The following is a 111,579-nucleotide window of genomic DNA, read 5'->3' as shown; positions in this document are numbered from 1 at the left end:
ATCATCCAACCTCCTCTTGAATTTGCCCAAGGTAGGGGTGAGGACCACTTCCCTGGGAAGTTGGTTCCAGATTTTGGCCACCCTAACTGTAAAATATTGTCTTCTGATCTCTAACCTAAACCTGTTCTCCATCAGCTTATTACCATTGTTCCTTGTCACCCCAGGTGGTGCTGGGGAGAAAAGGGCTATTTGCTGTTGATCTCCCCTGATGAGTTTGTAGGAAGCCACCAGGTCCCCCCTCATCCTCCTCTTGTTAAGGCTGAACAGGTTCAGGTCCCTCAGTCTCTCCTCGTAGGGCCTGTCCTGCTGCCCTCTCACCAAGTGGGTGGCCCTCCTCTGAACCCTCTCCAGGCTGGCCGCATCCCTTTTGAAGTGCGGTGCCCAGAACTGGATGCAGTACTCCAACTGCGGCCTGACCAAAGTCGCATAGAGGGGGAGCATCACCTCTCTGGACTGGCTTGAGATGCACTTTCGGATGCATGACAAGGTATGGCTGGCCTTGCTGGCTGCGGTCTGGCATTGGCAGCTCATGTTCATCTTGGAGTCAATAATGACTCCGAGATCCCTTTCCGCCTCTGTGCTTTCCAGAAGGGAACTCCCCAGGCTGTATGTATGCTATGGATTCCTTCTCCCAAGGTGCAGCACCCTGCATTTATCTACATTGAACCCCATCCTATTCTCATCTGCCCACTTTTGTAGTCTGTCTAAATTTCATTGCAGCCTCTCTCTCCCTTCAAGTGTGTCCACCTCACCCCACATCTTAGTGTTATCAGCAAACTTGGACAGCGTGCTTTCCACCCTCTCCTCCAAGTCGCTGATGAAGATATTAAACAGTGCGGGCCCGAGGACCGAGCCCTGGGGTACCCCACTGTTCACATCTCACCAGTTTGAGTACAACCCATCCCCACTACTCTCTGGGTTCACCCCATCGGCCAATTTTTTACCCATCCAACTGTGTAGGCATCAATTCTGCAGTCGCTTAATTTATTGATGAGGATGGGGTGAGAGACAGTGTCAAAGGCCTCCTTAAAGTCTAGAAAGAGTACTTCCATGGTGACACCATCATCCAAGGATTTAATTATTTGATTGTAAAAGGCAATCAGGTTGGTCAGGCAGGACCTGCCTTTGATGAACCCATGCTGATTGCCCCTGAGCATGATCTCCCCTGCTGGCCCCCCACAGATGTGCTCCTTGATGATTCTCTCCAAGATCTTCCTGAGCACCGAGGTGAGGCTTACAGGCCTATAGTTACTTGGGTCCTCCTTCCTCCCTTTCTTGAAAATTGGGACCACATTAGCCAGTTTCCAATCCCCCAGCACCTGGCCAGATGACCACGAATGCTCATACGAATGCTTAGTAAATGTTCTGACCTCTGTCACAAGGACACTGTGGTCTTGCTAACTTATTTTCTTCCAGACTGCTATCAGTAGTTAACAAGAAATGGACATTTCTAGAACTCAAGAGAGAGGCATTGAAAATCTAGTATATATGGGATTTCTTTGCTCAATTCAACAATTTGTTGAATTTGTGCCTACCAAATGGGACATTACAATTCTTTCCACATTAGTTAGGGCCTTTTGCAAAAGCATGTTGCTGTTTCTATGTCTGTCAGTTTAATAACAGAGTGGATATTTACTTTGTTTTAGTGATTCAGAAATAATGTGCTGATTATCTAACATTATATTGTTTTGCAGACTCTCTTTGCAAAGCACTCATTCACTTCAAATTGTCTGATTTCATTCATTATCATTAAAAAATAATGTTATGTTCAGTGTCTTTTTTTAGTAATTGGCACTTAATATTGTGATTTACTACTACTATTGGGTGATCTATTACAGTATTAGGAAGCCTAATGGACGCCACCTATCTTACTGACACTGCCAATCTGATCTTGGCTAAAAGACTGTTACCAAAATAAATAAGCTGTAAATTGGTTATGATAGCACTTTCAATTACTCCTGATGGGACTGATTTCACTTACACTGGTGTCACTGGAAGTAATGCCACTGATGTTAATGGGGTTACTCGTGTCTGTACCCAGCACAGGAGAAAAGTGGGCATTTAAAAGTTGTATTTAAGACTTCAGTGCCTCTTAAGAGAAAACTGCTGGAATCTGAGGGTACATCTACATGTGCACTTTAATGCACATTAGCTTATTATAATGAGCATTAAAGCATCACAAGAAATCTGTGCGCTTTTTTTAATACACATTAAAATAGGCTAATGTGCCTATTTTAGGCTAAAATAGGCTAATGTTCTAGTACCTCATAGTGGAGAGCACCTATACACAAGCCTGGAGGCTGCTCTGATGTGCTGGAATTCCAGCACGATGGAGCAGCCTTGATTAATTGAGTCTGTTGAAGCGTGACAGCTATCATGCTCCAGCAGCCTTCTGCGTCTTGTGTATCAGCATCCCTCTACTTAAAAATGGTGGTAGGGGCACTTGAACTAAAGCTTGTCAAACAGGCTTTAGTTCAAGCATCCCACCACCATTTTCAAGCCTGGGAATGCTGATACGGGAGATGTGGGAGCACTTTGAATAGAGTGGCTCTTGGAGCTGCTCTAATTGAAGTGCCACCCCTGCCACTTCCAGAGCACATGTAAAAGTGCCCATGGTTCTAAATGGTTCTTTGGGTGAATCTGATATATTTTATTAGACCAATTTAAATAGTTGGGAAAAAAAAAATTTAGCAGGCTTTCATGTTTAAAAACCCTCTCTTGCAGGAAGAGCACACACCAACTGCAGAGACTTCCTCAGCCTGACGGAAGGTTTTTAAACCTAAAGCTTAATAACATTTTTTCCCAACTGTTTAAGTTGAACTAATGAAAGATATCAGATTCACCCAAAGAACCTTGTTTGCCTATGTCCTTAGACCCACCTGGCTACAACCGACATCCCTATAACAAGGTACTAAATTTAACATGCATTAGCAAAAGCCCATTAATGAACACATAGATATGTCCTGAGACACTGACTGTACTAAAACAGGTTCAGAGATTTTTGTAATTGTGGGTCCAAATACTAAAGCCCTGTATCTTTTATTTTTTCTTTACTCAAAGGTCCCACTATAACTTATGGGACAGAATTTGAGACTACACAGTCGTGTATATTGATCTGTATTCCAAAGCATGGCTTACATACTGAATCTCTGAGATGTCTTCATGGAAGACTTGTCGCTGCAAGGTTGAAGAAGCAACCTTCACAGAGGCTTTTGCTTAGGTGTCCTGGCTGTCTGACTGTGAAAAAAAATGGTCTGCAGCAAAATAGAGACTTCATATCAAAGCCCTATAATGCCAATATGGAAAGTGAGGTCCAGGCATGAAGAAAATGGGTGAGGCTTTCAGAAAACTCTGCTTCACTGAGAATGGTGGGAACAGCCTGTGTGACAAATTGGGCCCCAGCTAGTTTCTCAAGCTTTTCTTCCTGAAATTGTAGTGGGCAAACTCTAATTACACAACTGAGGGTTGTTAATCCTTTCTCTCAAATTGCCTCTAATAAGGAAGTGGGCGGCCTACTATGTCTGTCAACCTAAACCTCCAGCTCAACTCTAGCTGACAATAAATTGAGTAAGTGTAATAATCACAGACTCAAGGATACATATATAAAATACAAGACTATATTAAAATGCTAACATACCTCAATAACAAAATACAATACAAAAAGGTAAGTGAAAGAGAGAAATTGCATATATAGAAGAAGAAGAATAACACAACTATATGTACAGGCTTAAAGATCAAATGCTGGCTGCTGACATCCACCTGATGTCCAGCACTTCTCTCTCACTCACAGACTCTGTTCTTAACCCAGGGAGGGGTAATACATTAATCTCAGTAGTCACTTGGGCTGCTCCTCCAACTGACTGCTGGTTTGTACTGGGATGCACTGCAACTTGTCATTAGGATCACAAACATCAATTGCTTAAAGAAAGGAATGCTTTAAATTTTGTACTGTGCTGAAAATTCTTTCCCCCTGGGTTTATAAAACATTATTTGTATTTTTTATTTTACTATTTTTTTTAAAATTTAAATCAATAATCTAGGACTAGCATTAGTTTTGCTAGTCCTCGCATTTGCTCTGTACATAAGCTTCCAAGTTTCCTTTCTTTTTTTTATTTATTTTATATTTTGCAATGTTTTTTCTCAATATTTAATAGTTTTTCCAAGTTTAGATTATTTTTTCTTCAGTGAAGCGAAGTTCTAGTTTGTAGTCCCAGATCTTTATATTAAACACTTGGAACCCCAGCAGGGTTGTTAACTGCTTTCTGAGCAGCCTCTTTAGCTTGGTGGGCTTGTAGTACGGCTACAGCTTCATCAACCTTCAAACGAAGATACTCAGACAACAATCAACCCACATACAGAGGGGATTCAGCCGCCCTGGCTCTCACACTCAGACTGAAGGACTGCCCATGGGGATGCTAATTAATTAATTAATTAGTCAATTAATTAATTAATTAATCCAGAGGGTCGCTAATCCTCTATGACTCACAGGTAGTCAGGTTCAGGGGCATTAAAGTAAGTTAATTTCCCTAAGCATTGATCTACTGCATGACCCCACTCCGAGTTAGAAAGTGTAGCTACACACAGATAGGTTGAGCAATATAAGCTGCATTACACAACAGAACCTGCACAACTACCCAATGCACTATTCCCATAACACCCAAACTGCAGCACTATAAAATACATCTGACGAGACAATAACCCAAATGCACACTAACCCTAACCCTAACCCAATGTCCCTGGTCACACAACCAATCAACTACACATTACAATGAGCTTAGGTCACTACACAGTTAACTGCTATGCAACTTCACAGACAACTCAGAAACCACAGATGGTAGGCAAGAACACCCTGGGCCTGGTCAGCAGGACAAACCTGTGACAGTCCCTGAGGATTTCTAGCTTTACCCTTCTTAGGTACTCAGCACCTTAAATAGGGAAAGGGTGATACTTTATCCAACTGTAGCTTCCCAACAAACAGGTCACAGCAATGAACCTGCACTCGACGAACTCCCACATCCCGAGATCCCAGAGTCAGAACTATCCAGCCCCAGTGAGTGAGAACGAGAACGGGAACGAGAACAACCCAAGCCCAACCCCTGCTGGGTCTCTGGACAGGATTTATAACCTTCTAATCATGCCACCTGTCACTCACCCAGTGGACCAATCATTGCTCTTTTCACAATACCCAATCAAATTCAAACCTGAGCAGTACTTAAAAGGACAAATTAATTCAAACTATTTCAACTCAATACAAGCAACATTATCATAACTACCTTATTAATTAAACAGTTGCATTACCATTATACACTGTGCATGCCCAGACCTTAAAAGTAGGTCATGACTTCATCAAGGTTGAGAGTTTAAACCCTCTAGAAACATCTCGCCTCTCGTCATATGGTGCATGTGTGGACTTTCACTGTTCTACAACACTGGATTCTCTCACACGCACCAGTCACGCACACAGGACAGGACCCAGGCACACACTACAACCATTCTCTTACTCTCCTCAAGAATGGCCTTTAAATACCTCTCACCCAACCAATCACAACATGAGGTGACCTGTCACTCAATAATTTTGTCTACATCTTTACCATTCTTACCTTCCCATCCAATCACTTCACCTCATGAAGTTGCTTACCTTTTTGCTGCTACTCACACTGTTTCAGGGTAGCAATTGTTCATGCTTACTATAAAAAAAAATAGGTCACTTATAAACAGGAGGTGGAAAGTTCACCTTATAAATTTACCAGCCTGGGGGATGGAGTGGAGTGTCCACCACTCCTAGGGCTGCAGCAGGGCTGGGCAGCAGCCTGCGGTGGGACGAGAGGGCAGCCTAAGGGCCAAAAGGGGAGCACATAAAAAGTGGAAACAAGGTGAGATCACTAAAGATGAATATACCTCCTCTGCTCGTGCTTGTAGGGAGGCAGTTAGACGGGCCAAAGCTACCATGGAGCTGAGGATGGCAACCCAAGTAAAAGACAACAAGAAATTGTTTTTTGGATATATAGGGAGTAAAAGGAAGGCCCAGGGAAGAATAGGACCCCTGCTAAATGGGCAGAAACAATTGGTGACAGACAGGGGAGACAAGGCTGAACTCCTCAACAAGTTCTTTGCCTCAGTGTTTCTAAGCGAGGGGCACGACAAGTCTCTCACTGGGATTGTAGAGAGGCAGCAGCAAGGCGCCAGACTTCCATACGTAGATCCTGAGGTGGTGCAGAGTCACTTGGAAGAACTGGATGCCTTTAAGTCGGCAGGCCCGGATGAGCTCCATCCGAGGGTGCTGAAGGCACTGGCCGACATCATTGCAGAGCCACTGGCAGGAATATTCGAACACTCGTGGCGCACGGGCCAAGTCCCGGAGGACTGGAAAAGGGTTAACGTGGTCCCCATTTTCAAAAAGGGGAGGAAGGAGGACCCGGGCAACTATAGGCCAGTCAGTCTCACCTCCATCCTTGGTAAAGTCTTTGAAAAAATTATCAAGGCTCACATTTGTGAGAGCCCGGCAGGGCAAATTATGCTGAGGGGAAACCAGCACGGGTTTGTGGCAGGCAGATCGTGCCTGACCAATCTAGTCTCTTTTTATGACCAAGTTACGAAACACCTGGACACAGGAAGAGGGGTGGATGTCGTATACTTAGACTTCAGGAAGGCCTTCGATACGGTATCCCACCCCATACTGGTGAACAAGTTAAGAGGCTGTGACGTGGATGACTACACAGTCCGGTGGGTGGTGAATTGGCTAGAGGGTCGCACCCAGAGAGTCGTGGTGGATGGGTCGGTTTTGACCTGGAAGGGTGTGGGCAGTGGGGTCCCGCAGGGCTCGGTCCTTGGACCGATACTCTTTAATGTCTTCATCAGTGACTTGGACGAGGGAGTGAAATGTACTCTGTCCAAGTTTGCAGATGACACAAAGCTATGGGGAGAAGTGGACACGCCGGAGGGCAGGGAACAGCTGCAGGCAGACCTGGATAGGTTGGACAAGTGGGCAGAAAACAACAGGATGCAGTTCAACAAGGAGAAATGCAAAGTGCTGCACCTAGGGAGGAAAAATGTCCAGCACACCTACAGCCTAGGGAATGACCTGCTGGGTGGCACAGAGGTGGAAAGGGATCTTGGAGTCCTAGTGGACTCCAAGATGAACATGAGCCGGCAGTGTGACGAAGCCATCAGAAAAGCCAATGGCACTTTATCGTGCATCAGCAGATGCATGACGAATAGGCCCAAGGAGGTGATACTTCCCCTCTAAAGGGCGCTGGTCAGACCGCAGTTGGAGTACTGCGTGCAATTCTGGGCACCACACTTCAAAAAGGATGTGGATAACCTGGAGAGGGTCCAGAGAAAGGCAACTCGTATGGTCAAGGGCCTGCAGACCAAGCCCTACGAGGAGAGACTAGAGAAACTGGACCTTTTCAGCCTCCACAAGAGAAGGTTGAGAGGCAACCTTGTGGCTGCCTTTAAGTTCATCACGGGGGCACAGAAGGGAATTGGTGAGTATTTATTCACCAAGGCGCCCCCGGGGGTTACAAGAAATAATGGCCACAAGCTAGCAGAGAGCAGATTTAGACTGGACATTAGGAAGAACTTCTTCACAGTTCGAGTGGCCAAGGTCTGGAACGGGCTCCCAAGGGAGGTGGTGCTCTCCCCTACCCTGGGGGTCTTCAAGAGGAGGTTAGATGAGTATCTAGCTGGGGTCATCTAGACCCAGCACTCTTTCCTGCTTATGCAGGGGGTTGGACCCGATGATCTATTGAGGTCCCTTCCGACCCTAACATCTATGAATCTATGAATCTATGAGAGCAGGCTGGGGCCGGCAGCGGCACCAGGCTCTTCCTGGTACTTGGCAGTGGTGTTGGGAGGGGGACACTGCCTGCTTGCAGCTGCTGGGCTGTGCCGCACCACACCAGGGGGTTCAGGGCATGGTGCAGCTCAGTGGATGCAGGCAGCTGGTGTCAGCCACTCTCAGGGCCACTGCATCAGGGGCTGCTGTGAGTGGGGTGAGTGGGGCTGCCACTCATCCTGAATGATGCAAAGAGCCCAATGCCACCCCTGCTGCAGCCCTGGGAACGGCAGACACCACCTGCTTGCAGCCACTTGGCTGTGCAGCGCCCCTTGCCCCTCCCCTTCCTTAGTCCCAGCCTCACTCCCTCCTTCTGTCACTGCTGTGGGAACACATCCCTATCTGTTTCATTGTAAACTGGGTTTGCTTTATGCGAATTCGATTTATGCACCATTCCCTGGGAACGCATCTACCACATAAATCAAGGGAAACCTGTACAGCAACGGGTAGAGGTGTTTCCTGTCTTTGATATTATGGCCTAGTGGCTAGAGCACACAGCTAGTTATATATAGCTTTTACACAATAGCTATATAGTATAATTATTAGTATTATATCACTTGGGAAAGAAGTGGAACCTGAATTCATTTCCCTCCTCAGCCTGAGGGCTTTCAAACCCACATCTTCCACATATCTGGACTGTCCTAACTAACAAGATATAAGATAATCTGGCTGGGACATCCTCCACCTTCCTATTAGAGCTGTGCCAATATCCAATAAAGAATTTAAATTTCCCAGGATGGATCTGGAGAGAGATTTCAAATGCATCCATGTGCTTATCACTTCCCAGTACCTAGCGCTGCATACTTTTTTTCCCTGCATGCCTGGATATCTTGAATCATCATTCTGGGGCACTTCTCTTTCCTCATGCATTATGTGGGGTATTGAGGCCTATCTCAGGGATTTGATACCGCCTTCCCCCCCAGGAGGCACTTAGAAGTCTATATTTTTTGGCTCCTAACTTGTAGGTCCCTAATCCCCTTCTGGATCTGGTTTGCCATGGACATTTCAGTAAGGGTAGCAGTCTATCCAGGCCAACATCTTCCTTTTCCTGTGTGGTATGTTGCTAATTGATTTCCTCTCTCTTTGAGAAAAGTACTTTTGCAGTGACATGTAATAGTCTGTGAGAAGGTTTGGAATGAGACACTACATTAATACAAAACATTGCTTAAAGTAGTTTTTTCTTCTGTCTGCTAAAAAGACAAAGTGCAATTTTTCCAAACTTCAGTTTGAGGTGAATTTTTTTTTATGCACCTCTTTCAACCTTTCTCATTGTCTCTAAAATTTCAATCACACCTTTATTTAGAATTTCAAACACTTAAATCATTAAACTGATCTCTGGCCTGCTAGAGAGGCTATTTAATTGAAGTGAATTTCCTCAACAAGTACAAAGGGGCAAAGTCTGTTGCCTGCAGACATGTTAGCTTTTAGTAATGAAGGCAGGTAAACTAATCCTTTCTTTCCAGTCACTCTACTATGAAAATAGGCCAGGTCCCATTGGAAATGAATGATGCTCCTAGAAAAGTCTATAATTAGACCCCTTCTTAGCCTGTTCTGCACATATACCTGATTAAACTTCCATTATGCCTGGGTTTGCTCAGGCATAGGAAAGACCTGAACATCCCTTCTGAAAAACTGATTCATTCTGCAAAGCAACTATTGTGGTGATCATTTATCTTTTGATTCCAAGTGGATATTCATTAATGGCCCAACACAGTGCCCATTCTACTTAATGAAGTCTTTCTCTTGACTTCGGTAGGTACCGGTAGCCCTACAAAAAGGCAACATACACAATGAGGCAGAGAGTAAAACCCATTCAGAGCTTGTCACGCTACCTTCTGTTGGCCCTGGCCGTTGAATAAGAAGAGAGCCCCATTAGACTATTGCTCAAAGTTTGTAGCCATCCTCCAGAGGTAGGTACAGCAATAGTTATACTTCTCTTTGTGCTGCACATGAGCTCCCAGCATAGGGTCTGCTGCTTTCAATCATCCCTGTCTTTCCCTTGCTGCTGAGTTCAATGGGGAAGGGGAGGGGGAGAAAGGGCAAAAAGCAGCAACATTCATCCTCTGGGCTCCAGAGCTTCAGCAAAAGTAGCTTGGGCTGACTAGGCAGTGGTTACTGCACATGTGGGTCACAGTCAGCATGGGAAACTGCACACTCCTTGTGCCATTCCTAGGTCTGCCTCTGACATCCTCTCTAGCTCTCTCTACACTGAATCTGAGGCTTCAGTTAGCAATGAATGTCCAATTTGGAATGAAAGGTGAAAACAAAGACAGCTAGAGGAACACTTATATTTCTATTCCTTTTCATGCTCTATTATTTTTTAAAAGAAGTTCTACGTTGTGTGTGGCATTTTTGTGATATGCCTAGGTTCTTCAAACAAAGCAGAAAATGAAATTTTGTGGAAGGTGCATTAACAAAAACTTGGTAATGCTGAGGGTTTTTTTTCCCTAGTGAACTTGTATCTTAATCCTCATTCTTGAGTCTATGCTTTGTTTTTTTAATACACTCAAATCCAATCAATTGTTCCTTTGGGCACAAAAATGAGAAGTCTAGAAGCATTTACTACTTCACTCTATGATTCACTGTCAGATTGGAAAATCAATTTTTCCCCCTTAAAGAGTGCTGAGGTCAGCCAATGCCAGTGCCTCATAACTAGATTGTTTCTTTTAGAATTGGTAAAATAGCAATCTCATTCCCTGATCTCATGCTGGGTAACTTATAACTGATAATGTTTGAGCATGTTTGCTTTTTAAAACACTGCTCTTAGTTGACTAACAACAAGCAGTGTGAGGGTTTATGATTTGATTTTATATTGCATAATTGTTTTAATTATAATACAGTGGTCAATATTTTAAATGCAGACCTTGTTCTTGGTCAAGGAGGAGAAGCTTAATCCTGGCAAGACCTCCAGTAAGTGTTGTGTCAGGCAGTCAAATTCCCCCAAGAACTCTGCCTGAATGTTATGAGAGTTGTACTAGTTCTTTACAGGTTATGTCTGGACCAGAGGGGCATAGAAAATGACTTTCCCACGCCAAAACCTTTTTGAGGCTTCAACTGTTTTCCCATTCTATATCTGGAAAAAATCAAGGATTTCCATATTTTTTTTTACAAGAAGAAAGAGAGGAAGAGAGAGATGCATCATATAATAGCCAATAGACCAAGAATGCCACTCTGGACTTAAGAAAACATGTCCTTAGAAAAAGTGATAGAAATATAAAAATCTAACCTGACCCACACCCCAGCTGCTTAAGAAGAATCTTGCCATGAACTGCCCTTGGCTTTTCAGCACCGGAGGAGGTGGGGATAGGGTTTGCTTCATTTTCAGTAGCTGGGGTAGGAAAGGGAAGGTGCTGACTGCAAATAGGATGGGACCATGATTGCAGGAGAAGGGGAGGTGAAAGTTGCTGGAGGGGTTGGTAAGTGACTGCCTGTGCCTGGAGACTTGGAGCTGCCCAGCACCCATGGGCTTTTCCCAAGGTTCACATCAGATTGGGGGCAGGGAGAAGGTGCTGGAATGCCACTTACACACCTTGGGTCCAGCTGCAGGTGCAACTCTACTCTCAGATACTGATATGATCCAGGGTCCAGCACTAAGGAGCCAGAGTCCTCAGGGGTCACCACTGGCAGCAGACCTTGTGATCTGTGGCCCTCAGGGACCTGCTTCTGGGTACCTGATTGTCCTTTTGTCCCAGGCCTTCCTGTACCTCCTCCTTCAGTGGGGTCCCCCACAGAGAGTCCTCCCCTTCCTTGGTGGTGCTGCACGTGTGTGAGTGGTGATAGTCCTGTCCATGGCAAGGAAGCAGGACAGCTCTGTGTAGAAGGATATGCACTACCTCTTGGCCCTGGACTTTTTATTGGTGTCATGTATGTGCGTGTGCTGGATCTTTATCCTTTTGATTTTGGTCTGGCACTGCACCCAGTTCCTGTTGTGGCCTTTCACTTGCATCTGCTGGGGAAATGTGCTTGAACACATCCCTGTTGTGGTGTCTTTTGTGGAGCTGGTGCTGAGTCTCCTTCTTACCTCAGATGGTGATAAGATCCCTCATCTCCCCACAGTCCAAGTTTTGTGACCAGGGTTCAGTTCTGGAGGATGATGGGATATGTTCTTCCATGGCTTGTAGTGGTGCTGGTGGATTCTTGGCATTTTGGGTGGGTGAGGGTCTAGCTGCAAGGGAGTGAATGGATGGAAGGAACAGTGGGTGCATGTAGGCGTGGGTCTTGGTGCATGGCTCTCCCTCTCATTTCAGCTGGGTGCAGCCCTATTGACCAGGCCATGCCTAGGACCTTAAACTTCCCAGGAGCATGGCAATGCCCCACACCCCAGCCTGGAAATGTCAAGTGTCTTCTATTTGCAACAGTGAGGCAGCTGGTCATGCTTCATTTGCTCCTGAAGTTTCCAGGGGCATCTGTTTGCTTGGATCCTCAGTGTTCCCCCTTCACTCAGCCATAGTACTCTGGGACCCTGTAGCAGAGGGTTAAAAAACCCTTGCAGCATCCCAGATGCACATGGCCCTGGTAACTTCCAGCACTGGCTGAGCCACCCTGGCCCAGGAGAGGCAACCTGCCTGCACTTGCTCCTGCTTGGGAGCTGGGCAGCATCTATGCTGGGGTCCAGGTTGCAGGGCATCTGGTTCTGGCCTCTGAGATGTGAGTGGGTAATGGGGCAGAGGCTGGGATGAATAGGGCCCCAGGACCGGGGCGGGTTATGAGACAGAGCCATGGGCAGCTCATCCAGGGGAGAGGGGGCACAGCTCCCTGCCATTGTGTGCACCCCCTGGGGTGGCATGGGGGGAACATGCCTCCCAGACTTGTGAGTGGGGCAGAGGTAGGCTGTCTGCTGCTGCCCCAGGAGCCATGCAATGCCATGTGTGCCTCCTGCTGTCCAGCAGGTGGGCAAGGGATGCACAACATGGCCAATATGCAGCTCCTGGGGCAAAGTTTGGCCTGGAAGCCAAATTCTGGCTGTACCACATGTCCCCTGCCTGCCTGGTGGGTGGCAGGAGGCACATGTGGCATCGTGCAGCTCTGTGGCTCCTGGGGCAAAGGCAGCAGGGTGCAGAACCCCAGCCCACAGTGGGCAGCCCACATCTGCCCTGCTCACAAATCTGGGAGGCACATGCCCCGCCATGCCTTCCCCAGGGGTGCATGCAGTGGCAGGGAGCCTTTCCTCCCCCTCTCCCCACCCCCTCGTACTTCTGGATGAGCCACCCATAGCTCTGTCACACAACTCATGACTCAACTTGTCTGCATGCCTGTCTGTCTGCCCTTCACTCCCAAGTCACCCCCATCCCTGCTTCTGCCCCACTCCTGACCTACAGTACCCCACATCCTGCCAGGGTGTAGGGGGAACCCACCTCCCCAGGTTTCAACCCCCCCCCACACACCCACAGCCCCCCGCACATTCACAAATAACACCTCCACATATGTACTTCAAAAATAGCATCTCATTATTTACCTACCAAATTTCTTGATTTTTAAGTTTGTTCCATGATTTTTGACATGGCGAGGTTGGAAACAACACATTAAATTAGGAGAAGTGGAAAGATTCTCTATGGTTTGGCCTTGTATCTAGGCACAGAAAATCTATGATAATCTCTCAGCAATGTAAGAGACCTCCTCCATAGTAATCTGGAAACTGACAATGAAAAGCAAGCCCCATCTACCTCCTCCAACTGCGTACATGCTGCATGTTGAAATTATACTGTTTGGTCTTTATTGCAGTGGGCCCAGGATTAGATTAGAGGTGGGGCTGGAGAAAGAGATGGCTCCTTGGCTGCAGAGAGGGGCCACTCCTAAACTTGCTGCTCCCCTGCAGGCAGGCTTAATTTTCACCATCCCCCCTCCCCGCCCTGACCAAACAGTGAACTTCTGTTGGGTGAGGCAGGGTGCTCTAGCTCATGGCGCTTTATGTACAATACCATGAGTTAGAGTGGGGGCCTGCATGTTTGTCAGTGACCTTGGGCAAGTCATTATTTATTAACATGATTCTTTTTATCTGTAAAAACAACACTTCCCTACCTCATGAAAGTGTTGTGAGAATTCAGTGATGTTTTCTGAGTACTCTAGAACTGTGGTGATAGTCATAGATGTACCTAAGGAGGCAAAAGGAAACAAAGCTGCAAGGCTTTGATCTCTCCATGGTGTTTTTTATCTTATCAGCAGAGGATGTTTGAGATGGTAGAGACTAAAGGGCCCTTTTGCCTGGTCCATTACAGGTCTCCTGCTGATCACTTTTCCCATCAAAGAAGTGTTCACTACAAAGTATGCATTCATATCCCATGTAAAAAAATAGTTTAAACCATTGCACAACAATTGCCCTTAAGAAATTGCATTTACCCAAAGAACCTTGTCTGCCTATGTCCTTAGACCGACACGTCTACAACCAACACCCCTAACCTAATTGCAGGCATAAGCTAATGAGAAGAAACAAGACAGGTGTGGTGGAGAGGGACAAGATTTATATCAGTGAGACTACAATGTATGGTATGGTAAAAGAAAATATATTTAAATATACATATATAAACCAGGTAATTACCTAGATGAGTTATTTATTGTAAGTTTTGCCAAAAGGAGGGAGGTTAATGAGGGGCTAATAAAGGAGAAGACAAATCAGCTTAGGGGAGTTATACCATACATGTGCAGAGCTGTGGGAGAGATGGCTGAGAGATAAATGTTTAGAAGCTTTGGGAATATACATGGCTTGGGAAATGCATATAGAGGCAGATATTTATTTGAACTTGTCCAGACTTCATTATACTGCTCTTAGGGTTGTCACTATACGTACAAAGAACCAAAAAAGGGTCCTTCATAATTAGGATTTTATTGGGTGTAATCATCATATGTGCATATGATATGCACAATATAGGGACTTTAGATACAAGAGAGATCTGCAACCTAATAGATAAAAGCATAACCTAATCCAATAATATAAAACTGAAGCTGAAGTTAGAAAAATTCAATCCTGAGTAAGGACTCAGTATTTTCAAGGCTAGCTAATTAATCAATAGAGCAGATTACCACAGGGTGTAGCAAATTCTCCATCACCTGGGCTCCTTAAATCACAATTCATTATGTTTATGAAAGATGTACAATCTTGATTTAATGAAATCAAAGTGGTGAATTATTCATCCCTTGATAATTTCTTCCAATGGTTAATTATCTCAGGCTTGAAACTATGGAACTCATTTCTATAATGAAGTCTGGACAAGTTCAAATAAATATCTGCCTCTATATGCATAGAGATAGACAATAACTAAAGTTTCTCACCTGATTGTAATACAAATAATATCTGCGAGATTTGAAATAAAAAGAAAATGAAGTAGAGAGACTATACATGAGAATACAAACTGCCAGGTCCACCAAATAGGTAATATCAATGACCCATTATTGCATATGCTTAAATCCAATGTACTTCCATAATACTTAAGAATGTGCTTATGAGATGCTTTGCTGAATTTGGGTTAGAACTACTAGACATGTAATGCTCCGTATGCTAATTACCAAGTACCTATTTCCAGCCATGTGATAAAATTGATTCAAAACCTGTTTTAATCCTGGTGTTACTGTTTTGCATGTATGTAACTACTGCCTGGGTACATTTATTTCTCATCTCTGCCATATCACTGTACCAAATGTATTGTATGTATTTATTTATTTTGCAGTTTTTAGTTACAGCTATGGATTGTGACTCATTTAGACTTTTTCCTATTCTTGGTACACAAATCACTATGAAGCCATATCAATTCATGTTGAAATCTAAGGCAAGTCAAAGATTTTTGTTTAACTGTACATTAAAAATCATGTGGATTTGAACAAGTTCCATGGACTCTGGCACATGAACACAGCTTAAACAGCGAAGTGCAAATGAAAACTCTTAAGATGCTGGATTGATCTAGATAGTTTTGTACTTCAGGACAAAAGCTCAGTGAGTTGAATATATTTTCTTACGGAAAGCCATCTGCTAAAAAATGATTTGATGCTGAGCTGTAATTCTAGGTTATTACTGCAAGCTTCTGTCAAGGAAGGAAGTGGGAATTGACTAGTTATTTTTCATCTGGCCTGGACTAAATGAAAGTGACAGGCACTGGGAAAAAAGAGCTTCATTTTACACCCTTGGCACAGTGACAAAGGGAGGGAACAAAATATAATTGATGCATAAAAGTAAAGTACTCATTAGAGTTGAAGTATGCATGAAGAGACCTGGGAATAAGAAAGAGGATCTGTTCTTTGAGGTTGTATTTTTTTTCTGTGCATAAAAATATCAGTAAGGAAAGGAAACACACTGTCACCAATCCAACAATGCAGATCACCTCCATATTTTATACCCAGGTATTCATGGGAACTAGACAAAGTCAGGATATCTAAGATATTCTTTGTAGATCTTCAGATTGCTCTTTCCCTGACAGATGCCTGTCTATCAAGTATAATTCTCAATGGGGATGACATTAGGCACGTACTTTTATTTTGCCCTTTGGGATTTTGTGTCCAGTATGAACTTTGCTGCGTCACTGACCTTTGCTTTAGATTTGTTTGCATCCTGTTTTTTTTGTTTCCAAGCGGTTTTGTGACCACTAGGGTTTCTGACTTGTTTGACCACAAACACCACATAACAGGAAGTTTGGTTGCTATTCCACTGCAGAAAGAAGCTACATATCCAAATAGTCAAAGCACATATTTTACACTCTTTTATGAAGACACCACTGCAAATACTTGAGAGAGCCTGTGATCTGAGTTATGCTGATGAAAGCACTTTAATGTTCTGCTTAATATCTGGGTAACTATGAGGAAAGTCTACTCCTTGGTTAATAGGTAGAGGGCTTGTCTCCACATGCAATTATGGGGTGACAATAAACTGCATAACTTATTGCTCCTCAGTTTATTGTTCCCAGGAAGCTCCTGGGTATATGTGTGCACATGCGCCCAGACCACAGCACACTGAACTGGGTTGCAGCAGCCTCCAGTTGGCAGGGGGCCTGGGAGGCCAGCCTGCCTGCCTGGGGCTGCTCTAACTGGGCTCAGTGTGCCACAGAGGGTCTGGCTGGGGCATGAGGGTGCTTCAGTGCGGGGCTAGCCACTGCAGGCAGTTTTGGCAATGAAGCACCCTCATGCCCCAGCTAGCCAGTAGTCGGTGTCTACATGTGCACCACTAAGCACAAAAAACTCTGCAGCAGGGTAGGACTTGTATTTAAAAGTCCTACCCTGCTCCAGAGTTTATTAGTTTCATGCGCCCTAATAGGGGTGCACACGTAGATGTGTTGTTTAATGAACAATTAATTAGTCAACTGCCCTGTAAACATCATGAATCCTGTTTGGCTGAAGTTGCTTCTTATTGGTGATAGCTTCACTCCTGCTTCACTTCCATGGTGATATCCTTGCCTTTTGGTCATTCCCCATAAATTTACCTGTAAATAAATCAGTTGACCCTTGGTTTCACCTCCTCAAATTTATTTCCTTCATTGTTCCCACAAAATGGACAGAAATTGAAGCCATTTAAATTTTTCTGGAAAAATATGAATAAAATATTTAAGAAATAAAAAACCCAAGGATTATTCTCCTACTGTCCAAGTAATCACAATCATGGATTATGTAAACTGCATAGGTGCTTTGATGTGTCAAGAAGGAAAAAGATAGGGAAGGATGTTAACACGTGAGTTCATGTGGTCTGTATGAGCAATGGGCCAGCCTCACCCCCGGCTGTCACTGATGAGAGTCAGCAAAGCCTTTGTCTCTAGGCCTTCCAGCTTCTTCCCTCTGGGTAGCATAATCCATCCACAAAAAGAAAACTGCTCATTGCTGAATTTTTCTTATTACATATTGTCATGGGTGCAGTTGAACAAGTGCTGAATGTGGGTCAGCTGCTATTGTGCCTCTGCTCGCAGTTAACCTGCTTTAAGAATTGGTTCATTTGCACTGATTTCTGGCAATAGGCAAGTTTTCTCTAAAAGTAAAAAAAATATACTTGAACATTCCCAAAATGTACATCAGCATACCTATGTACACTAATATGTAGCATCGCTACTTCTCAACTTGTCTGGGGAAACCAAATTCATGTGTGAAATGTAGATTGTGATAACCCCTTACACTGCCTGTGCTCAGTAAGACTGCAGAACCAGAAATCCATGAGTCTCCCTCACAGATCTGAAGTCCCATGGATTCATTCAATAGTGCATAAAGGAGCAGAGAGTGTTTCTCTGTGCACATGTCTCAAAGCCAATTTCTAATAATTCTGGTCACTCAAGTAATGGTGTGGAACTATGTGCACTTGATAGAAAGCTGGTTCAGAATTATCATTTTACAGTTGTCACTTTTCCAAGCTATATGAATAATAATATCCAATGATCTTGCTAGCCTTATGTAATGTTCCTTTCTTAGAGACACTCAGCAATCACAAAAAAAACCCATCCCTCTGGGACACAGTGTCTATTATGTTCCCATTAGGAAACACCTCCCATTCTTCAGTGGGAGGAGAGTTACCTCTTTCCCCACCTTCCCAATCTGCTGCCTTCAAAGGAAGCAGTGATGTCATTTTCCCTTCTGAACCCAGTAGATTTCCTAAAATCTGGACAGAATTTTGGAAGTGAAGAGACAAACAGGATTACCCTCCTGAAGCCCTAGTGAATAGAGGCAGTCAGGTTGTTCCATTTGCTGGCTTGCATCTCAATGATTTAAGATTACCAGGCACTTGGTTCTGCATCAAAATTTCATCCTTTTTTTTTTTAATTGCCTAATTAGCTAATGACCTATTACCAGCTGAGAGGAGATATTGTGTGTCTCCAGGACAGGCAGTAGGATCATGACCTACAGTGCCAGGACATTGCATTGTTTACGAAGAAATTCTCTAAAGGATTTCAAAGGCATTGTTTGATTACTTGATGGGGGTAATAACACTCCCATTGTGTGCTTTCTGAAGTGGTCTAATAGATGCTGCAGGGAACTTTGGGTGGGAGGGGGTTAAAGTTTATTGCACAGTCCTTCAGTCACATGCAAGTTGCTGAAATGTACTAATGCTCAATTCTGCAATTGGGGTAATTTTCCCTTGATTTCAGTGGAATAGGATTAGGTCTTTGTGCTGCACTGTTTAGTCTAGAAGGTACAGCTCTAGCCCTCCCTTGTTTTATCTCCTAGCAATGAATTAGACAAATTGCCTGAGCTGGGAGAAATCACATTCCCATCTTGGTAATCATTAAAAACATTTACAAATATAAAAAAAATCTACAGTTAGGGGAAAGGGAACACAGCTATTTTAGAGGTGAATTAAGCCAACCAAGGCTTACCAGGTGAAGCATCTGAGTTCTATACACCTGTAAAGAAAATAAGAAGAATAGCCAGCTGTGTGTGTGGGTGTAAATTAGGAAGCAAAATCTTGTCTGAAATATTTTTATAGCATTCCACTTTCTTACTGCGTAAAAGCAAATTGTATTTCTTGTTTATGGTATCTATAATCCATATTCTCTCCATCATGAACTCTCTAGACTCCTGCCACATCCTTCAGTCTCATTCAATGCAGATTGACTCCCACTCTTCTTCCTCACTGATCAGATAGCTAGTAGATGCTCCATAAAGTAGTGCACTGTCTGGGGAGATGTGGTTGTTGGGGTGCACTGAACCTCCAAGCCAGGGTGAGCACACCTCCCCCCCCCCCCGGAACTGTAGGGACCTTGTGGGATGTGGACCCTTGAATTTTACAGCCCAGGTGTAGACTGTGTAATTGCCAGAATCACAGGGTGTCAGCTGAAAATTCCTGGACAATTTGAGATTCAGAAGGTGACTTGAGCAGTGGAGCCCAGGTGAAGTATGCATGCAGGGGCCCCAAGCCTCTGAAGTGAGAGTGAGAACCATGAGCTGGAAACTGTACCCTAACACATCTGCTGCTGCTTCCATCCATCGATCTAGCCTTTCAGTCTTCAACCAACCCCCTTGCAGCCAGACCCTCACCCACCCATGGAAGCCAAGACTCCACAGGGTCCTCCATGGATGAACCTGGCCTACCTGCCACCATCAGACAAGTCTGGGAACGCAAGTGGCAGTTTGGGGAAGGATCTTGTTGCCATCTGGGGTGAGGAGGACATCCAGTGCCAGCTCCAGATAGGACATTGAATCAGAGATGTCTTCAAGCACATGACACAGCAGATGCAGGAGAGGGGGCACAACAGAAACTGGGCACAGTGCCTCGCCAAGTTCAAGGTGATAAGCAGGGATCTGGGTTTTCTGTTTCTCACAGGAAAATAGAGTAAACCACAGATCTCCCTATTTTTATCAAAGAAAACATGGATTTTCCTTTTTTGAAGAGAAACCCGTGGATTTCCCCCTTTTGCAAAGAGCTCTGCAGGCTGGCTGAGTTCCAGCCTACAAAAGCTGTTTGCAAAAAGGGCGGGGAAACCCTCAACCCTGCCCAGAGGGGAAGGGAGAGAAGAAAGGGTGGGGTCCAAGGCTTGCATTTACCTGAGGCTGCTTCAGGCTCACTTTTCTTGTTGGAGGTAAGTGGGGCTTGGGGGTTGTGGGGCAGGGTGGGGGGTGAGGGAAGCTGGCTAGGGGCTGAGAGAGCGGGGAGATTTGCAGCCAGCCAGGCACTCCAGCCAGGAGGGGGTTTGCAGCTTCCCCACTCCCTGATGGAGTGCTTGGCTGGCTGCAAACCCCCACTGCTCTTGGCCAGCTGCAACATCCCCCTCCCAGCCAGAGTGCCCAGCCAGAAACTGCCCAAGTTGGCTGGGGAATGAGGGAGCGGGGAGGTTTGCAGCCAGATGGGCGCTCCGGCCAGGAGTGGGGAGGTTGCAACCCCTTCCCCGCTCCCTCCCTCTGGCTGGAGAGCCTGGCCAGCTGCAAACCCTGGGTCACAAACACTGCACTCCTCACCCTGCTGTCCTGCTCCACACCCTCCAGAGCACAGCGTGTGTGACTGGCATCGCAGGGCACAGCGGGGCCATGCATGGAAGCTGCCTACTGCTGCAAGCTCTGTGCTGCCCTGGTCATGCTTCCTCTGCATGCACAGGGGCAGTGCAGGGTTGTGCCCCTCATTGCTGTACCCACCTGCAGCGAAAGAGTGACCAGGGCAGGGCGGAACTCACAGCATCAGACAGCTTTTGTGTGCATCCCCCCTGTGTGCTGTGGCATTGGGTTGCACACACTGTGAGGGCCTGGAGCAGGGCAGCAGAGTGGGAATCATGAGCCCACAGCCCACACTTGCCCTTTCCCCACCCCCCCAACACAGATCTGGGTGGCACAGGTCCCCCCTGCCTCTGAGAGTGGGTGCTGCCTCTGGGAACTGGCCCCGCCCAAGTCTGCAGCAAGCAGGCAGCTAGCAGGGGACCAGCTCCTGCTGTAGCATCCACTGCCTTCTGTTGGGGGCAGGGGGCTGTGGACCTGGGTCCCTGGCCCCATAGCCCTGGCAGCTGGGGGCCCCTTCCAGCAGGGCTGGGGGGCAGGGGCTGTGGGTGGGGGGGCTAGGGGCACAAGCAGAGCTGGGGGGGTGCTGTGGGGGGTGAGGGACACCAGCAGGGCTGTGGAGGACATTTAATTTTAACCATGGATTTGAGGATTTTTATCAGAGAATTTGCCGTTTTTTATCAGGGAATTTGTGATTTTTTATCATGGAAAACCAGGATCCCTGGGGAAAGGAAGGCATTATTTCCTCATGCTTGATGCCACAAAGCAGTCTGTGAGCTAGAGGTAGATCATGCCTTTCTACAAGGACCTGTCTCACTTCCTCACCAAGAACAGGACAGATACCTCCCCCACTCCCCATGCCCACAGGACCAGGGTTGTTCCACAGAAGTTGTCTGCAAGTATCCTGCTAGAGAAGGAGGCAGCTCAGGGAAGCCCTGTGACACTATTCCCCACACAGGGGCCACAGACGTTCTAAAATGAGTCCTATCACATGTCTCTATGCCCTTCTCAGAGGCACAGAGCATGTACCAGGCATGACCCACAGAACCCAAGGCCATTCCTCCCAACACTTCTTTTGACAAGTTAGGTGATATGTAAAGATGCCATGTAACTCGGGATTATAAGGTTTCCCCCAGCTCCACGTGACTGTGATGGGGACTCAGGTCCTGCAGTGAATGTGGAGCCGCTGGGAGGGGGGTGGGAGGAAGGGGCAACAGGGGGAGCAGAAGCTCCCCTGCAGAAGGCTGTCCCCTGCAGTTATGGCCCCATCTCAAGCCATTATGTCTAAGAAGCCCACAAAGGGGTAGGAGCTGGGGTGGGGGTGCAGGAATATTGGGGTATAGGAGGAGGGTGAATCATCTGCTTTCCCACCACCTGTGCCCTCCCCTGCTGCAGCCTGGAGCCCAGTCAAAGCACCAGTCCTCCTCCTCCTCCTCCACCCCCCCCCCCCACTCTTGGGTGCTTAAGAGAGCATGTCCTATTCAGTGGGATCATAAATCTGCCTAATTAACATGTCCTTGCCATTTCTGTCAGGCCTATGCTGTGCTCCATGGGACATTGGAGCCTAAGCACAAATACCTCAAGCACTTGGATGTAAACAACTCCCCCTCCCTCCAAAGCACTCACAGAAAGGCACTGATAGTGTTTGAGCTCAGCAGGCAAAAAGGTAAACAGCAGTTTTGGCAGAGAGCAATCGTCTGGGTCCAGGACAGTAGATACGACACAGATGTCTGACAACCTCTGAAGGAATGAGATAAAAAATGTCCCCTTTCCCCCCTAAAAATCCCTCCCTCCAAGTCCAGGAAAGGGACATGTGTGATGGAAGGATTCCCATGTGGGAGCCGTTATCTCAGCCACTTCGCTCCTGCTGCCAGGGTGACTCCTGGATTCTGTACCTGGACAGGCTGGCAAGTGACCCAACAACATTTTTTCTCCTCCCCTCTGATCCAATCCATGGGTGAAGTCCAGTGGGCACTGGCTTAATCCAATTTGCATGGTGCAGGAGCTCATAGTATCAACCTCTCAGGGTCCCCCTCAGAGCTCCCAAACCCCTTCCCATGGTCAAGGGCCCCTCCCAGCCCTGGACCTGCCCTCCCCACCAACTCCTGCAGCTATGCAACCCCTTCCCCTTGTCTGCAGGCTCCACATGTGTGTGCAGAAGGCCAGCTTGCAGTGGACAGCATGGTGGGTCTAGGACACACTGCTGAGTGAATGAAAGATGTGCATAGGAGGTGCTGGAGAAATGAGGAAGCATCATTACAAGCTCTGGCAGCATTCTCTGAGCTCAGGCCACACACTGCAAATTCCTGTTGCCAGAGGCAGTGAGACTGGCAGGAGGAATGAATCAGGACATGTATGGGGGAAATGGACAAGTTGGGGGTGCTTACACCTGGGCTGCCAAGTTACACAATGGGGGGCTTCAGATGGCCAAACACTGTTTGGAAGAAATGGCCGGCAGTGCAGTGGAGTTCAGAATGTCACAACATCAGAATATGGAGTTAATGTACATTGCTCCTGAACCATTAGTGGTCGCCCTGTATGCCCTGGTCCCTAAGCAGTTCCAGGCCAGTACCAAAGGGGCACAGGAGTGCTCAGAATGGGTGAGACGGTGTGTCCCACCATCCTGCTGGGCTAGGTGGTCACTGGGGCAGCCAGCTTCTGGCAACAAAGCCCAGTAGCCCCAGCTCATCCACCCACCCACTGGGAGTCCTGCAAAGGAGCTCTTCCACTCCCCTTTGCCTGGCCTGGGTTCCTCTGCAGGGGAGCAGTGCAGCCTTGGCAGGAATAGGCAGAACCCAGATCAGGCCATCTGCCTGACATGAACCCCAGACATTGGTGAGGGCTGCAGGTCTATGGTCCTCAAAGAGGGAGACATGGCCATGGAAGCTAAGGGACTGGGGTCCTGCTTGGTAGTGCTAGCAGTGTTCAGCATCTCCTGCAGTGATACCTCCTGGTCCGCACCCTCCCTCTCCCCCTGCTTCCCCACACCCCTGGCCCAGCAGCTGCTTTGTGGCCTTCAGCAGTCTTAGAGAGACATTGGTTCTGGGACCATGCAGCTGTTCAGCTCCTGCACAGAGGAGTCCCTGGTCTTGACTCTGGACCCCTGAAAGTATGGTGTCAGGTCAAAAGCTCCCTACCACGTCTTCCTTCTAAGCTTTCCTGTTTGTTGAGTTCACACCTTGTGTCATTCCCCCAGATCTCAAACCCCCATACAGGTTCTGCAGCCCCATTCTCAATGCCCCCACCTTCCACCAAAGGTTTTCTGTTTTGTGTGAATTGGGAGGAGGGACCAGGCCGAGACATGGACAGTATTCAACAGGTTTTCTTTATTGAATGCAGGAAAAGTTTGACAACTGTAACATTTTAAATTGAGGTACATCTCTTTCTTGTGCTGCATTCCTCTGCACCCCATTGTGTGACCTTGCAGGGTGGGAAGAGAGAAGGGAAGAGGGATGGTGTGTTGGAAGCCTGGATTCTGGGCCGTGGTGCCTGTGACACAGGCCCAGAGGAGTCTGTGGCAGGACACCTATGGGCTGGTGCCAGGGAATGGGCATTCAAAGGCCTCTGGCCCCACTCATCTGTGGAAGGCTTCCAGTCTAGGTAGGTGAGGAGGCACTTGGCCATGGCTTCATGGATCTGGACAGCCATGATACAGGGCTAGAGCCCCTCACTGATGTGTATGACCTACCCTCTCCTCCATCCCTGCACTGAGTGTGCTCTCAGTGCCAGGCCTGGCCTATACCTGCAGTACTCCTTCCGATGGTTCAGCTGCCCCCAGTAGAACTTCATGAGCAGGGGAAATAGGTAGGCCAGCCCCTTGACAAGGATTGGGGGAGCAGTGATGTTGCCTATGATGAAATTGGGGACCCCATGGGTGTAGCACCTATTCTGTATTACCCCAGGGAACAGAGAGCTGCACAAGAATTGGGCATTTCCTTCACTGGCTATGTGAAAGTTCGTGGCCCAGTTGTGCCCCAGACATCTGGGTTCTGTGTGTGTGTGTGTGTGTGTGTGTGTGTATGCGCATGTCCAGGATACATGGGGTATGTGTGTGTGTGTGTAGAGCACACACACTCACACATACAGAACCCAGGTGTCATAAACACACACACACATACACTCACACACACAACCCAAGTGTCTGACACACACATACTTGGTGGGAGCAGGGCACACTGGGTGGGCACGCGTGGGGCAGCCAGTTGGTGGCTCGTGGCCATGAGGGTGCATGCCATGATGAGCCGCTGCCGTATTCAGGTCCAGATTAGTGGCCATGATGTCTCTGCCAGCCAATCAGGAGTTGCTCAGCTATTTGGCTGTGCTTGGAAGTTTTCAGCAGCATGGGGAACCCATGTAGCATGCTGTAAGGCACACAAGAGCCCCCTACTTGCTGGACTTGGGCTGTGCAGGCAGGTTCTGAGCCCTCCCCCACCCCTCCAACCCTCACACAAGGGTTAATGTGTGTTCTGCTTGCTTCCAACCTAACCTTGGATTGAAAGCTAGAGTTCTTCTGCCTTGGTCTTCTTGAATGTCTGTGCTTATGTCTAGGTTACAGCCCTCTGCATGAGAGCACCGCTTTTCCAGATGGTATAGAGCACTTAAATACCATTACTGTCCAGGCTATGGGTGAAAACAGAAGTGACAATTTTTGCCTGATCTGGTCATAGAAAGAAGTTTATAGCCATGACCAAACCACAAGTGCAAACCTGCAGATGGCTTCAAAAATGGTCTATTGGGTGAAAATCTTTGATCCATGGCAGTACATTCAGAAATGGGTTTTAATATACTGAAAATTTGCTATAGCTACTTGTTGCTGCCAGACAAATAAGAAGTTTTATAAAGCAGCAGTTACTTATTTTTATCTCTAGGGATTTCATTTCTGCAAGCAATCCGTATCCCTTAGGCTGTTACAGTCTTCAGCCTTTGTAAGCACTTCAGTCTGATATTTCTTTAAACTCACCTAGCTCTGTCTGATTTGAATGACTCTTCAGCTTTTAAACAGAATGATTTTGGTTATGGATTAGGATCCTTTGTGGGGGAAGGAGGCAGTATTTTTTAATTCTTCTTTCCTTTTCTCTACATGGGGTTCAAAAGGAAAATAGGGCAAACCAATAACATTAATAATGTTTTGTTTTCCTAGAGGAGATTATAGCATGTAAAGATAGTACCCTTATCTACAGAGATCTATAATGGCAGATGGTGTTACATCCGTTTGGCATTCATAAGTGGGTGTGGTGATTAGAGTTGATCCAAACATAACATTTTTGTTTTGAAGGGAATGCTGACATTTCAAAATGGTCTTAATCTTAAACAGAATGAAACAGAATTGTTTGAAATCTTTTGAAATTCAAAATTTTCTTTCAGTTTCTTTCTACGTAAGTTATCACATGATCCATTTTGATTAGGATGAAGTAGAATTTTCACTTAAAATACATTCTATTAGGAATGAAGTGACCTGCTCTACTGTAGAGATGTGAATTATTCAGGTGGTCTTACACATTTTAATATAGGCCTTTACTTATAACTTTTCTAAAACAACTGTTTGGGCTGAAATTCCTCATACTGGTTATCTTTCTCAGGCTGAATTTCTTTGATACATTTCAGAAGAACATTTCTGATATCTCTGAGAATGATAAATTATTGGCCTATGTTAAAAAGTAAATCTGTTTACCTTTATTTAAGATGGTCTAGTGCTTTCCTCATCTTAAGGAGGGTCTGAAATTAGGTGTAACTTTTGCAGTCCTTGTAAAAATCTTTCCACATTTGAAAAGTGTGTTTTGTAGATCTCACATGCTAAGTGACTGAGCATTGCTGGACCTTTGACTTTAAAATCTCCAAAAGATTTCGTTAACATTGAGCATGTTTCAAGCAAGGTCCTAGCTGGGCAATGGATGGAGAGGGTGCTGCAGGCAGTGTTGGAGCTGGGTACTGGAATTTTTCCACCCTCCTGTCCCCATATAGTGGTGCCAGGAGGGAGCCGCACTCCCGAGCTGCACAAATAGGCCTAGCAAACAGGTGCGCTCTTCAGGAGCAAGCTGGAGTTTGTGCTGGAGTTTGTGCAGGAGGATGCATAGGAGGGGCCTGAACACTAAGAGGTGGCACCTTTGGAAGGAGACCTCATGTCAGTAAAAGAGGAGGAGTCTTTCAATGGGGCTTATGACATGACGCTCAGCTAGGACCCTGATCTAGTGTTGCCTTCTACCTGGGGCTCCACTGAGGCCTCCACCCAGACAGGGCCCTTGGATGGGTCAGTGGCACCCTGCCTCCTTGTCTACAGGGGTTGTTTGTCAGGGCCTCTGGGGCCTGGAGGTGACAGGGGGCCAGAAGTCCCTTCACCTGTCCCATGTGTGCCCTGCTTGAGGCCCTGGAGGGGCAGGTGAGGGAACTCCAGGCAGAAGTTAGCAGGCTGTGGGGGATCAGGGCTGCAAAGGATGAGATTGATGGGTGTGCGGGCTGGGCCCCGGTCCCACCGCCAAGTGCGAGTCGGGGGGGGGGGGGCGATCCGCGGCCCATCTTTGCGCACGCGGGCTGTGGCCAGCAGCCTGGGCACGCAGGGTCGGAGAAAACTGGTGGCGGCTAGAATTAGTCACAAACGCGTATTGGTTGATTAAAAGATTATTTACTTACACCCAAAGGTGGTAGTGGTGTAGGCTGGACAGCTTTCCAGGTGCAGCTCCGCTTAAATCCTCGTTGGAGGATTACGACAGGTTCTTTCCCACGGAGGTTGTTTAGGCTCCGCGGGTTCGGCAATTCTTTCCCACGGAGTTGTCGAAGCTCTGTGGGCCATCCGGTTCCCAGGCCCTGGAGTTGTTTAAGCTCCGTGGGTTTGAAAATTGGGTTCGGTTCCCTGGTCCCCCGGAGTTGTTAAGACTCCGTGGGTTCGAAAATTGGGTTTACAGGAAAGGGATACATCTAGGATTGTGCTCGGCGACGGGGAGAGGCTAGAAGCGGTTCGTTCTTTTGTTCCCCCTCCGGAGTTGTTAAAGCTCCGTGGGTTCGGTTATTAAGCCTCTATTGCCTGCTTAAGAGAGGCGCGTTGGGTCCGCAAGGGTCCACATCGCTTAGAGATCTTCACACAGCGCGAAGTCTGCTCCTCCTGGGGTTAGTAAAGTCCTCCAGTTTTCCTCTCTCTCCGACTTGGGCGGAAACTACCCAAGCCTTTTGTACGGCTAGCAAGCCAATAGCTAGCCGCCACGTGTGCCTACATTTAGAACCGGCCAATAATGTGGCATGAATCTAAATACAAATGGCGGGAACTCCTTTGCAACGTGCATCACTAGTATGCAGCAAAGAAATGCACCCTGCAAAGAAGCTACAAAACGGCGGGAAAGCCTTCTGCACCCGGGGTTCTCCTCCACAGCAGAGAACTCCACCATGCAAAGAAACTGTAATTTAGGCGGGAACATAATTTAGCATTGCCGAAGCATACACAAACAACAAATCACAACTTTGGGTTGTGACAATGGGTACTTTCATTCTCTGCAGGGTCAGTCATCTGGTGGAGAGCCTACACAGGGGGGATTCAATGCAGAGGAATAGAAGATGATCACCTTCACAGCCAGACATCATGCTGCTGAGACATCTTCCCCAGTGCAGCTGGGGAACAGATACGAGGCCCTGGCAACACTGGAGGAGAGTGCAATGAAGGAAGCCACAGCCCCTACCATGGAGGCTGAGGGTCAGCCAGGCAGCTGAAGGAAGAGATGTTGAATCATCATGGTGGGTGACTCCCTCCTGAGAGGAACAGAGGGGTCCATCTGTCACCCTGACCCCATGGCATGGGAGGTATGCTGCCTGCCTAGAGCCTGGATCCGGGACATCACTGAGAGTATTTCTGACCTCATTCAGCCCTCCAATTACTATCCCATGGTCCTCATCCATGTGGGCACAAATGATGCTGCCAGGAATAGTTTGAACCATAACATGAGTGACTACTGGTCTCTGGTGGCCAGGCTTAGGAAGACGGGAGCACAGGTGGTCTTCTCATCAATCCCCCCGGTCAGCGGTCATGGTCAGCATCACAACGCCTGCATCAGAGAAGTCAACCTGTGGCTCCACGGTTGGTGTCATCAGGCGGGTTTTGGCTTCTTTGAACATGACCCACACTTCCATGAAAGGAGCACCATGGGACAGGATGGTCTTCATCCCTCTTCAAAAGGTAAGGGTCTGTTCTCTTACAGGTTGGCTGATCTTCTACGCAAGGCTTTAAACTAGGTTCATCAGGGGATGGGGATGCAGATGACAGTGAGAACCTAGGATCAAAAAACCAGGAACCATGCAGTGGAACAACCCATGTAAATACTAAGGGGCCCAATGGGCATCAGGAGGGGGGGGGGCACCAAGGGCACCCACTGCGGGGCTCAACTGTCCCTATACTAATGCTAGGAGCGTGGAGAACAAGCAGGAGGAACTCACACTCCTGCTTGCAAACAAAAACTTCAATCTTGTTGGGCTAACTGAAACTTGGTGGGACCCTACCCACAATTGGGCAGTAACATTGAGGGCTATAGGCTGTACAGATGAGGTAGAGTAGGGAGAAACGGGGGAAATGTGGCTTTCTATGTGAAGGAGTAATATGCATCTTCCATAATCAAGATGGGATCAGAGGAGGGGCAAATTGAGGTATTGTGGGCCAGAATGAAAGGGGGTCAGGGGGAAAGGGAATTGGTAGTGGGGGTCTACTACAGACCACCACATCAGGAGGAAGAGTTTACCTGGAATTCTCCAGAAAGCTCTCAGAGGCCATACAGTCAAGGGACATGGTTGTCATGGGTGGCCTAAACTACCTGGACATCTGCTTGGGGGAGCAGTCAGCTAGATTCAACTGTTCATGTAGGTTCTTAACCTGCATACAGGACCTTCACCTAACACAGGAGATATGCAGTCATAGAATCATAGAATCATAGAAGTAGGGTCGGAAGGGACCTTGTAGATCTTCAAGTCCAACCCCCTGCCTGGGCAGGAGGGAAACTGGGCTCAAGTGACCACATCCAGGTAGTCATTGAGCCGCTTCTTAAAGACCCCTAGGGTAGGAGCCAGCACCACTTCCCTTGGTGTGGTGTTGAGTCCCACTAGGGGAAATGCCTTACTGGACTTGGTCCTGGCTACAGGGGGTGACTTGGTGGGGGATCTACTGACACGAGGTAACCTAGGGTACGGTGACTATCACTTGATTAAATTCATTATGCGGTGTAAGGTGGGAAAGATAACTAGTAGGGCAGAAGTGCTAGACTTCAGAAAGGCTAACTTCAATGTGCTCAGGAGATTAGTTAGCGAGGCACTAAAGAACAGGAGAATTGGTGAGATGGGAGTCCAGGAAGAGTGGTCATTCCTAAAGGGAGTAGTCCTAAGGGTGCAGAAGGAGACAATCCCCTTACACAGGAAATGGGGCAAGGGGGCCAAGAAACCCTCTTGGCTGAACACGGAAATCCAGGAAAGCCTTTGGGCAAAAAAAGAAGCATCTAGGCTGTGGAAGGAGGGGGTAGCTACCAAGGCCGAGTATACCTACTTGGCTCGTGCTTGCAGGGAGGCAGTCAGAAAGGCCAAAGCAGAAATGGAACTTAGGCTAGCAACAAGACAAAAAAAAGTCCTTCTTCAGGTATACAGGGAGCAAAAAGAAGGCACAGGGTAGCATAGGCAAACAAGGGCAATTAGCGATGGATAGGGGGAACAAAGCTGAGCTCTTCAATGAGTTTTTTGTGTCTGTATTCCTGAACTCAGATCAGGACAAATCTCTCAACTGGATCATAGACAGGCATAAAGGAACCAGCCCAGCAACTGTTAACACCGACTTAGTGAAGAGACACTTGGATGTGTTTAAGTCACTAGGCCTGGATGACCTTCATCCAAGGGTGCTGAAGGAATTGGCCAGTATCATAACAGAGCCATTGGCATGGATGCTTGAGCACTCTTGGTGCTCAGGTCAGGTCCCAGAGGACTGGAAAAGGGCCAATGTGGTCCCTATTTTCAAGAAGGGGAGGAAGAAGGATCCAGGTAACTATAGACTAGTTAGTCTCACCTCTATCCTCAGGAAAACCTTTGAAGAAATAATTAAGGATCATTTTTGTGGGGGTCAAGTGGGAAAGCAATGTTAAAGGGCACCCAGCATGGATTCATAGCAGGTAGATCCTGCCTGACTACCCTTGTTTCTTTTTATGACCAGGTCACAAAATGCTTAGATGAAGGAATCGAGGTGGATGTCATCTGCTTGGATTTTAAGAAGGCCTTCAATATGATATCTCATTATATTCTTATAGATAAGAAGCTTTACGGTCTGAGCACCCAAGACCTGGAATAGACTCCCTCCAGAAGTAGTGCAGGCACCTACTCTGGACTCATTCAAGAAAAGTTTGGACATTTATCTTGCTGGGATCCTTTGAACCTAGCTGACTTCCTGCCCCTGGGGCAGGGGGCTGGACTTGATGATCTTCGAGGTCCCTTCCAGCCCTAATGTCCATGAATCTATAAGCTGAGTGACTATGACATAGATGATTATACAGTCAGGTGGGTAGCAAATTGGCTTAGGGGTCGCACCCAGAGAGTGGTGGTGAATGGGTTGGTATCAACCTGGAAAGATGTGGGCAGTGGAGTCCTACAAGGCTTGGTCCTTGGAGTGATGCTGTTCAATGTCTTCATCAGTGACTTGGATGAGGGAGTGGAAAGCACTCTGTACAAATTCACAGATGATACCAAATTATGAGGTAAACTTAACACAGCAGAGGGTAGGGAATGACTTCAGGCAGATCTGGACAGGTTGGAAAAGTAGGTGGAACAGAGCAGGATGCAGGACAAATGCAAGGTGCTGCACCTAGAGAGAAGGAATCACCAGCACGCTTACAGCCTAGGGGAGGACCTTCTCAGCAGCACAGCAGTGGCAAGGGATCTTGGAGTCTTTGTTGACTCTAAAGTAAACATGAGTCATCAATGTGAATAAGTGATCAGTAAAGCTAACCGCACTTCATCATGCATTAGCGGGTGCATGACAAACAGGTCCAAGGAGGTGATACTTCCCCTTTATGCAGCATTGGTCAGGCTGCAGTTGGAGTACTGTATCCAGTTCTGGGCACCGCTCTCCAAGAGCAATGAGGACAACCTTGAGAGGGTTCAGAGGAGGCCACTCGTATGGTTAGGGGCCTACAGGCAAAGCACTATAAGGAGAGATTGAGGGCCCTGGAGCTCTTCATCCTCCACAAGAGAAGGGTGAGAGGGGATCTTGTGGCCACCTACAAATTCATCGGGGGACAGCAAGGAATAGGAGATGCTCTGTTAACCAGGGCATCCCTTGGGGTAACTAGGTACAATGGCCACAAACTGACAGAGAGCAGATATAGGTTAGACATTAGGAAGAACTTCTTTACAGCAAGGGTTGCCAAAATCTGGAATGGGCTTCCAAGGGAGGTGGTGCTCTCCCCTACCTCGGGGGTCTTTAAGAGGAGGCTAGACATACACCTGGCTAGGGTCATCAGACCCCAGCACTCTTTCCTGTCCAGGGTAGGGGGTCAGACTTGATGATCTGCTAAGGTCCCTTCTGACCCAAACATATATGAATTTATGAATTGAGGAAAAGGAGCCTCTTTCTCCATTGTCAGTTCTCCCTCTGCTTGACCATTACCTGTAAGATCAAACAAATCTTTGTTTGCCCAACCTTAACCCTTAACTCTGGCATTTTTTTAACTAGAATTTTACGGTTTTTCAATATAGTGTGTGTGTATATGTAAGACCAAATCATTAGGTCATTAGTTTCAAACTGTGAGGTACCATTGTCTTCCTTAAATTGGCGGGGGGGGGGGGGGCATTTATTAATAATTACAACCATGGACAAGCTAACAGGTTTCTATACAGATTGAGTTCCAGCTTTGTCTCCTTTTAGTTACTCAGGACCACATGAGAATTTATCTACATCAGACATTATAGTATAACTATATCTAGTATAATGTATAGATATCCAAGCTAGCTGTAAACAGTTTGAGTCCCAAATAACAGAGTAGAATTAAATGCAGGTTAATACCTAGCCAAGAAACAGGGTAAAATTAATGCATGCTGGCTTCTATGCTGCCAGCTAGACTGCTTCTGGTACACTAGAGAGCTGGGTTAAAGCTAGTTCAGGTATCTTTACACTGTACTGCAGCCTGAAACACTACACAGCATAAGCAGACAAGGTTCTTTGGGTAAATGTGATACTGTTTATTAGACCAACTCATAGTTGGAAAAATTGTTCTTTGCAAGCTTTCAGGCATACACCCTTCTTCAGGCATAAGGAAAATCTGCTGTTGTTTTGTGTTCTTCTTGTTGGAATAGAAGCCAATATGCAAAATGCAGGTCTGTGAAAATGCAAATGCGTGGCAGTGAGGATCAGGGGCCATGGGAGACAATACGTGTAAGGCAGGTATATGGGGGTGGAGGGAGGGGTAATGTTGACCTGGTAATAGAATGCCACTGGTAAAATGTAGAAAGGTTACCTGGGGTTATTGGATGGTAGGCAATTTATAATGTGCTATAAATGCAATCTCTATATTTAGTCCATGATTTTTTGTATCTAGCAGATTTATAAAGTGAAGTTTGTAGGCTCATTTACAAAAGGTGTTTTGTAAATTCCCTTGGAGGATTAAAACTGAGAGATTGGAGAGAGTGGTTGTCTTATGAGAAGTGTGTACCCACAGGTAATTGGGTATTTTTGTCTTTGATAGATTTTTGGTGTGCATTCATTCTGGTACTAAATGCCCTGATGGAAAATATGTAGGAGAACAACTGTGTACCAGAATGAATGCATACTGGCCTACTCATTTCCATTCTTTTTCTATTATATAGCATGGTTACTGTATTATGGAGTCCACCCATTTAAATGTGTTCACCCTCATGGCATTAGAAGAATATATCTTTTCTGAAACTGATAGGGGAAGTAAATGCTGTTCCCAGCACTGAGCCTTAATAGTTGGACTTGGATGGAGGAGATTTGCAGGGGGAACAAAGTAGAAAATCTTCTCTCCCAGACTCTGAAGTATAACTATATCCAGTCCAGAGAAGTGACTAAAGCCTAAAGGTTTTTAACAACTATATGTCATAGGGATAAAGAGAGGAAAAGGACTGAGCTTTCCATATTGTAGCAGAAAATCAGGACCTTTCTCAGGCAGGCATAGCCTATCCTAATTCAGTGCTGGGTCTATTCTGTATCACCTGACAAACAATTTCCCCACCTTCTACCCATGACTTGATAGTAGTGTAAAAAATCTTCAACAGTTCTGCTAAGAAAACACCATCCTCTAGAAGAAGGGTTGGCAACATATGGCCCATGGGCTGGATCTGGCCCACAGAGTCGCTGGATCTGGCCTGCACATGAAGCTTCCAGCCAGAGCGAAGCTGAGCCAGGGCTGGGATGGTTGGGCCTGGCACAGCTCCCTTCTGCATGGAAGGTGTGCTCATACCACAGCCAGGGAGTGGGGGGGAAGGAGGGATGAGGGGACAGGCTGAGAGAAGCAGTGACAATGCAGGCACAGCTCCCCAGTGCGGGTAGCTGCACCAGGTCCAGGGAGTTAGAAGCTGTTTCCATGCTGCTATTGCTCTTCCTTGCACCTACCCCCTCCCATGGCTAGGCCAGCCCTGGTGTAGCTCTCTTCCACCTGGAAGATGTGTTTGCACCTCAGCTGTGGAGTGGGAGGCTGGGAGAAGCAGCTGTAGGAAAGACATAGCGCCCAGCTGCATGGCTCTGGTGGGGGCAAGGGAAAGCCTTTCTGCCTCTGATGTGCTGCCAAAGGCACTCAGCCTATGTCAGACTGGACACAGGGGGCATTTATAGACATTACATTTTTCTAGGCTTAATCTGGACTACAGTCATCCCTATATACACATGGACACCTGTAGTCCAAATTAAAATTGGCTCCAGTCCAAATTAACTAATCCTTATTGAATGAGGATTAAAGTTAATGCAGACTAGAGCAGTCCAAACTAGGCAATTTCAACTGTATTAATCTACACATATATGTGGTAGATATCGAGGCCTTGCTGTTGCTCGTGTCAACCATCAGGTGCCCCCTGTCCTTTCTACTGCAGAAGTGAAGAAATGCATGAAAACCTCCCTGATGGTCAGTGATAGTCTATTAACCCTTATTTCAGATTGAAATTTGATATGAACTGTGTGATGCAAATCAGTTAACAGTTTAGAAACAGCCAGGGCTGTTCCAGCCTGCTGCTTGAAAAAGATTGCCAGCCCCTGCTTCAGAGCAGTGGTTTTCAACCTTTTTAGACTCCAGACACCATTCCATAACCTTTTTGTGAATTGAGCAGTGCCCCATTTGAAGAACTAGTTTATTTATTATAGTGCTTACCTCCTTGAAGCACAAGTCCCAAAGAAGTCATGTGGGAGGAACAGCTAGAACTGAACTTATCTCCTCATACTTGGTAGTACCCTTCAAAGGATCACACAGTGCCCCATCACCATGGTGCCACATCACCTTGGCTGAAAATCACAGCTCTAGAGTTTTGGACATTAGAGCTAAAAAAAATAATCAGCTTTCTTTCTATTAAACTTTTTTTTTTTTCTTCATTTTAGGTTCCTGTTTTTTAGTGTCCCAGAGCTGGATATGCTCAAATACTTTATTGTACTTCTCCCCTTTGTATAGTACATTTAATATTTAAATACTCCTTGTCAGTAATGTGTTTCTGCAGCAGTGTTCTTCAGTGATCAGTTTTTTACATTCGTTATCCAAGTTCTCCCCTGTGAAAGTCCTGCTGCTCTCTCCCCTCAGGTGTAATATTCGGTGCGTGTTAGTTCAACCCTAATGATTGAACTAAGCCTTCAGAAGTCATTTTGTGGTCATTTTAATGAAACATTTGGAAGATTGCAATATATTTAGTATCTTTTTATACCTTATTACCCAGAGTCAAAAATAAAGGTCATTTCTCGTGAGATTGAGAAATCAGCACTATAAGCAAATTATAGTCTTGCTGTAACATTTTTTATTTATGCACACACAAAAAAGCAGTGTCCTGTTCCCATGAGCACAGACAGAAGCAACTGGTGATTTCCTTTCTCCCAAATCCCCTTGTGTGTCTCTCCAGCAAACAATGTGTGCAAAGAAGCTGTGGTTCTTCTCAGGGACATTCTTTCAAATTCTCTACTCAGTGACTTTTTTTACCCAGCAAGCACAACCAAATTCCTAGCCCTTTCATTTACAGCCTTGCTACTCTACCTCTGGGTCATATGGGGCTTGCCATATGTCATACTGCTTGGGGCAGTCACTTCCCACTCCTTATAGCTATTTGTGCTACAAAACCAGGCTTGCATGCATTTTCTGCTACACTTGAAAGAATTCTTGACACACCAACTGGCTCAAACTAATACTGTGATCCTCTTTGGATTGAAGACTAACCTGATGACATCGGCATGTCTCAGCCTAGCATCTTTTAGAGATACTCTATTCTTCCTTGTTACATTAATCATTTAAATAAAAGTAATTAAGGCTGAAAGTATATTTTCTGTTTGTTCACAGAGGAACATGACAGGACACAATACTGTTATATATATTCCAGTTTTGACCATTTTGTTACCTGTGTTCAACCAGTTTAAAATACACACTGACTCTCTTTTTACGCTGTAACATAACTAGTTTGATCTATACTTTTGTTTTACTGATTTAGCTAATATTTCAAAAAAAGTTTTCTTGTCTTTGTCCTTATGTGACTTTTAATAGTGTGCTGTCAGACTACTGACATGAAAAACGGTAATTTAAAGTAGTGCTTTAAAAGAACTCTCATTCATTAATCATGGTGACATCTTCTATTAACTAGTTAATGTATAAGGGCCTTTGGGCATTTAGGAATCTGTCATTTCAGCTGAACTCAAGTGAAACAATGGCAAGTCAAAAGAGAGAGAGAGCGAGCGAGAGAGAGAGAGTTTTTAACAAAATTCACCAACGGCAAAGTTAATGTTATGTAACTGTTCCAAAAATATCCATACTGTATGTGGCATGATAAATTCTTAAAACATAAAAATAATGCCAAACAAAATAAGTCATTGTCTGATGTAAAAAAATATGGCTGTCAATCAATTTAGTATTCTATTTATGGCTTGGTTGAATTTCAAATATTCAGATATCTTCTCGCTGCTATAAATTAGACATTGATTTGACAAAATATGAAAACAGATTGTTGTATAAAATCAGACTAAGATTTTCCCATGAGGATACGAGGGCAGAATTTAACCTTATTTTGTTGCTAATAAATTGCTCACTTACTGGGAAGTTAGTATTTTATTCAAACTAAATGATCCTTGGTTTTGTTAAACCAGTTAGCAGTCTTAGGGTCAGGTGATTGTTGTACATATCAAGTATTATCATATTCAATAAATGCTTTTATTGACTTTTCAAGTATTCATTCTAACTATTGGATAGGAATAAGGGTATCAGACTCTAAGTCTAATTACTAGGGTGAAGGCTTGGTAGATGTGACTCTACATTTTGTGAAAGAATTGCCATGTCCTGTAGAGGAAAAATCATATTATAAATGTGAGATGGATATACAAAATTACTAAAGTGATCAAAGAAGCCCTTTATACTTGAAATATGTTCTAGATAACATACAAAATAAATAGCTTAAAAATAACCAAGTGGAAGTGGAAAAGCAGAATCTACAACTGATGGAAACTAGTGTTGGAAGGTTTAACATCAAGTTATGACAGAACCAGTGCAGTGGTTTATGGGTGGCACATGGTTGAATGGCATCTGGCATAATAGACTACTCATTAGATGAGGATAGATTGTTTCCTGTTAGGCAGGGGTGGGCAATATATAGCCCGTGGGCCAGATCTGGCCCAACGGGTAATTTTGTCCAGCCCGCAGGTGGGTGCCTACCAATTCACTGTATCTGGCCTGGCCCTGGGCTGCCTCTGCTGTGCTCACATGGGGACAAGCCCCACTTACTTCCACATGGTCAGCACATGCTGCACTCCCACCATCATTCATGGGATAGCCACGACCTTGAACCCACAGGTAGGGAAGTGATGGTATGTGGGGAAAGTGGTGGTGGCAGCAGTGGTGGGTGGGAGGGGGGGAAGTGGCAGTGGAAGGTGGGTGGAGGGAGAGGAGGGGAGGGGAGAGGAGAGGGGTGGCAGGCAAGCAGTAGTGGTAGTGGGGAGTGGGAGTGGTGGTGATGATGGTTGGGGGGGGTGGCGGCAGCAAGCAGGAGAAAGAGAAGCAACGGCTGGGTGGGAGCAGCTGCTGGAAGGGGCTGGCAGGGACCCAGGATGGGTCAGCAGAAGCATGGAGGCCAAGTTGTCAGGGTCACAGGGTCTACCTGGCTCCAACACGTGGGGCTTGCATGCAGTTCCCAGGTTCTCCGCCTGAGCTGTGCACCTCTAAGGGGAGTCCCACGTGATAGAGCCAGCAGCCCAGCCCTGGTCATGGGAAATAGTGGGGAGCTCCACGCTATGAAGCCAGGCTGGCTCTGTGATGTGCACAGTAGGGGATTCTACTACAAAGAGCCACCCACCTCACTGTGCCAGGCCCAAAACCATGTTTCAGAAGTCTACCTCCGGGAGCCTACAGCTGGCTGCCCTGCTTCTTGGAGAACACCCGCAAACCTGGGGTAACACTTCCACCACCTGGGCACTGATCTTTGGTAGGGTGTGCAGCCCAGGGCACACAGATCCTGTGAACCTTGGTGGTGCTTTGCCTAAAGTAATATTTCCGAGTGCTTCTTTCAGCCCAAAGCATCAGGTAGAACTGAAAAGAAATAAAAAAACAAACTTTGCTGGCCAAGCAAAGGGGCGGAAAGCATCTCTTCTCTCTCCCCCCTCCACAGTAACACAGCAAGGCAAGCTGTAACCCAACACCTTTATTGATAAGAGGGAGAGGGGAGGGGGTTAGAATGAGGAAGGCAGAATACACTTTGAAACAGTGGTCCAGTTAAGACGTGACTGGCCTACACATAATTCCTAACTCCTGGCTAGTTTCCAGGTTTTTACTTACAGTAAATCTCCAGGCAGCAGCCAGGGGTCTTTGCTTGCTGCTTTCAAAATGCCTGCCAGAGGAAGAGAGCTGCCCTCCTCCCCCTAGGAATTTATCTGGCCAGGTCACCTGAATGACCAGCCTGAACCAAGAAGAAAACCAGGAAAGAGAGGGGTCACTTGGGTTGACTCGATTAAGGGGCAGAGAGAGCGGGAGGGGATTTCTTCACAGGCTTGTTTTGGGTCCCCAGGGGACGGGTGACCTCTGGCTGGTAGAATTTTTACTTTTCTGCCTTCTCTTCTCTTCTAAACATGAGTAAAATAAACTTTAATAACCCACAAATGACCAAAGTCTATAATGTGCTTGCCTGACTGGGGGGGGTGGGGGTGATTTTTTGCAAACATTTTAATTCCCAGAGGCAGGTTTGGGGGCATGATGAGGGGCTGCAGTCAAGTAGGCAGTAAGTTTTTATTGAACAACCAGTGAAGGGCAGCTCAATGATTTAAAAAAATGCCAAAAAACAGGGAAAAAAGTAGGTTTCTGGTTGCAGAGTGGGGTGAGGAGCAAGAGGGAGAGGAGTGATGCAGTGTGGGATGCCTGCAGGACTGACCAGATCCATGTCCCAGAATGCTGTGTGTCAGCATATAACACTAAATAGGTTCATCACAAACTGGGTCAAAATAGTACTTGATTTTCCAGGTACACTTTGAATGATTCCAGGCTGCTTTAAAATCTTTTATCAGGCTTGTATGCCTGTTCCCTTCAGGTTCCAACCATTTGTAAACTGTTTTAAGTGGTGTATGTCCATGCCTATGCAGAACTGATAGTAGAGACAAAATTGGGGCCACAATGCTTGTAGTAAAACACTTCCCAACAGCCCAGAGTTTTCTGCAGAGGCAACGCACTATAGAAGTGCAAAGTATTACTCCTGTTTTCAAGAAACTTCTCTTTTGCTGAAGTGATTCCAAATTTTAAAAATGACAGATTTCTTGTGCTCTTCTCATTATTTCTATGGTTACATCATCTTTCTCCTGCTATGACTGATTACCTCTATTCATTATTTACAGAATAGTTCAGCTTATCTTTTTCAAGAATAAAAAGTGCATCACTTTATTTATGTTGAATAGAGAAAATTTACCTTATTAAATCCTGCTTCAGAACCAGAGGGTTGGGAAGTATGATAAAAACAGTATGGCCCCTTAAGTCTCAGGGCCAGCCCAAGTCTTGACTTGTGCTGGGGTTGCTCAAGGATACACCATTAACACAGGGTGCTAAAAAGCTTGGTACAGTGGAGCTTCTTACCCACAACACACTTTCAACGCGGGACAATCTGGGGGAGGCCACAAGCGCAAGATATGGCTATGGCACACTTGGGCCAGCAGAAAGTTTTAAGATTGTCATTCTCTACTGTCCATTTATGGCTGGGTTTTGCATGGCCTGAATGGTCCAAAGAATCTGGAGTACAGTAGACAATCTGAACCAAGTGTTTTCATTTGATCTCTCTCTTTTAGTTGACGAATATGAAATGGTCTAAAATTTTTTATTTCCTTTTTGTCATATGTTTTATAACCAGGTAGTCAAAAGACACTGTTGAGCTATCCTTCTCATTAAAATCTCTGCCAAATCCTGCTTTTTCATCTTCTTTCCTTAACACGCCTCAGCAACTTAAATACTTTAGAGGTTTCTCCAGTTTAGTTCTGTCCACAAGAACCCTTTACAAGTAACACATCACTGCTCGGACTCATTCTTTCTATCATAGCATACTGCATACTATGAATGACTTATGAATAGATTTACCTTTGATCAACCCAGGACAGTTTGAACAACGATTAGAGAATTTTTCTTTATAGAACATTTTTGCAGTGGAAGTTTGTTTTTTTAACTCTTCTATTTCCAGGAGCCTGTTTAAGCTACTGTGCTCAAGCTGACAAGCCTTTGCTACATGAGAAGGCTTGTTGTGAAACTCAACAAAGTTGCATCAATATAAATTGATAGGAGAATTTAAAATTACAAAATTAAATTAGTTTTAAATGTTTTGTACAAGCTTAGGAGTGGCTTATTTGAGTTTAGTGGGAGCTGATTACAAAATGGTTTAAAATAAATTGAAACAAGCTACTTTAAAACCAAAATCAGATAATCCATGCAGCCTTTTGTAATAGTGTAAATCAGTGTTTGTCAAAAGGGGGTATGCGTACCCCTAGGGATACTTAAAAAGGTCATAGGGGTTACAGGACGGCTCCCACCACTGTGTGCACTCCGGCAGAGGCTCGTGGGGCATGTGCCTCCCCCAATCTGTGCATGGGGTGGAGGTGGCTGCTGGGCTTTGTGTGCTGCTGCAGCTGTCCCAGGAGCAGTGTGATGCCATGTGCCTGCTGCTGCCAGGCTGCATTGCCCCTTGCCCACCCAGTGGTGTGATGCATGTGGTATTGCACTGCTCCCAGTGTAGCTGCAGCAGTGCACAAAGGGCAGCGCACAGTGGTAGCCACCCCAGCCCCATGCACAGATTGGGGGGGGGGGCACATGCCCCCTGGGCCTCTGCCAGGGTGTGTGCAGCAGTGGAAGCTCCCCCCTCAGATGAGCTGCCTGGGCTCTGATTGTCCCATGACCTGGCCTGACCAGGGCCCCATTCACTCCAGCTGCTGTCCAACTTGTGCCCCACTCCCTCCCTCACTGCAGGGAACTCGATCTCCACCCCCCCAACATTTTCTCCTCCCCTACACACTTACCTGTTGAGGGGGCAGGAGAGGGGGCGAAATAATTTTAAGATAAAGGGGCCCATGAGCTGAAACTTTGAGACAGAAGGGGTACACTTGTTAAACCAGGTTGAAAACCCCTGGCTTGACTCCATCTTTTAAAAAGCTGATTCAAGTGCAACTTTCTTGTGCCCGACACTTTAATACATCCTTGTTCCTGGGACCAAAACAATTAACACCTCTTCAGAGATGCTCTGAGTTGTGCCCAACTGCTCCCACAAGTGGCTATAATTGGTAGCTGAGATTGGTGAGAAAACTTTAGTAGTCTGGCTTTGTCTCTTCCCATGTGCTATGCTACTGGCATGCCATCAACTCCATGGCCCACTCCACCAGAGCATTACAAAGCAGTTATGGTCTATCTGCCCTGTGGCTAATGCTTCTGTTTGTTTTACTTCTTGTCAGGGCACACCCCTTTTTCTGAAAAGGCACAAAGAATTCTCGGACGGCTCTCAAGGGAAGTATGCTGCACAGAAGAACCCTTTTCATCTCCCACGTATTTCCATGTTGGAGGTGAAGACACAAATTTGTATGCTTAATATATGTGCTTATTCATGCACATTATATCGGTTGCAAGCAGGACTTCTAGTAGCATTGTCTAAGATATGGTAAGACACAGCATGTATAAAACATTTTTACCACAGATAGGATTTAATTAGTAGCTATCTCCTTGGATATCTTGAGGAAACCGCCTTCTATTGAATTGCATAAAACATAATTTAACATCATCAAGCCACAGTGAAGTTGGTATAATTTCAGCATTCAGAGTGTTACCTGATTGCTTTGGTAATCTCATCACAGCAACATAACTGTATTACTGGGGCATAACTGGGTCAAAGGGAATCTAAAGCAATTGTGATCTGATATCTTAAATAATTGTTTTTAAGGATCATATGGTAGTGGATTAGAATTGTTCTGACTACTTTTCTGATAACGCATCTTGAAGTACATTTTTAAGGTTTACTCAGCCACTGACACATATCTGGCATGTCCACACACGTATTTGTTCCGAGATCAGTTTACTTGCAAGATGCTTCCAGGCAGGCATCTACATATGCAGGGACATGGCAGCAGATTTGCTGCTCTTAGCAGCCAACTGGTGCCAGTTCCTGTGGCCCTGCAATGGGTCCCTGCTGCCACTGGAGGGAGCTTGAGGCTCCAGCTGCAGCTGCCAGCAGCCATCTTGTAAAGCCAGTCCTGTTCTCTGCTCCCTGGCCAGCCACTTCCCTGGCCAGAAGCAATGTGCACAGCACAGGGGCAGTACATAACAGCTCTCTCCTTGCTGCCTCTGCCTCCCCATACTATGGCTGCTTCAGCTCCTGCCCCTGGCAATGACAACCAGCATCCCAGGCTCCTGCTGGCTACAGCACTGGCTCTGCTGGCCCACCTCATTAACTGCCAGCTGGCCCGTGTTCATCTGAGCTCTCCCAGCTCCCCTAAGTACAGCAACCACTTGCCTGGCTGCAGCACACCAGGGCCACCACTGCCACCACTGTGTAGCTGCCACCTGGACCCTGTGAACTGGCTAGACCCCAGCAGGGATGCCGACGATGGGCTGCTGGATGCCACCACCAGGGCTGCCTTTGCCCTCCTGGATCTCCAGCCCTGCTGCCTCTGGGCCTGCTGAGCCAGACAGGGCTGGTGGCTGCACATTGTCCAAACCACCTGGGATGAGAAGCAGTGGCTGGAGGCATTCCAGATGATTTGGGCCACCTTCTGGGATCTCCTAGAGCTGCTCCTGCTACACCTAGATTGGTAGGACACTTTAGGTCCTGTGGCCAGTCCTGGTGGAGAGCAGCTGCTTCATGCTGGGGGCATCGGACCCGCAGCTGTGGTGGTCCCACCCCTTCTCATCAGGGACCCCATCTACCCACTGCTTCCCTGGCTAATGCAGTCCCACACAGGCCAGCTGGACCCCTGCCAGGCCCACTTTAACTGGTGCCTAGGTCAGACCTGTACCCTGGGGAGGGAACTCCTGGCTGGTGGAGATAGCACTGGACCTCTTCCCAGGCCCATCGGGGGACCTGTTGCTGAGCAGGGGTAGCTGCTAGGGGGCAAGTTGGGCTAGGCTCAGGGCCTGGGCATCAGGCAGCATGAAGGCAGCCACCAGGGCCTGGATGGTGTCCAGCACCCAGTGGTCATTGTGGCCTGTACTGCCTTGCTCAGAGCCATGTTCTGCTCCCGCAGGGTCTCTACTTGTTCGTGCTCCTAGGCCAGGAGCTGAGCCTGGAATTCCTAATCCATCTGGTCCTGCACCTTCTTGCACCAATCCCACGCCTCCTTGTGGGCCATGTCCTCTGCCCACCAGACTCATGTATCCACCAGACAATCCTCTGATGCTATCACCAGCCGTTCCAGAAGGACGATGCAGTTCTGGGTTCTTTTCTGGCAAAGCCAGCACATCCATAGGGCCCTGGCTGTGGGCAGCAGCAACCCTGAGATTGCATCCTGGCTGCCAACTGTGGCCTCTCCCCCATGTGCAGCTGCAGGACCTGCAGAGCAATGAGAAAAAAAGCTATTTGTCAGTGTTTGCAACATTTCTGAGATAAGATTCTTTGCACCAGGGGCCGTGCATTGCACAGCCTCAGATTAGGGGTTCGGTGTGCACAGGTACCCAAGGACCATGGTAAGTGTGCCAGGAAGGCCCAAGCCCAGGCAGCTGCCAGCCAAGCCTCTCATCTCTACTCACTCCCCTGAAGCAGGTGGGCCACTGGATGCTGGCTGCAGGCAGCCTGCTTCCTTATCCCCCCACCTAAGCTCCACAGCTGCAGAGCTCAGGATGGGAGATAAGGAACTCCCAGCCCCCTCTCTATGATCATGATGGTGATAAGGATCTCCCAACCCCAGGTCCCAGATCGCAATTTCAGAGTGGGGGCTTGGAGCTCCATGCTGCTAGGGCAGGGGGACATAGTCCCTGCCTGGCATTCAGTGGCAGAGCCTGCCCCACAGCAGGCAGCTCCCACAAGTGTGGAGCAATCCCCGCCCCTCAAGGGTCAGCTGGCTGGGAACAGATTTGATCCTGGTCAGGTGTCTATATGAGCGCACCTACACAGCTAGTAATCACAAGTAAATTTGTTAGTTGCATTTGCAGCTAGTAAATTTACTTGTGATTAGCAAATTTTACTGTGCAACTAAGTGTGTGCATGTGTAGGTGGGTACACTTACTGTGCAGTAAACTATACTACTGTACAGTAAAATGTCTCGCATAGATGCACCCTATGTGACTTACATGCCAAAGAAATTAGTGTCTTGCATTTTTCAAAATATCATTCATTGACTATAAATCACAAATGAACTACTATTAATATTCTCTCTTCTAATGAGAGAGTCATATGTTAAGCTATAATCATTCTATTTTGTTGAGGTATCTCTATTTCATCTGGGAAGATTAAATTACATTAATATATTAATTGAAATAAATTATATTGACTTCCTTTACATGAATTGATTTGTTTGTAATGTGTCTAGCAAAGGGATAGCATTTCATTATTTCAGTGCTTCTTGTAAATCACCTTCTAGAGGTACAAGCAGACATGAATTCAACCAGGAGAAATCATATAGATTCTTATTCTCAAAGTGTTACTCCTAATTCTAGGAGAGTGGAAAGGGGTTTTCATGCAACAGGCCAGATGTTCAAATGATCAGCACCCATAGATAGAGACAGATTTTACAAAGAGCCCAACTTCAGTTCAGGCACTGAAATAACTGTGGATTTTACAAAAGTACTTGATGTGCAGATTTTTACTGTGATTTTCAGAAGACATTCACACCTGAAATAAGAAACTCTTTGGACACTTAACTCTTTATTTTGTTGTCTAACTGAGAGATGATCTCTTTGAAAACCTGGCTCTGTGTGTGGATTCTTTTTATGGCTAAATAAATTTTGTATCACACCTGTGAGTTGCTATTGTCATAGAGAATCATATTTGTAAAGTTGATCTTGTAGACAGCTTAATTGTCTCTGAAATTATGTTATATGTGAACAGATGTGTCTGAATGACAAGCCTGGAAATAGAAACTTGGTAGCTCAAGGATCTTTTCCTAGTGTGACACTTGTTTTAAGGAAACTCTCCAAGGAGTTACATATTCAGAAATAAACAGCAATTAATAATTCACAATGGCCAGGAGGAAAGTAACAGTCAGTTGCACTTGGTTGCACAGATCTAACCACTAATGAGTAGCCTGGACCTGAGATTGAAAAAGCCGGCTGTGACTTGGTGCCTTAAGAATTTAATCTAGGTCTGAGTAAAATAGCACCAGCAAACACCTGTGCACGTTGCAATCTTCATTCTAAGACCTATGCAATCTACTACAATATATGGGCATATGTAGATGAAACAGGGGCCCTAAATCGAAGCAGTGGGTTTTAAAAAACACCACTTCAATTTAGGGCTGATTAAACCCCCATGTTGTGCACACACCTTACCTGCCTCTTCAGCGGGGAGGCAATGATGAGCTGCTGGTTGGTGGAGCGGTCCCTGGGCTGTGCGGGGGCTAGTGCTTTCCTCCATGGCAGTAGCAGCAGCCCCTCCAGGTGGTACCCACCCACAGGCACCCGGCTCAAGCAGTCCCTGGGGACACCACAGCCACGGAGGAAAGCACTGTGCTCCTGGGCAGCTCAGACAATGAGGCAGGCTCCAGCAGGGGGTGGTGATCAGGCTCTCTGCTTTTCTTGGGCAGAGACTGCTTTCCTGGGCTGCTGCCAGGCTGCCCGCAGGGCTTCATGCAGAGCCATGGAGCTGCACGGAGCCCGGTACTTTGCTCTGTGGCTGTAGGGGCAGCAAAGTAAAACTCCTCAAAGGAGTTTTAGTTTGCTGTGCCCCAAGTCATTTAAGGCAAATTATGCTGCCCAATTTCCTACAGCAGCTGGAATTAATGTGCAACATGCCGCCGAGGCATGCAAACACCAATATCATTAAAGTGGTGCAAAAGCATTTAGCCCACTTTAAAGTGCTGTGCACACATGCCCTTCATTTTATCTATTACTTCCTTTCAGCTGGGGCCTTTCTGTGATAAAAACTATTCTACTTATTACCTCTTCAGTTCCTGGACTTCTAACTAATTCTGAAGTACAATCCCTGGCATTCTACTTTCCTTCATATCACATGAATCTCTCCAAGATTTATGTTTAGGACCAGATTTAAAACAACCCTGCAGGCGCCTAGGGACTTGGGAAGAATGTGGATGCCTCTGTAAAAAAAAGTGATCCAGATTGACTGCCTCCCCCCCCCCCCCCCCAACACATACACACATACTCCTCTTCAGTATTGGCAAAGCAACTTAGATGTCAAGATTTGATAAGCTCCTCCATTTCGCCTGAAAAGATACTTAAGTGTCTCTAATGAAGCTGCAGGTTCTGGAAGGTGTATAAAGTCCATATAAAGTCCAAATTCTTTAGGCAGCTACAAACTATGCCTAACATGGACAGCATGGTACCCCCCCTCCCTCCCCCAATGCTGGGGCAAGCACTACTTGCCATGGCAAAAATAGCTGCAGCCCAAATTTGTTCCACTGCTTTTTATCACTTTTCATGCCCTTCCATATGGGGTTAATGCAGGGCAAATTGTTTTGGGTGAGGTAGGGGAGACTGAAGCCATCACCTGTGCCTGCCCCTGTAGCCTTACCTGTGGTCCTGGGGGCCTCCCAGGGCAGCAGCAGTGGTGATTTGGATGCTTGGAGCCTAGATGGCATCCAGAGTGTGGCTCTGGCCAGCCAAGCTCTGTTTTTGAGGCTTTTTTTTTTTTTCTGACACTGGGATTTGACAAATCTGCAGTGTGGCAAATGAGTGCATATGTGCAATTGGCAGTGCCTTAAATGGGTTTGAGGCACTGCAAACCGCATGTGCATACTTGTCAGTACTCACCCCATGTATGCAGTTCATTACATGAGAGCGCTAGTGGTGCCCAGCTTTTGCCTAATAACTTTGTGATTACAGCACTTGCCCAGGAAATGTGAGATGTAGGCCTTATGCCTCTCTCAGCTGGAGGACACTTAAACTCACCACTTTGGTGCAGGTTGCACCATTTTTTGCCAGGATTATTTTTTTTGCTATTGGGAAATCCTGGTAGCAAATGTTGCCCTGGCACTGATAACTAGCAGTGCTGAACACTGATTAATGTGCAACTCATGTGGTTTGTGGTGCTGCAAAGAGGTTTGCAGCACCACAAAACACACATGGCTGCACGTCTGGATCCAGCCTTTGAGTCTATTATACCAAAAGGCATACGGTATCTACAGCCTCTTAATTGGGCACCAGTGTTTATGACTTGTTGCAAAAGCAGTGCGTCTCGTCCCATCAACCTTTTTCCTGAAGGTATGCATTATTTATTTTTATTTGTCAAAAATCATTTTCTATTTCAGGGTGCTAAATTATAGATGGCTCGTAGAGTTTGGTGGGCTGCCACAAACAGGTGAGAACTCTCATCTGTTCTCATCCTATTTCTGGAAACAAATATGTGACAATAAGGTGCTTGGTTCCAGGCTAAAATGAACAACCTGAGCATCAGTATCTTCTTGAAAAAATATATTCTGTGACTAGGATGACAAAAGTCCTTAGAAGATGCAAGTGAAAAAAGAGGTGAAGAAAGTTTTGTGAACCTGCAGTGATGGGAAAACTTTTCAAAACAGTAGTTCCAGAGAAGTGAAAAACTAACAGACGAAATGAGCCAGCAAGTTAAAGAATATTAGAAGTGGGGGAATTTTAACTGGGTGCCAGAATAGGCAAGGTTATGTGAAGCCAATAATCATTTCCTGTTGCACTGTATTTTTTTTAGGCTGCACCTGTAATGATCAATTTATGCGTAGTTTATTCCTATTGTGGAATAAATTGTAGTTTATTCCTATTGTTTATTCCTAATAGTGGCAGTAACTAAAGAAGCTATAGCATATAGAGAGGGTCAGGTGAGATTATTATTGTATATTTATTTTCAAGTAAACAGAATTAATGTAAAATTGATTCTATGTTTGCTAGCATAAGAACAGCAGAGGAAGCAAACATCTTTGACATTTAGGAAGTTGCTCAGAGTCTGCCTGAATCTTCCTTAATAAAGTTCCAATTGTGTTATGTTTTTGGCATTTTTTTAACACCATGAGTATGATGGAGACTCTTGCCAAAAATCATTGCATGAAATAGTGCCCGAGATAATGAACGCCATGTAGGTGTTGTTAGGAGGTTGAAATCACAAGTCATCACCCAAGTCTTGGCTACACAGGCACAAAAAACTGTATGTAGAGAACAGGATTTCTGAGGGGAAATCAAAGCAAATCATGGCAGGGTCATTCTGACCTGAGAGACTGTTGAAAAGTTGTTGCTAATCAGGAGTTGCCCAACGTTTTCCTAGAATAGATAAATAGAGGAACTATAGGCCTGTCCCCTTCTAAACACACAGTAACTCCCCATGCCTGCCGTAACTGCTTTATAAGGGAAAATGATCTGGGAAATATTTACTTGTTATGATTTATATTGAATATGAGGTACTGCCTTCTTTTCTGAAGAAGGATCATTTTAATATCTTTCTCCTTAACTTTTGTGCCCCAAATCTTCCTGTACTATTCCTACACGTGCTTCCTATCATTTGGCTTATTATTCAACACTGCTTCTAGAACATCTTCTGAGGTTGCATCTATGGTGGTAAATTGGACAAATTTAAATCATCACCATTGCTGCCACTTCTGAAAGAGGCCAAATAACTGGAGCTGTGTTTGCTGACCTAACAACAATACAGTTAACCACTGAGGAGCCCTTCACAAGACCCTGGAAATGACAGAAGATCTATACTTTACAGAGCTAATATGAACCCTGCTCAAAAACAAATTTTTTTTGTCAAACTGGATGAGAAGCCCTCATCAAATCAGACCTCTCTTGGTTTGCTTTCTGGTACCATGTAAACCAATATAGCCTGTTCCACGGTCAGGATGTCCATGATTAAACTGGCACCCCCACCTGGGCTAGCCTGGGTAAGGAGAGTATGTAGACACCGAGCAGGACTAAAAACAAGGCCTGTCAAAGGGCAGATGAGTTCCCCGCAAGCCAACAACCATCTATACCTGGAAAGGAGACAAGCGTACCAGGTCACTCCGAAGAATAACCAATAATGCAAAGCAACTCACCTAAACTAGGAGCACCACCTTACAGCATTTAAGGTTCCCCAGTGGTCACAGTGGCCTCAGGACTGACTTGACTTGGCTTGACTTGAAGGGGAAACAAAGACAATGGAAGCAACAGATTAATGGCCACCCCTAAGGAAGCGTATTTGCACTGCTGTTATATAACATCTATATGAGTGACCAACCAATTGATCTGGAAACAAAATGTTTCATCTATGTAGATGACCTGTGTATAGCAGCCCAGAACACTGACTCTGACCATTGGAAAGGGAAGCAATGCACTAACTGGCCAAGCGAGGCACTAATTGGTCTAACCTCATACTACATTGAAAACCAATTGCGTGCCAACCCAGCAAAAACACAAGCATGTGCCTTCCATCTGAAAAACCAAGAGGCTAACTGCCAGCTCAACATTATATGGTCCGGGACCCCACTATCTCACTGTCCAAATCCTGTTTACTTTGGAGTCACCCTCAGTTGAATCCTCTCATACAAAGAACACATCATGAAGACAAAAGCAAAGGTGAGCACTCATGACAATGTTCTATACAAGCTCACCAACTTGAAATGGGGAGCTAGCCCCTCAACCATCTGAACCACTGCTCTGGCTCTTAGCTTCTCCTCTGCCAAGTATGCACACCCTGTGTGGGAGAGATCCATCCATGCTGAGTGCCTTGATCCCATTCTGAATGCTAGATGCCAGTGCATCACAGGATGTCTGAAGCCTACCAGCCTAAACAGTATATACCTGCTGGCTGGCATCACTCCATCTGACATCAGAAGAACAGTGGCCATCAGGATAGAATAATGATGTGAGATACCCACTGTACAACCATCCTGCAGCACACAAACTTCTGAAGTCACACATGAGCTTCCTCGCCAGCACCCAACCTCTCAGTGCCACACCCAAGAGGACATGACTACAGATGTGGAATTAGAGGCTGAAGAAACAACTGACAATGGAAAAAATGGACATTCCAGTGGCTGAGTGCTTACCACCAGGGGCTGATGGACCATGACAAAGGTGGCAAAGTCTCCTATGTATTGGAACTGGATGCTCCAAAGAACTAAGGAAGTGGGGCTATACTATTGGCTCAACCACCTGTGTGGCACAGAGCTTCAGTCTATGCAACACCTGCTGCAATGCCCGATGTTTGAAGGTGCACGTATAATAAAAAATCTCGCAAAGTACAATAAAAAAGCACAAGTGTGTAACAAAACAGTCAAATGTGGTGTAGAGACATGTGAGGAAGAAGAACATTGCTGCTCCAACAGAGACTTTGACATCTATCCCTCTTCTGGTCCGTTCCCTTTGCTGTACTTCTCTATTACCTTGTGCAAGCTCTCTGATTCTGTTGCCCCATTGAGGTCTCCTTCCTACCCTTTTTCTGGAGGTAGTTCTAGTTCTGTTAATGGTTCTGATGTCAACAGTGGCCCCTGTCTCCTACTCTTCACCTTCTAATTTATCAGCAGTACTTAGTGGAAAATTTTAGCTTGCTTATTTATTTCATAATATATTTAACACACATTATTTCTATACAAAGCAAGACCTTGATCTTTGTAAAAGAACAAAGGCAAAAGCAGACAGGGATTGGGCAGAAAGGGGAAGTAGGGGAGGGATTAGAAAATGGAAAGTTCTTCAAGGCCATCCCTATGAGAGACTGAATAGATTTGTTTCCACTGAAGTGATTTGGGATTGAGGCTGCTCAGCTTCTAACAGTATGAGTTTAGCATTTTATTAGCTAGGCTCCCTCTTATCCAACAAAGTACATTACATCAAATTGTAGTCAAATTCTTTCAATCCAGGTCCTTATCACTGTAATTTGTAATTCATGCACAATGTCAATGGTCCTCCCTTCTGTCCTTGCTTTTAAAAAAGTGAAGGGGATTTATATTGATGAAATGTCTCAGACTGACAATCCTAGAGAGTGAATTTTATTGTCCACAGACCTTAAATTAATATTACTTTTCACTTAAATCCAGTGATCCCTGAAACTTCACTGACACATATAGTAGGATAGCTAGTATAATTATGCCACTTTGCTGTAGCTTCTTCACCTTTTCTACCAGTATGCTTCAACCTAGAGCCACGTAGACTAGTAGATTATAGAGACAAAGGTCATTTATATCTTGCCCACTTCTCAGAGACTGTTAACCAGGGTTCTTTTTAGTGACAAAGCCTCTGCTAGCTGTGAAATAAGTGCTGAAGTTATTATTTGGATATGTTTGTGTGTGTACAGAGTTACCCGAGAGACCTAATGAATTCATTTTCAAATAGCTTTTCAAGTAGTCAGCACCCACAGTTGCAGCTGATTTTCCAAAGAACTCAGCTCTCACTTAGGAATATAAATGAAGGACAGATTTGCCAAAGTACTTAACACCCAGAGGCTCCCATTAAGACACCAATCTGTAGAGAGTTAAGAAAGCTCAGCATCTGATATTCTGAAAGCTTTTGAAAATCTGGCTCTGGTTGTAAACACTGATGAATCCTAGTCCTTGCTTACTAAAGGAATTTGTGAAGCCAACATTAAGACTTTTGTACCTCTCTTCCCCTGTTTGTATTTTAATTTTTCTGGTTAGAAGTATTCTGCTTGGACTACTCAGATTTGGCTTTGTCCATATGTCTGGTATTAGAAAGGATTGGACTATTTAGTAGCTTTTCAGAATAAAACAGGTTTACATATATAGACAACATTGCAGCAAGATGTTATATATTGTTATATAATTATATACATATTTTTCCTAAAAATATGTGAAGTGTCTTTGGGAAAATATTTCCATGGAATCTATAACTCTCAGGCATCTGTTCATTTTGTTGCATAAATTTCATCCCCAATCCACAGGCTAGCTGTAAATGTTCTTCCCAATTTCTTTTAATGACTTTTTATGTAGTCCTGTCAAAAAATGACTTCTGCAACTTCTTTGTACACCATGAACTACCATGAAGTTAGTGTTAATATTGTAGAAAGAGGAATTGCAGTGCTTGGCCCACTGTGTTTGGTTAAAAAAAACCCCAAACAAAAACACATCTAGTGACACTGATATTTCAAGGTTCATCATCTTCCTTAGTACTTGACGTAGAGGGCCTGACTCTCCATTGCCATATATTATAATGTAGCCATTTGCACCAGTGCACACTTAGCGTTGAGTAATAGTTAAGTGAAAATGCTCCTCTCACTAACATAAGCAATGGCATTTTACATCCCTGTTGCAGAAGTATTAAGGACGTTCAAGGTTCCTTCTACTGCCTAAATACCTAAATAAGGACTTCTTATTGTCCTTGCCTCCCATGGCTAACCTAAATTCAGTTGCTGGCTGCCTTAGCTTTCCTGATCATTTCCCTACAGGTGCTGGTCACTAATGTATAGTTCTCCTTGAGGACTGTCCTCCATCGATTGATGCATGCCAGAGTATTATTTTCCCTACTGGCTTCAGCATTGCACTGCTGGCTCATATACATACTGTGGTCTATTATTACCCCCAGGTCCCTTTCATTCATGGTGCTAGTTAGATTGGTGCCACCAAGTCTATAGGTGTGTTGGGGGTTGCTCGTCCCAAGGTGGAGCACTTTACATTTCTCTTTACATTTCTTTGTCAGAAGATAGAGTCAGAAACTATGTGACTAAAACCTCTTAGTGTAATAGTCATCCTAAAATATTTGTTCTGCATGAATTATTGTTATTGCAAACAATTTACACAGATTCAAGAAACATGTGGACAACTTCTAATATTCTTGCATTGGACCAGTAGTAAGTAAAATTGTAGTTACACTATAATACAAACTGCATACATTGAATAACAGATTAATTAGCATCAACAAGAGGAGGATGTTATTGGCTTCCCCAGAAATCCGTGGGTACCTAAACACATGCAGCAAGTCTGCTCTGATGTGCTGTAATTACAGCGTGTCCGAGCAGACTCAATTAATTGAGTCTGCTGGAGTGTGGTAATTACCGCATTCCAGCAGCCTCCAGCATCTCATGTATCAGCATCTCCATGCTTAAAAATGGTGGTGGGGTTATTTAAAACTCATTTGATAAGCTTTACATAAAGCTCCCTTGCCAACATTTTTAAGCATGGGGACAGTGATACACAAGCCACTCCTGGTGCTTTAATTAAAGTGGATCTTGGACCCATTCTAATTAAAGTGCCCCACCCCAAGCACGTGTATAAATGCCCCATCTCACTGAAGTTTCAGCAGGATTTTAAATGACTGGAAGTTATTGAAATATCAGGACAAATTTTCAATGACCAATTCCTGGAAGACATGTTATAATTTCTAACAGTTATTGAAATGCACCTTTTCAGGATGAAAACTTTCATAGGTGTTACTTAGGCCACAGCCCTGCAATGGTATCTATGGCATATCCAGATGAATGAACACGTGCCTGTTGCAGCATCTCAAAGAAGCTTGAGATGCCACAGGAGGCACGTCATAAATGAACAAATGTTCCCTGTGCTGCATATTTTCAGTGTGGACTCCAGATTGGATACTGGGAAATCCTGGTATAAAAAACACACCCTAGAATAAAGCAGTGCTGGACATGCTCCTAAAGTATGCCCTGAAGCAACCAGAGGCTGGGTCCTCCAAGAAGATGCTTTAGCACCCACCAGAGTGTCTCTATGGCTACCATATGCCCCTGCTGCTACAGCACTCTGGCTCAACATGCTGAAAGAAGCAGAAGCGGGGCAAGCCTGCAGCAGCGGCTCGGACCCAGGCTCTGTCCCCAGTAAGCAGGGACATGAGGTTAGGGGAACTGTGGGGTTTGGGGGGGGGGGGGGACTGATGATAGAGGCACTAGTAGGCTTCCCAATTGCTTTAAAAGTGTAAATACATCAACAAAACATTAGCCAACTGATTTCTTTCTCTCTATATATATTTAGTGGAGTTTCATTTTAATCATGGAAGAACAAGGATTTGGGGGTATTTTAATGAGTGAATTTGGTGTTTTTTATCAGAGAATTTGCAATTTTTAAACAGGGAACACCAGGATTCTTGCTCGTGAGGCAAGTGGTGGGACCCTGGCAAAGGCGCCTGCCCAGGGATGGCACCAGGGACCCAGCTGGAGGGCAAATGAAGTGGCTGACCTCCTGGCCATTTGGGGCCAGAAGGACATGCTTTAACAGTGCAAAGCGGGCCACCACAATGAGCACATCCTCCAGGCAATAGGTGCCCAAATGGTTGGAGGCACACATGGTAGTAATGCTGCATGAAGACCAACTGTGCAACCACGGCCCACTGGCAGCTGGGCCAGAGGTGCAGGTGGCTCTGCTGCAGTGCCCATACCACAGCCCAGGCAGCTGTGCAATCCCTGTCCAGGTCTGGCAGGCACACAGACATGGGGCTGCAGTTCCAAGGGGCCAGATACTGTCACAAGTCACAGTCAGGCAGCAGCCCCTGCTGCCAGACTCCTGTAGTGGGTGGAGTGTTCAGGGGCCACTCTAGGTCAGGGCTGCTGCAGCCATCCAGCCAGCACTGGGGGCTAGTGTCTCCGTATATGAACTAGCCAAGCCTCAGACGTTCTTGAGGACAAGTAGCCCTGAGCTATTCACCAGGTTAGCTTTTTTAACTGCTGGGGCCAGCACAGGTGCTGGCTGTAGCCTTCAGCTCCCCCTAACTGCAGATCCAGGAGGAGGTGGGCCCAAGTAGTACAATTTGCCTCACACCGAAGTGTGAGTTCAGGCATGTGTGCTGAGGCACAAATCTCTGGCATGAATTTGTGCTGCTGCTATTTGAGTTGCTGCAAGCATGTGTGTGGATGCAGCCTATATAGGCACAGAAGCCCACTGGCACATGTCCTAGAAGGACTGGGATATATACATAAAGTTAACATTCATGATAGCCAAACAAGAATTTCCAGCTGTGTACAGAAACTTAAAGCTATTCTACTTAATTTTTAATAGACACTCCTCAGAACACTTTTCTGGTGGTACAGTAAAAGCTCTGTTATTCAGCATCCCCCCAGGAATGGGGGATGCCGGATAACAATATATGCCGGTTAATTGAGCAGCCCCGGCTGCTGCTTCTCCCGCCATGTCTGGGGCATCCCTCTGCCCCTCTGGTGGCATCACCACCCTTCCCGTAGGCCCCATGGGACAAGGAGGTGGGCCCTGCATAGCCCCACACAGCCTGTTATGCCCCCAGGCCGTGGGGGCTCGGCAGCACAGGCTACTTTGCCCTGGGCCATGGGGGCTCGGATAAACTGGAAGAGCCACGGTGGGCACTCCCGGTTTCACTTTTCCTTACAAGCTGGCATGCCGGTTAACAGAGCATACTGGCTTATAAAGTGCCAGTTACCAGAGAGTTTACTGTATAACAGTTGAAAACCAGATCTATATTTTTCTTGAGAAAATAAAATAGTGCTGAAGAACATACAAAATGCAAAACTAAATGCCATTTATTCTAATTCAAAATGGCTTACAAATAGGCTGAGATAGTCTTCATGACCTAAAAGAGTTAGGCATCAATTTCTCCACAATAATTGTACTATCTTAGACATAAAAGACATGTTGAGGGACTTTTTCATCCATTCTTTGTTTATAATCTGTCAGTACATTATACTCACTGTTCAATCTGGCAGTTGACAAATGTTTTGCCAAAGGAAAATCATCCTTATTCTCCTTTCACTTTCTACTGAATAAGGTGGGGGAACCTTGATGTACTTGTTATAGCATTGTCTTTTAGTGGAACTTCCACATAAAAAGTCCATTTCACTTAGTAAGTCTGCTTTCATGAATGGTAGGTGTTCTAGTCAGATATTATTTATGCCTCATTTATCCCTGATTAACATCCTTAAACAGATAGAGATGGGAGTCAAGGTTTGAAATGGGATTAAGTTTAATTTAAAGTTATGTTATAGATTCATAGATGTTAGGGTTGGAAGGGACCTCAATAGATCATCGAGTCCGACCCCCTGCATAAGCAGGAAAGAGTGCTGGGTCTAGATGACCCCAGCTAGATACTCAACTAACCTCCACTTGAAGACCCCCAGGGTAGGGGAGAGCACCACCTCCCTTGGGAGCCCGTTCCAGACCCTGGCCACTCGAACTGTGAAGAAGTTCTTCCTAATGTCCAATCTAAATCTGCTCTCTGCTAGCTTGTGGCCATTATTTCTTGTAACCCCCAGGGGCGCCTTGGTGAATAAATACTCACCAATTCCCTTCTGTGCCCCCGTGATAAACTTATAGGCAGCCACAAGGTCGCCTCTCAACCTTCTCTTGTGGAGGCTGAAAAGGTCCAGTTTCTCTAGTCTCTCCTCGTAGGACTTGGTCTGTAGGCCCTTAATCATACGAGTGGCCCTTCTCTGGAGCCTCTCCAGGTTATCCGCATCCTTCTTGAAGTGTGGCGCCCAGAATTGCACGCAGTACTCCAACTGCGGTCTGACCAGCGCCCGATGGAGGGGAAGTATCACCTCCTTGGATCTATTCGTCATGCATCTGCTGATGCACAATAAAGTGCCATTGGCTTTTCTGATGGCTTCGTCACACTGCCGACTCATGTTCATCTTGGAGTCCACTAGGACTCCAAGATCCCTTTCCACCTCTGTGCCACCCAGGAGGTCATTCCCTAGGCTGTAGGTGTGCTGGACATTTTTTCGCATTTCTCCTTGCTGAACTGCATCCTGTTGTTTTCTGCCCACTTGTCCAACCTGTCCAGGTCTGCTTGCAGCTGTTCCCTGCCCTCCGGCGTGTCCACTTCTCCCCATAGCTTTGTGTCATCTGCAAACTTGGACAGAGTACATTTCACTCCCTTGTCCAAGTCACTGATGAAGACATTAAAGAGTATCAGTCCAAGGACCGAGCCCTGCGGGACCCCACTGCCCACACCCTTCCAGGTCGAAACCGACCCATCCACCACGACTCTCTGGGTGCGACCCTCCAGCCAATTCGCCACCCACTGGACTGTGTAGTCATCCAAGTCACAGCCTCTTAACTTGTTCACCAGTATGGGGTGGGATACCGTATTGAAGGCCTTCCTGAAGTCTAAGTATACGACATCCACCCCTCCTCCTGTGTCCAGGCGTTTCGTAACCTGGTCATAGAAAGAGACTAGTTTGGTCAGGCACGATCTGCCTGCCACGAACCTGTGCTGATTTCCCCTCAGCATAATTTGTCCTGCCGGGCTCTCACAAATGTAAGCCTTGATAATTTTTTCAAAGACTTTGCCAAGGATGGAGGTGAGACTGACTGGCCTATAGTTGCCCGGGTCCTCCTTCCTCCCCTTCTTGAAAATGGGGACCACATTGGCCCTTTTCCAGTCCTCCAGGACTTGGCCCGTGCGCCATGAACGTTCAAATATTCCTGCCGGTGGCTCTGCAATGATGTCAGCCAGTGCCTTCAGCACCCTCGGATGGAGCTCATCTGGGCCTGCCGACTTAAAGGCACCCAGTTCTTCCAAGTGACTCTGCACCATCTCAGGGTCTATGCATGGAAGTCTGGCGCCTTGCTTCTGCCTCTCTACAACCCCAGTGAGAGACTTGTCGTGCCCCTCGCTTAGGAACACTGAGGCAAAGAACTCGTTGAGGAGTTCAGCCTTGTCCCCTCTGTCCATCACCAATTGTTTCTGCCCATTTAGCAGGGGTCCTATTCCTCCCTGGGCCTTCCTTTTACTCCCTATATATCTATAAAACAATTTCTTGTTGTCTTTTACTTGGGTTGCCATCCTCAGCTCCATGGTAGCTTTGGCCCGTCTAACTGCCTCCCTACAAGCACGAGCAGAGGAGGTATATTCGTCTTTGGTGATCTCTCCCTGTTTCCACTTTTTATGTGCTCCCCTTTTGGCCCTTAGGCTGCCCTGGATTTCTTTGGTCAGCCAGGGAAGCCTCCTGGCCCCTTTCCCTCTTTTACCTCACACCGGGATCGTCTTGCTTTGTGCCCGAAGGATCGCTTCCTTAAGGCACAGGATTATGGATTGGAGGTTGAATTGAAATCCATTTGAGTTCAGATATGACTGTGCTGACATGTTATAAATTGTGGCTCCTTTGGTTCATGCACCAAAGGAGTTTATATTTTTAATATTCTCTAGTATTTTAGTATTCATGCAAGATTTTATTCTTTTTAATATTTATATATTTCTGCCATTAGTGTAGGGGTTCAGGGGAAATTGCACCCCAAATTCTTGAAAGCAAAACTGATGTCACACGTACATGTTACATCACAGGGGGGTGAAAACTGCAGGAGTGGTTGCCCTGGCTGAGACCACAAAGCCTGCCAAGTTTCAAGAAGTTTGGTGCAGTGTTTTGGGGGGAACTTCCCCTCAAGCTGTAGCTTCCCCTCAAGCTGCAGCCAGGCAAAACTCATGCCATGGGTGACACTGTGGTGTCAAGGTGAAAGCTGGAGGGATGGTAGCCCCTGCTGCAGCCATGAAGCCTGCCAGCTGTTGAAGAGATCGGTGCAGGGGTTCTGGCTTCTGGGGCCCTGCACCTCTAGCTGCTGAGAGCATGAAGTTTGCCAAGCTTCAAGAAGATTGGTGCAGGGGTTTGGGGGGAACTGTACCCCAAATTCTTGAAAGCAAAACTCATGTCACGTCTATGTGTTACAACACATGGGGGTCAAAACTTCAGGGGTGGTAGCTCCTGGTGATGCCAAAAAGCCTGTCAAGTTTCAAGAACATCGGTGGAGGGGTTTAGGGGCAACTGCAGCTCAAGCTGCGGACAAGCAAAACTCGTGACATGGGTGACCTTGTGTGTATTAAGGCGCAGCAGGGTGAAAGCTGCAGGGATGGTGGCCCCTGCTGTGGCCACAACACCTGCCAGCTGTCAAGGAGATCGGTGCAGGGGAGGTCTGGGGCCCTGCATCCCTAGCTGCTGACAGACAAAACTCATGACATGGGTACTTGTGCAACTGGCTGTCTCTGTCTGGGGGCGTGGGAGACACTATTGCAGGCCTGGCTGCTAAGTTACTGTGTTACCAGTTACCAATCAATCATGATTCACTCAGGGACCAGCTTCAACTTCCATGAGGTCTCAAATAGGATGGCCAATGGCTCCAAAATTACCTCAGCCAATTCCTTCAATACTGTAGGGTTCAGCTTGCCTGCATCCCCATAGAATACTCTTATACTCTTCCCTTGTACCATGACAAAGTTACCATGTTTTACAGGATTCCTTTTTGAGTTTCAACTCATTGACAAGATTGCTGTTTAGCCAGGTTTGTCTCCTATTGCACTTCTGATTCTTCTGTCACATCAAGATAGCTTGCTTCTGTACCCTTAAGAGGGTCTCCTTAAAGTAGAGCCAGCTCTTCTGAACTCCTTTCCCCTTCAGATGTGCCTTCCAAGGGATATTGCCACCAGTTTGTTAAAGTTTGCTTTCTCAAGTCCAGTGTCCTTGTTCTGGTGCTCTCCTTCCTTGTTCCCCATAGTATCAACTCTATCATTTCATGGTTACTGGCCATGTCTACATGGCTTACTACTGCATAGTGGTTACTGTACCTGTGTTTAGTACTTGTATAAACAAATACTAAATACGTACTAATGTACAAGTAATAAACAAGTGTACTAAAGTACAAGTAACAAACAATTACTAAATATGTGTGAAGTAACTGGAGTTACTGTGCAGTAGCACTGGCAAATGCTTTTTTGTGACACTACTCCACAGTAGCCTAATACTACTGTGCAGTAGCATAGTGTCATGGTTTTTGTCATGTGATGCTACTGCGCGGTAGTATCAGGCTACTCAAGGCCCACTGTCACCCAAGTTACCTTCCACCTTCATTTTCTCAGCCTGCAATAAGTCAAGAAGAGATTCACCCCTCATTCTACCATTTTTATCAAAAACCTATCCCCAGCGCACTCCAGGAATATGCTGGACTGCTTGTGTAGTGCTGTATTTCCCTCCCAGAAGGTATCCTGATAATTAAAGCCCCCCATGAGAAACAGGTCCTGTGATTTGGAAGTTTCTCTCAGTTGTTTAAAAAAGGCCTCCACCACTTCCTTCTAGTTTGGAGGCCTGCAGAAGACACCCAGTATGCATGTCGACATGTGCTACTAGAGCACTTGAAGAAACTCCAGAGCTCCTGGAGTTCTGCCAGAGCTCCTGGGCACTGCATCTACATGTGTGCTGGGAGCATGGCATGCTGAGTTCAGTCAGAGCAACCCCAGGTGACAGGGAGCATGTGGGATCAGGCTGGCAGCCCAGGCCTGCTCCCCCCAGCAAAATGTGTCGCAGTGGGGATGAGGGTGCTGGGGCATGATGGCACTTCAGTGTGGGGCTAACTAGCAGGCTGCTCCCACACTGAAGCAGCCTCATGCCCAGCCAGCTGGAGCAGTGTCTACAATCTACTCTGGCTGAATAGAGGTGCATGTGTAGACATGCAACATTTACTGTGCAGATAATTAGACATGCCCAGTATGACATCTCTTTTGCTACTCTCCACTCTGACCTTTACCCAGTAGCTTTCAACAGGCCTACCTTCTACTTTGTACTGTACCCTGAACACATGCACATTACCATTAGATGTAGGGCAACGCGTTCTTTTTTCCACTCTCTATCCTTCGTGAACAATCTATATCCATCTATGACCATACTCCAGTCTTGTGAACTGTCCTACCACATCTCCATAATCCTAATTACATCATAATTCTATGCTTTTACTAGGACCTCCAATTCTTCCTGTTTGTTCTCCATACTTCTTTCATTAGTGAATAAACATTTCAAGTATCAGATCAACTGTGCTATTCTTTCCCTGAGCACATTGATGTCTTTTTTTATTGTATTACTATGACAGGACAACAAGTCTGCCCCATCACAGAACACCAGGGAAGCGAAGGGAAACAGAGAACTTACCTTGGCAATGAGCCCGAGGAAAGAAAGGGGCAGGGATACCCAGATGGAAGAGAGAGGGACCCGGATGAAAACAAAAACAAAGGATTGCATGTGCGGAGGGAGCGAGATAAGAGTGCCAGCTGCAAGAAATGCAGGGAATGGTCGGAAGGATTTAAAGGGGAATAGAGACCAGAATTATTTCCTGAAAGAAGAAAGAAACCGAGAAGAAATATGGAGAGACTATAAGAGAGATGACAGATGGCAGAGAGAAGGGAATGGAAGAAGGGTCCTAGAGAGATACTTACCTGGGAAGCTGAAGTGAGGTGATGATGGAAACCTTCGAGTTGGTAAGGCTGATACCTGGGGACATCTAGCACCTTCCTGGGGACATAAAAGAGAAAGAAACAAGAGTGGATGAGGATTAACAGAGGGAAGAGAACCCCACATTTTGATATCAGTAGAAAATACAAGGTGGCAGAGGATTCCCATTTGCTTGAGATTCATACAGAGGAGAACAGAGCAAGCAATCAAGACAGTGAAAGTTCCCAAAGAGAGAGGAAACTAAATATATCTAAGATGTTAGTTGTCTAGGAGGGACATAATAACTGTGCACAAGAGTTATTTTGCTGAACCACAGACGCGATATCTTCTTCATTTCTTGGGATTGTGTTTATTTCTCTACCTTATTCCATCAAAGTTGTGGCAGGCGAGAAATAAAGGAAATTAACCAGTTCATATTAAAACGAGAAACTGTGATTTATTTTGTGGATGTATTTAAACTCTTCCAATTACCTTACTAAGTGTTTATCCAGGCCTTCAGGCACTTTAATTACCTTTGAGATTTTTGTGTCCATTCCTCTCCATCTATCTTTCACCTGGCTTGACCCCTGAGGGCACCAGAATTCACCAGACCTGCCCTACCACAACTCTAGCCATCTTCCTCAAAAAAAAAAAAAAAAAAAAAAAGAGTGAAAGAGAATGAGAGTGAAAGAGACTTGATGCAGGTTAGGCGTTAGTAACTTTGTCAGCATTAAGAATTTATTGAAGCAAGGCCACCCTATCACTTCTGTAAAGAAAGAGGACATCCAAAGGGAAATACTGAAAATCACAATGGGCACTGACTTTCCTCAGTCATGGATAATGTAGGTACAAACCATACTGTGGCCTGAGTGTTTGAAGCACCTCCAAAACCTCAAGGATATACACTGAATTCAAACTGAAATAAAGAAAGTACAGGTGCTTCTCAGGTGCTGTAATTTGACATAGTTTTTTGAAGCTAATGGCCACATCCACACAAGCACGGCCATGTGGTATGTGTTGTTGTAGAAACTGCACATTCAGGCATTTCCCATGCTGCTACCTTGCTGTGCAGGATTTTGGGGGTTTTTTTGACCCTGGGAGATCCCAGGTTCAAAAAACCCACATGGAAAAAAAGCAGAGAAGGCAGCACACATAAATGTAGATATGCATATTTACTGTGCAGCAAACTATGCTACTTAGCAGTAAAACAGCTCATATAGATGCACCCAGTGGCTGCATTTAGACGACCATGGCCGTGCAGTATATGGCACTGCAAACATGACTGTGGTGCCACATACCACACATTCAGATTGTCTCTGCACTGAAAGTGAGTGCTGGCCCCGCATTTGCTGCTCCACTTTTTTTTTTCTGTGGGTTTTTTTGACCCCTGGATATCCACCCAGAGGGCTGCCTGGAGTCGCACTGTGGCTGCCAGCCAGACTCTATGTGGGAGAATTGCCACTGCTGGAGCCCCGGGAGGACCCCAGGATTCCAGGTAAGGCTGCTGAGGCCAGCACAGTGCTGGCCCTAGCCTCCCCTACTCCACCTGGGGTAACTTGCCACATGCCAGTGCACACATGGCACAGGCATTCCCCGGGGAACCAAATGTTCAGGCTCATGTGGACATGGCCAGCGTGCTCTTTCCCCAAGACGTTGCTCTGTTCTTGAGAGAACTGTTTTCTTATGATAGTAAAGGAGGGATATGAAAAATAGCACTACTGAAATATTTTAGGACTCAATTATTCTTAAAAGTGTCTGTATATAGAAAATGTGGGACATACACAATATAAATAAGGACATATAAGGAGTATTTTGAACTAATTTGGAATGATTTCGATATCAATTTGACAGGATATAGATTGCTTTTAATTTTTTATAATCACATCTTTTGACTTCATCTAATTTAACACTTAATTGATGAATACAGGACCAAAGGAATCCAGGAACTGAACAATATATCATTGCCCTCAAATGTAAACAAATGGTGATAAAGTGTCTGAGTTATGCAGCCATTCCAAACTCATGCCAACAAAATCTTTCTGCACGCTGTTTCATCCCATAGCTGTCTGTTTCTGGGTGTATGTGTAAAATGTTACTAATTAGTAAGCATCTTGCAGAAACTTGTACATGCAGGGGGAATGCAGCATTTCAAAGGGACAGAAAGAAAGGAATCAATAATAGAATTACATGAATTGGCACAGTAAATTTTATTTTTCTATATATATTTCAGCCCACTAATGAACAGAACAATTTCATGAAGAAGCCAAAATTATATTATTATGAGAAAATTAAAAACAATAGATATCCTTTCAATAGTTATCAGAATCGAGATATGCAAATTTAATTTGAATTAAATGATTGTGTCATACTTACTTGCAGATTTTCCTAAATGCTTTCTCAGGAAAAAGGGGGTAGCTATAATTCCCATAGTATCTTTGGTTTTATGATTCGAGCTGCAATTTTGCAAACATTTTCATTACTGCTTAGTTTAAACCGTGTATATAATCTTATTGAAGCTTATGGGCCTACTTGTATGCTTTTGGTTATGAACTCGCTAAGGTATTTGCAGATACTTGGCCTTATTTTCATGGTTTTTAGATGAAATGCTATAAGAACAAGTTTTAGCCTATGATCACTTAGGAACCAGGGGTGTTCTATGCATGCATTATTCCATAAACTAGCTTCCTCACAGGGCTGATCCATTCTGAGAAAGATCAAGGTTGGTGTGAAAAAGGATTAGATTGACTCTGTGCCTCTTGGGCAGGAGTGCAATCTCAGGAAGTTAGGGATCTGTTGGAAACGGGTCTCTGATGCACGTAATTGTACCTCCTCCCATCCCATGTTCCTCTACCTGATTACTCTGATACTTCGTAGGAAACCTTTGGATCTGTTTTAGAAGTGAGAAGCAGTAGAATTCAGGTTCTTTAACTCAGTTTTTCTCTGAAGGAAAGTCTTTTCTTCATCTGAGGGAGTCACTGTGAGTCTCAGTTTTTGCTCCCATCACCATAAGCGAAAGGGATCTCTGCCATGATAACTCTAGTTCCTACCAGATGATGGGTCCTTGCTAAGAGCTGTCAACTAGGAGTTCCCATTGTAGGCCACTTGGTTTATTCAGTATAGTATCTCACCAGCATTTATACTAGGGTGCTACAAAAGCACTACTTAGGCTGAGCATACCGCATAAATATCTGTAGTCAAGGTAGGGGATGATTATATACCACATTGACTGCCTTGGTTTGGATTTTCTTCTCAAGCTCTCCAGCCATGCAGCAGTGCCAGGCCACAACAGAATTTATTCTCAATTTAGGATGAAGTAGGCATCAAAGAGTTTCCTTTCCACCTGTCCTCAGTTCATCCTCTTTATTCTGAAGCATAGGTATTGATTTGTAATATGAAGCTGTCTCTATTAAATCATCAATCTATTCATCTTCAGCAGGTGGGTAGCACTTTGTTTTTCCAACGCAGACTCAAAGCTATATTTTTTCTTAATAACAAATCCACATGTACCCACTGAATATTTCCATTAGTCATATTGGGTTTAAATAAGCCAGTGGGTAAAATTGTAGATATCACCCTTCTTATTCTTTCACCAGTTTTAGGTGAAAATTGCTTTACAACTGTGCTTAAAACTTATTACTGCTGTCTCTTTGGAGAAAAAAATAATGACTAGTAAAGGTAGGAAAAGGTTTATACATGGTCCTTTTGCCTACCTGATCCTCTGGTCAATACAAGTGATGTCTAAACCATGGTGACGGAAAAGTAACTTTTTTGGTAATGTAGTTTTTGTCAGTCTTGTTCCGGTTTTCAAAACATTTTTATTTGGTATTACAGAAGTCGGTTTGTTCCAGAGCCATTTTTGTCAATAGGAGGCGAACACTCGGGTAACACTACACAAATAATAAATAATATAACTGTTAGCTTAGAAAATGGTATTTAAAGGTTTGCTTGGGTGGGGGGGAATTGACTTACAGGTATATGTATATGCATTAGAATGGTTCAGGATGGGCAGTAGGGGTTAATTGATTTCTAAGAGTCTGGGTCACACAGTCAGACAGTTTCGCACAGCCTTGAAAGCAGACAGGCTGTCTAACACAACAAGGCCAACAAGGACACATAGTCTGGAAAACAATCTGGGAATTAGGGACATGTACTACACTGCCCATAACATAAGATAAAGTGGCACCAGCTAACAAGGCCCCAGAGCAGGGGGGCCTGAGTCCTGGTTTTGGGGGAAACAGACCAAACTAGGAAAAGGCTTGGAAAGACCAAATTAGTATGTGTGCATGGGATAAGCTATGTGGATGTATAACAAATACATGCAGGGACCAACCAGTGATAGCCACGGATCAAGAGTCATCAGGAGGGAAGAAGAATACAAAAGCAGAGACTTGATAGTAACAAAGTCCTCCCTGTCCTCCCTCCCTGCCCCTCCTCATTGTTCTTCCTCCTCCTCCTCCCTGAGAGGGGTCCCCGTCCCCTTCCACCTGGAATGATCCCCAAGGCCACTATGGACAGAGGGCCTGTCTCATCCACCCCACTGGAGGGGGGATGTGGGCCTCGGCATCCCACCTCCAGGCTGCCGATTTGCTGACATCTGACACCTAAGAGACAGCCTCAGAGTGAAGCCTGTGTCCTGGCCAGATATACTTTGACTCTGATGACAGCCCTAGGATTTGGTAGACATATAGGATTGCTTGATTGTTTTGATTGCTTCTTTTTTGTTATCACTATGTATCAATAAATTTGCCTATTATCAAATGGAAATGTCCTGGTCGGTATGAGGGCCCCCTGGAACAAGGTATCTGGGTCCTAAATCCAGAGCCAACAATAACCAGACAATTTCATGCCTTCTTGCCCTGAACTAATGAAAGCCAACCTTTCATTTGCTCTCACCAGCAAAACAGAACTAAGCTACCATAGGTTAGCTTCCATTTATTAAAGGATAAGAAGTAGATGGGAAAAACAAAACTCTTGGTTTACAGATGATATCTTTTATTAGACCAACTAAAAAGTAGCAAAAAATGTATTTCTTTGAAAGGTTTTGGGCACCCTTCATCAGGCTGGGGAGAAATCAAAGATGGTAGAAGTCCTCTTAGGTAGATAATAAACTCCATTTATTTATTATTTATTAAAACTCCATTTTGCACAAAGTAGATCCCTGAAAGAAGTAGATGGGGCATTTCTGCAGAGCAACTGACTCATCATAAATTCCTGCCCCTTTTGCCTTGAAGTAGCCTGTTTATGTGCTTGTTCAACATGTACATTGTTCCACTTTTTTACACAGTGGATATAGAGAGAACCCTCAGCAGCTGAAAGATGAGAAACGTGCATTGCCAATATTGCGAGGGGATTTTTGGGACTTTTGCCAGCTACTGCCATTGTTTCTGCTATTGCTAGTAGAGCTTACCTGCTTACTCCCATACTTTTTGTTGGCTTCTTTGGGTTGGTTCCAGATCAACTAAGGCTCTGGTTCTCATAGATTTCATAGACTTCATAGATATTAGGGCTGGAAGGGACCTCAGAAGATCATTGAGTCCAGCCCTGTGCCCCAGGGGCAGGAAGTCAGCTGGGGTCATAAGATCCCAGCAAGATAAACATCCAAAGTTCTCTTGAAAGCGTTCTTTGTGCTTAAAGATGTTTTTTGCACTTAATCTAGAATGCATGGATATCATTTATTTTTCATGGAGTCCATGATGTCTTTTCTCCTAGCCTGTAGCAACTTAGCCTCTGGATCTGCCTTAGAATATAAAAAAGTTTGATCAGTTTCCCAGAGTGTAATCAATGCATATGGTGTGGTGCCTGCACTTTGACTCATGGACCCAGGAGGACTTGCCCAGTCTTATGTTCTTATGTTTTTAAATTAGATGTGTATAAATACTATAGTGATTTACATCCTGTTTAACTCATGATCTTGTATGGATTGAAACAGGACCTGGAGTTATATTTAATATGCATGTTAAAGAGAGGCTAGTTCATTGTTCTAAACTTTTCCTTGAAAATAGACATGGACACTTCATGTTTCCTTGAAAATTTATTCTCCATTTGTTTTTTTTCAGATCTATAGAAACTCAAAGAAAACATGTTCTAAAAATAAATCCCTTTTTGCACTTCTCTGATTTATGCTGCTCACAAGAAAACAGTGATATCAGGGAAGAGGCACCCACATCCATATGTTTACATTTAGAGCAATTCTCAATCACTCTTCTAATGCTAATGAGGAAAATATATTATTTGGCAAACCTATAATTACCCAGTGAGCAGCACTGTCTTCATGTTCAATGCTCTTCTGAGTGCTAATGGTACTTACACAAATTACTTAAATGGCATTCAGATTGTGGTATGTTCACCATGGAAGGTCAAGTCCAACAGGCACAAGTAGAAGATCTAGCACTTCTTTTCCATTGGGGTGAACACGTTAGGGTTGCCACTGAGCATCTGTGCGTTAGGGAATAATAGCTCAGAATATGAAATATGTTTTGTTGCATAGCCACAGAACCATTTTTCTAGGCTCTCCAGTTCCTGCAAACTTTCTTTTACTTGGCAAATCCAGTCTTATTTGGGTTAGTGGCAGTGGGAGTCTTCATCTGAACATTTTTACCAGTTATTCATGTAGTCCAGTATTCCATAATTGTCAAATGTGGGTCTCTCCTAAATATTTCTGCTTTCTTGATCTTCAGTCAGTTGCTTATTCAGCCATTTTACTGGCATGTGATCAATGCAATGTGCCACTGATTTGTATGGGTATAAATGGCAGCACAAACTGTAAGGCAGTGGAGAACTATGGTCCAGGGAAAGAAATGGTTAAAGGGTGACAGTTAATTTCATGATGATCATTGGCATTTCAAAATTGGAATGGAAGTCTGTTCTGAATTTTTTAAAAAAGAAAAAACTACACCTTCCCAATAGGAAAAACACATTTGTGTTGAAATTGCCACTTTCATATCAAAGTTTGTTGCTCATTTGTTTTTCTTCCTATCTTTCTGTTTCATCCAACGTGACCATAGGCCACACCCTGTAACTCAGAAAGTTTCTGGTAAAAGATTTAATCAAAATCAATGTATTTCTGCAAAATGTTTTGCCTTTGACAGAACAGAATAATTTGAGGAACATGAATTTATCTTTAACTCTAGTTAAGGTTACTGGGCTCACTGAGTGCATTCCTTCACTAACTTATTAAGGTGGTTTAACATGAATACTGTAATGTACCTACAGCCTGTGAGCAATACAAAATACAAATTTAAACATACAGACCCACATAAATATCTCTTATGCTTATTTCTGCCCTCCAGCTCTCACCTGGACTTCTTTTGTGTGAAGAGTGCAACATCTTGGTCTGTATTCATACAGCGGCTAACACAATGGGCCCCTTGGGCCTCTAGGTGATAACATAGTACCTATAATAAAGAAGATTGGCTGGTAGATTGTAGATTTATAGAAGATTGCATGGTAAAATAGAATTGTTTATTTGAAGCCAAATAGGACATGTGCAATTTAAAATATAATTATGCTTTTCAAAAAGAAGTTGTTCTAATCCTTTTTAGTCCTGTAAATGGTATTAAAATATATTTTGTATTGACCATATGGGTTCTACTGTGTCTCAGTGAGAGATGGCATTTTACAGTGTAGCTGTGTAACTAGTTTTTGCTGTACAACTTATATGAGTACATTAGAAATACAAGGTAGTCACCTAATTACAGAGCAGGTACAGTGTTATTAGTGAAGCTTAGTTCAAAATGGAACTGTAATTATGTATGAAGATCACTCTGAGAAACACTTAATTGCATCACTTAGTGCTAACAACTTAGTGCTACCAGCATGCTGCTGAATGATGAAAGCAGTTCTTCCCCACACATTTCTTTATGGTACAATATGCTAAAACTGTGCTTGGGTATATATTGTGGAAAAGAAAAAAAAATGCATTTCCTTTTGATTGATATAGACCTCTCAGACAGGTCTTTTCAAAAATCCGTTTTGGATCATGCTCGTTGAATTTTTTAAACAGTTATTTTTGTTTAGGAAGAGGCTTTTTGCAAAAATAAGAATCTTCACAAAAATTGTTGGCTTTATTAACAGACAAGGTTCTTCAGGTAAATGTGATATCTTTCATTAGAAAGAAAATAAATAGTTAGAAAAACTGTTTTTTTGCAAGCTTTCGGGCACAAACACCCTTCTTCAGGCATAGGGAGATTTTGTTGGTGTTTTGTGTGCTCTCCTGGGTAGAATAGAAGCCAAAATGCAAAATTCAGTCTGCAAAAATACAAATGCATTGTGGTAAGGATCCCAGGCTATGGGAGACAATAGGTGCGAGATAGGTAGATGGGGGGAGGGAAGGGGAGGGAGAATGTTGACTTGGTGTTAGAATGTAGGTGGTAAAATGCAGACAGGTTACCTGGGGTTATCAGATGTTAGGCTGGTTATAATGTGCCATAAATCCAATGTCTATGTTTCATCCATGATTTTTTTGTATCTGGTAGATTTATGAAATGAAGTTTATAGGCTCTTCTATGAAAGGTGTTATGTAAATTCCCTTTGAAGATTAGAACTGAGAGATTGGAGAGAGAGTTGTTGTCTTGTGAGAAATGTATACCTACAGGTAATTGAATTTTTGTCCTTGATAGATTTTTGATTTGCATTCATTCTTGTACATGGTTGTTGTATGGTTTCTCCTACATATTTTCCATTGGGGAATTTAGTGCACTGGATGAGATAAATTACAATTCTGGAGGTGCAGGAGTAAGATCCAGGAATGGTGATGGTTCTGTTGTGGGGTGTATATATTGTGGAAGTGTTGGAAATGTGACGGCAGGTTTTACATTTCTTGTCCTGGCATGGTCTGCATCTATTTGGTGTGCTTTGGGCCATAGGAACTTTGCTTTTGCTGATGAGGTTGGCGAGATTCAATGGTTATTTAAAGGCTAAGATGGGTGGTTCTGGAAAGTTCTCCTTAAGAATCAGGTCTTTTTCTAGTATGGGTTGCAATTGTTTGAGAATTTTCCATATAGGATCTAGGGAAGGATGGCCTGTCATAAGTAATGGTGTGCAATTCATGGGGATTTTCTTTTTGTAGTGAAGCAACTCTTAATGGTTGGTATCTGGGTGGCTCTTTCAAAAGTTTGATCTCTCTCTCTGGAGGAGTGTCCTTGTTGGGTGAAAGCCCTTTTGAGATTTATGAGGTGATGATCATGGGCATTCTGCTCAATGCAAAGCCAGTGGTACTGAAGGGCTTGGTGCATTTAGGGTGATTACTGGTTCTGTGCAGATACGTATGTTGGTCTGTGGATTTCTTGTATATGGTGGTTTGTATTTTACCATTTTGGATACTGATCATAGTGTCTAAAAGGAAAAGTTGGTTCTGGAGTATTCAAGAGAGAGTCTGAGGGAAGGGTGATGATTATTGCATTTGTGATGGAAATCAATTTGAGACTGCACGTTTTCAGTCCAAATGATGATGATGTTATCTATATATCTTAAGTATAGCTTTGGTTTGATGGTGCAGTTCTTGAGGAATTCTTCTACCAGATGGCCTATAAAAAGATTGGCATACTGTGGGGTCATTTTGATGCCCATAGCTGTGCCTATGGTCTTGAAGAAGTGTTGGTTATTGAAACTGAAGTTGTATGTGAGGATGAAGTGTATACGTTCAGTAATATCTTTTAGTTTGTATTCTGAGATTTAATCTTGCTCTTACAGATATGCAAGGCAGGCTTGGATGTCATCCTGGTGTGGGATGTTCGTGTATAAGCTGGTAACATCCATGGTGGATTTTCGGGAGCATGTAAAATGTCCCTGGGTTGGGTAGTAGAGGGGATCAAATTCTGTAGTTTTTCTTGTAGTTCAGATGGAAATGATATGATGGTGGTTTTGAGTTTTAATGTGGAAGGGGGAGTTGGATCTTCCTTTAGTTTTTTGTAGTAGTTGGTGTCAGAGTGTTATCTGTTGGCTTCTTATATGTAGTCTTCACAGTTGAGAATAACTATAGCTCCTCCTTTATCTGCTGGTTTTATTACTATTTGGTGGTTGGATCTTAGCGATTCTATGGCCCTTCTCTCTGAGAGGGAGAGGTTGTTATGCTGGTGTTGTTGATTCTTTCACTGTACATATTTTCCCTGAAGCAGTCAATATAGCAGTCAAGTTTTGAATTTTGTCCACTGTGGGGTGTCCAATCTGATGGATTTTTTTGGATTTTTTAGTGTTAATCTTTTTATCCTGTGACAACATCAAAGAAGCGTTGTTGAAAGTGGACTGATTTTGTTTGCAGAAATATTCCTTGGACGGAGGTGTCAGAAAAATTCTTCTAGCTCTCCACATTGTAGTATCTAATAAGGGTATTTTTCTGGACAGAAATTAAGTTCTTTAGAGAGGACAGATTTTTCAGCTTTGGTAAGTGTGTGCATGGAGAGACTGATAATATTTGAGGTTTGACTGTTTCCTTCAGTTTCATCAAGTATGAGGTTGGACTGTTGTAAGGTATTGGTGTTGTTTCTCTCATGGTTTTTTTTGTGGCTGAGAAAGTTGTTCCTATAATAATTGGTTCCATTTCTTCTTTTTATGCTGGATGGATGTTGTAAAAAATCTTTGGTAGTCTTATTGTATACATTGTATAAGGTTTGGGAAGATATCTGGATTGATCTCTTTTTAAGGTGTTGTAGCACATGTTGATTTCCTTCTTGAGTTGCTCTCTTTTGGAGTAGGTTACATGAAGGAGATGATTTCTAAGTTTTTCTTAAGTACTCCTGCATAGTTGTGAAACATATTTGAAGTTGTGTGTAGTAGAGGATTGTAGGTGTTCAGTCCTGTGGAAATATACATCCAAGCCCTCTGGTACCACCAAATTTGCCCTGAGAATAACTGCACTCGTCACCTTGTAAATCTCAAAAGAGCCTTCACAAAAATATCCAGTTACCTGTGGGTGTACTTCTCTCACAAGACAACCACTCTCTCTCCAGTCTTTCAGTTCTAATCCTCAAAGGGAATTTACAGAACACCTTTCACAGGCAAGTCTATGAACTTCATGTCATAAATCTACTGGATACAAAAAATCATAAACTAAATATAGACATTGGATTTATGGCGCATTATAACCTGCCTAACATCTGATAACCCCAGGTAACCTGTCTGCATTGTACCACCTACATTCTATCACCAGGTCAACATTCTCTCCTTCTTCCCGCAACCTACCTGTCTCATACCTACTGTCTCACATGTCCTCTAATCCTCACTACCACACATTTGTATTTTCACAGACTGCATTTTTTGCATTTTGGCTTCTATTTGTTTTATGTGCTCTCCTGGGTGAAATAGAAGCCAAATTTTCCAACTATTTAGTTAGTCTAATAAAAGATGTCACATTTACCCAAAGAATCTTGTCTTCATATGTCCTTAGACCAACACAGCTACAACCGACAACCCTTTGCTTTATTGACACTTTCCATTATTAATAATTTTTAGCAAAAGTTTTCGTCAGAAATGTATTGAACACATTACTGATTCTTATTACATAAAACACACACATTCTTACTGATAATAAAAAATGTTCAAGTACTTAAATTTTGATTTAAAAAAAATCACAGAACATTTCACAAGAGCATAAGTGGATCTATTCTAAATGCTGAAAAAATAGTTGTTTTTTTTTACATAAGATCATTTTCTCATTTTTCAACATGCTCTATCTGCATAAGGTACTGAATATAGCAGACTTTTTAAATCAAAAGACACAGAGCAAGCATTTAAAAATATGAGTGAGCAATACATTAGTATAAATAAAGTTGGTTAACGCTTTTGCAAATGTTAACACTACAAAATTTTACACTATAAAAGGGCAAACCATGATGATTTTTGTCCCATTTTTTAACTACAGAACTGATCACAATGGACTTGGCATTTTGTAACTTGAAAGGAAGAGAGGATACTATCTTTTTTTTGGAAATTGCCAGTTTGTTCTCATTTTTCCCCAAAAGATTCAGTATTGGAGAATCCATAATAATAACTGTAATGTGAAAAAGAAATGAGTCATTACATCCTCATGGTAGTAGATAAAGAACATGGTTTTACAGATCATTTAAAACCTGAACCCACTTGTTCATGAGTTTGAGTTAATACAGTGCAGACAGCCTACTTCCCTGTTTATTTTTGCTGATTTCTTAACTTGAAAACATAAATGATAAAATTAGTTCCAATTTATTTTATTGAGCTGAGGGAAGTGAATAAATGGAAATGCTTTCACTTCTACTTTGAACAAAGAAGGTGAGCATGAGAAGCATTCTTATTAGACATAAGGATGTATCAGGGCCAGTTTTAAACAATTGTCTAGGAATTGTCAGATCCAGACCTGGTTCAGAATTTGTCCTTATTGGCCAGAGCAAAAACGTGGCTCTAGCCATCCAAACTGCATCTAGGGAACATTCATCTTTGAACATTGAAACTGAATGTTCATCTCAGTTCACCTCTCCAATTCTTACAAATTAAAAACAATGAGTCATGTATCTGGCCTATTTTTTGGATGCTAACTGTAGTAGGCAGGTGTCAGGCAAAGGAAAATACTTAAGTACCAGCATCTGTTCCCCACGGCAGTTGGCTGTTGATTTTGTTTTTGCCTCAAGGCCTGCTATACAGATATCCTGTTTTCTGGATTTCCTTTTGCTTGACTTTTTCTTTTTGTTTTGACTTGGTTCTACTAATGAGAAATGTTATCTCTTTGGTTACAGGAAACCTCTGAAGTCCAAAATACAAATCTGTTTTCTAGTTTATCAAGTCTTTGCCCATATGTAACATTATAGGCCCTAAGGTGGCCATGGAGCTCCCTATGGGCCACCCTAATCCTACCTAAACTGCCAGTTCTTTATATAAACCTCCCTTGTTTATCTCCTCTGCTATGCCTTCATGTTCTGTTGACATAGATTGGAAGGCTGCCCCAGAGTTTTGGAATGTTCTCATTGCATCTAAGCAACCAAGCTGACCTCTCAGGGTCTCTGCCCACTAACCCAAAACTGCACAGTTCTCCATGGGTGTCTTTCATGCCCCACTGGATCTACTCATGCCTGGCTGGCACTGAATCATGATCTCCAGCCTCCCCTATAGCCATGCTCATGCCTTGCGGGTATCACCCTCTTGCCATTTACTTTCCTGCCTAGGCTTTGGTCCTCTTAGCCTTAGCCTAGAGGTTACTCTGGTTGTAGACCTGTAGCTTAGGCCCACTCACTATGGCTTAGGTTTTCAGTCCCAGCCTCTTGTCAGACTCCAGCCTCTTGTGTTTCCCACTCTGGGCTCAGTCTCTGGCCCTCTTGGCCTTTGGATGACTGTCTCACTCTTAGGGTCCAGCTCTGTCCCTCTCAACCTCAGCCTGCTTCTGTCTCCTGCCACTGATCCCAAAAAGGCTCAACACCTGGTGTGTCCCTTAGGCACAATTGTGTGGTCTCTTTGCCACCTGGTCCTCCAGTTTAAAACTGGAATGGAAATATAAGCAACCCAGTCTAACACAAGAACTCAAAGCCCCCTCTTCTGGGTCACCACACAGCTGCTGATGCCATCTCCTCACTTACTGGCTCCTTTAGCTCCTGGGAATACCTGACCCAGTTTGCAGCTTCTGCTCTCTGCTGAGTTATCAGGAGCTTTTCTCTCTAGACAGTCCAGGGCTGCACTGGCCCTTCTGCCTCAGGGACCCAGGCTCATATCCCCTGGGCTTCTTGCCTTCTGGTCAGGTGTTCTCTTGAAGGGCTGCTGTTGTTCCTCTCAGCCTCTAGAGCAGGCTACTGCTGTTCTTCTGGTCAAGTTGCAGTAATTACCTTGCTGCCTACCTAGGGCTCTGCCTTCTTGTCCAATTCCTAGGCAGTTAGCCACACAAAAGGTCTTGCAGCCTATGGGTCAGCCTATGGGTCCCTGGCTGCCTATTCTCCTACATCTATCCCAGAATCTTCACCTGTCTGGGGACATACCTGCTGCAGTTTCTCTCTTAAAGAAACGGGAACCTCTGCCTCCCTGTTATACCAGGTGTGTAAATCCAAACCAAAACCTATCCAAACCAAGCTAAATTATGTCCTAAAAACCTGCCTGAGGAAGTGCCACCAGCTTGATGGCACAAGTTACCTGCCCCCAAGATACTCATCAGTGTGCAGAAGGTTTTGCATCCTTGAGTAGCTAACAGGAAATGTGATCCAGTAGTGTGGATGCTCTGAGATCTTCTTTAATAAATCACACTCTCTATATATCCATCAAAGGATTTCTGCAGAGGATCAGTGTCTATTGCTATACTCCCAAATGCCATCTGAATAGAACAGTGCAGCTTTGGAGTCCCTGGCTGTGCCTGTTGCCATTCCCTTATGGAGTAGGGGGTCAAGGGTTGAGTGGAAAGAGTAGGTAGTCAGGTTAGCAGCTGAAGGCAATTTGCCTATGGATAGTAAATCTTCCACATACAGATGGTAGAATAAATAGAGCATCTCTCCCAACAATACAGGTGGCCCAAGAAAAGATATTGCCAAAAATATTCTTGCCTCTTGTGAAACCTGGAATTTATTTTAAATAGGTAGAGAAAGGAGTTAATGACAATCATTGAGAGGTTTCTACATATTTAGGGATTGTGGGAGAAAGGTGAAAAAAATCTCTGCAGGGAGTAAAGGAAATAGAGTATCTTCAATTTATACCACTCTGGAGATGTGAACATTAGTGCCTTGATGACATCAGAGGAAAAAGTTAGGCAGGAGACTGGAGAAAAAGTGCAATGTAATATAAGAGAGAGAGGTGGGTTATGGAGTTTGGGGGAAATAGATAGGATTGCTTACAATATTGCTGACCAGGAATGTGGTAGCCATGTGTGTCTTGCATGTCCACAATATGTGGGGAGGTGCCCCAGAGCAAGCATTTATATATGAATATTCTATGGATTTTTAAAAAATACTTTACAAATTTGTCATTTCTGTAAATTTAAAAACAAGTTTTTGGCCAGCTCAGCAAACTTCTTCCAAAGTTCAAGACTGCTCAGTTCTCGGGTTTTGGACTACCTCTCCACTTACATGTAGTTTCATTCATTAGTGCTCTGTAATTATTATAATAATATCTGTGTATTCATTTATTCATTAGTGCTCTGTAATAATTATAATAATAATTAATTACAGTACTTCCAAAGTTCAAGACTGCTCAGTTCTGAGGTTTTGGTTTTGGACTACCCCTTTCATTAGTGCTCTGTAATTATTATAAAAACTGTTCAAAGCATCTGTTGACAGTTAACTTTAAAAAAGCTATTAAAGCAAAGCATAGCTTTCTATTATTTCCTTTTCCCTTCTGGCACTTCTGGACTATAAATATGTAAAATTAATTTTAAAAAACCTGCTGGAAAATATCTTTCAGATTAGCGTGTTCAGTTTAGCTTAAAGGTTTTTAATCAGAAATTGATTTTTAAATGATTTTTTTTTTCTTCAGGAAAAGGACCCCCTATCATTGTCAAAATGTTTATTTTTTCACATACCAAAATGTGCTTATTTTCAATATTTTTCACAATGTTTATCAAAAATTTAATTGGGAATGTCACAGACATTTGTTTAGCAAAATTGTCTTTCAAGATTCAGTTTGGTAACTGCAGTGTAAGTTTTGAACATAAAATTGTCAAACACTGGCAAACATGGAAACAATCAATTCTGTTTGTAACCCGAGTATACCCAAGGGTGTGCCCTATTCTCAATTGCATGGGATGGGTAGGCAGGAGGGGATACTATGAGAGGGATGCCAGAATTTCGAGCAGATCCCTCTTTCCTTTATAGAATTAGCCCAAGCCCAAAGTTCTTAACTATATACAATTTATTGAGTTATGTACATAATCATAAAACTAAATAACATATACATATATTTACACAGTGAATATTAACCAGTAACCAAGGTCATACCCTAAATAACACTATTTACCCATTACAATAAAACAATTTCAGCAGCATCAACACAATACAACATCACAATACAACATTTCAATTACAAAATATAAGGTGCAAACAGGAATAATCTTAATAACACCTACTCCTTAATATAGTCCCTGACCCATGGCAAGAGATAGTCTTCCTTCCAATGGGGTCCCTTGTGAGGTGTCCAGGAAGCACCAGGGGCCCCTCCCCTTAGGGCCTTGACTAGGTGGGGGGCTCCTCACTCAGCCCCTTCTCTGGGTTTGCCTGCCCCAAATGTCCTTCCCCTGTGGGACCCAAGGCCCCAATGACTCATGTTCCCTCAGGTGGTGGTGGTCAGGGCACAGCTCGATGGGGTCTCCTCTTCTGGAGCACCTCTCCAGGCCTCTCCTGCACTGATGGGCTCCTCCCCACCCTGTGCCCCACTCTGGGCACTGAGGGCTCAACTCCTCTCTGCTGCTGCACCACTGCTGCTGGCTCCTGGCTGCTGGGCCTCACACTGCAGCACTACTATTTCCCCATGGCCTGGCTTGGCACTGAGGGCTCTTTTGGCACAGGCTGGGCCCTTCAGGCTCTGGTTATCTGTCCTTATGCTGGGTGGCTAACCCAAACAGCCCCCTCTGCTCCCTGGCTCCACTCTCTTGTGTGCCCCCCTGCACACTGTGTGGCCTGCTGGCCCTCTGGGGTTGCAGACTTGAGCTGCCACTTGCAGCTCCCTGAGCCTGGGCTCTGTGCACTGAACCACACACTGTGATGGGCCCAAGCAGTCTCACACATACCAGGGCCAGATCTCCATGCACCATCCCTGTGTACCATCAGCAGCCTGAGTGGTCTCACACCACTCCCAAGGCTGTTCCTCCAGTGGCAGTTTCAGGAGCCTTGGGCCTGTTGTCTGCTGTGGGAGAGCTCCCCATCTTTTCTTGGCTCTGCTCTTCTTGAGTCCTTCACTGCATCTGCCCCTCAGGCTGGGCACACAGCTCCTTTTTTACACTACAGGCTCCGCCCCTGAAGTCTTCTGGACCTGACAGTTTACAGACTTCAATCAGGTCTGAGGGAGCTCTTTCCCCCTCCCCTTAGGAAAGGGGTGTGAGTTTATTTCTCTTGCTGCCTTCTGACTGGTGGATGGGCTCCACCAATCAAAACAGCAGGATCTCAAGCCTGGGACACAACTCAGGCTCTGAAAAGTGAGCCTACTACATATCGATGAAAATTTAAGTCATTCCTCCTTTTGTAAGCCCTTCTATCTCATGTTCTAGTTCTGTAACCACATATGTTTGAGTTTGGCTTTACTATGGTGGATGGCTCCATTATGGTAGAGATTGTGGCATGGTTACTACAAGCATGAATCTGAGTCCTAAGCCAGCTCTTTAGCCTGCCTTCATTCACAAAGCTGCAAATTAGCCGAAACCCACCTTGTAACACCAGTTCTGAAGCCACAAGTTGACCTCCCTGATGCAGGTTTCATGAGCAGACATGGACAACACCATGAGACCTGCATCAGGGAGGTCAACTTCTTGTTTCAGAGCTGGTGTTATGAGGTGGACTTCGGCTTTCTGGACCATGACCCATACTTCCAAACAAAAGACATGCTTGGATGGGATGGGCTTCATCTCTCCCCCAAAAGGTAAGCATGTGTTGTTTTTCAGGTTGGAGGATCTCCTCTGGAGGGCTTTAAACTAGGTTTTTCAGGGAAAGAGGAGGATGAGGATGGAGGAATCGACAGAACACTGAACCATGAGATACACACAAGATCAGCCCAGGTAAGTATCAAAGAACCTACTAGACAGCAGTATAAGGGGGCTCCAGGGGCAGCCACCAGGGGAATTAAGTGTATACATACAAATGCCAGGAGCATGGGAAACAAGCAGGAGGAACTTGAACTCTTGCTTGCGAGCAATAATTTTGAATTAGTGGGACTAACTGAAACCTGGTAGGATTCTACTCATGACAGGGTGGTAGGAATAGAGGGCTATAGGTTGTATAGGAGAGATACAGGAGGGAAAACAGGAGGGGGTGTTGCTCTCTGTGTCAAAGAACAGTGCACATCTTCCCTAATCAAATTGGGATCAGAAGCTGGTCAAGCAGAGACTGTGGGTTAGGATCCAAGGCAGTTGGGGGGGAAAGGGACCTAGTGGTAGGGGTCTACTACATGCCTCCACACCAGGAGGATCAGCTAGATCAGAAATTTTCCAGGCAGCTCTCAGAGGCTGTGTGGTCTACAGATATGGTAGTCATGGGGGACCTTAACTACTCAGACATATGGTGGGAGGAACAGTCATCTAGATCTAACCACTCACGCAGATTCTTAACCTGTATTCAGGACCTCCACCTAACACAGGAGGTAAGGAGTCCCATCAGGGGTAACGCCTTGCTTGAATTGGCGTTGGCCACAGGGGATGACCTGGTGGGGGACCTACAGATTCAAGGCAACTTAGGGGACAGCGATCACCAAATGATAAAATTCATTATCCAGAGAAGGGCAGACATATCCAGCAGGACACAGGTGTTAAACTTTAAAAAGGCTGACTTTAATAGCTTCAGGGGACTGGCTAGCAAGGTACTAGAAATCAAGAGCCTAGGTGCTCTGGGGGTACAGGATGGGTGGTCATTCCTCAAGGAAACCATCCTTTGGGCTCAGAGTGAGACAATCCCATGGCAGAGGAAAGGGAGCAAAGGGGCCAGGAAGCCCCTTTGGCTAACCAGGGACATACAGGATACCTTAAGGGCAAAAAAAGAAGCATAAAGGAAGTGGAAGCAGGGGATAGCTAGCAAGGAGGAGTACACTTCTTTGGCTCGCACCTGCAGGGAGTCAGCCGGGAAGGCCAAGACAGCTCTAGAACTCAGGCTAGTGGCAGGGATTAAGGACAATAAAAAGTCCTTCTTTAGGTACATTGGGAGCAAAAAGAGGGTGCAGGGTAGCATAGGACCCCTACAGGACAGGCAGGGGGGCTTAATGTTGGATAGCAGGGACAAGGCAGAGCTCTTCAATGAGTTTTTTGCCTCTGTCTTCTTAAATAGGAATCTAGACGAACCCTCAATATGCATCACAGACACCAACAAGGGGAACATCAGCTGACCAACAGTCAGTGGGAACACGGTAAAAAGACAGTTGGAGGGACTGGACCTGTTCAAACCACTGGGACCAGAGGGACTCCACCCATGGGTAATGTGGAGGAATTAGTGACTGCGGAAGTACTAGCAAATAAATATGAGCACTCATGGAGCTCGGGTCAGGTCTTGGAAGATTGGAAGAGGGCCAATGTCATCCCAATCTTTAAGAAGGGGAGGAAGGAGCATCCAGGGAACTATAGACCAGTCAGCCTTACCTCTATCCCTGGGAAAATGCTTGAAAAAAATTATCAAGGAACATATCTGTGGGAGCCCTCTGGCTAATGTGATGCAGAGGGGTAACCAACATGGGTTTATATCAGGCAAGTCCTGCCTGACTAACCTAGTTTCTTTTTACAATAAGGCCACCAAATGTTTAGATGCAGGAGTCGAGGTGGATGTTATCTATCTGGACTTCAAGAAGGACTTTGACATGGTATCCCATACCATCCTTATAAATAAGCTGAGGAGATTTGCCTTGGGTAGCTATACGGTAGACTGGGTAGCAAATTGGCTCAAGGGTCGCACTCAGAAAGTGGTGGTGGATGGGTTGGTGTCAACCTGGAAAGATGTATGCAGTGGAGTCCCTCAGTGCTCAGTTCTGAGGCCGGTGCAGTTCAACATCTTCATCAGTGATCTGGATGAAGGAGTGGGAAACACCCCCTTTCCAAATTTGCAGATGACACAAAAATATGGGGCGAAGCTAACACCCTAGAGAGGAGGAACCAGATCCAGGCTGACCTAGACAGGTTGGGTAAGTGGGCAGAGAGCAACAGGATGCAATTCAATAAGGAAAAGTGCAAGGTGCTGCATCTAGGGAGAAAGAACTGCCTTCATACCTTTAGGCTAGGGAGGCAACCTTCTCAGTTCCACTGAGGCAGAAAGAGATCTTGGAGTCGCTGTTGACTCCAGGATGAACATGAGTTGTCAATATGATGAAGTAGTCAGCAGAGCCAATCGCACCTTGTCGTGCATTCATAGGTATTCACAAATAGGTCTAGGGAGGTGATTCTCCCTCTCTATGTGGCACTGGTGAGGCTGCAGCTGGAGTACTGTGTCCAGTTCTGGACACTTCAATTCAAGCGGGATGCAGACAACTTGGAGAGGGTCCAAAGAAGAGCCACTCGTCTGATTGGAGGCCTGCAGGGAAGGCCCTACGACAAAAGGCTAAGGGACCTTAACCTCTTCAGCCTCTCCAAGAGAAGGCTGAGGAGGGGGGGACCTTGTGGCAGCGTACAAATTCATAAGGGCAGAGCAACATGAAGTAGGCGGTGATCTGTTTACCAGGGCACCCCCTGGAATGACAAGGAACAATGGCCATAAGCTACTGGAAAGAAGTTTTAGACTGGACATTAGAAAAAAGTTCTTCATGGTCAGGGTTGCCAGGATCTGGAATGGGCTTCCAAGGGAGGTGATGCTCACCCCATCCTTGGGGGTCTTCAAGAGGAGACTGGACAGGCACCTGGCTGGGTTCACATGACCCCAGGTTTGGTCACCCTTTTCTTGCCTGCCAGGGGCAGGGGGTTGAACTAGATGGCTCACTGAGGTCCCTTCTGACCCTAGAATCTATGAACTTATGAATCTATAGGAACATTGTCATTTAGGCTAAGATTCAAAGTCAGCTACATATGAAGCCAGCCATATCACTCCCCCTGTGTGTCATCAACTGTAGAATCCAGTGTGTTTTAGCTATGTTAACCTGATAGGATCTTCACCATGACTGAACATTTGAATTTTTTTGATTATAGGGTAATGCATGTATGTAAATGTTTGCAGTATCAGGGTTATGGGACCTATATGGAACAGTACCCCATCACCAGATATACCGAATAGAAAATCATTTGCAATTTCAGTCTCTCTCTCTTTCTGTCTTCCCATTGTGGAGATGAGAGGCCCCGACTGGCTTCTGTAGGCTTTGCTGGAGTACAGATTGGCACAGCCAGTGCATATAGAATTCATAGAGAGGCCCGGTAGCAGAATGAACCAAAGCAGCCTCAGTAACAGCTGGATCTCATGGAATGCGCTGTCATTGGAAATGAAGGTAGTGGGAAAAGTTAGCCAATCCCATGGGCTGGGGATAATGATTGAGCCATTCCTATGGACAATTTTGCTTATCAAGAGAAAAACTGATGAACAAATGCAAAAAGCAGGGCATAAGGATGATAAATTCAAAGTTACCTAGGCTGCAAAATATCAGTTTCTGTATTTTGTTTCAGTTGGAATTGTGATAAGATGCTCAGCTGCATTTCTAGATGTACTGTTCTTTTCTATTACTTACATGAACTGCCATATTCTACAGCAAACTGCCACTTTACTTCATCCCCTTTGTGTGTGTGCATTATGATACAGTTGTTAATTCCAGGATCAGTTACTATTTTTTTTTTGTATTGGACTTCCTCCTATTTCACTGCAGAGGTTGGAGGGTGTTCAGATAATGAACAGACATTCAATATTTTGTTTTCTCCTTATTGCTCAGCATATGTCCCTATGACTTATTTACTACATGCTGTCCAAACCCTGCTATGAAGACAGAACCATTAGTTTCCTTATGGGCTTTTTCTATGGTTTTTGTCAATATTGTATCATTGTTCTTTGCAAACACTGATGAGTTTATCTTCACACTGTTCCTGTGAAGTGAGAAGATGGTACTTTCTCTGTTATAGTTGGGCATTTGGAGGCACAAGGAAATTAAAGTCAGAAACATCTCTTAACTTTTAGATGTCGCTTCTGATGCAAGACATTTTTCAGACTTCTTACATAGTGCTTTACATTTCCAATACAGTTTCCATTAACTTCCTTTGCAGCTCAACACTTTCGCAAATCAGCTCCCCTAGTTTCAAGTTGGGCAGAAAATGACAAATGTACAATTAGTGACCGCCTCTCAAAGTCTATTTTAAGTGACTTGTCTAGGACCTCACAGGAGCTTTTTGGCAGGGGCAGAGATAGAATCTAATTTTCCAGGCATTATTCAACTGTCTTAATCATGAGCTCTCTCTTCCTGCCATCTTCCATCTCGTTCATTTTATGACTTCCAGTTTCTGCAACAAATGAGGCAATACTTAGAGACAACTTTCTATTATTTCACAGCCCTGATTCATCCCCAGAGGTTCATCCAGTGCACTGACTGAGATGGGGATGTTGAAATGGAATGTAATCAAGGAAATAAAGACTGTATCATGATGATTATGCAGAAGAGAACCAAATTCAAGTTGCACAGTAAATGTCAATTCTGACATTTTCTAATATATGGGTGCTTATTGCTGTGACTGTGAAGCTTTGGGTGGAAATCCCTCCACCCCCATCCCTCCTCCCTTCCCCAACACACACACACACAGAGCAAAAAAAATCATTGCAAGACAGACCCAAAGTATACAAAATTAGAGCATAAATTAGTAAAGTTTGGTTAAGTTACACAAGTAAAAGGAGAGCCTTGTGGGAAGTGTCAAGCAACCTTAACAATAGGCAGCACTAATGATTCTGTTCTCTTCTGTTCTATATTGGCACCTCTGCACAAACAACAGATGTATGGATCACTGCTGACAAATCTGAATGATATGGTTAGATGTAGTCTTCCAGACAGTCACACACACATTTCATTTTTAGCATTTGTTTAGCATTAAAGAATCCAGTAGGAGCTGAAGGCTGCTGACCAATTTAGCAGTTTAAGGCAACTTTTTATTTTACATTTTCCGCATGGAATTCAAGCCATTAGTGAACTCCACTGTATGTGTTATGAAGCATAGATAAGCTAGCCATATTTTAAAAGTCTAAATGCTCTAGAAACTTATGGACAGACTTTGGAACTCAGATACTTGGGATACTTTGGCAGTCTAAGTACATAAGGAGGGTGCATCAGGAACTGGGAGAACGTCTTCACCAGGACACACCCAAGGGAAGACAAGGCCCAACGGTCACAAACTCCTGGAAAACCATTTTAGACTGGACATAAGGAAAAACTTCTTTTTCTGGACACTTCCAAAAAACACTTGGATCCCCTGTCTTGCTGGGATCATTTGACCCCAGCTGACTTCCTGGGCAGGGGGCTGGACCCAATGATCTTGCGAGGTCCCTTCCAGCCCTAATGTTTATGAATTCTATTAAATATTTTCTAAAGAGATAAAAATGATGAATATGAATCACTATTAAATAAAGTTGGTTTGTAAATACTTCTTTCAGTCAAAAGATTGTATAGATAGTGTTTATACATTTTCAGAAAGCTTTTGACAACATATTAGAAGATCAAATCCTTCTTGCAGCCCAGAGGCTGAAATTGCTCAAAGTTACCATATTTACTCATATACCACACTCACCTTTTTCCCCCCCAAAATTAACCTTCCAATATAAGAGTTCATATCTTAAGTGGGGACGCTGATTTTTTCTGTGTGGAATGGAAGCATGAGAACACTGTAAGATGACTGCTTCCTCTTTTTTTTTTTTTTTTTTTCCCCCCCTCTTCCTTCCAGCAGCTGCATAAAGGGAGGGATGGACTCTAGCAGGGGTAGAACCAAACAGGAGTGATGTAGTCACATCCCACTTTGATTCCAACTCCACCAACAATTTAAAACCAACTACCCTGCAGCAGCCGTGACATTTATATTAAGGCAGTCCTGAGGGAGTCAATTGACTTCATGGCGCACTATAATCTATTACTCTTCACGCCACAAGTAGTAACAACTAGGCCTGTGCAAAGCTGCTAGTATTTGCTTTGGACTCAGATTTGGCCAACTGGGGGGACAGTAATTCGATTTGGTCATTCGAATCACTGTCCCGATTCGATTCGACCAAATCTTATTTGGAGATTCGGCTGCTACCAAATCTCCAAATCAGCCAGCCAGGCCCATCCCCCACCAGCTCTCCCAGTCTGGCAATGGCTGCCCTGCCTGCCCCAGCTCCTGGCTCTTGCTAAAAAGAAAGCCCCAGCTCAGTGGGTGTTGCTGGGCAGGGGGTGATCCCCACTGCCCCACTGTCCATGAGGCAGCTCTGCTATGAGCTCCCTGACCCCCCCCCACCCACCATTCCCCTAGCTCCCCCATGGGTGCCCCGCCTGGGCCAGCTCTGGCCCTTTAAGAAAAAAAAAAAAAAAAAAAAAAAAAAAAACACAACCTGAACTCACCACTCTTTCTGGCAGGGGGCAATCCCTGCTGCCCCCACTGCCCCATGCCACACAGGAGGCTCTGCATGAGCCCCTGAAGCCCTGAGGCTGCTGTAGGAGTGGTGAGTCCTGGGGGGGGGTTGGGGATGGTTCTTAAAGGGCCAGAGCAGGCCCACGTGGGGCACCCGTGGGGGAGTTGGAGTGGGGGGGTAAGGGGGCTCATGCAGAGCCCCCCACCCAGTGTAGGGCAGTGGGGGGCAGTAGGAGGCAGCAGGGATTGCCCCCCACCCGGCAGCACCTGGTGAGTCAGGGTTTTTTTTTTTTTAAAGCAGCAGGAGCTGGGGCGAGTGGGGGGCAGCAGGCAGAGGTGGGTGGGGCGGTGGGAGCAAGCTGGGGATGGGTGGCTGGCAGGTCCCCAATGGTCCCCTCCCCCTCCCCCAGGCCCCTCTCCCCTGTCCCTAGTACTTACCAGCTCAGAGTGGCTGCAGCTCCCTGCTGAGGCCACCAGGGGACTGCCTGAATCATTGAAGCTTTCCAAATCTTTTCCAAAGATTCAGAGAGCTTTGAATTAATTTGGGACCTTTTAAATTGGTCCCCTGCTTCAATTTGGATTTAGAGATTCAGTCACCAAATCGGGCTGAATCTCCTCTGAATTGAATCACCATCCAAAGCTTCACACAGCCCTAGTAACAACCCCTCCTTTGCAGTAGTCTTGGTGTTCCACTAATAAAGCTATCCTTTCTTTAGCAATGTTGCTATTAATTAGCAATTCCTGAACTTTCTTTTCCTGTTTCACAGCCCATTTTAGCTATTTTTGAAATCTTAGACTACCCATTACTGCTGGTCTTCAGTAGCAGCTACAATTTAGCTTTTAGCTGAGCAGCCAAGGGCTGCTGACAGTTCACCTGTGAAAGAGTTAAAACTGTAGCTCAGCAGGAAAGGCAGGGTGAGTGAGCTGAAGATTTGGCTCTGTCCCTGCTTTATGCCACTGTAACCACTGGGGAAATCTTTTTTTTTCCTATTCTGAACCCTTCCCTTTCCCTCCCCCCCAAAAGGTGCCAGTCTTATTGGGAAGCATGTAGTATTTGAGCAAACGCGGTATTAGGGATGGCACAGCAGTTCTATTTGGGGTTCAAAAAGTACAGAACAAATAGGAAATGAAACCTTTGCCATGTTTCACATCAGTATGGGACTCAGGGAGCTATGCTATCCCTGGTACTCTTTAATGTGCCTTTGGACAAAGTAGGACAATCACAGCAAAATCATTGGGAAACAAAGGCAAAGAAGATGCAACTAAATACCTAGATGCAAGTTAATGAGACTGCCTTGGACAAGTTTATTCAGTAGGCAATCACCATAACTCCTTACCAGGTATGCAGTTTCAATGCTGAGAAACAGTAATTGCTAATAACCATCTGGTGAAGTAAGAAGTTAAGGTATGGGTGCAAAGATGGACGTCTAGAATGTCTGACAATGACAAAGCTTCAGAAATGCAAAGCCATTATAGGGTATATTGTTTTATATGGGTAGATATGAGAAAGGAGCATTTATTAACAAGGAAAAATAACTAAATACATTTGGGAATAATTATGGAGATGAATACTTTCAGCCACAAGAGAAGGATAATGTGTGGAGAAGGATATGAATTAGTTAGTAGGATTGGGAAAAAGTATGCTCTTGACAGACAGATCATGGTAAATGGTGTGGACAAATTGTGAAAGCAGCTAAGGATCTCTAGGTCTATGGAGCCAGGAGGCTCCATAGTGAGTCAATGAGTGCAGAGTGATTTGAAGAAAGAAAACCAAGCTGCTGAGTCAGGCACTTTGGATGTTTCTATTGCCCTCCCCATCACGTGCATATCCTCAAACCAGATTATAAATGGTTGATATTGCAATTGGCAATTATTTTCAGATTCTCTCAAACCTTGAATCTGTCCATGTCATGATCCCAGCAAACAGCATAAGCAAGACAGAACAATCAGATGCAGATGGCCATATAGAAAAAATAATAGGTAGGAAGTGAAAAACAAAGGTATAACATGTGAACTCAAGAATTATTTGCTTTTAACAGGGGCACTGCTGGCCTTAGAGAATGAGTCAGAAGGAAGAGTATATAATAAAGACAGTGAATCTGACAGAGGAAGAGACTGAATCAGTAAGTGAAGTCACACTAGAAAATGAGGCTGGCACATATGGAGGAAGTGACACAAAGAATAGCAGACTCCTGAAAGGTGAAGAGCTCTTAAGTAATGTCATTCAGGCCCTCAGCATTTAACAGCACACAGCGATGATGTTCCCATTTTTGCATCTTAAATTAGACTTATGAGTAAATGCTTGGCAATACTTATTTTTAATATTGCAAATGCAGAATTTCCATTAGCCAAGTAACAATGCATAGACTTGTATTTTTGTCTATATTGCTCATCTTTTTTTTTTTTTAAATATGTACTCATTTCCCCATCCCTTTTGTGACATTAAAATTGTATTCCTTAATATTTATGCTGGCTGTCTTTCTGCCACTGCCTAGGTACACAGCTAGGGCTTTGATACTTTTTTTACACAGCATTTATCCAAAAAAGTCAGTCACCCCAGGTCTTGATTCTAGGCAAATTCTGCTTGATGGAGGATTAGAAAAAAAAAAAAAAGGCAATGTTAATGTTACATTATAGCTGCACTTCCCCAGCCCTGGAGTCCTCTGCCAGCTCGTTCAGACCCTGATACAACTCACTGCACTGGCAGTCTGGCTGACTCAAACAGCAGCATGACTAGGGTGGCGTGAGTGGAGCACCAGCCCCAGGTGCCGACTATGTGGGCACACCAGAGTCACCCTCTGTACTACTCCTGCCTGGGCAATGCAGCTTCACACTGAGCAATGTATTGGGGACAAGGAGGGATAGTGAAGTGAATGCAATGTTCCAACCACTAGGGACTTCTTGTCAGAGCAGGGGCTGCCCTACATATATATTGGGAGGGGTGGGCAGAAAGTGAATGAGGCACCAGGGCCAGGTCCCTGGGAGCTCCATGGGACTGCTGCTGCCACCAGAGCAGAATTGACACTGCTAAAGCAGCAGCACCAGTGGCCTGGGAAGGTGTAAGCCTTCCTTCCCCTTCTCCTTCCCTCTTCCTTCTTCCCTTCCCCACCATCTGCAGTGGCAACCACACCCCCAATTCTGCTCCCCCCCCACCCCTGCCCCAGTCACTCAATGAGCTTGCTATGCTTCTAGACTCAATTGGCCACACCATAACCCAGACAGCAGGGGCTGTAAAGGGAGGCTAGTAGAGACAGCTCTGCCTTAATATCACCCAAGTCTTGTTCCTCAAGTCAAGGGATTTCTCAGTTGCCTGAATAAGTTGACTAATTAGGCAAATTGTTTACATTTTTCAGAATGGAAGACCAGGACTCTACCCTATACTTCAAATGGGGTCACACTGTTACTGTGCACCATTTCTTGACATTTGGTAATAGTGGTAAAATGAACTATTTATCCCCTTATTCCTTCCCAGTCTTGTCTCACTGAGAATTGCTATGCCAACCCATTGTTTTGAAAGAGATAGATATTTAAAAAATGTTTTATAAGTATGCAAAGCCATTCCCATGAGTAGTATCCCAATACAGAGATTATCTGCTTCCTCAAGTTAGTATAAATAGTACACCAAATATGATTAATGAAATATTTTTTGTCTCTTGGCATTCTTTGGAAGATTTCAATTGATTGACACAAATTATGGCAATATCTACTGGACTGACTTATTTCAAATCCCAGGACCATTTTAGGAGATGGTAGAGATGACTGAGTAGGATATATTTGAAGCTTTTTCAGTCCCTTTTAAAACAAATCTAGAGGAGCACAAAGAAATATAAAAATGAGTAAAATAATTCAAAGAGGGAGCATAGCATAATTTGGTCCACAAAAGTTAGTTAACTGTTTCAATGAAAAAAAACTCCATAGAAAATTAAATGAAAAAATATTGTGCTAAATTTGAAGCCAAAATGTGGTCATTATTAATATATAAAGCAATGGCATTTTAGTTCTTATTTAAATGGAAATTATAATACATCCTTAATTTTATCACAAGTAGAGTTGGCCTGAAAACAAGAAACTTTCTATTTCATGAAAAATCTTGTAATTTGTTTCTGTCCTGATATGAAATGGGCCTAATTGTGTTTGATCTTTGTTAATGAAAATCTGGAGAAAGACTCCCATTTCAGAGTGGGCGAGGCTCCCAACTGGGATCTGAGACACACAGGCTCAAATATTGTCTGAATCAGGCAAACAGTGGAGGGTTGTGACAGGGGGCCTCCTGGGGCTGAACTCTGTGGTCCGCCCACCTGTCACCGTGACAGCAGGCCTACTCAGGGCCGGGCTCTTTGTGGCCCGCCAACTTGTCTCTGGGCAACCGCCCACTTATCTCGCCCGCCACGCCTTTGATGATAATTGATTCATATATCGATGTCAATTAAGCAGCAGGCTTCCCATTGTAATGCCCCGATGCCAAGGGGCGCTCTGCGTCTCCAACCTCTCCTAATACCGCAGCCCAAGCCTTGCAGATGGCATCACAGTGTTAACACTATCACCGGCCCCATACTGGGCCCCAGAATCATCCTAACAGGACCCCTCTTTGATCCTTCCTATCAGGCGGCCACTCCGCCATCATCTGGGCTACCTAGCCCCCCCCGAAGCTACTTTCCCCTCTCGGGTGTGGTTCCCCGGAACCTTCGGCTACCTAGCCCTGGCTCATCTTAAGGCCAGTCAGGACCCCAGGCCCCGGCTCTTGGGCGTCCCTCACAGTGGGCCCCCGGCCCTTTCGACTACCGTAGTCCTGGCCCCAGCATGGGCCAGTCGGGCTGGGTCTCTCTAGCCGCTCACTCTGTCACTGGGCCTCACCGTGCCACTACTCCCCATCCTCTCGGGGGCAACCGCAGCACCACACCCACATCACTCCCACTCTCAGGGTCTGCCCTCTCTGGGCCCCTCACAACACTGGTCATCTGGGCCCCCCAACAAAGACATGGGTAATCCACCCGGTGGTGGTGGGAGCTAGGGGTTAAGGCACCCCAACCCACCTTTCACCAGGGTGATAACTGGCCTGGCACTTCCTGGGGGCTCCCGTGCCACTGAGAGCCCCACCAGACCACCCACTCCTGGCAGGGTGCAGTTTCAGGTCATGCCTAGGACCATGAGCCTCCTGCCAACCCCTTGCAGCTCCCCCTTACCTCCAGCCATTCACAGCAGCCCTACAGCCAAGCAATGTTGCTGCCTGACCTCCTGCAGCCAAACTGCCTTGTTTATATAGACAGCCTAGGCCTCAAAATGGCTGCCCTAATCAGGCACCTGGAGGCTGCCAGCTCCAGGCCCTTAAAGTGGCAGAGACACCCTGTGCTCTGCCACAGGTTCACAACATGCTCCTTCACATGGGGAAATTTATAGCTGCCAGATTATTTCTGGGAAGGAGGAATGAAGGGAGGGAAGGAAGGAACAGTGAAAAGGGATGAAGAGGGTGCTGGACATAATTATCTAAAATTACACCCTGGACCTGAGAAACCATCCTGAAAATTCAGTCAAATTCTGTGCATTTCTTCCAAAAATTCTGGTAGGATAAATAGCATTCCTGGGCAAAAGGGAAGAAAGATTTCATTAGAAAGTTCCTTTAGTAGCTCTTGCCACTACTTACACCTCTGCAATATTTTCTTTTCTAACAAAGCAGTGGGCCTGATTTTCATTTACACTATCGTTTCTTTATGTCATTCTGGCAGTGTTGAAGAGGTTTTAAAGTGGCATATTAAACCCTACTTTAAGGCCCACCTATTTCATGCTGCCTGAAGGGTGCAAATAGTCCACAGTGAAAATGAGAATCAGACCTCGGATTCGGAATTCCATGCTGACTCTGAACCGCTGCTTGGAGTTAGTTATAGTAATTTTAAGAAAGAGAGTTGTTTAAAAATTGCTACTGCTAAATTCTTGTCAATTCCAGCACCTAATATGAAAACAGGAGCTGCTATTAATGAAATAGTCACACCCAATCAGGGCTTTCACAGTGGTATAAATTTCCTCTGAGGATATTTGATTCCATTCGTTTATTTTTCCCCATGCCACTTAAACCTTCTCATTTAGTATACTCCTCTCCTAAGCACCACTGAATAAATAGCACAGACTACCTCTGCATCCTGCCCCAGCCTCCCTGTAAGAACTACCAATGTTGTAAGAACCTCTGCAGAGGTACTACAGAGGAGGAACAAAGGCATCTCTTAGATTACGTTTTTCTCACCCCCAAAAGTCAGATGCTACTTTTTGCTTGGCGAGTAGACATACACAGTATCAGGAGAGTCTTTCTTTCCTGTTCCCAGCTGCCATAGAGAATAGATTTCTTCAATCTGACATGCTGTCCCTCTCCTGACTGGCTTATAGACTCATTGGCTAGGCTGCATTGTCCATGTCTACATGAGATGCTGACTGTGTAGTAGCTTGTTAGTACTGTGCAGTAGTGTTGTGTGGCAGGACGCATGATGCAATGGTACTGTGCAGTAGTAATGAGCTGCTGCACAGTCAGCATCACCTAAAAGCTGTCTGGTGTTGCTACCATGCAGTAAACAAGTACTAAATCACTGTACAGTCAGCATCTCATGTAGATGAGACCAATGAACATTGTATCTGACTGTGATGGTCCATTTCTTCCTCCATCATAACCACAAAACTACCAGTTTATAGGTATAGATCTTGCTGGGCCAACTTGGCTGCCTTTTTTGGTACAGGGGTACATTTTTCAAGATATAAAATAGACTAAAACAGATAATTGCCAGTAAAAGTTGATGGAGGTGAGTTGCCTAAGGCCATAGGCCTTTGAAAACTTATTTCACAATCTATAAAGTGTCTTAAGGCAACTAGTAGATCTATAGAGTTTAGTCAACCAGTTGGCACTATGCCTCATGAAATCTTACTTCCAAATCAATCCAAACAGGCTTGGATAACAACCTCCTCAAGTGGGCTGAAAACTGGCTCACAGATTGTAAACAAATGGTAATGATAAAGAGCATTCATTGTACAGAGCCAAGGATAGGTGTCTAGAGTGAGACCATCAGGATTGTTATTGAATCTGTTTATATTTAACATCATGAATAAGGTAGGAAAATAATAGACATTAGATTGTGAGATTATTGAATGATACTAAATTGAGAGAAACTTCACATATTAGTAGAAAGTGAGATCCAAAAGCAGCCAAAAAAACAGCTGACATAATCCAATAAAGCCCCAATTCTGCAGATTTACACACATGCTTTACTTCTGGGCTGTTTAACTGGCATCCCATGGAATGCATGCAATCCACAAGGGGATAACTTGCAGCCCTTGGGCTCCTGCCTGGCCTCCACTTTCCCCATTGCTCTGACTGCTACAACAGCTGGACTGTCTAGTCTCCTCCTTCCTTCTCTGTCTCTTGCTATCTTCCCCTGCCCCAGGGGCCAGACCAGTGCAGCACAGCACGGCCAAGAAAGCTGAACCTGGAGCTGTGTGGGCACATGGCGCAGTGGTGGTGGGAAGGACTGGTACACACTACTAGTGAAGGGAGTAGTCTGCGGGTCCCCTGGTGTGGCCCATAGGCGTGCAGCTCCTGCTAGTGTTCACCTACTGGGAATTTGGTCCCTGGCCACTTCAACATTGGACAGCCCTGTGTGACAAAGCACTTTTGGTGCCTGTCACTTTAAGGTCTTTGAGTGGCATTAGGGCAGCCAGCAGATGCAGGCCAGCCCTAATGAGGCAGTCACATGACCTGGTGAGGGCCGTGTGATTGGAGGAGAGGGCTGAGTGGACTCCATTTTAGCTCAGGCCCTCAAGGCTGACCTAGTAGCCTGCAATTGGCAGCACAACATCTGGCTGAGCTGCTGCTCAGGAACATCTTGGAGGTAAGGGTAGGAGATACAGGAATGGCAGGAGGCTCCTGGTCCTGAGTATGACTTAAAAGTGCACCCTGATGGGGAAGGATGGCCTGGTGGGGCTGCCTGTGGTGGGGCAGCTCCCCAGAAATGCCAGGCCAGTTGCCTCCCCAGTGAAAAGCAAGTAGGGGCTCCTTATAACCCTGGCCCCCTACCCAGTGGAGTGGTTATGGAACAAATAGTGGGGTCAGGCACACTGAGGGAAAGACACCTAAGTCCCAGGGGGTGTAAGACCCCAAACCCCAGGAAGGGGGCATAGAGTTAGCCCCAGTGAGGAGGTAGAGAGTGGCCCCAGAAAAAGGGGCCTAGTGCCCAGCGAGGGGCTAGTAGCTAGAGTCAGCCTAGTGTTAAGTACAAGGACTGTCACCCATAGAGTAGACTGCAGGAGGTATCCAAAGGGCTGCAGGAGGACTTCCCAGAGTGGAAGTAGGCAAGCCTGATGGCCTGAAGGGGCCACTCAAGAGGAGCAGGGCAGGTTGGTAGTGGCCCAGTGAGGGGCAGAATGAATGAGGCCCTGTGAGAGGGGGAGGAGTGTATGTATAGTGTGTGAGAGGCCCAGCAAGGGGCAGATTTTGGCCTGGCTTCTGGCTGGAGCAATTAATAACATTGGATGCCATCTGCGAGGCATGGGACACAGTATGGGGGTAAGGGAAGATCAAAGCCATGTGTAGACCCCATGGCATCAGGGCATTAAATGGGCAGCCTCACATTTGTTTTATCTTGTATTACTGAACAGCAAGTTGTGGCAGGAAACACGGGGAGGACTACCCTGAACAGGTGTAGGTCAGCATTGCAACTGGCAACATGATCTTCCCCCTGTCACACCCTGCTTTATGGTATAAAATGCATACAGTTACTATTAGCTATAAAACTAAACGTACTCATTGAATTTTTCAGGGTTAGGTGCCCAAGAGTCCTAAAGGGATCAGAAATAAGATTTTGTTAGGAAAAATACAAGCTAATACTCAGAAATATGGAAGTTCAGTGGGAAAAAAACACTGGAAAGCTGTAATGATGAAATGATTAATAGTAGGCTCAGACTTGGATATGAATAGAGATCTGTCTAAGATTATGAGAGTAATAAGTAATAATGATAATTGTATGATTATGGGATATTTTTGCTTTTCATATGTAGATTGGAAAATTAAGACTACCAATAATGGAAGGGCTTGGATATTCTTGGACAAAATAGCTGAAAGATTTTTGATCACTGGGCCAAAAAAAGGTGACAGTATTTTAGATGAAGCTTTAGTAAGCAACTGAAATTTTAATGAAGATGATCATGGAATATAATCTTGGGACAAGCAATCGTGAACTGAATCAGTTCATTTTAATGGCAAAAATAGATGGAAATAGGTTTATAATGTATGTTTGGGGTCTCAGAAAGGCAAATTTTGTGATACAAAGGAAATTAGCTATTGACATCAACTAGCTTCAAGAGCTCAACCTGGATGAGGAAAAATGCTTATGTTCAGCCTTGATGCCTATGAGTTGGTGGGACTGCTCTGTTGTTATTGATGGCAGAGAAGTAAACCTTAAAGGTGCAGGCCTTAAGATAGCAAAATAGACCTTTAGAAAACAAGAAGTGTCACTGTTAATCACACCCACGGATTTATTTTAGGTTAATGTGTCCTGAAAAGCTATAGGCTTTTACCACCTCAGCGGAGCTGCTTCCACTCTTTGCAACAGAACACCTATGATTATCATTTCTCATTTTGATAGCTACAGGTTTTCGCTAGATATTTTTATAAACACTTTCCTTCCAATTAAAGAGGACTGGATAAAATGATGGAGAACACTAACCCAGTTTAAAAATTAGACATTTATTGGGAAGGTAGAATTTTATCCACAATTATTAATGCTGCTTGCATTTATCTATCCACAGCCCAATATTACTCACCATTCAGATATATATGTTTAGCTAAATGGCCAATTTGCTTTTAGCAAAGCAGAGTAGTTTTCTTGTTAATCATCATCCATTAATGCTTAGCCAGCTGAAAGAGACACGGCATATGACACCCCTTGCTCTCTAGCACTAATGCTGTAAAATGAGAATAATTAGAGGAAATCGATAACGAAGAAGAGAATTAGCTCTTGGTACAGGGAAGTTTATTTATAATGCAATCAATTGGATATGTGAACTGTGAGCCAGTTCTTTGTTTTTCTGAAAGATTTTTGTTTCCATTATTCATTCATATAATCATAGCAATACTAGTAAAAAAACAAAAAAAACAAAAAAAACCAAAAACGAATGGAGAAAGAAAACATCTTTTCAAATGGATATATATATATATATTTTTTTTTTTTAGGCTAAAAAAAAGTAAGTCCTGGTTACCACAATACCCTTTTCCAGCATATTGATTTTCTTTTTCTATTAGCAGGAGTAGTAACACTAGTAATGTTGTTGTTGCCTTTACTTTGAGACAGCACATGTTTTATTACCAGAACAATGCTAGATTGCCCATGTCACATAATACAGATAGTTTGCAGGACAGTTTGGAAAGGTAGGGTATATGTTTTCTCATTCAAACTGGAGCCTTGTTGAGTGCTCGTAAAACATGCTTTTGAAGAGGTATTAGCCTTTGCTGAAAATAAATTCTAATGTAAATAAGGAAGAATACTCATGATCTGATCATTTACCTTTTAAAAACTGAAAATACCACATTCCAATCTGCACATTATCTTACCATGAGTGCAATTTTTTGCAAATTTCATATGTTTAAAATATGCAGGGTTGCATTTCTACATAAGCTAAAAAATGAAAAGAATATATATTACAACAAAATAGAATGTAGTGTTCCAGCTTATGGGCCCACATGTACTGAAATTGCTTAAGCAGCAAAGTCTTCTGCAATAGATTACAACTATTGGTTTTTATAGGATCAAATTTCATTCCCAGCTGTAATTAGACGGTGTGTCTTTTTTATCTTTTCATATGGTTTGATGATTCTGAGCATATAAATCAAGCTTGTCCAACATACGGCCCGCGAGCCGCATGGTGGCCCATGAAGCCGTTTTCTATGGCCCACAGTGCTGCGATGGGAAATGAAGGGAAACACGGTTTACTTTCGTTACCACCCCTTGTCCCTCCCCCAGGCCCTCAGCAGCTTCCTAATGGCTACTGAAGGGCTGGGGAAGGGACAAGGTTCCCACATGCACCGCGTCAGCTTGATGCACACGGTGCGTGTGGGAAGAGGAGTAGCTATGTGCCACTTGGGACAGGATGAGCCTGGCTGGAGCAGCAGGGGCTCAGCTGCACTTTCCCCCTATCTGCGGTGGTCAGTCCCGAGGGGCACATGGCTCCGCCGCCGCCTCTGCTGGCTGGTGCTGACCCAGGTGGGTCTGTCCCATCCGGAGCAGCATGCAGCTGAAGCCAGATTCCCACGTGCTGCTGGGGACGTGAGGAGCCTGGCCGGGTTGGCACTGGCCAGCAGAAGCAGCAGTGGAGCCGTGTGCCGCTCGGGACTCTCTGATGCACGCAGGGGGAAAATGCAGCTCGGCCCCTTCTGCTCTAGCCAGGCTCGTCCCATCCCGAATGGCACATGGCTCAGCTGCCACTTCTGCTGGCCCGTGCCAACCCAGCCGGGCTCCTCCCATTCCCACTAGCTTGTGGGAAGCCGGCTTCAGCTGCATGCTGCTACAGATGGGATGGACCCAGCTGGGTCAGCACCAGCCAGGAAAAGTGGCATGCAGCTGAAGCTGGCTTCTCATGTGCTGCTGGGGATGGGAGGAGCCCAGCCAGGTCTGCACCGGCCAGCAGATTGGTATAACGTGACAAGCATACGGCTGGGGAGGGGTCAGGCTCCCTAGATTTGAGACCTGATGTAGGCTATGGCACAGAGACTCACTCTGGAATAACGTGCTAATAAACTTGTGTCTATACCTGCCAGGAACCCAAGTAGCAGGTGCTTGATACCTGGTAAGCTCATGTGAGTAAAGACTGCTTATTGCTTTCTGTGTGGCATTCAAAATGTTTTTATCCTACTAAAATATGCCATACTTTGAGAGTCATTGCCTCTGTATGACAAAGCAGAATCATAGCCACTGAACTAAATTCATGCCCCGTGGGAATAATCACAATTCAGCAAAATGGGCGGGAAGGAAAAGCCGAAGTTCTAAGCGTGCACCCTAAAAGAGGCCATGAAAGAGTCAGAAACACAACCTTAGAACCAGGACAGCTATCCAGTGATGGCAGTCCAGGAGGCATGATGGGAATCCTCTACTTCTATGAGATTTAGGAAAGCAAGAGGACATGAGAACAACATGTAGGCAGAGACAGTGTAGGGCCCTGGAGCCATGTTAATAAGTGAGGACAACTGTGTTCCCACTCTGGTCAGTGACTAATTGTGGGTACAACTTCAATAGCTTCAAGCCACTCAAACCTGCTGCCAAAAAAATAAGCCCTTCCTACCCACTTACACTTTACCTGCTCTGAACTGGAAATGAGGCAGTAAGGCCCCTCTAGGGTGGTCCAAGGACAGTAGAAGCAGATCACACACAGAGTGAGTGTCCTCACAACCACAGTTCTTCTGAAAAGCAGGGATGTCCTGAGGTTCATTTAACATTTGTAAAATGCTTGGAGAGCCCCACATAGATGCACTGCATAGAAATGCAAAATATATTTTTACTTATTTGGTTGGCACCTTGGGCTGAGATTTTCAAAGCTGAGTCAAAAGGCCAACTTCCATTAAAATGAATGGGATTTAGAGGGCTCCAAATCTTTTTTGACAACTTTGTAACATGCCTATCTACCCCTTTTTGAAAATCTCAGTCATAGTTTGGAAGCTCAGCCAAAGAACATAAGAGCATAAAAAGTGCATTGCTTGGTCAGCCCAATGGTCCATCTAGCTCAGTATCCTGTCCTGAACAGTGGCAGAGGTAGAAGCTATAGAAGGAGAGTTTTGAACTGGTTAGACCCATTTCATTGTCATTTCCTGCAACTTCATTGGTGTCAAAGGTCATGTGACATCACTTCCTGATGTGATACCACTTCCTGTGAGGTCTTTGAATGTAGCTCGCCGGCCCACTGGGTGATAAAAAGTTCATGATCCAGCCCCATATTCAAAAAGTTTGGACACCCCTGATATAAATGATCAGATCTGACTTTATACTGCTGGATAATAATTTTCCTCCAAAAAAAAAGAAGAACAAATTGCCCCTTTTTCTTTATGATTTGGTTATTATGGAAATGAATGCATACATATTCCTTAGGGACAGACAGTTAAAAATTCCGAGCCTGAATTGATTCGTGACTCAGTCTTTGCAGGTTAGTCTAACCTGCAGAGATTGAGCCAATTTACAAGTGGATAGACTTTCACTTTTGAATCAGAAAATGCAGGCACATGCCTGCAGTGACTCAGGGTAGAAGCTGGAGGGTGCTAGAGCGAGCTCTACCTTCCTTTCACAGTGCTGGGGGTGGGGGGCAAGAGAAGGGGTGCATGGCCAGGTTCTGGCAGGATGCTATGATTAGGGAGGGGTTTAAATCCCTACCCTGGCCTGCACAGTCCACAGCTGGGGTGTACCTGAAGGGGCAGAGGGAAGCAACCCTTGCCAGACCTTTCCCATCTTGCTGTTCTAGGGGCAGGGAGTGTTACCAGTCCCCAGCCCCTGGCTAGTACTCTGAGGCAAAAAAGTTGGGGTGGGGGGAGTAGGGAGGAAGTACTACATATGTGGAGTGCATGCATCCATTGATGTTACTGAGCTTTTCAATCTCCTTCTCCCTGCTTCTTCACATTGTCTGCAGCAAACTGACAGGTACTACATTCACTGCAAACCAAGTCATTTCTCACACCTCTCTCTGTCCTCTCTTGAATACTGAGAGATTGCTGGCTTTGAAGCAAGCAGGCCAGGAGGGAGCTTATCAGCCCATCAAGAAAACAAAGCCTCTCTCATTAGTTCAAGCTATTCTTAAACAGCTTTTTCCAAGGAAGGAGCAGAGGGACATTACCAGATTATCTCCTGATTCATTCCAAAAAGCCCTAAGTGGACACTGTCCTGTTTGCCTTTGTTCCAGTGAAATTGGAGACACACCCAGAAACCTCTCAGTATTAGCTAGCATAGGGGTGGCATGGCCAGATGCTGGCTGGGGTCCATGCCACTGGGGCCCCTGCTGTTGCAGAGGGGGAATCCCTGCTTGACCAGTGAGTGAGGGGAGGGTGGGGAGGGGGAAGCCAGGCAGACACTACTGTCTCCTGGCTGACGTCCCCCAACCCCTTCTCAGCCAGCTAGAGCTCCAGCTAGGGAGGGGAGGGGCAGGGCCAGCCCTGCTCTCTGGAACAGACAGCAAAGCCCAGCCCAGTTCAGGGCTGAAAAGCATGCTGGGATGCTGGGGGACTGATTTAACTTAAACCAGGAAAAGGTCTGAGACAGAAGTTCCATAAACTGGTTTGATCCCAATCAGTTAAGTCTGATACTACATTCAACCAGGTTTATTTTAAACCAGTTTCAGCCATTTTGAAACTGTTTTTTTGTGCACTGAACTCATGTTCTGTTACAGGTTTAAACCAATTTCTGATCACTTAAATCGGTTTATGTATAACTTCTTTCCCTAGCCATCAAAAGCATCTCCACACTGACTAATAGACCTTAAATTTTAAGTGTATATTGGAAATCATCACTGAGTGGATGTGGTTCTAAAGAATCTGGTGGGGACTGCTTCTTGGCCCTGTATTTTCTAACACTTTTTTTATCAATCACCTGCAAGAAAACATAAGATTTTCATGGATAAGAATTGCAAATGACACAAGGATTGGAGGAGGGATAAACGATAAGAAGGACACATAATTGATACAGAGCAATCTGAATCATGTAGTAAACTGGGCAGAAATTAACTATATGCATTTCAATACAACCAAGTGTAAAGACGTGTAGGAACAACAAATATAGTCCATACTTTGACAGTGATGTCAAATATCCAACCTATGGGACAAATCTAGTCCATGAAGCTGTGTCATCTGGCCCACAGAACTCCTGGTGGGCCTTAAAATTTCAGCTGTGGTTCAAAATGCTGTTTGCCTAATGCTGACATTGCTCGCCCTGCTTTGGACATTCAAAGGGAGAGTGATGACGGGGTTAACATATGTGGTTCCCCCAGCTTTGGCAGCTGTGGGCATTAACACTGCTGCCATTTGCTCTGCTGCCAGCTGTGGGTTTGGATGTGGCCTACAAAGAGCTCTGTCATTCCATTCTACCCACAGAGTCGACAGTTTTACCCCCATGCTTAGAGTATAAAAGACTCTATCCTAAGAAATGGTAACTCTGAAAAAAATTTGGGGTTGTGATGAGCCGTCAGCTGAACATTCACAAATATACATTTCATGAATACAATTTTTTCAATGCAATTTAACTGTAGTCATATGTATACAATCTTAAAAAATGTACAAATTTGTTTTCTGCTAAAATTAGTTAAGTATAAAGAATAATAATATTTCTTGAAGATTTTCCAGTTTATGGACCTACAGATGTGGACAGACAAAGCACTATTAAGGGGTAAGACTGGCAGAAGGTAGGTCAGAGTGACACCTTACAGACTAATGCAGAAAGCGTTAGTCAGATTTGTCAGTGCTAAGGTATAAGATTGCAAGCATTCTGGGGCAGTGACGGAACCTCCTGTGTTGGTTCAGCATCAGACATATTGAGGTGCCTACTGGAATAATAATAGTAACAGTAAAAGTCATTTACTATGTAATCATTAAACTAAAGTAATGCTTTTAATAGGCAAAAGTTAGACCAGACATTGATTAAAGAGTGTCCCTTTGCATATATTTTGCAATGTAAATATAAGACGATACAGACATCATTTAAACAAAGGGCTGTAGATGGTGACAATAATGCCATAACCCTGAGTAGTTGAACTTGGGCTGGTTAAAAACCAATAATGTAGTTCTGTTGAAACACTTCAAGGGATTTTTTAAAATTCTGTTTCAAAATAGAGATGAAACCTTTTGAAATTTCTCATGAAATGTGAAAGGAGGATAGACATACTCTCTATGCATCACAGGGTGCTATCATTATTAGATGGGGAAAAATTGCAAAAGAACAGTCAGGCCATGTGACTTCAATAGATTTGCATTGTTCCCTAATTGAATACAGCTTTGCAAAGCTTGCCAGAAATGGTAGAATAATTTTTTTGGTGGATTCCTAGCAAGGCTGGTAAGGAAGTCAGTCTTTCTCCACATAGCTTCAATACTGGAGGCTACAAATGGGAAAGGAACAGTGGAAAAAATCCTAGTCATACCTTATCACTCTCCATTTTAGCATCCACTCTGCCACTGTGTGACACAGGATACAGGGTGAGATGGGTTTGTAGTCTGACACAATAAATGGTAGTTCTTGTGATCTTATGTTCTTACATATCAAATGTATTCTAACCCAAAGCTGACATGTTAGAAACATCCAGAAGTAATGGCAATATTGCAAAAGAGGATGCTTCTAGCAGGAGGTTGAATCTCCTGCAGAATTGGAGTGGATGCATTTGGGACTATTTTATTATTGTTTCTAAGCAACATAACATATTGTACTGGGACCCCTGCTAAATCAATGCACAATAGTTTGCTTTCTGGAGTGTCAGTCTTGACCTGGAATTTCTTGATTCTCTTTCTTTACTTTAATAGAAGGTTGTGGTTTGTTTTTTTTAAAGAAAATTACTCAGTAGAACATACTGTGAAAGGTGAATGTGACAATAAGAATTCTGAGATAGTTGTGCACACACAATAGCCACTGTTCAAATTCAAATGTCTTAGCCATTTAGAGTATTTTTATATGAAATAGCACATTATAGACCTATTTATTACTTACCAATTCTATAACTGAATTAGAATCCTCCCACAGGAATATGTTCATGTGTATATAGGAGTAAGAGAGTGGGTGGGCTGGAGGGAGTGATGGGAGGAGTGTGCTTAAATATTATGGGGAAGATTTATGTAGAAAATATCTTGCTATTTTTCACTTGAAGCAGATGGTGCCAGCAGATTACCTCCATGAGCAAAGATTATACCTGTTAGTAGAGGTGCGAAGAAACCATTCTACTGTGATTATTTAGAGGTAGACTATAGCATAAAGAATTTAAGCATATGCTTTCCTGCTCTCACCACTGACAAACTGGGGAGTTTAAAGATAAAGAGAATCCTAGTGAATTTTGTATGCACAAGGATAGCGTGCTCATTATCTTGAATTGTTATGGCTATATCTTGGCATTTATGCAACTGCCAAGTATGGTGGGTGGTGCACACCTATGCTGGTCCGAGACTAGCGCTGGAGACATTGCCTTTTGCTGGCACAGTCTGTCCTAGTGCTGCTCTTTGTGCACAATTAGTTCCATCCCCAATGTAATGGCTCCATGCTGTGACTTCACTTCCTCTTCATCCCTCTATATTCCCTGCTCAGAATGGAAGTGTGAGCAGCCCTTTCTCTCCTTCACATACAGGATGCACATGCACACATGCAGCTGGCATCCACTGCACAGCCATGCAGTAGGTCTGCATTGTTTTGAGCCCCTCTGGTTCCTTGCAGCTGAGAATTGATCTCAGACAACCTAGCCCTTAGACTGCTAAACCCAGGGGATATACAGAAGATCCTTGCCATTCTCAGGGGATACATTCTTGAGATCCCCATGAATGGTGAAATCCGTGAATAAGGCACTGCGTTCATGAATGCTATCTGTATTCATAAACACAGTGCCCCCGGCAGCTGGGAGGGTGGGGGCATGGCTGTGCTGGCTATGGTAGGAGGGCAATAGCAGGAGCCTGGCAGCAGTGGCAGGAGCCCAGTGGCAGCAAGCTCAGAGCTCTGAAGGAGCTCCTGCAAGTGTATTTAAGATGCGGGTTAAGCATTTGTGAATATTTGAAACCATGAATGCCAAACCTGCGAATAGCGAGGGTTTCCTGTATCTACCCTTGTGCTTTGTTTAGTTCAATACATACAGCTCAATAGATATAGAATAATAAATAACATGCTATAGTGAGAAGTGTACTTGTTTGTGTGCGTGCGTGCATGTGGGTATGTGCACAACCATATGCTTTTTGGTAGATTCTTATGTGTATGGTTCTACTTTAATTTACTCTGCTTTGATTTTTCCTCTTGACTTTAACGGATACAATTTACACTGGGCACATCTACATGTGCAAATAATCCAGGAGCAATTTGCTCTCAAGTAAACTCTGCTGGCCACGTGTCTACATGTGCAGGGAGATGGGAGCAGATTTGCTGCTCCTAGCAGCAAACTGCTCCTGCTACCTGCAGCCCTGCAAAAGGCCCTGCTGCTGCTGGAGGCTCTGGCTGCAGCTGCCTGTGGCTGGCAGCCATCTTTAAAAGGCAGCCCTGCTCCCTGGCCAGCTGCTTCCCTGGCTGGGAGTAGCATTCAGACTTCGTGGACAGCACGCGGCAGTTCTCTTGCCACAGACTTTGCCTCCATGCACCATGGCTGTTCAACCCCCCAACCCTGGCAGTGACATCCAGTGCCACAGTCTGCTCACCATGGTACTGAACCTATTGGCCCACTATGGCAACTGCTATCTGACCCAGGGCAGTCTGGGCCCTGCCAGCTTCCCCATGTGCAGTGCCTGCCTGGCCAGCTTCACTGCACTATCCCAGGCCCCCCACTGATGCACAGCTGCCACCCAGACATTGTCCTGCCACTTGGACACCAGCAGGGATGCCAATGATGTGCTCCTGAACACCACTGCTGGGGCCATCCATACCCTCCTGGGCCTCCAGCTCTGCAGCCTCTGGGCCTGCCTGTCCAATCAAAACTGGTGGCTGCATGTTGTCCAGACCACCTGGGATGATAAGCAGTGACTGGAGGCATTCCAGATGACCTGGGCCACCTTCCAGGACCTCCTGGAGCAGCTGTACCCACACCTGGAGAGGCAGGTCACCACCATGTGGCAGCCCCTCCTTGCAGACACCCGGCTGGCCATCTCCCTGCTCAAGCTGGCAAGGCCCACTAACCTCTGCTATGTTGGCCACCTTTATGGCATGAGCAAGGCCACTGCTGGGAAGGCCATTCTGGGGGTGTGGAGCGCCCTCTAGGATGTGCTGGGACACACAGTTCCCTTCGTGCACAACCCCCTGGAGGTGGTGCAGGGGTTCTCTGCCTTGGGCTTCCCCCAGTGCATTAGTGCCCTGAACAGAACCTACATCCCTGTCACCTGCCTGCCCCAGGTAGCTGTCAATACTACAGCCAGCAGAGCTTCTACTCTGTTGTGCTCCATGTCCTCATTGACCACCATGGTACCCTCATGAACATGGCTGGGCAGGCAGTTCCCATGATGCCCGTGTGTTCTGCAACTCCCCCTTCCAGTCCTAGTGGAGAGCAGGCACTTCACACTGGGGATGCCAGACCTCCAGCTGGGCATGGTAGTGGTCCTGCTCCTCCTCACTGGGGACCCCACCTATCTACTCCTCCTCTGGCTCATGTGGGCCATACACCGGCCAGTTGGATCCCTGCCAGGCCCACTTCAACAGGTGCCTGGGCCAGACCCACTCCCTCATGGAGTGTGCCTTTGGCTGCCTGAAAGGACACTGGCACACGTTCACCACCCACCCTGAGGTCTCTTAGGCCAACATTCATCAGGTGATTGTTGCAGCCTGAGTGCTGATGGCATCTGTATGGCCCAGTGAGAACTGTTTTGTGAGTCCTGGGTGGAGGAGACAGAGAGTGGACAACACATGGCACTGGGAGTGCCATTTGTGGCAGCAGGCCCCTTTCTGCTGAGGCTATGGGGAAGCCACACAGCGACCAGTGGGGGCCAGGGCACTGGCTGCAAGAGGCACTGGCTGACCACCTCCTCCTTCACTCCCCACTGTAGCCTGAGTGAACAACCACCCATGGACCCTCACCCCATCATGCACCCTCAGTGCCATACTCGCCGAGGAAAGTTCTCAGAAAAAAGTTTAATCCCAGAACAGAAACAGATCCCCCCAATGGTCCCTCCCCAACAACAAAGCCTGTCCCTCCTCCTGCCCCAACAATAGAGCCTGTCCCCACTCCTGTCCTCCCGACAGAGCACCCACCCCACCCACCAGTAATAAAATACTTTCTTCACCATGCATACTATTTACTAGGGCTGTGCGAGTCGGCAGCGATCCGATCCGGCTTCAGATACAGCCACTTTGGATGGCCATGATCCGATCCAGAGCTCTGGACTGGGTTTCCGCCTCACCGGCTGAAGCAGCTCCAAAGCTTTGGAGCCGCCTCGGAGATCCGACTATAGGGTATAATGGGGAATCAATGAAAGATGTATAACTTCGTGGTTTTTGTATGATTTGAATGAAACTTGCAGAAATGGTAGCCTCTGCTAAGAGCATGAAGCTTGCCAAGTTTCAAGAAGATCAGTGCAGGCATTTGGGGGGAACTGTACCCCGAATTCTTGACAGCCAAACTCATGTCACGGCTGTGTGTTACACCACAGGGGGCTGAAAACTGCAGGGGTGGTAGCTCTTGCTAAGGCCACAAAGCCTGCCAGCTGTGTGTATCCTAGAGCAGGCCTGAGTGAGTGCTGGGCCCTGCCAGGCCGCAAAGCCTGCCTGCCAGCTGTGTGTGTCTCGCTGGGGGAGTTTGTCGTTTGGGGCCCTGCACCCTAAGCTGCTGACAGGCAAAACTCATGATGTGGGTGGGTGACACTGTGTGTGTGTTAAGGTGCACCCATGCGCTGGGGCCTCTGCACAACAAAGCAGTGTGCCTCACTGAGGCCTCCTCCTCCCCTACAACCTCACGTCCGGTCCTCCGCTTTATGTGACAACAGGTACAATAACTTAGCTGGCTCAACACCAGTAGCATCAGCAGCAGCATCAAAGGTACGCACATGGAAATGTCACAGAGCCTGTTGTTTTATAAAGGAATTGACAGCAAGAAGTAAAGATGTTGTGTTGTGTTGGACATATGATGTTATTCATGGTGTGTGATGGCTTATCTTTTGTTTTTATGTCTGTGTGTGTATTATGGGGGGAAAAAAAACGTATCCTTGGAAGCTTTAGGGTTGAACACCCCTTTGTCAGGCTGAGGAATTACCTGCAGTTGGTCCTGGATGGAATGAATAGTAAAGAAGCCAGAGGCTGGCCTGACCTGCAATGCAAACAAGAAAGCCAGTCAGTGAAAATGGAAATGGAGAAGTCAGGCAGGGAGGGACAGGCTGGGGTTGGGGTGTAGGGGGAAAAGAGGGTGTAGCAGTGCAGGTAAAAGTGCAGAGGTGCCTGGGGTGTCAGATGTCCATCTGGTCACAGTGTGCCAGAACTCCACTGTGTGTATTGAGTCCGTGAGTTACTGTACCTACTACCTAGGGGGCTGAAGAAGTGCAGTTCATAGGCCCAGCTCTGAAAAGTGGTTTGTACATTCAAACAAGCACCTAGCCTCATCGCCAGAACTGAAGCCAACTTCCTACAGCTCAAAACACAAAACCTGCCAACTATCTCCAGTACCCCACAAACTGCACACCAGAATCTATCAAAGACAACAAAACCCAGCTACCTGTGGGGGGCACATTCCTCACCAAAAAACACTCTGCCTCCAGTCTCTCAGGCCTGATCCTGAGAGGGAACAAATTACAATTGAAACCACTTTTCAGAGGTGGGCCTATGAACTGCACTTCATCAGCCTCCTAGGTAGTAGGTACAGAAACTTATGGACTCCATACACACAGTGGAGTTCTGGCACACCGCGACCTGCCGGACATCTGACACCCCAGGAGCTTCTGCACTTTCACCTGAGCTGCTACATCCCCTTTTCCCCCCGACTCTCCACCCCAGCCTGTCCCTCCCCCACTGATGCCTCCATTTCCATTTTCACTGACTGGCTTTCTTGCCTGCATTGTGGGCCCTGCCAGCCTCTGGCTTCTTTACTATTCCTTCCATCCAGGACCAACTGCAGGTACTTCCTCAGCCTGAGAAAGGAGTTTTCAGCCTGAAAGCTGGCATCCCGCGCAGCTAAGCTGAGCTCACCGGGAGCCTCACAACTGCACTGCAACCAATAAGCATCAGGCCTGTTAAAGACGTGACAGGTCTGGGCATTCCCCAGCCAGGACGTTGTGCATGCATGCATTAGCTGGAGCTTATGGCACCTCCTCTCTGCCTTTCACCAGTGGATCATTGGTCCTGGCATTTACGGGGCTGCTGCGCCACTAACAGTCCCACCAACAGCCTCCCTACCTTGGCAGGGTGCAGTTTTAGTGGTCATTCCCAGGACCTGGGGCCTCCTTCTTCCCCATAGCCCTAATCCCATACCTCCAAGTTTGTCCTGGCAGGGGAATGAGCTCAGCAGGGACATGTTCTTCCCCTGCTGGCTGGTGATGCAGTTAGTGCCCCCTCCAGCTGAGAGCGGGGCATTACTTGGCCTCAAAAGAGGAAATTGGTGCAGATGGAGTGAGGAGGGTGGCACTCAGTCTGTCTGCAGGTGGAGCTTGGGAAACCCCAGCAATGGGAGGTTCACCTTTAGGAACACCAGCTGCTCCACCAACATAGGATCCAAACAGGTGTGGTGGGGTGTCACAACATCCCCAGCAATGCTGAACACCCTCTCACTTGGAACACTAGTTGGTAGACAGGACAGGTGTTGCCGGGCAACCATGGCTAGATCCTGCCACATCTGGCTGTGGCTTGCCCAGTAGACCAATGGGTTACATTCCAGTGGCTCCACATCCTCAGTAAGATAGGTAGCCACTGAAGCCTTGGCACTACCTGCCGGAGGCTGGAGTCTGGTGCGTTTGGACCCCAGCATTGAAGCCATGCCCATGGCCCACATTGGCAGTGGCTGGTGTAGAGGAGACTGGCTGGTGCTGGTGCTGGGACTGGTGCTGGGAGTGCTGGCACAGGAAAGTGGATCCCCCTCTTCCACATCCCCTCGCCTCTGCACTTCGGCTTCCCTGTACTTTGGCCTTTGTTCACCAGCACCTGCATCCAGTGATCAAGGGTTTTGGGGCTGCCAGTGCACATGCTCCCCTTCACCCTCAGGTCACACATGCCTGCCCTCATGTGAACCATACTGGACTGGAAGGTATCCAGCCATCTCCTGATGCCCTCCTTCAGCCGCCTCACCAGTGCCTGCACATCTAGTAACAGCAGCCTGCCCCACCCAGGAACATGGATCCCCTGGAACTTCTCCATTTGGTTCTCCAGTTCCCTCACTAGGGGGATCACCTGGCTGAGGAGGGCATCGCCAGCACTAAGGGTCTTGGTGGCCTTGAGGAAGGGCTTGAGGACCACCAAGATCTGGGAGATGGTACCCCACTCATCTCTGTTCAGGGAGGTGCTGATCCCTATCTCCCCAAGCAAGGCCATCTCATGGATGGCCTTCTGTTGCTCCACCAGGCTCTCGAGCATCATGTAGAGTAGAGTTCCACCAAGTCTCCACATCCTGTATGATTCTGTGCTGCGAGATGCTGAGCTCTGCCTGTTTCTCCCGCAGCATCTTGCCCCGCTCGATGCTGCGGTGGAAGTAGCCCGCCACCTTCCTTCATTTTGAAATAACCTGGCTTGTAGCAGTACCGGTGGCAGTGCCATCACCGGCAGCCCTGTCCCCCTCCAAGGCATCCCTTGCTATTAGGTGCAGTCTGTGTGCCACACAGCAGATGCCAACAAAGTTGGCATCACGGACAGCCTTCACCATATTGGCCCCGTTGTCAGTGATGATGAACCCGCAGGTGAGCTCAGCCTGCCCAATGAGCCACCTCTGCACCATGTGGTTCATGGCCCCCATGATCTCCCTTGTCATGTGGGACTCATCCAGCACCTCAGCTTGCAGTAGAGCCCACTGATGGCCTGACTGATTGCACCAGTGCCCCGTGAGGGAGAGATAGGCGTGATCCAGATGTCGGAGGTCAAGTGCAAGGCAACCTGTGGCCCTGCCTTGTGCAGCTCCTCCCTCAAGTACTCCCTGCATGCCTGATACAGGGAGGGCACCACTGCCCTGCTAAAGGTGGTGCATGCGGGCACTTTGTAAAATGGGGCCAGAAGTGCTATGAACCACCTGAACCCTGGTCGCTCAACTAGAGAGAAGGGCTGGCTACCCAGAGCAAGCATCTCCCCAGTGCTCTAGGTGATTTTGTGCGCCTTGGGACAGCCTTCTGTCCACCTTTCCCTCACTGGTCCAGGGTGGCCTGCCTCTCCTTTGGGGATAAGGGGACTTTGGAGTGAGTGGGGGACTTCCCTTTTGGCACACTTGCACTGGTGCCAGGCTGAGCAGCAGGAAGAAGGGCAAGGGAGTGGTGCCTCCTCAGATGCAGCAGCATGGCTCCGGTGGAGAAGTGTTTCACATCCTTGCCACAGCACATATGCCTTCAACAGTGCTGGCAGATGGCAAACCTGGGATCATCTGCTACATCAAAATGTTCCCACACTACACTACTCCCCTGCTTCTGGGTTGAGGCTAAGGATCCTGCCTTTTCCCCCTTCTCAGAAGGCTGAGACTGAAAAGCAGAAGGAGCTGCCTCAGCTGAGCCACTTGCCTCCACAGTCTCAGCCTCCTCTGAGGTGCTGCTTTCCAGAGGAGACCTGGGCCTAGGGGAAACATGAGGGGTGTGGAGCACTAACTCTAATTCTCCCTCAGTCTCCAGAATTGCCTGAGCCAGCGTGCTCAGCATCCCTGGGTCCAGCTCCAACTCCTACTCTGGCAGTGGGAGCCTGATGCTGAGAGCTGAAATTGGGGTGGAAGAGGCAGTGATTCCACTGCTGGTGCCCACTTTTAGATGGAGTGGAGGTGGTGCAGGTGCAGGGACATTAGTTGCAGACACTGCTCCCACCGCCTGACTTCCACTGGCAGCACTGATGTCATGGCTGCTCGGGAACAGAATGCGTCTGTTTGGGACGGGGGGAGCTTGCAGCTCTACCTCTCTCCTTACCCCCTCTCTCTCCCCTGCCAGAAGACCTGGCACCTGCCTTTCCAGCATGCTTCATATTGATCTTTCCTGTGCTGCAAAAGGTCTGTGTGTGTGTGTGTGCGCGCGCGCGAATCCTTTTGTATATCTGTCTGTCTTGTTCTCCTGTGAATATCTGTGTCTATCTTGTGCTGTGAATGAAATTATTTGTGTCTTCTTTCTGGCTCTCACTATATTGTTTCTGCTGTTCTGAATTAAATTGTGTGTCTTCTTTCTGGCTCTCACGATATTGTCTATCTTGTGCTGTGAATGAAATTATTTGCATGTGTTCCTGTGTCTCAATATATTATCTGTATCTTGGTGTTCTGGAAATATCTGTCTGTCTTCTTCCGCTGTGATTTTTTTTTCTATATTCTGGGTCTCTGTGCATGTGCGTGTGTGTGTGTGTGTGTGTGTGTGTGTGTGTGTGTGTGCAAGCAAGCAATCTGTGCCTCCCTGCACAGTGATAGATAACACTGGCTGGGAAAACACAACTGTCATTTTGCAAATTTTCCAAAATAAGTTCCCAAAAAAACAATTCAAAGAAATAAGTTGAATTGTAATACTACTAATAATTGAATTGAATAGCTAAGCTAAGCTAAACCAAGCTAAAATAAATCCTAACTACTCCTTTATAACACAAAAAAGCAGCAGGCAGGTCCAGTCACAGCATTCCTCTCTTACACAGCTGCTGACAGGGAATGAGCTGTAAAAGGCACAAAAGGGCTGGAAACAGGGGCTTTTATACTTTTTTTAGTCCCACCTCACAGACGCTGCCATTGGAAAGGTAGCCAGGGAGAAATCCTTCTCACTGGCTACCTAAAGGGGAGCCCTCCTCCCTCCCCCGTTCCCACTCTCCATCCCTCCCCTGCTCCCCCTCCCTCTTCTAATTCCCTCAAAATGGCCGAAGCAGCTCTGAAGCATCCGAAGTGGGTCCAAAGCATTTCAGATGCCCCCGACCCACTCCGGACACCATTACTGGTATCCCGCTTTGGCCCGAAAGTACCACTTCAGATGTGGAAGCATCCGAAGTGGATCTGGATCCAAAGTGGGATTCAAAGACTCGCACAGCCCTACTATTTACAAAGTTGTTCATGTATTTCTTTCCAAGGTGGGGGCTGTGGGGTGGGGTCCAGGGATAGGTAACCA

General features: G+C 45.4%; 1 long non-coding RNA gene across 1 annotated transcript; it reads right to left on the bottom strand.

The window, feature by feature from the left end:
• Positions 1 to 41,550: 41,550 nt before the first annotated feature.
• On the bottom strand, positions 41,551 to 90,929 carry LOC132248500 (uncharacterized). The gene is made up of 3 exons (XR_009459698.1): positions 90,875 to 90,929; positions 61,585 to 61,660; positions 41,551 to 43,900 (listed from the first exon to the last, which is right to left on the bottom strand). It is a non-coding gene; the product is annotated as an uncharacterized LOC132248500 (long non-coding RNA).
• Positions 90,930 to 111,579: the final 20,650 nt, after the last annotated feature.

This window comes from Alligator mississippiensis, chromosome 2, assembly GCF_030867095.1.
Source record: "Alligator mississippiensis isolate rAllMis1 chromosome 2, rAllMis1, whole genome shotgun sequence".
NCBI classification, from domain to species: Eukaryota; Metazoa; Chordata; order Crocodylia; family Alligatoridae; genus Alligator; species Alligator mississippiensis.
Note: the sequence above shows the minus strand (reverse complement) of the source record. Positions and strands in the feature narration are given on the sequence as shown.